A 138,644-nucleotide genomic window follows, 5' to 3' on the forward strand; every position below is an offset into this window, starting at 1 on the left:
TTAAAAATGATGTCTGTATTTCCTCTTGGCCACTCATTCAGCATCTTGAAAGACAGTCACTCTAAAACACTGCATTTCATGTTGCAGCAGGTAAGACAGACACAAGTAAACTAAAACAAGCTTCTTCTTTTTTTCATTGTGACATGTCAAAATGGTCTATTGGTTATCTTATTGATCAACCTATCAGATCAGCTCACAATGCCTTCATCAGTGCCATCTAGGGACAGGTATTGGAAATGATGTTGCCACATAAAAGGTTATTTAGCACATATGAAAAATGGATAGTGTTAGAGTAGTTTTCTTCTATTAGGATGAAATGATTCTGCAAAGCATTGGTGTACAAGTGACATTTGCAGGTGCACAAGCTGACTCTTTGTGTGTTCTTGCCTTTGCACGATTCTTAGCAAACACATGGTGCTTGATTAAGGTATATAAGCTATATGCAGTTATTTTAATAAAAATACATTTTGTTGTTATTGTAATATTTGCAGCCTATTTCTGTCTTTGTTTCCTATTTTTTTTAACTGCTATATTACACTGTGAGGTAGCCTGACTGGGAATTACAGCTCTCTGCTAATAGCGACATGTCTAATGCTAAATACAATCGCAAACAATGCAAAACAATCACAAATGAGCTCATGTTGTTGAAGATAAGAGTGAGTAAAACCATACTGAACAAGGAATCGGGATCAGACGAGAGCCCTATACGGTATATGTATACACATATAGTTGTACATATAAAAATACACCACCCCCTTTGTCGCCTCATGTTTTCTGTGAAGATGCAAATGCAAAAACAAGGACAATTGTCCAGCTGAACCGTGTAGTCAAGCTACAACCATGGCTGGACTTAACTGTGCATGAAAATGTACTGAATGACTCAGTGGCAGCTGATATCCTGTCAGATATTTGTTCATTATCTCAATACAGCAATGACACATGAGGCAAACTACACACACAGCAGGTTTTCTGATGGGAAACCCATGTCTTATATAATGTGTATTTAATGTGACATGACAAGCGCTGAATTCCCTTGAGAAGTGTCATCATTGTATTTTATAATCTAAAGTGAAGGTGCACTGAGTAGATGTTTAACTTTTCTGTACTGAAGCTTTTAAAAGGCTACGGTGCATAACGAGTGCAGGGTCCTTAAACTGCTGCTGTCCGTGGTGCTGAAGTGAATTACTGAGTCTTTACAAACTAGTAGAGTAGATTCTTGTTGGCGTCAGTTTCTACTGAGACAAGGCAAGACTCCCTCCTGACATTCTGGGAATGTATAAATGGTTATAAAAATAAACATTTGACATTAAAAAGTCAAATTACTAGAACAGATAAGTGGACATTCAACCGATGGTGTGTGTGAGCTGTTTATTTCATACATTCTGTTCATGCAACTTCATTTACAGTGTATTTGCAAAGCTGTTTCTAGCTGAGTATTAATGTCAACTGATTTATATATGTTTTTCCTTTGTTTTGATGTTTTTATATTTCTAATGGTTGCCACGTGGTTGGTGTAAGAAGACCTAGGTTTGCGACTTGGTCAGAACAAGGGCCTTTCTGCATGGAGTTTGCATGTTCTCCCCGTGTGTGCGAGGGTTTTCTCCTCCCACACTCGTGTTCGTGTTAGGCGAATTGGACACTCTAAAGGTCCTGCTCTAAGGTCATAGGTCAGAGTGTGAGAGTGAATCTCTCTATATGTGGCCCTGTGATGGACTGGCGATCTGTCCAGGGTGTACCCCTGCCTAACGCCCTATATGTCAGCTGAGATTGGCACATCACCTCCTGCAACCCTCATGTAGAAGATAAAGCGGTAGAAAATAGATGGATTTCCAATTATGAAAAGAAATACACAAATATACACAAGGATAGTGAGTGCATCTGTAATGCTGAGGAGTCATGGCAGGGTCCGATGACGTAACATCCTTGAAATTCAGCTGTCAAATGGTGCTTTCTCGACTTTGAGAATTACCTACAGTCTCTTCCTCCTCGTGTGAGTGTGTGCGTTTGAGTGGGGACAGGTGTGCTGAAGACGGAGCCGAGCCCCACCAGCTGCAGCAATCAAGGCATCTACAAATACTCAGCTCTACCAACTCAAGCCACTCTACACATGTTTTGGTGTGTGTTACAATTGACTAACCCTGTGTGCTCAGCTTTGGTCCCTGACTTTCTCTGAATCTCCTACCATATTGATTATGGTTGCTCAAAACTATGACCAGGACGGTCTTGGTGCATCCTTTGGGGACTGCGTAATGCTTAAAATATCCCCGAGTTACTGGTAAAGCCCCAAAAATAAACGAGTAGCTCACACACTGAGGCATTTGCTGGCTTTGGGACTCAACGACAATGTGCTTCTCTCAACTTGAACAGAGGCAGCAGCTGCTTCTATTCGCCTGCCAGCAAGAAGCTTCACTTCCAGGGTTTCTATTAAGAACTTATTGCACTTTGTAGCAAGAGTCTTAGTCTGACTCTAATTTAAAATGGAGATCATATATGCCCTTACACATCCATTGGTTATATTGCTGAATGTCACTTTCTAATCATGCTGACCTAGATAAAGCCTTGGAGAAAAACTGCCCTGCACCTTCAGACTGAAGCCATGTTTCAGTTTTAATTAGAGGGGAGAAGTTTATCTTTCTCTCAGCCCTTCTATCCCTCACTCCATTTCCCTCAGCTTCCTGGTCGAGGCAGCAGCAGAATGTAAAATTGCATTCTGGGATTTAATTGGCTACTATACTTGTCAGGGAGGACCTGCACACTCAGACAGACCTGCTTCTCTTTGCTCCTCCATAAAGCTCATTGAGTTTTGCATTTTAATACTCAGAGTGACGACTGAAAAGCAAGAATCAGAGAAATGCAGAGAACTTGAGAAGATGAGCCGTTGGCCTGAACCAGCTCTGCTGCTCCACCTTCAACACTCCTGCAATCTTTCAACATTAAATAGATAGCGATATGCCATACTGTGTAGGTTTTTCTATTACTATTGATGCTTTGGTCATTTACACTTGGCATTCTTATCTCAAGCAAATTTGTTTGACAAATGATGCTGAAGGGCAGTTTGCTGTGATTACGGTGGCATATCTGCGCCAAGCTGAGGTGTCAGGCCAAGACTGTGTGGCTTATGTCAAGGCCGTGGTTTATGGTGGTTGCTGAGTCTCAATCCACAAAATCCAAATTTAAATCATTATCTGGTCCAGTTGGAGAAATGCTGAGAATGGCATTTCCGTACCTCTTCTAAATTCCAACACATCTCCGCTTTGATTCTCAGGATTTTCACATCTTTTTTTTTTTTTGAAAGTACACAATCAAAGGCTCTAAGAAATAACTTTGTGACTCATGGCTCATGGTGATAGAGGATTGCTTGAATGGTTCCGAGGTAGTGAGTTATAGCCTTGAGAGGAACACATTTGCAAGCATTACGGCCAGTGCTGAAAACTCTCTTTCTGTGGCACCATTTTAGCACAAACTAAAACCTTTACGAGTCATTTTAATGTTATTGCATTAACCTTCCTTAGTTTAGCTCTTTTTATAAACTACATGTTGTTAACAATTATGTATTGTATTGTGTTATTTGTCCTCACTCTATTGCTTAGAAAGTGCAACAGTATATTATAGATATATATGGTCCAGAACGCGGCGGCATTCTTCAATCAGCCTAAAAGGGCACATGTCACCCCTCTGTTCATTGAGCTTCACTGGCTATACCCTTAGCTGCCTGCATCAAATTCAAATCATGGGTCTGCTCCCAATTGTCTCCTAAAGGCTTATGTTACCCGTTGACTACTACGTTCATCAAAGAATTGTCATCTGGCGGTGCCAACACCCCACACAAGACAATCCGGACTGCATATTCTTTTCTCCATATACTCTAGTATTCCCCCCCTCCAAAGACCTGCAGGTGAGACTTAAGAGTCTAAGCTGACTGTGGGTGTGAAAGTGAATATCTGTTTGGCCATGTGTTAGTCTGTTGACCTGTCCATGTTGTACATGCTGCCTCTTGTCCACTGTCAGCAAGAACTGGTTCCAGCTCTCCCCGTGACCCTTAAAGGATAAACAGTAGCAACAACAGTGGTGAAATAAATGTTAAACACAATATCGTTCAATCTTTTTTTTTTTTTTTCACATTGAAAGTCTATATGAATTCATGCCTGTCCTCCTTAGTAAGCAGAAATTCCTCCAGGGTTACAGAACATGTCCCCTCCTGACATGTTGTTAAAACATTACAAAAAGTAGTTTTGCTTTCATTATGATCAAAACTTATTCTTTTGACTTGAAATATAGGTCCATTGTGTATATATGTGTGCGTGCGTGTGTGTGTGTGTGTCCCTGTGCTGTTATTGTTGTTGCTCTACCTTAGTTTTTCAACACAATCACCCACTGGGAGATGCTTCAAAGCATGGCATTGCTGTCGGCTGAATTGCTTTGTGTTTCATGTGTCCTCTATTTTTCCAGTCCCCTCACTCCCTCACTCCCCCTTTCGCACCCGCTCTCTCCCCATTGTTTATTAATGGCCCAGATGTGGCGATGGCACATGGGGAGCTCATTACACAGAAGACAACACAGAGCAGTTGTTTCCATATTCAAACATTTTGGGAGGAGGTGCTTTGATGTAATATGTAACCAAACTCGTGTACAGCCTCTAAAACTAACAATCTTGCTTGTTCGACAGTTTCCACTCTGTGTTTGATTAGGTTAGAAGGAGGGAGAAGAGGAGGTTGAGGTATTTTCATGCATTATGTAACATTTATGTCGCTGTGGCTTGTGAGGAGTTTCAGAAGGTGGAAGAAAAGTGATGGTTGAAAGTAAGAGAACGGATATAAAGTAAGGGTGTGAGGTTAGGAGGGGGAAGAAAAGGTGCAAGTGCGTGAAGGGAGGAAAAAGCAAGAGGAAATATGGGGTGAGGAGGAGAGACATGCAGTAAAAATGATGGAGTGAGGATTACGGAGAAACAGGCAGTGAGAAGATTGAAAGTTGAAGAGGCTATAGGAACTGTGAAGTAGACGTGAGGAAGACAAGAAGTAGTGGAAGAAGGTGGCAAAAGAGAAGGAAGACAAATGATGCAAGGGGGAAAAGAAGGAGAAAGAGAGAAGGGGTTAAAGAGGTTGCGAAGGAAGATGAAAAACTGAACAAGTGGAGCTCAGCAGTGAAGGAGTGGAGCAGGAACAGAATTTACAACAAAAAAATGGAGGCCAGAAGGGATGGACTGAGGTGAAGATAGGGTAGAGGAAAAGACACGGAAGAGAAGACAAATGGGAAGAGCTAGAGAAAAGGAGGCACAGGCAGTGGAGGAAAGGAGAAGGACAAGGTAATAAGGTTGTTGTGGAGGACGACATCAATTAGAGGAAGGAAAAGTACGCCGAAGAAATAGTGGGGTGAAGGGGAGGATGTGAAGAAGATGGCAGACAGAAGAGGAGAGGAAAGAGAAATGAAAGAAAGACGGACAAACAAGGAGGACAACAGGTGAGAAATATGAGGATCAGCTGCAAAAGGAGAGCGTGGAAATGGAGGATAGGAACTGGGGAGGAGAAGATGAAGATGGAGGAGGACATGTGAAAAAGAGAAAAGTGAGAAGGGAAAGAGGAAAACAAAGAAGGACAAGGTGAGGAGGAAAGCGTGAAGAGTTACCCAATTGAATCTTTCTGGTTCCGAGTTGTGACACGATGAAGTGAAAAAGGCGAGGAAGACACAGTGAGGAAGAGGAGGAGGTGGGCGTAAGGAGTCAGAGTTGTTTTCATCACAGACATGTGTTGTGTTGATTGGATGTGTGAACTCAGCAAATCTGTGTGTGTGTGTGTGTGTGTTTTACACCCAAGGGTAGAGTCAACCTTTTCACATGAATCGTCTTTATCAGCCACTTGTTTGGGTTTGACCCTCCATCACATCAACTGTTGTTATTTCGATAGAACCTGCGCGGATGCCAAATAAATATTCTTTTTTTGTTATTTATTTTCATTCTTATTTGTAACACAGCGGTTGGATCTTTTTCAAGATCCAACCAAGAGTTCACTACATGTTGTACAATTGTACAATTGTTGTACAATTAAGTGTTCTATTCTATTCTATTCTATTCTATTCTATTCTATTCTATTCTATCCTCAGTTGCCATGATGCCAATTCAGTTGAAAGTGAATCCTATGGTACGTAAGGTACAGTGAATATTCTAAGTAGTTCTGAATGTTCAGTCTTGTTTAATTTAAGAAGTGTGGTGTTCCACCATCAGAACCTCTCTCTGTTTGCCCGTGTCACTTTTCTGTTCCACCCCAATCCTATAATATGATCTTCCGAGGATGTGAAGTATTTCACTTTTCTTGCTTGCACTAATTTGCTCAGTCCACCATTCAGAGTTTGGGGGGGATTTAGATAAGAGCATTATAATTTAGCTTTCTTTAATTTCATCTCCCTTCTTCTTCTGTGTCCCTCTTCTTCCGTCCACCGCCCCTGCACTCTCCTTGGCCTTGATATCAAATAAAGATGAAGGTGTCTCTCTAATCGACATTGTTGCCAATGAATCATTTAGCAAAGCTAGTCTAACATCCCAGATTCCAGGTCAGTGCATCTCACTACACATCGTGCTGCCAGCAGAGTTTAGCCTGGTACGTCCTGCCCACTGCAGGCTGGCAGCACTCTGTCTCTGCTGTTGCCAACTAGTAAATGCCAATTTTTTTTTTCCTGCCTGGTCATCGCCAGGACACGGAGCCCTGATGTGTGCTGGCATTTCCCCGCTGGAGGAGAAAAATGCTGAGAGAGAGGAATGTTTTACAGAGAAGCATTTGCCATTTACCAGCATGGTTTGGGCCAGATTAACACTTTTGTAAAAATGTGATCTCAAATATTTTTTATTTGACAAGTTCTGTTGCTTGGAGTTCTTTTACTCTTATCATGTTTTACTCCACTGGTTGGGTTGTATGTTTTTGAAGGGATGTTGTGGGATGTAATTTTGTCACTTCAAAGTACCGGTTGTCAAAAATATTTTTTACTGTTTCAATTGTTATTTTGCATTTAAAAAAGCTATTTCCTGGACAAATATTTACACATTCATATAATTTATAAATGTGGTGTTGTTAATAGAAATCTGTGTGTGTGAGGACACATTTTAATTAAAAACTACCTTTGTAGAGACATTTTTATTTTTTAGGACAATTTTAGCAGGTCCACACTAATTTGAGGGTTAAGACTTAATTGGTTTAGGGTTATGGGTTAGCGTTAGGTTAAGGGTAAGGGTGAGGGTAAGGTTAATGCATTTAGTTGTGGTGGTTGAGGTAAGGTGCAAGTGTGTGTATGTGCTATTCTGGCTGGTCCTTGTGTTCTGTCACCTCTTAAAGGGGCTTTTTGAGGGTTAAGACTTGGTTTGAGGGTAAAGGTAAGGGTTATGCGTTCAGTTTTAGTTATGTCTATGAGTGTCCTCTCTACAAATGCTGTCCAAACATGTGTGTGTTTGAAGGTGCCTGGGTTTTACCCGTGTTGCGGGGACCTACATCTGTTAACACACTCACATTATGGGGACTTTGTAATATCGGGACAAAAACAAGTCCCCACAATATAAATAATGAATTGCTGAATCTGAAATATGTTTTTGGAGGTTAGGATCACGTTAGGTTACGGTTATAGATATAGAGCCGGGTTAGTTGTTATGTTTATGGTTATCATCAGTCTTCAGTAATTTAAATGAAATAGATAGATAGAATATAATGTGTACCCCCTAGAGGGTTTTTATAGGTAACTGCTTCATATTCTCATGAGACTTATATTGTATCTTTTATATTCTCTTTTATATGGGGAGGTAGATAAATACAAATACAAAGTAATGTCCTCTGAAATAATGGAGTGTGTGGTTGTGTGTGTGTGTGTGTGTGTGTGCGCACACATTGTGAGCATGCTGCAGTGTTGCAGCCAGCCTACAGAAGTAGGTCAGGAGAGAAGAGCTCCACTAGAAGACGATGTGAACTTGTCACCTTGAATTGCGTTAGAGGCTGCTGAGGGAAGAGAGAGAGCGAGAGGCAGATGTGAGAAAGAGGACGAGGAGAAGGATGAAGAGATGGGAGGATTCAGGAAGGAGAAGATGAAGGGGGGGGCTGAAACTGGGGTGCAGAATGGGGAGAAGTAAAGGGGAAAAACATCAAAAAAGAAGGATCTTAAAAGAAGTAAAAGTTAAAGCTTCCTAAATGTCACATTTATGAGCCCTTGGTGACTTGATTTAGTTTAGATATTTTGCCAAATAAAAATGTATAAACTCTTACTTAACAACCAACTAACCACACTTATTATGAACATGTGTATATAATGTATATACAGTATATATGTATATTTATATATATATGTGTGTGTTTGTATATATAGTTCATGAAAACTGTTCATGAAAACTGAAGTCAACTTCCAGCAATTGCATATATGATAATGTTACAAATAATACATTTTCATGAGGGCACAGAAAGAAAATCAGTCTATAAACAAACATAATAATGCAGTTTATCTCTATGGTGATAAACACTATGTTTGTTTATCACAGCAGTACCGATAAATGACTTCATTCCAAGTGAAATCATAATTTGAAAGAAAAACATTCATAATTTAGGGAGCAGAATTAATAAAGGGTACCAGACAACTCCTGTTCACACACAGACACATTTTTAAAAGGAGAGATAAACCATCCATCTCATTTCATTTCACCTCTTCACTCAAAGCCATTGACTTTCTGTCACTTTCTCTTCTCTCACTACACTTCAGTCCTTTTCACTTCAGAAGAAAAAAATTGCTCAAGAAGTCAGAGCACAACAAATGAGAAAACTGAGAACAATAATACGAAAACCAATATAAATAACATCTTTGATTGACTACCGTCACCAAGGACAGAGGTATGAGGAGAAAGGGAATACTGATGGCCAAATGAAGAGAGGATGAGTGAGACAACAAGGGACAGATGCTCATTTTATCTCAAACATAAACACATGGTGGATGTTCAGACGTCTCAGTGAGGCAACGTGTCGTCACAGAAGTCACTCAGCCCTTGTGCACTACCTCGTTTTTTCATTTGTCTATGAACATGGTAAATCCATTAACATGAAGGTCACTTGGTAATGGACATGTACAGCAGGGCTCAAAAACTGGAGCTGTCCTTGGTGGACAGATGTAAAAAAAACAAAAACAAACTTTTAAGATCCTATGTTATTAGGCTGGTGACCAACAGAGCCATGGCCTCATAAGGAGAACTGTAACATGTGTTTCAGAGTCCACAAAAATTCAAATAAAAAGTAAAATAAATAACATCAACACAGTAAATGATAGGCTATTTTAGTAACACAGACAGCCCTTGGACACCTGGGCTAATTGGATGTTCTGGAAAGAGAAAATAGCCCATATGTCTGTATAGGCCAAGGTCATACTTTCTGAATATGGTCCACTAGGGTCCTCTAGGTTCTGCATGATTGTGGTGGTCCGTGCGGAACCTATGCGTACTGTAGTCCACACAGTCCTCTAACACCGACTGCTCATGCTCGCTGTTGGTATCATAGTTACCATGGGAACTTGCTTGAGGTTTTATGAGGACATTTTCCAGTACTTATACGTGTACAACTCTATACTCAAAGAATACAAGGAAACATAATGATGGAAAACTCCCACTGACACCTGGACTGTGAGGTAGAATGCACGTGAGTGGAATACTAGACTGACATGGACCCTTTAAGTATGAATGGAACTGAGGGTACTATGCGAGGACCTCAGTAAGAATGACACTGCCCTAAGATGTGATGATGACCCATGGTTCAGTTTTATTAGGTCACCTCTAATGGCAGTATGGCAGAAGCAACAAGTGACTTAAGTAAGTTGGTAACTTTTTTTCGTAACCATGATGTAAAAGATTTGCCAATATATACACAACTTAACGTGTTTTAAATGAATCTAATGCTACTGATTATTTATTTGATGCTTTTTAATTTAAACTTTAATGGTTTGGATTAAAGGACAAGTGTACTGGGACACTCAGTACGTTTACTCGAGCTAAGGCCGCAGACAACTCCGCCTCTTTAGGTGGCGCCGTATCTCTCTGTAAACTAGTGCATATTTAATCAGTTTCCTGTTTACTTTTACGTCACAGAAAAAGAAACGGATCGTGCTATGGTTCTGTATGTTTCCTACCTGCTGTATGTTAATTGTGATACAAATTAGATCGAGTATGGCTCTTGCCGTATGATTTCCGGCAAAAGTAGTGCAGTTTATATGTCGTCTCCGTCTATTTCCTGGTCAAAGAACTGTGTGGAAATGTTGGTGCATGCACAGAACCCCAAGTCCAACTCCACATGCAGGAGTAATCAGACTATGAATCACATTATCCAGGTATGTTAGTCTGATTATGACAAGCTTTATTTTAGTCGGACTAACATGTTTACGAGACATAAAAATGCATGCATGTAAACACACTGACTGCCTACATTTAACACGGTGGGTAGTTACATTTGAAATTTGCTGTCACAAGTGTTACTGTCAGTCAAAGAAATAACTGCACAGAGAGTTCGAGGATGAAAGCTTCTCTCTGCTGGATTTAGAAATGTGGAGCCTTGTTTGAGGCTTTGGACTAAGTCATGGATTAGCGAGGCCAATGAAGAAAAACAGCTAAACTCATTCAACCTGCTCAGCCACAAATTTAGTGAAGTTGGAGAGAAAGAAGAGGGAGGGGTGAAAGACAAAGAAGGGGGAATGGTTTAAATACAAGAAAGGAAACCAGAGAGGTAAATTCTTCCTGTGTTGTAAGGAAGGTTAATTTGGTGTTTGCCTCAGTCCTATCTGCCTGTGTCACAACACATCACTATTCCAAACCCAGAGGATCAAAGACTTGTATGTCTCTTCAAGATCCAACATGAGCAGATTGTTTCACTTGTTTAGCTGCTGGACTGTTAATGTTTTTTTAAAAATACATGATCAAAGTGGTGGAGCCTTTTTCAGACTATACAGTTTCAGACCAATTAAAAAGAAAATGTTCATACAGTGCATACCTCCACCTCCACTAAAATATGGAAAGAAAGAAGAAATGTATACATCCTGTACATTATTCACCACTTTAATTGGATACAAGAGATGGGAGTCAGTCACAAGCAAGTCTCAACCTTGCAATCAAGTCGTATGAATATAGAAGATGAAGATGATTTCCCAGATATTCCACATTAAATATGTTAAAAAAGACTTTTCAACTGCTAGAGTTTTATCTGTAACAGAAACACTGTGTTACTTATATAATGTAAGAATTGCCTCATGGTCCTATTTGACTGAATTGTTTCTAAAAGAAAGCTATAAGTTACATAAATAAAATGAAAATGAATATAACTTAATACCCTAAAATGTAAAGAATGCTTTTAATTATCAAAGCATCGTGTCAAGTAGTACATTATAATGTTTTGTAATGCCACCAATAGAAATACAGATAGACATGAAGTTGAAATATCAAGACTGGCTGTATGTGTCCATCTATCCATTATCTCCCGCTTTATTCACCACATGAGGATCACAGAGTTTCTGGCGCCAGCTGACATAGGGCGAAAGCCGGGGTCACACCCTGGACAGGTCACCAGCCCATTGCAGAGCCAACATAGAGACAAACAACCATTCATTCTCACATTCACACCTACGGGCAAGACAATTAACCCCACGCTGCCTCCACAATTTTCTTCCTTTCAGTTTTAAATGTATATCTACAAAGTTAATGGAAGCAAGCTAATGTTTTATCCTTACAAATAAAATGAATAAGAAAAGTCTTAGGACAGTCTGGGTAAATAACATTAATTCAAAGATAAAAATAAAATAGTCACACCAATTTAAACAGTATGTGAAGCATTGGTGACATGTGGTGCTGATCCTTTGTTCTGAGCCATGATGACATCTTGTGCCAACACACGCTGTTTTTCCTTCAATATTAGATTTCCACACAGTGTCAGTTTGTTTTAACATAGCGAACGTTAATGAGTAGAACAAGATGGTAGAGCATGTTTTGGACAGGTCAAGGTAAAGGTAGACAAATACTGTATGTTTGAATGCACAGAATGTCTTAAGCCAAGAATAAGAAATAATACAATTTTTCACATGCCTGCATTCAGTGGTTAGTCATGCCTGACTAACCACTGAATGCAGCCACCAAAGGGAAACTGAAATGAGCTTTTCTGCTACTTATGTTTTACACGTGCAATCATACTGTTGTGGCAGGCTGAAACAGAAATTACAGTAATTTTGGTAATGGCAATGAAATAAAATCGCAGCAGTCAAAACCTAAAAGTCAGAATGTTGTTTGGAAGTTCTCCAACACGATCTGAAATGAATTCTGTCTTCCGGACCTGGACCATTTCATGTCCGGCCTCTTTCAGCAGATATGAAATGTGGGGAAACTGAAGTCCGAACACTTTTATCCAATGGTATGACAAAAAGGGGGGAAAACAGAATGCACAGCTAATGTATCCTATTGTGAAGGCCTGATCTAATACATCAGGTTTCATATAGTGATGTCACGGTGACTTGACTCATCCCGTATTAAGTGAAACATCAGTATGACCACATTGACTGGTATGAGTGTTGCAGATCTCCTGAGATTTTCCCACACAGCTCTCCATAAAAGCGTCTTGTTAATTGGAAAGACCAGAGGAGAGTGATCAGACTGGTTGGAGCTGACAGAGATACAGACAGCACATGAGCTGGAACCTCTTTGTCAGTGTCATAAGCAGGAAAACATGTTATCCTTGAAGAGGATGAACTGCTAGTCCACTCGTAAGGGGGACGTTTTCTCAGCACACCTTGTTATGTTAATATGTTAATATGAATCAATCAATAGCCCGGCCCTTCTGAGCACTGTTGCTGAACATGTGCATCTCTTGATCTATAATGGCTACTTCCAGCATGATAATGCACCATGTTACAAAGCTGTGCATGGATTTTAGTAAGAGCATTGTACACATAGGACTGTTTTACGTTATGTTTTCATTGATGTCTGAGTGTCATGAAATTGTGTACTTTAGCATCAACCAAGGAAGAAACCACCATTAAAAGTTAAAGTGAAAGAAAGTTCTTTTAAGTATTGCAAGATGACATTTTAAGTTTTGGCAGAGGTGTACACTCTCACAGCACTTTGATTTCTGCAATGTTTCCTGATTACTTCATGAATAACCCTCTAGAACACCCTATCTCAGAATGTCAAATTTCCCCAACACTCCACAGGTACTTTAGGTTCTGTCGTTTTTTTTTTTTAATCATTTAAACAAACACCAAAAACCTCCTTGGGAGATGGTGATCAAGGTAAGTCCTTGAGCTGTCACATGATTTCCTCCTCTCTGAGTCATTAAGTTACAAATTTTATCAACACTCACAACAACCACTTGGATTAAAACCCAGAATGTGAGTTGCTGTGGTGGAACAAGACCTCAAAAGAAAAGCATAAAAGAAAAAAAAACACACAGCACACATTCCTCCATTCAGCGTTCATTTTTGTTCCTTCCACCAACTCAGGAAGCACTGAGAGTCATGTGAATCAATAGGACAGAACCTGTTACTTTCCATTAATGATGCTGTGTATGTGTGAGCACTAATTAGCCTCCATTAGCTTGGACAAGAGCTGCAGAGAGAGGGGAGCATCAAAATTTAATGAGCCTCTTGAAGCCACTCTGCAAATTTGCTGTGGTTTAAGTGATGCATCTAACTCTCTCTCTCTCATTCTCACACACACACACACACACACACACGCACACACAAACACTCATTGCTAGTCCTTTCAAACAAATAGGTGAGTTAGTCAATACAAGTGATATTAGGTCAAGGGAAAACATCATGTCCACTTAAGAGGGCTGCTTGTTTCTGGCTGTGAGCCACCGGTGAGATACATTTACTTACAGGAACACTGTGCATGTTGCACTAAATACTGTAAATGAGGATAGATGAAGCAGATTGGCCCTTACTTCACTACATTGAGCCGATCCAAACACCCCCCCGTTTTCTTTGTTAGTCGTTGGTTAACTTCAACACAGGTTTTAGTGAAAGTGATTCCACATTCACCATGTTTGATGAGCCTGAATAATGTGGCCCTTACAAACATCCCATCTTCATGCTTTTACATCAGTATCAAGATTATTTCCAGTCATATATGTGTATGATGTTTACAGAGTAAAGCCTCATTATTTGAAATGTGCATTGTCATCAGGAAATGTTACAGGAAGGAAACACAATGATTCAGTTATTCTTGATTCAGATTTGATGCAGCCACATGATCATCATCTAAAGGTGAGTTTTATTTATTTATCTTTACAAATGAATTACGTAAGTCAATTAATGAGCTATTTCTGTAGACAGTGGCAGACAAGCTGCTCCGCTAATTCCAGAAATCTGTCAAATGTGCAATGATATGAGACATTTTACATCTGTAACCATTTGTTTCCCCTTATTTTAAGCCATTTAAGTAGAAATATATGACAGCGTTTGCTGATAATAAAAACTTTTTTTTTTTTTTTGCCTCCATGGCATGTTAGTTTCTGTCTCTCTTTCTCCTTTCAAATATCTGATAACACAACCCTACAATAATGGCATCTTAACCAGCTTTAGCAAAGTCTTCAGGGTTTTGGGTAATTTATTTTACTCTAACCCAGTTATGACACTTTTATCGACCAAAACTCAAGTTGCTTTAAATCACCTCTCAAAAAGTCCATCATAATTGTAACATTTTCCATATGAGGCCGCCGCTGTGGGGGATTCTGCAGTGTTTGATGAGCAACTGATAAACCTTCATACACAGACCCACACACACTTCAGACAGACAGAGAGTCTGCCTCCTGGGCCACTAATGGACACAGGCAGCAGCAGAGATCAATACGAGCAGACGCACAGATGCCCGAGCGAGTGAGAGCAAGAGAGAGAGAGAGAGAGAGAGAGAGAGAGAGAGGGAGGGAGGGAGGAAGAGAGGGAGGAAGGAAGGGAAGTGGTCTGACAGAAACACATTAATGGACTTTGCTGGTTGCTTTAGTTTGAAAGTAGAAAGGGCAATTAGACATGGTTATATGTGTCTGTACATGCACATTAACATGTGTAAATGACTACCTACATACATATCCAGGGTCATCAGTGGTTTATAATGTGCCTTTTTTTTCTCTTCCAGAGCAGCTGAATGCATGTACTTGTGTAACTGATGGTGTGAAACGGTGTGAAATGGCGTGTTGTGTGTTAAATGTCTAGCAGAATGTGGATAAATGTGGACCAGCCTAATCAAAAGAAACAATACAAATAAGTTCATATGCAATAAGTAAGACTATAAAAATATATGTAAATAAGGAAGCTACAGCATATAACACAAGGGATATGAAAAGTCACACGTCTGTACAACAATGGACAGCAAACCAAATGTTGTTATATTGTCAAAAATGTAAACAATAGTTCAAACAAATCACGTATAAACACATATTACAGCCTAATGCTTGTAATTGTTACACTAAGTCAAGCACAAAACAAAACAAACCCAGGCATATCTTCATGTCTCCACAGACCGTGCAAAGAAGTGAAGTTGTGTAATTTCCCACTGCTGAACTTTTTGAACCACAAGCTTGTTTAGAACGTTAGATCCATCAGCAGAAAAAAAAGAAGAGAAACTCCTAGATTACATTTTTAATAGCTTACTAGCAGCTCCATAATTTAATTTGTGCAGCGAGGAGACGGAAGCTTGTAGAAGGACTGCGGCTCTGTCTGAGTGGTGATGACACATACAGTTCAGCGGGAGTTTTTGACCACTTTTCTGGGGAGGCATTAATTATATTCATATGCCAATGTCCTTTCCTGTTTGTCTTATCTCTTACTATCAGTGAAATGGATGAAAGTCATTACACTGAATGATGAGTTTGTGTTGCCTGGTTTATTTACACAGGAGTTCAATTACAGCTTATAGATCTACTTTCAGCTAATGTTTTCTGAAGACAAACAAACCTCCAACTTAATGAGTAGCCCGCTAGAACAAATTTGGACTAAATTGAATTAGACCTGGTGCTGATGCTGCCCATGCTGAGTATTGCGCAGACTGGGTCATTTGTCAGTGCCACGGAAGTGACGATGTTTACATGACTTAAAAAAAACAAACAAATCTCACTGTGTAACAAGCTCAGGACCCAGTTATGAAATACATGATGTAATTACAAGTCATTTTAAGCCACATAGCAATTATTGTTAGCCATTATCAGCCACACAAAGCAGCAGGCACTTTGGTGATAGACTGGGGACTGCCTCCATTTGTCACTGTCACACACACACAAAGGAAAATACAAACCAATGCACATATATGAGCAGAGTTACACACAGCTACACAAATATAAAGGCTCTTTGCACACACACAACCTGATTTATTGTTAGTGCGGAGCCTCATCTTGTGATTGGAATGGTTCTTTCTTTTTTTTTTATTATTTCTTTTTTATTTCTTTGCCCATGGCACTTAACTGTTTCCTGTCACACTTGCGGTACAACTTTTTTTTTGGATCTTAATATAACAATCCAGCATACTGATGGTCTTGCAATATATGACTTTGTACAGGTTGTTTCAGATATAGATAGTCCAGTTATGGAGAAAATGACAAAAATTAATTGTAAAAGTCTTCCTGAGTGCACTCATGTGTTCTCAGTTTAGTAACACTCTGCAAACAGTTGCAACAACGCAGTGTCACTAGAAAACTGACTTCATTTGAAAAAACTCCTCACATGTGGAAAGTATGAGGTACTTGGTACAGGTTGTTTTTGTCAATATCTCCACTGACACTGGAAAAAAGCTTTTACAGAGAGAAAAAACAGTGACATTTCCAGGGCAGTCTCACTCTCAGGTCGTCACATATGGAGACTTGGTCAATTTTTCAAATCACTGGGTACGCCGTCAGTGCGATTGTTCAATGGGCAGGGCCGTCTAATCTGCCGCGGTGGCGGCTGAAGCATGAGTGCAGCACACAGCGAGATCAAAACCACCATCTTTCCCTTATCTTTACCGAAGCATCTTTGTTGCCTAAACTACAGATTGGGTTCCAGGTGTAAACCCGAGTTGTGGACATCTGCCTTCTTTGGTCTCAGTGAAGATCTATTAAACTGAAAAAGTGTAGTGCTCTCATAAACCCGAGTTTGATCATCTGGTCTGGATCTCATCTTTTTTTCTGCCGTTACATTCATACAAAGGAACACTGAGAACCGAACATGAGTGAAAACAATTTGCTTTCAATTCTGATTTCAACATTGGTTTGTTTCATTTTGACATCACAAAGAAAAAGCCTCCCAGATGTGTTTAACTGCATCCATGGATACTGTCGGCGAGGTAACGGGGAAAATGTTTCATCACATTACTGTGTTGTAAATTACAGACGAGGCCAGCGCAAATAAAGACATTTTTTTAATTAAATTATTATTATTAAATTCAAATACATGTTTAACCAGTGTGTGTGTGTGTGTCTGAGGGGGCACACTCACCTTCACGTTTCTTTGACCTAGTTTCAATGTTGTTTAAAGCCGAAGAAAAAGAAATCCCATTTAAATCCCCCCCAACATGTCTGACCTTCTCTGCTGCCCCTCCAAAGACACACACAAACAAACACATGCACGCACACACACACACACACACACTATCTTCATGTTGTCCTCTTTCTGCTTGGCTTCACTGCCGAATTTGGGCAGAGCGGTTGAATAATTTAGTATTACCCCTCCTTCCAAAAGAGAAAAACAAAATGGAAGTAATTTCATTTCAATATCCTGCTTTCCCCCTCAGCCAAGGAGGCAGTTTTTGTTAATGTTTGTTTATTTTTCAGTAGGATTACAGAAAGCACTGGACCGATTTGTACCCGACTTGGGATGAGACATAGGCATGGGAAGCTGACAATGAATGAGGAAGCCAGTCTTTTGTTTCACAGATCCATTTACAGAAAAAGTTTCCTTATACGAGTTAAATGGGACAAATAGAGAAATGTTTGTTTAATTAGTGAATTATGATGCAACACTGGAGCTATTTATTGTCTAACTATGTCTTTCTAACATTAACTGCAGATTATATTGAACAATTCCCCTCTTAATTGTATCACTTTTGTGTTTAATGATGTAGACGGATAAGTCATCTGCATTATCATCTGCATTACTCAGATTCTTTCATATCAAAATGAATCAGTGGGGAATAGTGTGTGTTAAGGGACCAAGTCAAAGACAAGGTTTATTAATATAGCATGTTTAAAGCACACACACACGAGTTAAGCAACATGGAAAGAAAGTAAATAGGTTAAAATTGTATCCCCATAAATATAATTAATTTGGTTCTATACAATATATAATTCTAATGTAAAGCTATTTTACGTGAACAGATATGTACATATTTTAACTATATTTAAGACCCTTATACAAATTAATATTACAATGCAAAACCATCTAGCATTTTAATTCTGCTGTGTTGTTCACAAAACTCCTTTTATTTGCTTGGAAGAACAAGTATGCTTCTATATATATATATATATATATATATATATATATATATATATATACACATATATACATCTCCAAGTTGTTGTGGATTGTGGTTATATATAGAGTGAAATGTGTATAAAACTGGGTGCAGCGAGCCTGTTGGGCACAAAGAAAATCTACTTCCAGCATCCATGTGAGTGGAAAGTCAAATGTTCTTACATTTCATAAATGAGCTGTGTCCAGTAAGCACACAACTGAAAAGAAAAACCCACAAATATGTTGCCAAAACAATTAAACATCATAATGGAAAAGCTGCCGCTGTAGATGAGACTGATTGACCTCAGCTTCTCTCACTCAGTGGAAGTCTAAACTGTGATGGAGCTAGATCAACGGAAATGAGACTCAGCACTGAGCCTGTAAAATGTTGTTATGTCTAATTTTAAAGTTTTTTCACCCATAAAAAGATCAGATCCCGCGATAGGTGCGCTGTTGTCTTGTCATCTTTGTCCCTCGACATGCTTTCTCTTCCTTGACAGTGAAGCTCTTTCTGTTTCTGAGTTGTTATTTTGGTTTCCCTCTTCACCCTTAGGCAAAGCTTATCAGACAGACCCTGAAGTATTGACGCCAAATTCCCAGTCTAGTTTCACTGTGCTTCCCAGCAGGTGGCTGCTCGCTCGCGCACGCACACACACACACAGTGCGTGCACAATGGTGAAGTCCTGAGGGAAAACAGTGAGGGGAAAAAAAACGTTGAAAATAATACCGCGGCTGCCTCGGCTCATATGGAATTAAAGAGCTTTCTGTCTTCTGTTTCTGATTCTTCTTTAACCTGCAGCCATCCTCCCAACAAGACAGATTTTGTAGCCTGTGGATCACCACAGCAGGCACACACACACACACACAGTGTGAGAGACAGAGACAGACAGAGAGAGAGAGAGAGATGCTTTCCCTGTGTATAGCTCAAATATAATTATGTTAACTTAAGTCCTGAGGCCAGATGTCTTGACAACAGTCGGTGAGTTTCACCTCAGGCTCCGACTCCTTCAGCGTGCAGCCTTATATAGACTATAGAAAATCAGAGCTGGAAGATGAGGTCAGAGGCCAAAACTGATGCACATTTATATTATATAATGCAAAGCGATCGTCGAGAACTGAACATAAAATGTTAAGTATGAAACCTTCAAATGTCTAGTACCATTGAAGTAGTAACAATCAAAAATATATATATAATGTACTTAATGTATAACATGTTATTGGTAAATATAGTTGTATAGCATGTTTTAAATGTACCACCTACTGTCTGATTTAAATATATGTATATTGGCTGCTGGCCAATCTGTCAATCTGCTGATATAACGTGCTGACAGAATACATTGATATTAATGGAGTGTGGGACACAGGGCTATGAAAGATTCAACAACTATGTATGATAAATAAATACAGTGGAGAGTCATAAGCAGGTCATTCCACCTGCATAAATCATCATTTATGCAGGTGGAATGATGTCATTTCCACTGTGGCTCTCATCAATATTCCCAGCCATGTACATGTGATGTCCTGTGTGATGTACACGTGCACTCACATGCATCCAAAGACGACCCGCAGATGGTTGTCTCATGTTTCGATAATCTCGTCCTAAGAGTGTTGAGATATGAAGACCAAACCCAAAAAGACCTGTGGCAGATATTTAGGCAGCGATATAAAAATTTTAAACTAAATACCTGTGGCATTTATTCAAATGAAAGACAGATGGTGTAGAGCAGATAGTGGAGCAGCTGAGTGGAGAGATAAGAAAGCTGCTCATGGAGTCTGTTTGGTGTCCTGATCTAAACACCTCGCTGTGGTGATGGACACTTTAAAGGATGTGAACCACTGTGCGTTGTGTTCAGTTCATCTGGAATACATTACAGTGTAAACTACAAATTGGAGACAGCAGCACTTCTGTCAAGTTTAACAACTGATTCACTCTTGAATTTCTAGCCACATCCAGATTTCCACCAAAATCTAATAATTCCTTCCTTGTGCCATAACCTACATCCACAGATAATTTGTTCAAAATCCATTGTTACCTTTTTTCAGTAATAATGCTCACAAACAAACACTGGCATTAACATAACCCTCTTGGTGGAGGTAATAAATACATAGTTGTTGTGATTGTGTTGTGGATTTTCACTTTATCTTGAGGGCCTTACAGCTCCACCTTTTTAAACCTGTTACGTCACCTTTGTAGCACCACCACAGCTCAGTGCCATCAGCCATTAACCTGCAACTGACACGTGTTAATCACACTGGTTTTTTTTTGGGGGTTCTCACTTATTTGAGGAGCTGTGGAGACAGATGTGGGCGTCACTTGATCCAAACAAAGATGAACCGAAGCACAGAGCTCATTGCTCTGATATTGTGTCAAGTAGCATGTAATCAAAAATGCCATCAGGTGTTTTCAGTCAGACAGAAGCCACCAGAATTCATGCATAAAAAATCAGTTATCACAGCTTCCTCCTTTAGGTGAAATTTTCTAAATCTAACTAGGTGATTAGGCCAAATCAGGACCTCATATGTTGTTTTGGGTTTATCAGCATAAGAAACCTCCACCCAGGCCATGGTTGGTTAAACCCTGCTTTGTGTCCCAGGAGTGCTACTCTCAATTAAAGTCCTTTTGTTGCAACAGATGGTCCCTGAACACAGCACAGGCCCAGATAACAATGCCACTACATTGTAAGTTCAAGGAGACAGCATTGCTACATACAACCTGTAGTCTCCCTAATTCGTTCCTCAGACTGAGACATAATCACCTGCTTCGGGACTACATCAGGTCCACACACAGCAGCCAAATGAAATCTGGACGATGCGCTCACGCCAAACACGACACAAACTTTACATGCAACGTAAAGTAGATGCGAATTATACATTACTTAATTATAGTCATGCCAGGTGACCAGTGGTGGTTGCTGGTCTTTAAACAGGGGAAGTTCATTTCAGGCCCAGTTTTTTATACAGAACTAGAACAAGGAAACATGATTATTACGTAAAACTGAAATGATATCATAGCGTTTTTTTTATTATTTACAGTGTATAAGTACAAACTAAAAATGGGCTAACACACAACCACCAGCTATTTGTTTACAGACTTCCATCGTATTATCCACACAGGACTGAGGCAGAAAAGGCTCTGGTGCTTTATATGTTTCTGCAACGCAGTCAATCAAAAATAGGTTCCGCCTTTCAAACAGTCGCTCCAATCATCATGCAGAAGTGCCATGGAAGCTGAGCTTCCCTGGAAGTGCCGATTTTGCCGCATTTGTCCGTTGAGCTCACTGCAATAAAAAACGTTTCCATGCCCCACAGAGAACAGTTGAACCTGACATTTTTATGCGGAGGCTGCTATGGGAATACGAAAATCACGTAAAATGATCCGTCATCCGTGATAAACAGCTGATTCTGAACGAACTAGTGACACGTTCTAATCACGTTCTAGCGCAGGTTTAGTCTTGAAATGTAAATACAACACAGTACGTACGACATTTTAGTTAGCTGAGCTTCCCTTGCTGTCTGAAAGCAATCACCACTGCGGGTGACACAATTCCTCAAGACTCGTCATTCACCTTGTTTGCTTCAGTTGCACGAGCGGAAACTATTTCAATTCAAGCACGGAATGTGCCAGTCCGTGCCAAGTTTCCTCCCACATGTTGACATTTTGTCAGAAATGGAGGGCAGTTGCTGTACGTGTGCACCACATGCAAGCCAGACCAGGTGAAAAGGGTTTAGCAGAAAATGAGGAGGTTGTTCTACCTGCTGTCACCTGTTTATCACTAGATTCAGGCTGTTACACTGCAGTTAAGGTGGTTTGGGCATATAGTCAGGATTCCTTGTGGACCTGGCCTCAGTGTACCCCCAGGGAGAGCTGTTTGAAACAGCAGGGAAGAGGAGTGCATGGGCCTCCCTCTTGTAACTGCTGTGCCTCCGCAAACCCGGACCCAAGTAAGTGTCACAAATGAGTAAAATAACACAGTTGGATGTTTGTTGGTTGTTGCTTAGCGTTAGCCCTGGATTGTGTTGTGGCACATAAAGTAAATTAAAAATGATCCAGTGACATGAATTACACTACACAAAAAGTCACTTTGTGTTCATTGGGAATGCACATCAACAATACCGAAACGAAACCAACCAGCAGGAGTAAGTCATGTCAATAAAAGGGCAGGATCGTTCACTCCTCATCTGTTTTATGATAACTTGCTCACGCAGTCAAGTATTTGTAGGTGTTTGTTGTCTCCATGGTTACAATATAAGCAGAGACTGCTGTCATCTAATGCATATTTCATGTTACAGATTTACTTGAATGTAAACAGACCCAGTTTAGACACATTTGGAACCAACTACATATTCCCCCAAAAGCATTGTACGTATGAGTCTCCAAATGGGAAATAAGTAATAAAATATAGTTTTTTGTGCAACTGTGTACAAGTAGCCTTCTCTCTCCTTCTCCTCTCACTCCTTCTTCCTCTTTTCCTTCCACATTTACCAAAAGCAGACACACAGACAAGTTTTGTTGCCAAGAGAGCTTCTCATGCCAGTACCTCCTCTCGCAGACTATGAAGATAGAGGAGGACAGATGAGCGATGGGTAGATTAAAAGACGAATAGGAAGATGGAAGGCTAGACGGACATGAAGAGACAGAAGGTGAGGAGGCGGAAAGCAGTTTGGTAACTTTCAGAGTGCACAGCAGAGAGTTTCAGAGGGGCAAGTAGGCATGTGTGTTCATGTTGAGTCTATCCATGTGGGACGCTCATATCTGGTGTGAGTCTGTGTAGGTGTGTGCTCGGTGTGTGGGTGGATACAGTATGTGTGATAAGATTTCTGGTTCACAGAACTTTGGAGAAAATCACCAGAAGCACAAACTAGAAAACTGCGATTTGGAGGATTTGAAAATGAAATGTTGCCATTGTTCACCACCACTCTCTCTCTCTGTCTCTCTGCCTCTCTGCCTCAGCCTGGTTTCTGCTTCACATGACCTTCAGTGAAGAGTGAAGCGAAAGGCTTCCAGGAGCATGATGTCATCGCTGCATAAAACATGTTGGAGTAGAGCAAGACTTCTCTGTTGGAGCAATGATCTCATCGTTTTACAGGAAAAACCAAAAGATTAAAAAGCCACTGTCAGCGCAGCATATCACATCAGAGCTAAAATCAAACTCTGGCTTCATGTAAATGGAGGGGTATAGGTACACACACACACACAATGATCTGCTTTTCATGGAATGACTCATATACCATCACCACATATTAAAGTTGTAGCTCATTTACAGATTGTGTCAGATTAATTTAGTGCTTCATAGCAGCACAAAGCTCAAAAACGCAAGGTTGGGAACTGGGATAATATGAAACATACAATACACTTTTTTTGTACATTCAGAAGAGGATTCATGAACCAGATTGCCTATAAAGAAAAAAGAGAGCAGATGTCACAAAACTGTTGTATCCGTTTAATGTGATCTTTTGGCAATAAGGATGTTTTGAAGGATTAAAGTGGCAGCAAAGGAAGGTTTGGGCATTTATACTCAACTAGAGCACATACTTTTCATAAAACACAGGTCTATAAAAAAAAGTCTTGGAATAATAAGACAGTTGGTGAGGTCTGAAAAACACCTATAACAATAACAGCCAGCCTTGTGTTTGTAAGAATGCATGAGGAAGGTTAGTTAAATGTTAGGTTAACTGTTAGTTCTGGTAAACTTTAAAAGTCCACTTCACTGTTTACTGATTTACTAATATATGATACATGTTAGTACTTTGACTAAGTGCTGTAAATAATTCACTGATGTATGGTTAAAAGTGGCATACTAAAATCTGACATGTACGGGTAAATGGGAATATAAAAATGCTGTAATATTTATGCTTATATTGTATATTTCCTGCCCAAACCTAATATTCCTTTGTGGTTCCCCTGTGACTGCAGACGAGGTGAATGCCGTGCCAAAAGTCTCACCTTTTCTGTTATTTGAGTCGCGTTCAAGTCTGAAGTTGGAGCAGATGGTTATGGACTTAAAGAGCACATTAAAGGAGCTAAAACTTTAAAGTAACTTTAAATCTCTTTTCACAACCAGTAGCCCGTGAGGTGTTTGTTGAATCTGTAAAATGCACCTTCATTTCAATGCCAACCCTGAGCATATTTTTTGTCTTCACTTTTCTTTCAGGCCACATGCCTTATAATAATTTACTGTGATTTTTGTTTGTTTGTTTGTTTTTCTGTGCTTTATAGAGTTTTCACGGCATCTGTTGCTCGGCATCTGCTGTTCTGTGTATGACTTTTGGTTATGGGACAAGGTGTCACAGCGCACAAGGTGAAGATGTATTAGACAGAGGAGACATTTTTCAGAAAACTTTTAAAGAGCCAACCTGATGTTCTGGGTTGTGAGGATTTTGGGCAGATTTTTGACTTGCGCACTGTGCAGGCAGGCTGTTTCCAGTATTTTTGTTAAGCTCACTTTTCATTGTTGTGCTTCTCTAAAGTTGAATGAACTTTAGTCCATGGTTTGAAATGGTCATCAATTAAAGTAAATTAGAGTATTACTGGGGGATGTGAGGGAATGAAAGCCAAGCTTGTTAGTCCCAAGTACATCACTATATCTATGCATGTTTCCCATGCGTGTGCGTGTGTGTATGCCCGCATACCCAACAACAATTTTATACTCTCTCACAGAAATGTGCTAATGAACACCATGGAAGCTCAATACAGAGACAGCTCACTCATTTGGATTTTAGCACAACAACCTCAGCATAAAATTATCCTTGAGTGATCTGAAATCAAACAGGTGCAAAGGGATTGTGGCACTAATGGTCATCAGAGTAAACAAAACATGAACAGAAACAAGGCAAAAAAAATAACAACAAAAACTGACATCTAAATCTGTTTTTGCTTCTGATCAGTGTAGTCAAATAATCAAACCAATGAGAGCAAAGATGAAAAATTGAACATGCAGTAATTAGTGGAGAACATCACAACCTCCTGCTTACACACTCTAGGCACAAAAAGAGAAACGTGAGAGCAGACACTGTTTAATTACTATTGGCCCTCCATCACTGTCCCACCAGGCATCAGCCTCAGTTGCTCCTGGTGCTAAAATAATTAATGCTGGTGCCGTCATCTCTGGTCCCTGTAGCCATGGCGATGAGAAGATTTTCCCCTCTGAGTGCCCCCCCCGGTTGTCAAGCAGCAGTTAACCAATGAGGACAGGGTTTGTGTATGTGTGTGTGTGTATGTGTACACAGATCAGTAAAGATTGTTTTTTTAGTGACTGGAGGTATGACTACGATTCCAGGCCTATTTCCTTTGAATCAATGACATCAAATAAGAGTCAGCCTAGCAACAAAATTAAAGTTACATTAAATCAAATCCTGTGGTGAGAACACTGAAAATCACCACTGAGTTTGAGTCAGTGTGTCTCAAACAATTAAATTTTTACTTAAACCTAAACATAATAATAATAATAATAATAATAATAATAATAGTAATGATAATAATATATAATTAAAAAAATCACACATAGGGGTTTATGTATATATATATACATATATATATATATATAAAGTTAAAGTTAAACTTTAAATAAAATGTGGAGATCAATATTGTAGTGGTACACTTAATTCCAAAGGCACCCAAAGTCGTTAGCTCTATGCAGGTTCCTAAATGGGCTTGACTCGTATACTGTTTCATTTCCTCAATCACCAAGGCAAAATAGTCACGTAAGGGGTTTGTACATTTATTTCCACTTGCCGTACAACCAGGTTACATTTCCATCTACATATATCCAAGCCTCTCTCGTACCAACAACACAGAGGAATATTCCCTTGTTGTTCCAGGTTGTGGTCTTTTGATTTAACAGTAACCTAACAGTCAAAAAACCTTTTTACACCAAACATAGCACAGCTTCTTACGAACACGTCCACCAACCCAAAATGCTAGATATTTTCTAGTACAAATCAACCTTTCCTCTATCTATCATAGCAGTCAAAGATATCAAAGGGTCCATCATGGTACTCTATCTAATAAAGAAGTTTTATTAATATGTTATTTAGTGGTGTTTATCATTCTCACCACAAGGTGGCGCATCATTTCGATATCCATTGTCATGGTCGCGGATTGCGCTGCGTTCTCACTTCGATATGAGACGCTGATGAATCGATGTAATGACCTGATGAATGCAGTGAGATTAACACTCTGATGATCGAGTTTTGTATTTTCTTTTGGATAAGAAGAGCTGTTTCACCAAACCTTCTGTATGAGCTCCGGTAAGCATGGTTGCTACATGTTAGGAGGCTAAGCCTCATTATTAGCTTGTTGATAAAGTTTTGTTGTGAAACTACCTTTATTGAAATAATAATGTTCAAACTCACTGTGATATTGTGTTTATAATTGTGTAAAATAACATTAAGAAAATCGCTGGCGATGTTAGCGATAGGCTAACGCTAGCGATGTTAGCGATAGGCTAACGCTAGTGATGTTAGCGAGATGCTAACGCTAGTCATCAGTCGTGCCAGCAGTTCTGTTGCTCAAGTATTCTAGTATTCAACTTGGATGCTAAAAGGTTGGTGGTGAGGGAAATAGAAATAGCACATGATGCATGATTCTGTTGACATTTTGCCAAGTTATGGAAATAATTTCTAACTGGTGATTGTTATATTGTGATTTGTTTTACTGTGATGATTTAAAATATTTATGTTGGTCAAACAATTGAATACAGTTCATGCACAGTTAAAAAGGTTAATATACACATACGCTACAGTTAAAAAGATACACATTGATTAAAAGGAGCTGTTTAAAAATATAAATATAGCTCTACAAAGGTAAATAAGTCTAAATCAAAATGTAACTTCATGATGGAGAATTGTGTCATGGTAAAAATATTTATATGGTAAATGTAAACTTGGTCATTTACAGCAATTAGACAATTATACTGTGTATCCTGCCACTGGGTATATATATATGTGGAAGATATTCAGAGTACAAGTTGTATGAGGTCATGTGATGATCAGATATGGTAGTAACAATATGTTTTCTGCACTATGTGTGTAGATTTTATTTTTTTGTTGCAGGATTAAGGAATAGAGCATTTTGATTCTGAATCCTGGGAGGTTCAGTGGGCAGCGAGGACGATCAATTGACTGAGAAGAAGCACGGTTTGGCCAGCTGTGGGAACAGACCATCAACTCACTTCACTCTCTGACATAGGTAAGAACACAAAACACACACAATCTACCTGGGTAGTCAGATAAATTGTACTCTTCAAACTTAAAAGAAGACACTTTTATTTAAATTTAATTAATAATTTTTTTCCAAAAGAGCTCTATTTTTGTATTTTATTTTCATTATTGCAAGTTCATCATTTTGAGGCAATAAATTGTCAATTGTTCACTCCCTAACTTTGGGTCATTTGAATGATTAAGGTGTCCGGCTTCCCGAACCTAGAAAGAATATGAGTGTCGTTAATGTGCTTTCGTACAGAAAGGTAAAGGGTGCTACACAAGAATATGTACTCAAAGGCTAAAGCCCAACTTCTTCAAATGTTCACAAATTACAATGTCACAAGTAATCCTGCCTTAATCATTTCAACTAACCCTAAACTAAATTAACTCAATACTGACTCCTACAAATATTGTACAGCATCAACATTTTCAACAACGAAAGAATCTATTAAATGCAAGTTTTGATTTCACAACCACACCACGGTATTGAAGCTGTTTTTAATGTAATGGAAGACGAGGATTTGTGGCTTGTCTAGTTGAAAAGTTATGGACATGTAAATAAGTGCTTAAATAATGTTTATAACCCTGTGGTACTGAACACAAGTATCGTGCTCAGTGTACAAAGTAATAGATTTGAAAACACTGCGTTAAAAGGAAAGAGAAGCACTGCACTGGGCACAACAGCTTTGGCAAAAGATGTCTATCAAACCATTTGTGGAGTGGCAACATTTTGTTAAGATAACTTAGAAAAGTACTTGCCCATGGGATATTTCCATATGCTAAATATCATAGTCTGTAAAATGCATGATCAACACAGTCTGAGGTTTATGTGTTTGTTTACAATTGTGGTTCAGTTGAAAAATTATCATCATTTACCATTGAATGTGTTTGCCAAATACACTGTGCACCCATGTGTACTTCTAGAATAGAGGCCAGTCCAACACCACTGGCATTTACATGCTGTAGCAGCCTCCATTCTTTTGGTTTCCATCAGATTTGGAACAAGACTAAAGGATTTGTGCCCATATATCCACAAGAGCATTAGTGAGGTCCAACACTGATGGCGGGTGATAAGTCCTGGCTCATATACAGTGCCATAGTTGGATGAGGTTGAGGTTGGGGATCTGCAGGCCAGAGAAAAGAAGCCCTCAACAAACCTATAAAGCAGGGGTCTCAAAACCCAAATGACCTGGGGGGCACATGAGCTTCAAGTCTGATAAGGAGGGGCCAGTAAAGTAAAGTGAAAGTCAAACTGTGTGGGGAAAAACAACAGTAGGGGTTGGCGAAATTATCTTAAAACTATATCATGAAATTCTGTGGTAATATACTTGACAAACAATTGTGACGATATTTTACATAATTTCAAAATGAAGGTGTTTGTTTTGATGCGACACATGCCACATTAAATCGATTGACGTGAGTTTGACACCTCTTTTGTAAAGCCTTTCCTGTAGCCACACTTTTATGTCACAAGAAGGAGCCAAACTGTTATCCATCAAACCGTCACATTCAGGAAACTGGACCGTTTTTGCAAAGCTGCAATTATATCCAGATCAAATCTGAACTGACTCAGACTCATAATGCACATTGACCCCTCATTGGTATTATACAAATAAAACTGAATTGAATTGAATTGAATTGAATTAAATTGAATTGATTGGCCTATCATGTGGAAGCAACTCACTGCATTGAGGCTTGTAGACAGAACAACCTGGCATGGTTGTTGGTGCCAGACTGGCTGGTCTGGGTATTTGCAGAAACTGCTGATTTATGGTGATTTCCATGCTCAACCATCTCTGAAGTTTAAAACAAATGATCTGGAAAAAGAAAAAAAATATACAACGAGCGGCAGTTCTCAATGGATATTTTCACTCAAATAATCACTTGTTAAAACCAAGAAATACAGAAGATTGTCTCTGAACTCATGACATGTTGAACCCTGAAGCAGATACAGCAAGAGCAAAAATGTCCCTGCTCAGTAGTAGAGTTTCGTCTGGGAACAACTGGGGTATGGACATTTTCTCACTTGTCTTTCGGAGTTTTTATTGTGTGCACACTTTTTGTTCTGCAGAAGACTTAAATGTTGCCACTCACAGTTTGTCCAGTAGAAGCCTTTACTTCTCAACTGCTGACCACCCACAATGGGATATTTTTTTTACACAAATCAGCAACAGTGAATAAATGTTTCTATGTTTACCCTACTTCGCAATTTCTCCACCACGGAGACATGACTTAATGCAGTCATGTTCGCCAGAAAGAGACCATTGTGTATAACATCAGTGTATGTTGTAGCATTAGGATTTCCCTACACTGAAAGTCAAGGGACTGGATTAAAGCAAGAAAAACATCCCCAGATCGGCAGTGCATGAACACAGGTGTCGTCACTGGAGGAAGACATCACAGCAGTTTCATAAGAGAGTATCTCTTGAGTCACATTATTTGTTTTTATTTAAATTGTTGTTCTCCACAGTAATCTCTTACACTCTCCCCATGTATGTTGACCTCCTCTGTTTGCTTTCATGTCTGTCAACTGCCCCATGCTTTTATGGATTGGACTGTGTTGCGACGAATATGGGGACAAACAATTTGCAACAAAGCACTTGAAAGGGATTATGTGAGCGCGTGCCGTGTGCATCAGAAGGTGTCCCTGTGGTCCTCTGTTTTCTGTGGAACCCTCTAATCCTTTTAAATCAGCTTTGTTAATCCCACTTTCTTCTCACAGCTGCCAGGTCTCCATGAAGCCTCATGCAGCCGCTGTGCATACAGGCGGTGTTTTCTGCTCACATCAAATGAACACTGACTTCTTCTGGAATAGTCTTGCGTGCTGGGTTATAGACACACTTCCTTAAACCAGCTTCCTGTGAAAGCATCCAGTGTAGAGATAGATCCAGAAACGTTGGGTCCATTAGTGAGGGTGAACTATTGTTCACAAAGGAAAACACTAGTGGAACGAAAGACTATGGAGAACTCTGGAAAACACTTCCCCCTCACTGCTCTTCAACTCTGCACTAATCAACCTCCCATCAATCAGTCAGTCAGGGTTTGTTAGCTTTGTTGGATTTATACAAAGAAGCTGTGTTTCGATTATTGTTGGCACATCCTGGATTTATTAGTTTTTTCTAAATAGTTTAAATTGTTTCCTAATTGCGTTAACTTTGTTACATACATTTAGCCAGTTGTATAAATGACAAATATGGTATTTCAATACATTTGACTGGTTACAGAAATGTAGAGGGAAGACAAATGCATGAGATACGAGAGCGAGTCATTTTCCTGTGCTTCTGAGATTTATTTACTTATTTATTTATTTATTTGCCCTTCTCTCCTTCAAACACTCCCTGCCAGCCTCCTTCCCAAAGATCTGTTTATGAATGCAGAGTCTTTGAACCCCTCACTTTTTTAGTTCAGAGGCTGTGAGGTGGCGGAGGTTAATGTCAATGCAAATTATGCTTCCTCACCCTTGAAAAACACCTATGCAGTGCCAATTCACAAGGTTCAAGGTGCCAACATACTGAATCCTTGTTTTTGGTGAAGTCAGGTGAGGTTAAGGTTTTTCATTTTTTTTTTGAAAGGGTGGCTTTATGAATGTATTCATGGAAAACGGAGATTAATGTGAAATTGCCTAAAAGTTGCTGTTGTTGTTTCAGAAACTGCAGAGGCTGAATCATTCAGCTTGACAACAATGAATTAATATTGCAGCTGAGAGCACCATGGACTGAAACACTGGGAAGCCCTTTTTGCTAACTAAATAACATGAGGAAGTAAACAAAGCTGCAGAGTGAAAAAATCATAATGAGCACACTTCTTAGACACAGTGTCTGCAGGTGTGTCCCATTTCGGGCTGCTCCTTCTGCAAGGCATGCAGCCTTTCCTTTTGAGGCTGAAGGTCAGCAGGTTGAACCGACTTATCCTCCCAAATTAAACACTCTATTGAGGTTCAGCATTGTCATCAGTTCAACCTTTGGGCCCTCCATGGAAGCAGCCATATGAGCGGTGTTTCATAGGACGAGCAGCTCTGGGTCTGTGAGCAGCATAACACAAAACGGAAAGGAAGGATTTGCATGACAATTCTGGGGATGTGGATTATGGCCCGAGACAGAAATGGTAACATGGTAGTTGTGATCAAAATTCAGATCTGAATTAGAGATTTTTTTATTTAAAACAACTGTTAGCCGTGTAAGGTAGGGGAGTCTCCTAACACTATGGAAAACTACGCAGCCTTGGCAGAGATTTGTACACTCCGAGTGCTTTCTCTAGTTTCCTGTGTATCCAATGTTGCCACTGTCCCATTGCTGATACTCAAGGATTTGTATATAAACTGTAGCATAGATTTGTACAATTCTCTCAACCATTTTGTTTCAGGTTGTATCTCTTTGTATGTTAAAGCTCAGAGGTGAAAATGGTTAAACTCCTCCTCCTACCAGATCATAATAAGACAAGAGCCACATCTTGACTTTTGACAATCAGTGTGAAAATGACAATGAGCCCAATGTGTTCATGTGATTGTGTTATTATATGTGTTATTTTCTGCTTGCCTAGTCTTTTTCTCCCCCGCCTGCTTCACTGGTCTATTTAGGTTCTGTTTTATTTTTACTTTTCACCTGAGTAATATGTTCAGCCCTAAACTTCAGCTTTCTATTAAGGCTTTTTGTTGCATTTCCAATGGCGCTGTGCAGTGTAACTGATGTCCAGTGATCTCATGTTTCTATTGTAATTGTACTCAAGCACACCCACCACACGGATATTTATACTCATTATCTCATGTTCGTATTTATTTTCAGTCAATTTATGCCATGATTTAGCCTAGTTTTATATTCCCCTGCTAGCGCTGCTGTTCTTCACAATTAGTGACCAACACTAACTGGCTCTTAGTTAGCAATTATTGTCCTCTCCCACAATAAAACACACCAGTAATAACTGCACGTTTCTTTCCTCTTTCCCATAAACACATCAAAGCAATTCAATTAGATGCCCAAAAAACAGAGATTATACTATTAAGCCAATGAGGGTATATTAAGAAACTGAGCTAAGATGAGTTAATGGGAAGAAATCATAGATTTGAATACATATCTGTAGGGGGCACCAAATGCATCCAGTGTCCTCGCTTGAACTAGGCTCAAATTTGAGTTTCAAAAGATACAGTGCACAAAAATGAACAGTATAACCAAAAATATCTGTATATCAATAGAAAGCAAATTTAACAAGTTGATTTCTTGGATTTGGGTGTTGGTTCATCCAAAGTCGATAAGATTCGTACTTGAAACGTTAAGATTTAATTACACAATGTTCAAACTGTTTATTTTTGTGACGTGACTGATGTTTGTTTTCTACTTACAGGCAGACTGTTTTACTTTGAGGACAAGATCTGAAAACTCAAAGCAATTGAGAATAACAGTTAAATAATAATAAAAAAAAATAATGATTAAAAAGACTCGGAGATCTGGGCCACACAGACATTGACACAAGACGGGAATAAAAAATGTAAAAAAATAAATAAATAAACTTTTGATTTATAGCGGTATTTAAAGGCTGATTAAGTAAGAAGAAACAGATTTACAGCCTCGGGGCAGAAAACCCAAATCAAGGGCCACAGTCTTTTTATCTTCCAGAGCAAAACTCGAACACTGCAGCAGTTGGCAGTTGCATAGCAATTAGAGCCAGAATAAATCGATACCTCCCAGGATATGACAGTGAAAAGACTTCCTTTCACAGATGAAAGGTGTTATGGTCTATAAAAAACAAAAGTAGTGATGAGAAAGAGATGAGAGCTCAGTTATTCTCTGTGAGCATCCCAAAGCCACCAGTCAGTGTCACTGGAGTACTTTTTATTCAGCAAATGGGGAAAAAAGAACGTTCGTAGGTTCACATTTTTTAAGTTAGTGATATCTTTTCCTTAAAGTTAACCAATTCAAGTCAGACTAAATGCTTGTTTTAAAAGAACCGTGCAATGAAAATCTCCTTTTGAAATGCCTGTGTGTGTAAGAGAGTGTGTAGTTAAGAGTTTTAAAATTCTTCACATATGTTTATACTGGCATTTTTTATGAGCATTATACACATTTCTAAGCAGATGTTGCACTGGTAGGATTACATCCAATTTCACTGTACAATGTGGCCCCATCATGTTCAGGTATTGTGTTGGAAATCAACATTCAATCATCAGTTTTACACAGGTTCCCTGGTACTAACATTCATTTTGACTCTTTCACTGACAACCTTTTCATATGATTGACATGCTGTAGTATTTAAATCTGACCCGGTTTAATGATATAAGCAATGGAATATAAATGTAAATTCTATGTTTGAATGATGACATTTCCATGAAGGCCTTCACCTACAGCATAGCAGATATGTTTATATGACAACTCTTTTTAATAGCTGTTACATTTACATGAAATTGACATTTACAGAAGCTGTTCAAAATGACAAACAAGGGCCTCTCTGCATGGTTTGCATGTTCTCCCTGTGTTTGTGTGGGTTTTCTCTGGGTTCTCTCCTCCCACAGTCTATAAACATGCAATATGAGTATTAGGTAAATTTGTCACTCTAAATTGACCATAGGTGTGAATGTGAGAGTGACTGGTTGTTTGTCTCTGTGTGTGACTGGCGAACTGTCCAGGGTGTACCCACCGCCTATTGCCCTATGTCAGCTGAGATTAGCACAGCACCCTCCGGTGGAGGATAAAGCAGTAGATAATGGATGGATGTTCGAAATGAATATGAGAAAAAAACTTGACACATACCATTGCATTAGAGTCAACTCTGCAACTTCCTATTCAGTAGTCGTGTCAGCAGTTTGACTTCAACTGCTTTCGGACAACAGTGAAGAGACGTCCTCTACTCGCTGCAGAGAACTTTGCCTTCTGATGTTGCTACTTTTAGTTGAGTGAAGGAGCTAAACACTGTCTGGAAGTAGTTTTTAAACACGCGATGAGGAGAGGTGTGCAGCAAAGGTCTGGAAATGATCACCCTCTATAGGCCACATTAGCATCACATTAACCTTTGGGAAGTGTGTGTGTGTGAAGGACAAAAGGGTCAAACTATTATAGAGTGCAACACTCGAATACTTTTTCGTTTGTTTTTTGCTTTTTCTTCTATTTTTGCAAATGTAAACACATTTTCTACTCAAAGGTGCTTCAATATATTATTCATGTGTAAGTCTGTTATAGACTTTTTGATATCACAGCAGATGCTTGGTCAATCTGCCTGTGGGCCATACTGCTGTTTTATTTCTTGTGTTATAGCAAGAACTCACCCTGAACTGTAGAGTCTTTCTATACCACATCAATACACAGAGGTGAGCGTGAAATGCAGTGCTATGGAGGACAGTTGCCATCACATAAGTGAAAAGTTTTCAAGTTTGAGTTGTTTTTTATCTTTCTTTGACTGAAGTAGTTTCGGACATATCTACTCAGAATGACCCGTGGCTTGACCTGTTGCCTTCAATACAAACCTTACACTTTCTGTGGCTGCACAGTTACTGATTGCACAGAATAAAGGTGGGAAATTAAGCTGATACTGACTTTGCGTAATCCAATAAAGACTGACACCAAATACTTTGGAGCATGTAAAATAAATATTATTGCTTTGGTCCAAAATAAACTGTGCTTTACTTGATTCTCTAACTAACCCCACCAAAATACTGCAGCATTTGCAAAATAATGTTAAGCCTCATTTCAATACTGCTGTAATCTACATAAAAACATGATGGATTATATTAAGTTTGTATTATATAAACACAATATATTAACTGAACAGAAAATCATCTTTCATAATGTAATGCAAGGATGAAAACTTAATGCGTTAATTTGCAGCCTTGGTGATTTGCCAATAGGTTTGCATCAATTTGTGATTTTATTTAAAGAAAAACAATTAATCATTTAGCCCTTCACACAGCAGCTCACGGCAGTTGCATTGATTCTACTGTAACTGAAACATAACATCCATACGGAGTATTTTAATCTGCCAGTTTATGAAAAAACCTGCTGCTTTTACAGTAAGTTAAAAAAATAGTATGTGTTTTTGTGAAAATAGTTATGTAAGAAAATTCTTAATGTGTATTCTCAATGTGTATATGTAACTTACATGTAATGGTATGTACACTAAACCTCCTCTTGCATCTTCTTTCTCTATAAAGATATTACAGCTCCCATTTGTCCCTCAAACTGGTCACAGCCTGGTTTCATACGTGTGCATATATAATACACATACTTGGCAGGGGAGGGTAGGATGTCTCTAACTGTCCTTGTGTGTGTGTGTCTGACTGACAGCTTACTCACCATCGGTTAATATAGGATTTATATGCAATCTTATACAACAGTGCTGCAATAAATCCTCCTCCAGGACACTTATAATGCTCCACTTCCAGTGCTCAACTTATGGTTATTTCGAAGGATGTTAGTTGTGACACTCATGAATTGAAATATATCACACATACCAGTGTATATATTAGAGTTTAAGAAGAAGTGTGTGCTTGTGTGTGTGTGTGTGTTTGTGTGTGTCCATCTCTTCTTCTCTCTCCTCCCTGTCTAGTTTTAAGCCCAGTGCTGAGCTACTAATGGAGGACAAGCCTGTTAGAGCAACACGCCACGCTTTACTAGCAGCACACCAGGGACACACACATACGGAGAGAGAGACAGAGAGAGACAGAGGAAGAGACGCGCAGACAGAGAAAGAGTGGGATTGAAAAACGCATGCAGACTGAAAAACACACACACTCATGCAAAAACACACACAAAGGCACCAAAATACAGAGCACAGGCAGACAGACAGATGAATACTCAGAAAAACAACAAGCTTTCAGTTCCATAATAGGCAACTCACAAACACACAGCAAAACACTAAACACACCCTCACTCACCTCCCAGTAGAGTACACCACCATAGCAACAGCCTGCAAACAGCTAATCTATTCAGTGATGCAGCAGTCGTCTCTCAGTGTGAGCAGAGCCTCCAATTATACCTTCATTTGTTTGTCAGTTGTTTTGAAGTCAACATGAAAACCAGCAGAATGGAAGTTTTCCCGTTCACAGTGTGGAACGTCAGCGCTGCCACATTATACATCACACATTAAAGTATTTATTTGAGATCACAGATGTTACATTACGCCGTGTGCAATCATTGTGAATGGTTATTATGTTTATGTCTCAAAATGTGTCGTTGCAATCACTGTTTTTTTTTTGATTGTTCAGCCGATACCATGGTGATTTGTAGCACTGCAGTAAAAGTAGACAAACATTTGCAAACATCAACTGCAACAACAAAACGGTTTGGGTTAAAGCCATAGACGATATAAAGAGTGGCCGCCTGTCTTGAAGCCTCGATATTTGCAAATTGACCACCGCAATGACAGTTGTTTGTTTATGATTTGGTGCCTTTTATTCTGAGACTGTCCGTCCATTCCTGTAAACTAGGGATGTACGATATTGAACGTTTTGCTGATACATCAGGAGTGCTTGGGCCGATAACCAATACCGATATATATATACAGTACATTTATCTCTTCCCCCAACTGCAGACGTCATTTAGTCTCTTCTGTAGTGAAATGAACATAATATTTTCCTTACTCATGTCACAACAGATGTAGATGTACCTTTTCTTCACTGAGTAAAATAAATAAACGTAACAGAATAATAGTAGTAGGGGAGCTAGCAGCTGGTTTAGCCCACTGTTGTGGTCATTGGTCATATCGGCAGATCCTGACAATAATATCGTCCATCCTGTGGACACAATATCTCCGCAACGATGGAATTTCTTCAACTGTGGTACAAATGTTCAGTTCAACTCAAGGATGACCTAGAACATGGTGGCCAAAAGTCAAGGTCACCTGTGACCTCATTAAAAAAAACACACCTCTTGAGACTCTTTTCAAATTTGGCACAGGTGCTCACTGAGACTCCAGAATGGACTGTTTCCATTTGGTCGACTCAAGTTCAATGTCATAGTGGCCTCACGAAATAAAATACAGAATATGTTTGTTTTTTAAGTCACAGCGTGGCTTACTGCTTTGTGTTGCCTTTTCTGTGAGAGTCTGCACTTCTCCTCACCTGCCCTGCTCTTGTCTAACTGTCCTGGAGACCCAAGAGATTGTGAAACTGTTTAGAGAACTGAACTTTGCAATCACCTCCCGGCGTGTGGCTTATCCTCCTGCTTTTCGTATTAAAGGACGTTTCCTACTAATTATGTGGTTCAGTGTACTGCATTTGGGTTCTCCCACTACCTGTTACATTACTTTAGAAACTGTTAATGTTCCCATTTTATGGGCCTCGTGTAATTTGTGTGTATTAATTAACACCTGGAAGAATAACAAGCACCTTAGGGGAAGTAACTGGGATCCAATCTAATTCTAAACTGGGCATCAGACTAAACTGTCTCAGCTGAAAACAAAATTTATTGTCAAGAATCCAGCAATTAACAGAGTCGGTACACTCTTTACAATATTTACATGGTGGAAATTATATTGATGATTGATTTAGTCCATGTCTTTTTCTAAAATGTGTGCTTGCCAACTTTCAGCTTCCTGACCTGGACGTAATGTTGTTTAAGAAGGAAACAGAAAGACGTCCATTTGATTTCATAATCTCAAAGCATTTGGTTCAGCCTTTCCAAATAGTTCAGATGATGTTTGCGCTCTGTACAACTTGCTAACAGCTCTGAGGGGGGAAATGCGTATTCAAAGTCGTTTCTGAATGCTCATTGATCTCGGCCTGACCCTTGTGTTTCACCATACTTACATCACTCAGATGTGGTGAATAGATGGTGGAAGGGGATAGACAGAATAAGAAGAAGAGGAAGAGCAGTGGATGAGAACGAGCGAGGAGGGTTTCAGAGACACAGCAGTGTGTAAACTTGAGCCAAGCATGGAAAATTGGACTGAATTTTCCGCCTGCACGATTTCAATACACAAACACAGGCGTACGTAACCGTGGTTAATAACCGCCGAGCTAATGCATTGTATAATCTCCTCTAAATTAATATGTTTGACACAATTGCCTGGTAATTAATTCCTGTCACAGCATACCCAAATGAGAAGATTTACTCGGATCTGTCAATCATAAAACCTGAGTGCCTGGGGCAGATTATGGCCCAGTGTGATGTGGCAGTGTCAAGGATGATGTTATGGTTATACAATATGAGGTGGTATATGTCTGGTGTGTATAAACATCTTTTACTCTGGTCTTTAAAGATCCAGCGATGAGGGCTGGTGATCAAGCGAAGGTCATTGTGATGAAGGGAGAAGCAGCAGCCTTTTGTTTTACAGCTTCATAAAGAACATGGTGTCTCTGAGGGCTCTTCAACCAACCAACATCCACCCCCATTCACTTTCATTGCTTTTCCTTTCCCCACACTTGCCTTGCCATTACTTATTAGTCCCTTTTGGTGAAATTGCAGCAATAATCCAGACAAAGACTAGTGTGAAACAGATTTTATTATTTCTGGAATCACAGTCTTATATAAAGCAGCCAAGGTAAGATAGTGAATATGGCAGGAGCTGAATGGAGCTCGCACGTGTAATGTTTCGATGTGTTTGGCTTTATAAGACTATCCGATGTGCCTCTTCTAAATATGATATTTGCAAATCTACCCTTTCAAAAGAAAATACTTCAAACTGTCATTTATTTATTTAATTTATTTATAAATTATATATTTATTTATTTAAAAAAAAAGAGTTGAGGGCTCACTAGTACAGATTGCCATTTAAGGGATTTCTAACCAGAGAGTAAGAGCTTGACATTTTACCCTGAACATGAATATTTACTCAAAACTAATATAATTTATGAGCTTGTCCACCAGCATGAACTGTGAACTATAATTTGCCAAAGCAAACATTGGTAACCTAAAAGTAGTTCTCACCAAGTAGTACGTCAGGTCACAGAGCGATTGTGCAGCAGAAACAAAAGGGACGACCAAAAAAAAAAGCAGTGCTTGAAATGTGTTGAAATAAATGGTGAATTAATAAAAAATAAAAAATAAACCTCTTGATACAGATCGTCCATGCAGCTTCTGAAGTGCAAGGACTTCTTTTATTGGATTTTCAACCAATCAATTGAACCAAAACATTTGTTTTTTTTTAGGTTTTTAACCAGAATAGAGAAACAGATAACTGGTCTCCAGTAGCTAGAACATTGCCACATGTACACACAAAGATATTAAAAAAACACAGCATGGGATCATTTCTGCACTTACTGAGCCAAAAGGTATTTCGCTTTTCAACTATTTGCTCATGCCTGGTGTGAGAAGAAGAACACACACACACACACACGTACATACATACATACATACAGGCCTGCAGGCGTGTGGTTTTTCTTTATTAAAAACCAGAAAGCGCAATTAGCTGCAGAATATGCTTAACCCTGTATCACTCCCTCAGCTCGAGGATATATTGCTTCTTCCTCCCCATTATTAAAAATATCACAGACATGAGAGGAGGAGGAGGGGGAGGAGGAGCAGACAGGAAGGATCACAGCTACATGTTTAGCAAGTGGAGGTTGAGAAAGGTGTTGCATTTAGTGTTAGGAAGTTGTGTGTGTGCGTGTCTCAACGTGACAATCATGTGGCAGTTTTCCAACCAAACAAGGCGTCCTTTAAGGTTTTTTGATTAATGTATTGGATTTTGAGATACAGTGTGTTTTCAAACTGTGCAACTAAAACCTCTAAAATAAGAAGTCTTTGTAGCAATACTGTCAATGGAAGTGAAAGTTTTAAGGGTGCTGTTAAAGAAGACGTGACTTAATATTTGAAGGTGAAAACGTCTTTTTGTTCTCCATCACTTCACTGTCAGATGAAGGCACATACTGTAGATGTGGTGTCAAAACAGGCCTTATAGTATGTCCTCCTCATGTGTTGTCCATAGTGGTTCCGTTTGTGATTTCACCCCTGCATCTGTTTAAAAGACAGAAATGTCCTGCTGCATCCCAATGTCTGCCTCATTGATCCTGCTGTGATTCTCAAGGCAGAACATGGTGTCTGTGTCACCTCCCTCTGTCAGGGCCAGACTGAAAAACAGAGTTTGTTTGTCTGTCGTCCGCCATGATTCACCGTTTGTTGTGTGGTTCTCTGGAGACAGAATGACTGTGTGACCAAGAACACTCACACTCCACTCGGTTGGTTTTCGTCTTAAGAAGATTAAGATGAACTCATTTATGCTTGACTATGACTTGACCTGCAATCTGGGGACAAGAGGCATTAATTCTGGCAAACTGTTGAACGACCAGGTTGTTGCATTCATTCATTCACCCTGGACAGGTTGCCAGTCCATCACAGGGCCACATATGGTTTCTACTAGTGCGACTTGCCTCTGCACGGCACGTACCTGTATTTTGCGTTTCCACTTGCAATAGTACCTGGTACCTGGTACTTTTTTTTAGTACCTGCTCTGGCGAGGTTCTAAGTGAGCTGAGGCAATACAATACGTGACATCATCAGACTGCCGGCCACTGATTGGTCAGAGTGCCATTACAGGAAGCGACGTCCCACGCACAATGCCAAACTGTAGGTCAGTTAAAAAGACTTAACAATCCTTAATCGCCAACAATTACCTGGGAAATGTCTAAAATATCAATATATAACAGAGGAGTCTGGTGGATTTAGCAACAGCACTGCTGATTGCGACTGGCAAGTGTGACCGGCATTACAAACCCTGGCGCTGTATTTCAGTCCACAGAGTCTGTGCTCTGGTCATGGAGGAAGTACTGAACAAATATTTATAATGAACTGATTCTAATGATTCAGTTACACTGAAAACAACTGTTTTACAAGTCATTAGTCAGTTTCACCGCACGGCAGTTTCATGCAGCCGTGCGGTGATGACTCCTCCCACGTTGAGGAGGTATTATATTGTAATGGAAACAACCTAAACTGCACCGTGCCTAGGCGAGGTGACTCTAGCTAGGACCATGGGTGGAAAAGGGTCTATAGAGACACTAGAGTTCACTTCTGAAACCTTCACGGGCGCTGTTTTGTGTTTTCGCTCATACACGTTTCAACATTTTTGCAGCCATCTCGCTTTACTAGAGTAATGTTTTTGTTGCCATGAAACAAATCACTTTCTGTGTATACAGCATGGGAGCATCGTCAGGCGACAAGAGATCTAAACACTCTTGTCGCTAAACACAAGAAGAGGAGTTGTGTGACGCTGATAGGCCTGTGTAAACTCATTCGACGACGGTTTGAAAGTAACAGACACTTGTTTATATTTACACAGTACAGTTTCAATGCAGGGATGTATGAATATAACACGTGCACAAGAAAATAATCATGCTTTGTCAAAAATATATCCTGCAAAAGTCAAGTCAAACATTTCACTAACTATCTGATAAGGGCATTCATTGTCGAGCACCACTCCTGCAGTTCACCTCTTATGGCTCATTTCTCGACATTAACGTTTATATTCCTTTTTTTCTGTGTAAATGACATGATAAATTAGTGGGGCTTACTCTTTATAATGGATGTCTTTCTGTTTCTTTAGACACTATCTATTGTCGAACACTGTCCTTAATATGCTGTTCTTTGTGACTGACACAAAAATCAATGCATGTTAATGGAATGGTCGTCTTTGTGTGTGAGGTGTCGAGGTTTTAATCATAAGGTCTGAACCAGTTTCCTTTCACTCACTGACACTGGAGAAGAGCATGTAGCCTGCAGTGGCTGCATTAATATCCTGAACCTGTCACAGTCACTGACTGACAGATGATCAAACACAGGCAGGTTTTGTCCGCCTTCCATGTCTTGTACTTAATAACAACTTCATCAAAAGAAATGATTGAAATAATGATGTTTGAAACATTCACTCCAGTGGAAATTAAAATGATTGAAATCTCTACTTGTCTGTGTGATTTGAAAGTGTGATACCATGTGAGTTCAGAACTAGGAGAAGAAGGTGATTTCTGCCCAGTTAATCATCGTGCCAGTTGCTGTTTTACATTTACTGCACATGTGGCCTCGTTTTCTTTCCCCGCGTTGACTTTGTGTTTGCACAATTTCGCTTCAAGAAACTTGACAAGTAATAACTAGAAATTTCATCCTAATTTCTATTTAACATCCTGAAGTTCCAGCTCTGATTAGATTATGGAAAGGCTTTTTCTCCACTCCTCGAACCACTTCTCTTCCTCCCCCTTTTCTCCCCCCTCCCCCCAAGATCTTCTCTGTGCCAAAACACAATAATACGATTACAACGCTCTGTGTGTGACTGTGTGTGTATGAGTGTGTAGTTGGACAGAAATGGTTAGATTTTAAAAGGTTGTGTGGTTGAGAGACATGCAGCCCACACACACACACACACACGCACCCACACACATACATGGCACATTTGTATTTTCTCCTCTTATGGTGTTCGGTGGTTTTAGCCAGAAATGGAATTACACTAGAGATTCATTTTACCATGAAATTCTTTCTCTTTCCTTTTTTGTCTGTGTTTTTTTCTTCCCTCCTAATCCTCTTTGCCTTTTAAATGATTAAGTTAATTTTTTCCTCCTCCATCTTCAACAGGGACATTGCTGTAGTGGTAGTTATAGATGGACCAGATTTTGTATTGTTAGTATTTAACAGTAATTAAAGAAACTTTTAGACCGTTGGGAAAGAACAACATTAGTAGGAAGCATCATAGTAACACTCGTAATTATTGCAGTTCTAAAGTAGCAGGGGTTCCTGTTCCTGTGTGTGTGTGTGTGTGTGTGTGTGTGTGTGTGTGTGTGTGTGTGTGTATGTGTGTGAGAGAGAGAAATAGTGAGCAGAGTCTGGAGGGACAGCATAAATATATTATATAAACAGTAATGTAGTATATATAATATAATTGGCTTAATCGCACTTGCCACAAATCACAATTGACAGGTTTGCATTTGAACCATTAAATGACAAAAGTTCCCCCCAAAAACCCACTATGGACTCAACCATCTATCCATCTTGTACAGCGTTTTAGAGCCCATCCCAGCTGACACAGGGACCATCTACCCGCACACTCACACTGTCAATTTAGAGTGTCCAATTTGCCTGATCCCCAAATCTGCATGTTTTTCAACTGTGGAAGGAGAAACCTGAGAACCAGTAGGAAATGCATGCACACACGGGGAGAACATGTTCTTCCCGGGTCTTCTTGCTGCGAAGGCAAGGGTGATAACCACAACACCAATTGTGTGGCCCTGGCCTTATCAATCTATTATCAATAACTGATATTCATTCAATTCATCTTTGATGCTCACCTGTCACATATTTCACAAACTTGTTCACACTCTAAAGGGGGCTGTTCGAACCACTGTTAGAATTAATTTGTGGTTGAAATAGTTTAGTAGCAGTAGCATCTGTATTATAATGATACAACTAAGAGCAAACAAAGCTGTCACTTTAAGTACACGTCAAATGTTAGTAGTAGTTAGTAGTATTTTAGTTAGTATGGTTAGTCATGTATAGTAACTGTAGTCACCAGCCTTGTTCACAGTATATGTGGTAAGAGTGGAAAGTAATTGGATCAACTCATTATAACATGACTGTTGCTGCGCTGTGTTGAAAAAGTGAAAGAATTGTGTTAATGGCTGAAGTATTAGGACGACAGACAGAAGTAGAATAATATTACTGTTGATAATAGTGATCGTTTCAGCTTGATAACCCATCACTTATTGATACAATAAGTGATGGTAGTCATGTAAGGTATAATTACGAGTAGTCGGAGTGTATTAGTGAAAGTAACTCATCTGCCAGTGTTAACAAACATAATGATTACTTTTGATTGCACAAGTGTTCACCATTGAATCTCACCAAGCTGCTGCATGTGAATTTGTTAAGGAGCTTATAGGCAAATGGTAGTAGTATTGATCCAAACTCCTCCTCCACCTCTCTCTCTCTTTGTCTTTCTCTCTCTCTCGCTCGCTCTGTCTCTCCTCCTGACTGCTCCTTTCTCCCTCTTCCTCCCTTCCTTCCTTCTTCTGTTCCTCTGGTGGCAGACTGAGCTGTAAAAATCAATGAGGAAAATGTTGTGAAACGGCTGATCCAGAGGCCATCTGGCTCCGGTAGACCTCCAGAGACTGGCACTGTGTCCCCCGAGGGATGAGACACATGCAGGAGAAGTTGTGAGGAGGGGAGGTGCACATGCACACGACATCACAAAGCAAGTATCAACTCAATAACATGGAAATCCCAAGTATGAGTTATGATGTGGCTGTTACATAACAGACAAATATTCTGAAACAGAAGTCTCAGACAATAGACAGACTGTTTCCACACTTACATTTAAAACTAAGGTTTTTGAGCTAATCTGAAGAACAATTGATCTGGTCCTTAAATCATGTGTGTGTGTGTTATATATAATCTTTATATTCTGTATATTTTGACCTCAGATATAATGGACATGGGCAAAAACAACAATCAATCAATCAAATAGATCAAATAATATTTTTTGAAAAAAATAAATTAGCCTGTTTTACCCAATGATTCATTGTCTGTTAGCTGTCATCAAACTTGCACATGAGGTGAAGCAACTTTAACATTGTCTTCTTCTAGTTTCAGTATAAGACTGAAAAGTGCCAAAATGCATTACTCTGCAGCTTTTGTCCAAATGGGACCAGTGTTGTCCCGGACATCACATTTGAGTTTCAAATTTTGACCTTTAATTATTGCAGCCTCATTAAATCAATTAATGTAATTTGCAAGTGTAACAGGATGTGCACTGCAGTCTGTGTCAGTCACATTGAGGGTGTCGGAGAGAAAAGACTAACAGTGTGGGAGGTGGTTGTTTCTGGAAATAAGGTGCGATCGTTGAAAGAAGAACGTTACCGATGTTGAAAAACAGGTTAAGAGGGGAAGAAATTAACGATGAAAAGAAACGATGAAAGGAAGGAAAACATGTCACCTGATCACCTGGTTAAAGGGGGAGGCTAAAATGCCTGTAAAAGGAAAGAGGATGGACAGATATATGTATATGAGGATATGTAAGGGTGTGTTTTTTGACACTTTTCCACTATACAGTTCTAGCACGACTCGGCACGGCACGGCTCGACTCTTCTTCTTTTGCTTTTCCATTAGCGATAGTACCTGGTACCTGGTACATTTTTAGTAGCTGAGCTGGTACTAAAATGTGACGTCGGCCACTGATTGGTCAGAGAGTGTCGTCACTGGAAGAGTCATGAGCACAAGAATCAAAGCCAACAATGCTGAACTGTAGATCAGTTAAAATTACTTATAAATCCTGAAAACATGTGTTGATCTCTAACATTTTGCACGGAAATGTCTAAAATCTCAATATTTAACAGAGGAGTCTAGTGTATTAAGTGACAACGCTGCTGAAAGCTAGCGATTGTGAGACGATTGCGTTACCTCTGGTTTAGAATAAGCACTGACCTTGTAAAGACCAGTCGTCGATATGTGGACCAGAGCTTTGTTAACGGGTTAGGTTGAATATTAGTAGTTAGGTTTGGTTATAGCTAATGTAGGGATAAGATTGTGTTATGTTGCCCATGGGGGTCAATGTAGTTTCTTAACAAGAATATTGTGTGTGTTTGTGCGTATGTGTGTGTGTGTGTGTTAGACCCAATCTACCAATCCAGTTAGTACAACCCAGCAGCCGTCAAACATTTTGAGAGCCTGCTGCTGGAAATTATTTGAGCCATCTGATCCTTTAAAAGGGTTTATGATCTCTATAACAACCCAGAGGAGCCATGCTATCTGTCTGCCCATCAGCTTCACTCACTCATGTAAGTGGTAAATAAAAAAAAAAACTCAGCGATCCTATGGTCACATCAAATGGATCACTTAAAACCGTACACGTTTATGTTATGTGTTATGTGCTTGGGAGCGTCGCGGAAAAGAGGCTGTACAATCTGAATGAGGTCGTAAAGAGAAAAATTAATGATTAAATAAAAGATTTAATAAGTCACTGATAATACACCGTACAGTATATCAGTGACCAATAAACAGTCATAACAGCAACAATTAATCCTGTCATTTATAATTTATAGCGTTAATAAAAATAAGACACTATACATCTTCAGCACCAAATAAGATTACATTTATAATCTAGAGTACTGCAGTTTCCATTTTAAATATTCTTTCAACCTGATGAAACAACTATTGTTTCTGAAACAAAGACATTCCACTGGCAGAAAAGAAACCTGAAGCAAAGTATTACTGTGGATGTTACACTGATGTAGTCTGCCCTGGAAAGTGAACCTGTATTTCTTTGAAATTTTGAATGAAACTCCACTGGTTGTCTAACAGAAAATGGGCCTACAGGTTACTTTATGTACTATCTGAATGAGACGTTTATCATCTCATTTACAAGTTACAGGTCCTTCTCAATCCCAAATGATCCCCATTTTGAAAATGGTAGTTCCATACAGATTCAAATAGACAAAAATCCAGGTATTGGGACATGAACTGTATCCAGCATGTTCACAGGTGTAGATATGCAGTGGATCAGTCACTCCTCTGACTACTAGAAAACTACTAAAACCTTCAGCTGCAGCTCATAAAACAATTGGGTGACGTCATGGTGAGTTGCTGTAGATTCTGGTCCACATTTTAACACATTCCAAACATTGAAGTTTCATGGTATGAAGCCTTAACTTAGATACCAATAAGTTAGACACTGGACAAAGAGTGGTGTCTGCAATGGAGGTGACAGGCAACTATAGCCAGTATTTTGTATATGTACAGTATATATATGTATTTATATATGTATATATGTATACATAAAGTGACACAAGTTACAATCACCCAGAAATGACACACTGAATTGGCAGTCAATATCGCCAGTGATGAATGAACCCTCAGTGCTGCAGAGATACCTAACTGTGTAAGGTTTTGACACATGAAGTGAATGAGAAAACCTCAAACTGTGCTGCTTTCTTTGTTTTTGGCAACATACGCACTTTTGTACTTTTACCAGTGACTTTTTTGTGTGTTTGCCCATGTTGTGTTTTGTCTGGAAGCACATTGAGTTTGCACCTGTCGTACGAAATGTGCCACATAAATAAACTTCTACGACCAGCATTTGTCAACCACATGAATGTCTTATTGTGTTGTATTGCATCCTGGCAGTGAACAAAGTATCAAGTTTGTGTGTTCCAACTTTTTAACAGATTGGTTGTTAAATAAATAAATAAATAAATAAATAAATAAGCACAGAATCCTTAACAAAAAAGAAGCTATTTGCAAGTTTTAAAGTGGCCGCAGTGTTAACATCTTCTATTATTACTTGACTATTCAACAGCAAAGTTCATCATATTATCTAAATCAGTGATCAGTCATACATTTGAAACGTTTTTAAAAGGTTTATATGTTGTTTATTTAAAAAATACATAGAATACATTTATGACATTTAATTTTTTCTGAGTATTTGTTGGGTTACCTATTCAAAATGAAGAAAGTGATATAGAAATGGCAATGAAGATAATCAGAAACACTTTATTATGCACTATTGTGTCACAATTAATATTGTGACACAATAGTTGATATAAAAAGTTAGGGGAAACATGGATGTAAATAGTGCAGTGTGGTTAGCAGTGGTGTGACTTAACTTAAGTACATTTACTTACGTGTACTGCAGTAAAAGTAAAACCTTCCTCTGTTAGTATTCATTTAAGTCAGTGACATTTGGTGAGTGTGAGTACAAGTCTGGAAGATGTTTATTTAACATGTGTCAGTAAAACATTTATGTGGAAAAGAGGGATAAATGCTCCTAAAGTGAACAGGTGGGTGTATGGAGCTCTTCTCTTCTCTGTGCACTCATCACCACATGGAAACCACATGGAGGAGTCTCTGCTGTGAAGCTGTCACATGTCAGAAAAAAAAACAAAAAACAAAAAAAAACATGAACGCAGCAGCTCAACTCCTCTCCAACATCAGCTGCTTGTGATGTTTGGATGATTCTTTGTGATGATAGTTTATGTCCCTTTTTGTCGCTTCCTGGCAGCAGCCGTGGAAGCGGTGACGGCGGCAGCAGCTCGCTGAGTCCGTCCTCTCTGCCCGTGCATCTTAGACTGAGTGAAGGAGGAATGCTGCTGCTTTTATATAGGCCTCTAAAAATAACTCACCCCTCTCTGCCATCTATGGGCCGGACTGACAGCCTCCTGCAGCCAATAGCACGCCTATGTCCCTGAAGGCTCCACCCACTTTCTCTGTCACAACGCCTCCCTAATTGGATCCCAGTGACATCATCAACCCTATTTACCTTATTAGGTCACGCACGAAATTGACTGACAGGTAGCTCCTCCCCTTCTTCCCTCCCCTCTCGCGCCGGTCGCCTGGATTGCAGCGGGGTCCAGTCTGCTGCTGGAGGAGCAAACCTGGCAACCTGGCAGCTCGTACGGAGACCGATTGGCAATCTGGCAATGCGGAAATAGACCTGGCAGCCCAGAGCGCGGAGTGAGGAGAGAAGCGTGACAGTGAGGAGCAGAGAGGAGAGGGAAGAGCACTGACAAAACAAAAATAATCAACTCTTTCCTTCCTGTAAGCTCCTTTTTTCCCCCCTCTTTTAAATTAAAGTGCTCAGGTGCGCTCCTCTGCACCAGCTGGGCTTTTCCCAGCTTTTGTTTTTTTAATTAGACAAGTCTGAGAAGAAGGAAGAACAAGTGCGTGTTTGTCGTTTGGATTCTGGACTTCTTTTACTGACTTTTCCTTTTCTGCATCAAACATGGATGTGTTGGCGAATTACAGTATTTTCCAGGAACTCCAACTCGTCCATGACACTGGTTATTTCTCCGCGATGCCTTCCCTGGAGGAGAACTGGCAGCAGGTCAGCGATGATGCGTTTTCTCTTGTTTTTGCGGGGAAATAGAGGGTTGTAGAAACTGTGGCGAGAGGACATGTGTGAGCTGGGTGATGTTTGCTCATGTTGGATGCTTTTGTTTTTTGGGTGTGTTTTTGTTTTGCATGAGTGGAGGCTCCGCGCAGCAGCCCCGTGCAGTTGCGTTTTTTTTTTTTCCCCTCTCGCTCACATGGAGCACGGCGAGGTCCGCTGACAGGAGAAAAGACACACACACACACACAGAGGGAGAGAGAGAGAGAGAGAGAGAGGGAGGGAGGGAGGGAGAGAAGGAGGATACAGACACAGCATTTCGCTCTAATGGCACTAATGGACTAAACGCATTTTAAATGCGTAAAGAAGATTTTTAGATAAAGGGTTCCTAAAAAGCAATTGAAACAACTGCTTCTTAAAACGTGTTTAAAACATTTTTTTTAATTATGAATCTAAAAACAGAAGCGTGAAACTGTGAAAAAAAAAACCCAGGACCATTTCCCCAATCACCAGAGACAATCAATCAACCTCTTAACGCTCATAGTGACATTTTTAAAAACGCTGCTTTATTATAGTTCTTCTTGAAATATGACTTTCCACGTGAATCAATATGAGGCTCCACATTGCCTTTATTTCGTGCTTATTCAACCCTGGCGTTAAAACTGAAAGTTAAACACGATAAAATAGTGTTTCCCATGAAGATTTGAATGAATGAAGTTGAATTTATGTTTATCAGTTTATTTTACTGGCAGTGATTTTTGATGATGTAGGATGTGAGTATTTGGATCCTGGATCGTGATGGTGTCTGTATGTGGCTGGTCTGACACACACACACACACACACACACACACACACACACACACAGGTCTGTGCAGCTATTCTTCTGAGGACACTGCATTGACTGTCATTCATTTGAACAACCTAAACAAACATCCATATCCATATAACCATATCCATAACCAGTTAATATCTAACATTAACCTCATCACAATTCTAATCCTCAGAAATTAGGTTCTGCCTCCTTAAGACCAGGTTGTGGTCTCCATGAAGAAACACACACACACACACACACACACACACACACACACACAGCCACATGGAAGATGGACACATGCTTAATAGAACGTGGCATGTTCTTAAATAATATATCTATATCTGCCACTGTTTGTTTGCAGATAATCCTGCTGAATTATACATTATCACCAACCATAGAAGATTCAGTAACCTCTATGAGACTCTTTCATAAGCATTATATCACAATTAGAAACAAACATTTTGTTTGTATGTCAATTTGTGAGATTACAATGATTCTTTTCTGTACAGTTTTCCTGGTGTTGGATTATTATTAATGCAAAACTTTTTGGTGTTTATTTCCTAGCAGAATTTCGAACGAATTGATTAAAACAATTTGTCTCCAGTTTGTGCTTTAAACTTGACTAATGGAAGCTGTTCTTAGGGAGCAATCTTCAGACACTGTGTGACTGTGAGTGTGTGTTGCAGACCGAGTGGTTTCACTTTTACTTGCTATTAAAAGTCTTCTGTTCCCTGCATGGAATCAAATCTACTCGGACAGTATTGGGCCAGTCCATTGTGTGTTCGCAGAGAGGGGTTATATTGTGTGTATGTTTATTCTTGAGGTCTTGAATGAGACCCAGACTGCATTTCTACCTCCCTGACTGTCTCAGTGACACAAATCCACACTGTCTTGTCCCATTTTTAATCCACACAGAACAGTTTTTTTTTTCTTTTGTGATCATATTGCGTATTGATTGGGAGGTTTCATTAAGTTTTAGATTGTGGTGTGTCGTCTCCTTTTCCCCTGTGTGAGAGAGGCTGGAAAAGATGTTAAAGCTGGTGTGTGGACAGGAATGTGGAACTGGAAAACAGCTCCACTCAGTTTATCCACACTTTTACTCACAGAGAGTTGTTTTTCATTAAACATGAGGACACTGTAAGTTCTCATATGGCATTGCAACAAAAGACCCAAGTGAATAATTGCACCTGTTTTATGTGAGTTGCTATCATGACACATGGGCAGTCTGAGAGAGTTTTTGTGTATTTGCTCCCCATCAGTTGTCACCCTGGCAACAACTAGAAGCAATTAATAGTAATTGGAAATAACTGAAGACATTTTTGGCCTGGGTGCTATTACATTTTAACACATTTTAATTGGTTACTACCAGCAACCATGATGAAAATACACATTGCTGTATATCCAGTTCATAGACTAGTCCAAGACATTTTTAGCCATTTTTAGCACAGATATTTAAGGCCAGGGAAGCTGCAAGCAGAGCTACATACAGGTTTCATTTCACCTACGTAACGTATCATGTTAACAGTAACAGCCTGGTCTAACGTATGTGTTGATTAGTGTCTCTCTAATTAGATTAGATCTGAGATTAAAGTAATATATTTTCTCATTAGGCGACAATATTCTTGTAAAATACTTTGTAGATGCATCCCATCACATTTTTCCAGCTATGTTATTTCAGGTAGATACAGGCTAATATACAGTAGGTCCTCTTTCACAGCAGACATTTTGACAGGTGTAAATAATCAAATGAAGTGCACGCTGGTTCACTGTCACACTGTCCTGACTTATAACGCGTGGACTGAACTGAGCCATGGTGAAGATTATCAGCGACACCTGTGCTTTTCCTGCTAAGTGTCAAAACGTCTGCAGTGATAAAGGCCTACTGTGAATGGAAGTGGCCAGAGACGCAGGAGGATGTGTTAGTAAATGTATACGCACTTGTGGGGACAGCCACGGGGAGCAGAGAGAAAAACACTCACTCACACTGAGACCATGTGGGCACAGTCATATTTTTCTCACTCTTGTGTCTTCTGTCTCCCTCCATTCCCCTCATTCACTCATCACTCTCTCTCTCTCTCTCTCTCTCTCTCTCACACACACACACACACACAGAAACACACACACACACACACAGGCTGGCATGCACTAATGGAAAGCTATGGTCTGGCAGGACTCATCTCGCCACTTTCGACAGTAATTGGCTGTTTGCTGTCAGACTGACAGAGAAAAACACACACACACACAAACACATATATTTTCCTTTCTGTCCTGACATCATGCTCCTGGTCTTTGGTCTTTTCTGGTACAGGCTTCTTTTATCAAGTTCTTTACATCATGGCTTAACATGTGCAACCTTGCCCCCCACCCCCACCCTCTCTCATTCCTTCCTTCCTTCCTTCCTTCCTTCTCTCTCTCACCTGACTATATCATTTTAGCCTCGTTGCCTCTGACAGTATGAGCCCATGTTGTGCATATAATTGCTGCATCCTCACAGGCTTATGGTGATTTGAAAGGCTTTATATGGGTGTAAGTGTGTCTGGAGTGGAGTCCACCCAGGAAGGCTTTCCAATTACATGTTATCCCTTTATTTCAAACTGTAGTCATGGAAAAGTCAGTCTATGTAAATTGTTTTTGGTTAAAAAGGATGAAGGAGAAGGATGATTAAGGCGAACATTTAAGCAGAGATTAAACTGGCAAACTCTTTTTCTCTCCTCTTAATTTACATGCTCTGTGTGTCTGTAGTTGTTTTCCGGCTGATGGATTTATTTGCTGTGGTGTTGTTACAGCTCTGTGGTGGAGCAGCCAGCTCTGCAACCTATACAGCCCTGCATTTTTCTCAAGAGGGCATTTTGTCAGTGTTATATCTGCTGCAGCCCTTGATTGCAATAGTGGAGAATCAAGCATTCCATCTATTTCTGTCCAATCCTTCGTGTTTCCAACAAAAGACGAGCTGACAATCTGAACAATCGCTGCCATTTTTCCACAGAATAAAATCATCCAGTTAACCGCTGTTGAATGCTGAAGTCTGTATATCCATCGCAAAAAGCTCTGACATTTCAAGTCTCGCTGTTCTCCTGTATTTAAAAAGAACTGTCAATATCACATCGACAGTTCCACATGCTGAGAGCAAGTACCGCACCGTAGACTTAACAATTATATATCAGGCACATTTTTATGCACCAGAAAATGTAAATGTCTCATTCATTCATTCATCGATTGATGACTTAAAACAAATATAATAACTCAAATGATCAAAAAGCTTTTAGGGCTCTGTGATAGACTGGTGAGCAGCTCCTCTGTAATGGATGGGTGAATGGAAAAACATTTTTCTTTCTTTTCTTGATTACTTTTCTTTTTTTAAACAATACCCGCCTCCTCTTTCAATGGTGATCATAATGGATCCTTTGGTAACGTGAATAACCCCCTGAATCGAGCATTTAGAAAAGTGGGTTTTCAACTTTTTTTCTCTCTCTTTTTTCTCATTGTGTTCCTCTCTCTCTCGCTCCCCCCTCCCCACCGCGTGACACTAGCCCAGGGAAGTTTGACAAGATAATAAATTGCTATGCATGCTGCAGTTTTTTATGTTTCACGACCCAGTAACTCTGGACGGCAGTGGTGTGGCAGTGAGGGAACAAGTGAAAGAAGGAATGAGAGCGAACGAAAACAGAAAAACCAGAAGATCTAACAAATGAGCGAAGATGAACAAACACATGTGTAAGTTAGTCAGGAAAGGGGAGACCTTTCCCCCCCCATCCTTTCTTACTCCATCCTCCTTTTGTCTGTCTTTCCATTCATCCTGTGTCACTCACAGACATGCGTGCGCGCGCACACACACACACACACACACACACACACACACACACACAGTTATGTAATTGTCTGCGGAGCACAGCTGCTTCCTCATAGTCATAGCAGATGAAAAAATAGGAAGAGAAGAGAGGAAACAAAGGAATGGAGAGATAAGGAGGAAACAGAGCAACATAAAACTGAATTAATTCTATTTTTCCTCCAGTTGTATGTCAGCAATACAACATATTTGTGTTTATACTTCAGTTCATTCAATTGCATCGAGTAGAAACTAAATTCAAAACTAGTTTGTGAATCATGGTGACTCTTGGACTGTGACGGCACTTTTTCTCTAAAATGAAATCTCTTCACCGTTGTTGTCTAAATAACCTACTATGGAATGACATTTAGGAAGGGAACTGGTTTTGTACCTCACAGCTGCTTGTAATTTCTGTCAGAACTGAAGCCCTTAAGCTCCGGTCGATCAGCAGAACTGTCGTGGGTATTTAGACGTAAGTCTGCCCTGTGATTGACCGGTGACCAGTCCAGGGGGAGCCACAGTTTGTCCACTGCATGTAGTGACTGACTGCAGGCCCCTTTGACCCAGAAAACGATATCATTTAGAAAGACGGGATGAATGGAAAGTCTAAAATTTAGGTTTTATGTGGTGCCATTTTAGCATTTTTGTGTTTAGGAGGTATTTGCATTTGCATTTATTAACCATAAATGAGAAACACGGAAGAATAATAAGTTTAAAAACCTAAACTTTTTAAAGTGTGGAAACTGGTGCCAGCCCTCTCCTCAATATAAGCCATTCTAATCACTGTATTCATCCTTTTTCTATTTTTTATCATGGACTCAAACGCACAGTTATTGTCTTTGACCCATAATTTGAAATCACTCGAGTCAGACGCAGACACACGCAGACATGCCCGAGAACCCATAATTCAGTAAGTGAATAAGGCAGTCAGTCTACGGCGACGGAGATTAGATAAGAAAGTGAGCAGTCAGACTAACATGGCAGGAAAGCAGAACAAATGAACTGCACTTGTGATGGAGAGAGCTTATACTGTGAAAGCCATAGGCCTGATCTTTCAAGATGAGTGCTTTTCTATGGAGGGCAGTGCTCCAGCACTATTCACCATGAAGCACGATTACTACAGTTTACGAGGAGGATTACCCATTCATCTCTTCATGCTTCACGTACACTGGGAAAATCAACTACATTGTAGTGATCATATGGTACATTATGTGTTCCATATATTGTTTATAATGACATCGTTCTAAGCAACAAACTGACATGTAAGGTAATGAGTATTAAGGGCCTTGATTAATAATCTCTGTGTAGGAGGTGAAGTTAACAGTTGTGTAGACTGCAAGCAGGAGACAAGCGAACTCACCGCGACTCCGGAGACGCCTAATATTCTTCTCCGTTAATAACGTAGTGCATCCTAAGAGAGTCATGGATGGATTTGAAAAAATACATTTAGATAATTCTGGTGCTAATTGTTTTTCCATGTACTGCGGAAGAACACCAGTTTTTTTGTTGTTTTTTTTCCAGTAGGCTGAGGGTAGGCTTTATTTTTGTAGAATCAGCGCTGAGATGGAAAACCTGACGGTCATCTGCACTTAACATTAAGCTTAAAAAGCTTAAAAAAAACTGGAAAACACAAGTCAGAGTGCTCGTTTCAGTTCTGCCTGTATTTACATGTGTGTGGTAAAAACACAAACCTATGGGAATTGTTGTTTTTTTTATTTACAGTAGCTGATACTAGATTCTTAATGAATAATGGAAAGAGGCATTAGTCTCAGTCATAATGAACTTTGTTTTGGATGCTTAGTTCTTCTGGACACTTGTGAACAACATTGTGGAGCTTTCAGATTTCACCCAAAGCAACATTTGGGGTTACTAATGCATATCACTTGCATGACTAACATTGAAATATTCATCTGTTTGCTTTCAGAAAAGAGGAGAAGCAATATCTTTTCACCTAATCTGTCCAATGATTGGCCTTAGACCGATGGAAAGTTTTGTCTTCAAATTAATTGTCTGATGTTTAGTCAACATGCACCATAACATCGATAACTTAAGAAGGCATTAAGATCTGTAAGGACCAATATACAGAATAAACTGTTGTTTAAGACCAACACCTGCATATAGCAGATATCATAATATAATTAAGGTTTACAGGATACACATTTTGTTCTAATATCGACTTGGTAACATATCGGCGTCCTTCCTCGTGCAATACGAGAATCGTTACGCCATGGCAAATATTGATATTTTAATTAACAAATAAAGGCGCTTTTAAATAAACAGTCCCTGCCAGTTCCATTCACCAGGCTTTGCCACCTGGTGTCTCCTCGCAGCAGCGCTGCACGTTGTTCTGTCCTGCGCTTTTTACTTTTCACGCATGTTTTGTGTTCTTCAGTTAGAGAGATATCATGTTGTATCTCTGTATGATTGTCTTGCAACATATTGATTGTCACAGAAACGCTGTATCGTGATATTATTGCTATTGTGGACCATGTATTGCGTATTATATCGTATTGTGAGACAATGTGATTCCCACCTCTGCTGGCCACACACACAAACACACACACACACACACACACACACACACACACACAGGTGAGCTGTATGGTGTTTGTGTCTCTACATCCTGCTGAGCCAGTGTTTGCAGACCGATTGGCTCAGTGATAAAGCCCTGTGACCTGGCGTCCGTCCCAGCTCTCTGTCTGTATGTCTGTATTTCTGTCTGTCTCCCCCTCCCTCCAACAGTCTCCTCCTAACATCCTTCTGTTCATGCTTATTTTGAATTTGCACATTTAAAAACAGAATAAATTTTTTTTTTAAAAAAGCCCAACGACAACCAAGCAACCACTGGGTTATTTTTCACTTTTTTTGCTTATGGTCTGAGGTTAAGTTGATGTTTCAGCAAAGAGAGGGTGCAGTAAACGCTGATGGAAACATATTTTCCAAGTAAACAATGACATTGTGGGGCATCGCTTCCTCTTTCCTTTCTTTTTCTTCATCTTTATTATTGCCAGACTGGAAAAAAGGGTGGCACTGATTTGGTGTTTTCTCTCTTTTCTTTTTTGTTTGCAGGAGGAAGCATGAACAACAAAAAAATACCAACAATGAAATGCCTGCAGTTTTTTATCATTATTATTATTATTATTATTTACATATCTTTAACAGCAACTTTGGATAGGAAAATGACAGTGATTCAAACTTTATTCGTCAAAGTTGTTGTGGACATGTGGACGTCTTTCAAAAGCTGAGCCTCTTCCTGGCTCTTCAGTTTGGTTACTGCTTTGCTGAAACACTCACGCGCACCATTGTGTGTGTTTTGCTAATGACATCATTCATAGTGTGCAAGAGGATGTTGACAGTGGCAAAGGAAGTGTGTGTGTTTGTGTGTGTGTGTGTGTGTTCTTGCTAGCCAAGGCCTACAGTTGGCAGTACAACATTCAGGATCTAACAGGCTCACAATTGCAGCTGCTTTCACTCCGTAGTCTGTAGTAGACTATTGTATGCAATTATACATTATATTTTATATAAGTAATATGTAAGTGTTTCAGCGGCACAAATGTTAATTTTAACTCTAAAAGGTTATCGCAATAACTTCCAACCACCGTATCCCTTAATATGAAAACAGCTCGTTTCATGTCTTGTTTTTTTGCACTGAAATAAATGATTGTTTGAACCTGCAATAATGTAATACACAAAGCATTCATTTATTTGAAAATGTTATTTATTTTCAGTTTTTTTTTTATTTCATGCGAGGAATAGTGAAGAATAGTAGACAATTAACTGATGCAGTTAAAATGACAACTTTCATGAGCCCTGGCATATTTAGTCACATCAGTACTCATAAATGGGAAACCTTTTTTTCCGATCCAGGGCTGTTTCAAATTTTATAGCATCCTTCAAGGGCCTCACTAAATTATTGAACACACACACCGTATATCACACTAACCTCTCTAACGCTATGGCTGCTCTCTACTTCTGTAGAGTTTGTCTCAAACGGAGATAAAAATGTCAGCACGTGTCTCCTCAACATGGGAGAATCCTCAGGAACGTACTGTACAGTTTGAAGAACTCAAGCAGAGGAGGCTCCTCCCTACTGAAATAAGATGATGTTGTATTATAGTGTCTTTTTTAATGAAAGCAACTCCTGCTGCTGGGTTTCATCAGGGATGCCACAATGTTTCAGGGCATTTGAGCTTGAATACCGTGTCTGTGCGTATAGGTGCACACCATGTCTGTGCTCAGGCAGAACAAGAGACCGAGTTACGCTGATGACAGAGTGCGTCAGGCGCTCGTGTACGCATTTATGTATGCATGATTGGTGTGTATGTGTGTGTGTGTGTGTGTGTGTGTGCAGCCTAGGACACAGTAAATGGGTCAGATGCAGTGGAGGAAGATGACCTTGGGAATTTGTCCTGTTTTTCCTCACAAGTCGGTGAGACAGGAAAAAAGAGAGAGAGCGAGAACGAGGTGGAGAGACAGAGAATGGAGATTCAACAAAGTCGACCACATTCATCACCACAACATCTAAAACACCAATTAAGCGTCGACATATTTACCTCAACTGGAGCCAAGGAAAATGTGTGAAACAAAACCAGAGCTAAAGTACAGTATGTGTTTAGAGTGACGACATAGACCTCACATGTTCACAGCTCCTCTTTTTGATATCGTCACAACAATATATGTTTGAAATATTCACACACACACACACATATGTAAAGCAGCTGCGGGGTCAGCAAAGGTAAATGTCTGAGTCACTAACTGAATCCACATTATGTCATTACCACCAATGATTTTCCTACCACGGTGGCTTGAAGTGAAAAATAAAACCACGTCTTCACATATCCATAATTGATGTTAGAGTTTTGGCTTCTCCAACATTTGTCATAATTGCGTTTTACACAAGTATTTCTAAATCAGGCCATTTGTGCTGCTTTGTACGGACAAATAGTTGTGATGTCTGGCCCAGCAGTGCCATGTCTGCTAAACTGGAATATGTGGGTCGTCAGCTATTTTAATCCACAATGTCGCCTGGAATACCTTAGGGAATAGACAAGTGCTGCAGCGTGTGCGTTTGTGTTTTCGTGTCTGTATGTAGGGAGGTGTACATGTACTCGGGGAAAAAAAAAGAAAAAGAAAACCAAAGACAAAAAGACGGCGTATGTAAAGAATGAAAGAAAAAGTGTGTCACAATGCTGCAATTGCAGGTTTTTGCAGCTTGATATTTCACGTCGCCGCCTCACGAGCAGACATTCGTCTTCATATTAACATTGTAACTGGGTTGTTTTTATCACTATACGACAACACAAATAACATATATGGGAGTATTGAGGATACATTTTTGTCTCCTTGTCTGAATATAGTTTCCCTTATGTTTTATTTGCAAAAAAATATTACTTCATGAATTAAATGGTCATCAGATTAGTTAATAATTTAAACGATAACACAAGTTGCATACCTGCATGCATAGACTGTATATGGCACCATGTCATGACATAGACTTCCATTCAAACAGAGTTCTATTTGCAACCAAAGGAAGCGCCCCCTGGTGGCTAACCTGGGCCGTGTGTGTGTGTGTGTGTGTGTGTGTGTGTGTGTGTGTGTGTGTGTGTGTGTGTGTGTGTGTGTGTGTGTGTGTGTGTGTGTGTGTGTGTGTGTGTGTGTGTGTGTGTGTGTGTGTGTGTGTGTGTGTGTGTGTGTGTGTGTGTGTGTGTGTGTGTGTGTGTGTGTGTGTGTGTGTGTGTGTGTGTGTGTGTACTTGTATTTGTTGCCTCTTCGTGATCTTTCCTGGCATAAACACTGACCTTGTCAGGACCAGTAGTCTGGGACTGGTTAGGTTTAGAGCGGAAGTGTAAATTGTGCTTAGGTCATAAGGTTAGGCACTAACTGGTTATGGTTATTGTTCGGGATAACATGTTGTTAACGCTGTCCAACTGAATGGAAGTCCGTGCAGTGTCCTGAGAGGAAGAGTTTTGAGAGTGTGTGTGTGTCGGTGGAGGAGGGGCAAGATCTGAATTATTTAAGGGTGAACTGCAGGACAAAGCATAGTGGAGGAAGAGAGGGTGTTTCTCTTTTAGCCGCAAGACAACTTTTTATTGCAGGGGAGGCTTCATTGAGCCAAACACACATTATACACACACACACACACACAAGCAGAGGGAGGCATCTATGACTCATGTGTCCACCTGTTTTGCTTTCCAGCAAAACGAAAACCTCTGGAGGTGAGAGAGAGAGAGAGAGACAGAGAGGAGAGAGAGACAGGGTGTGTGTGAGAGAGAGAGAGCAAGAGAGAGAGTGTGAGAGAGAGAGAGAGAGAGAGAGAGAGAGAGAGAGAGAGAGAGAGAGAGAGAAGAGAGAGAGAGAGAGAGAGAGAAAAGGTGTGATGACAGGAGACACTTCCCTGGAGAGTCTCTCTCTCTCTCTCTCTCTCTCTCTCTCTCTCTCCCTCACACACACACACACAAACAGAGACACACTTACGTGTAATCTTGTACAACCCTCCTTTTGGAGACTGTCCTCTGCCTACAGTAAATCCCTTCAGTAATAACAGCGCATTTGCACACTTTTATCAAAAATAATTAAGTTTTCTTTTGTTTTTGTTCTTTAGAGGAAGATTTGTGACAAACCAGCAGTCGAAATTTACTTTAGGTTATTTTCCACTTTAGGAGATAAAACGTTCCCAGACACATTCACTGTTTATTTGCATTTTTGTTCATTTAACAAAACACAGTGTTAGATAAGACTTAACAAGCCTCCTCCCTCCTTGTGAAGAAGCATAACAACTTCAGGCTTTTCCACATTAAAACTGGCAGGAGGTTTGAATGGATTGGTTCAGTGAAGATGTGAATCATGTGCTTTTGCCTCCCACACTCACCAGATTTTGAAGCAACTGAAAACATGTGAGATTGTCTTGGAGACACATTTGTTGTTAAGCAAAACTAATGAGGGACATATTTTATTAATTCTATCTTAACATATTGAACTCTTGGCTTTAAACTTGCTTGTATGAAGGAAAGACACACTTGCTGCCAATCCCTGTCACTTCATTAGGGACACACTGGCAGGCAGGTGTCGTGTATAAGGAAATCTGCATTCATTTGTGTATTCTAGGTCAAGACTCGTACAAAAAGGTATAGTTCAGTGTGTCTGACCTTGCAGTCATGTGACTGACATGTATTCAATTATTCAGTGTGATAAAGATGTTGGTTTTAGGAGCCTGGTGGTGTTTTTTATTACGTGTTTCCTCTTCTGGATGTTGTTTCTGAAAAGTACAGTTAATGCTTTGATGAAGTTTGTGGAACCAATGATAACACACACACGCACACACTTAATTTCTGAAATGGTTTTACATTGTATTGATGATTACATGTTACTGTGCAAGACATAATAACTCTATTAATCATTCTGATATGAGTTGGCTCTCTTTGATAAATTCTCATTACAGATAATGAAGTGAATGCATTTAAACGAGAGGAACATAAAGGAAGGGATCAGCTGCTGTCGGGACTTAATGGATTGACCCTTTCTCTCTCTCTCTCTCTCTTTCTCTGTGAGTGAGTGAGTGTGTGTGTGTGTGTGTGTGTGATGGGGTGGAAGAGGGGTGATGTGAGGGATGAGGTCATTGTGTGGTGTGAGCATGCGTGACTGTGTGTGTGTGTGTGTGAAACAAAGGCGGATGAGACTGTGTGTGTATAAGTGATGACTTCACTTGTGCATTTACTTAGGATGAATGTTGTACCTCCAACTGTGTGTGTGTGCGTGTGCGGGTCGGTGTGTTTCTGATGTTTTTTGCGGAGATATTTCTCGACAGTAGAGTGAGAATGAGGACATAACTCTCATTCTCAGTGTGTCCTGCACATTTCGCACTCTTTGTCTGTCCAATGCAGATATTTAGGACATTGTCAAGTAAAACAGAATCACAGTTAAAGCCCTCGTTATTAACACCTAGTCACTGACACCTGACCCTGCAGCCAACAAAGACAACAACTGTATGAATCAGAGGTTAGAGAGGGAAGGTGTCAACATAGGGAACAAAGGCAATTTGGTTTTAGATTATGTTTTCATGTGCATAGTGTAATACGAACATGGTTTAAAGCTTCACGGAACGGAAAACAGACTCATTTTCTGTCGCTAGTGGTTTGGTCAGTCCTAAAAATGTGGGTTGTTTTTCTTCGCAGAGCCAGTGTTGTGTTGCGTCACAGAAAGCATTGTTGTGTGAAAAATACAATAGACACATAGCGAACACTGTTCTCTCCACGGGTTTGAATAACACGCTTTCTTTGTGCTGTAAACTGAGAAGTAATTCTTCCATGAAACCTCCTTCCCAGTGGCCACTAGGGTAACTAAGTGAAAGGGAGACTAATGGTGGATCGATATGAACTCACATGTGGTAAAAGTTAAAGCTTTAAAACTTTCCTGAAAAGCTTCATGGACATACCTGTTTCATACAGATCGTATGAATACACAAAGTCAGTATTTAAGCATCTGGCACAGCATGTGTCTGCCTGGTGAAGTTGTGTAATGATGGTCTGAGTCAGAACACATGTATGTTCACACTGAGTGACAAATAAGTGTCCTGTATTTGGCATTTTTATCCATCTGTGCAAATGTCTCGTCCTGGTTTGCCTTAAACTGAGAGAGTGTACATGAGAGCCGTCTGTGAGTGGCTCACAATGAAGATATTGCTTTGTGTTCGCTCCCTCCACTTGGTTCGAGTGTTGATTTAAAGCTCCTCTCGCCGCGTCTCTTTGGTCTGTAAACAACTCGCCGAACAACAGCATCGGCCGGTCAACAGTGTTGTTGACTTGCTGATATACATCAGCGGATCCAGTGCAAACAGCTCTACTTTTAAAAATGAGTTTCTCCGGCTGGAGAAGAGGTTCTGCACAGAACCATATCGATTTATTCTTTCCCCGGGAACACAATCTTTATATTTGTGCAAACTGCAGTGATGGAGTGAAACTCCCACAAAGATGAGAGCAGCAGTTTACACAGATCAATGAATGTGGATAGTGCAGGAGTCTGCAGGGGAAATGATGCATGTGCAGGTGCAATCAGCATGCTAAACCCTTTATACCTGCCTAACCCTCCCTTGATGTGAGTCCCTCTGAACTGTTTCACCTGCTCTTCTTTTGCATCACATTAATCATGTCATTAGTAAGTCACTCGATTAGAGTCAAAGGCCTAACATGGACGATATCCTGATCTAGTCAGGGCCATGTGGTGTGGAGAGGAAGTGCACTTTACCCCGTGAAAGATGGTTTTAAGTTATGACAGAGAAAACACACATAATACTGAGAGAGAGTTGTCGATATGAACTCACGCAGGGTAAAGGCGACAGTCCTCAGCTTCACTGTTACTGCTGCCTGAGTAGAGCATCTAACTCAGAGAGCATCTATCATTTTGTTTGTGTGAGTCGATGTGTATCTGTTTCCTTTTCTGGCATAAATGCTGACCTTGTCAGGACCAGTAGTTCTTATAGAGATGAAAGCCAGCTCCTATAAATAAGCAGAAACCCGTTTCTTTGGTTGGGTTGTCCAAACGACTAGAAGTCAATGCAGTGTCCATAAGAAGCATAGCTGTGCAAACCCGTGTGTCTTTTGTTCTGCCGTCCTTTCTCCTCTCATCTCTCGTCACGTCTTTGTTTCAGTGTTGTTCACGAGGACGACTGCCTTTCCTCAGACCTCTTGTCGCTCAGACCGTAGAAGATTAGCTTGGCACTTAGGACACACACACACACACACACACACACACACACAATATGCACACACTAGGCACAATCCAGCTTCTTAAAACAAGCTGTTAACCCCGTTTATAAGTGCGACCTTTGGATCAGCTGAGTGAAAGTGTTATCCCTGCCGGACGTTTCAATGGTAATCTCTATATCCTGATGAGATTACTCGCAAACACACGCACACACACACACGTACGTTAGAGGACAGAAGTGACAACTATTTAAATTGTCTGTGTTTCTGGGCCACTCGTGTTGCTGGATGTGATGTTTTCTGTTCAAACATCTTGTACTTGTTTCTTTTAAAGCACATTTTCTTTCATGTTTGTTCACTGACAGTAAAGAGCGACTGCAACAACACACGGTCTTTGATTCTTTGGTGCCACCAGTCATAAAAAGTCTATCCATTCCTTTATATACCAACGTTATTTTTAGAGCTATTTTTCTTTAGCTTGTCAACCAAATTGTCACACACTGAAACTCATTTTTTTTTTTTTTACCTTTAAAAGTCTCTCAGAAGTTGGACTGAATCTCTGAAATTATTCTTTGCAAGTTTACAAGGCCACAGCGGGTTTGGTAATAAACACGGGCAAGGTAAAGAAGGTAGGACTGAACCTGGCACAACTTTCTGTGCAGCATTTCATTTTGGGCCCGTCAGATATGTGCAAACACAGTCATGAGTTAGTGTGTGTGTGTGTGTGTGTGTGTGTGCAGACTGCTATAACTCAATCATTCTCCTCACGATCACAGAGATGGAGGTTAAAATAATTGATCTTGTGAAAAGTTAGACTCATAAATTTAATTTGGGTGCATATGTGTGATTAAATTAATCTTTTAGGGAAAAGTCCTTGAAACCTGTACCCGTACGAGTGCCACCTGTACCATATACATTTATATATATATACATTTATAAATGTGTATGTATATATATATATATATATATATATATATATATATATATATATATATATGGTATATATGTATGTATATATACATATATATATATATATATATATATATGTATATATATATATATATATATATATATATATATATATATATATTGATATATGGTATATATATATGTATGTATACATATATATATATACATATGTGTGTGTGTGTATACAGGTGGCACTTGTACGGGTACAGGTTTAACCATAATGCAAAGAGACTAGCCTTTCACTAAAATGTAAATGTAAGTGGCCCACATGCCTGCTGGGAGAAGATTACTCTAATATAATATACAGATTATTTCATTTATTTGTTTACTTATAGATGCTAGCTGTTGGCTTTCGCAGTATACTGACATCCAGACATCCAGACACTTCCACAACTCAAAAGCATTTATTGCTTAAATTGTCCCAATGGCAAACTCCAAACTGCTAACCGTATGGTCAACAGATGTTATTGTTTTTTTTTAATGTATTAATCTGCGGTCTTAATTGAATTTAACTGACTCCATCTGTTCTCAATAAAAATCACGAAATCTGGTGATTGTGCCTTGACCTGTTTGAATCCAATGACTCCTGTGAGCTATAAAGAGACTGATGTTTGTACACGTTCAAATAATTTACTGACACACACACACACACACACACACTATAGTTATTTAATGAACGTATTTCTCACAATGCAAGCTGTCTGCAATATGCCAAGAATTAATCAGGGGGTAAAAGTCATCATGTGTGCTGTAGTTCAGAGTCTGTCCTCACACACACACACACACACACAGTACTGACATATATCTCCACCATCATCATGCAGAACATCATTTAACAGCTTGTGGTGTGGGTTCGTGTTCAGATGGATGTGTGGGTGATAAAATCGGGCTTGTTGTTCGACAGTCATTTAAACGAAATGATCGTCACCAACAATAACCTCATTTAACAGGAATGAGAAATTGGCGATGAGTAACAGTTCACTAAATAACTGCTGGGTGAGCTAATGAGCTCGCTGCCTGTGCGGATATGAAAATAAGAATTTGGAGCTGCGACTGGAAAATAAGGGCTAATGATATGCTTCTGCTTTATTTACTTATTGGGTGATTTATATGCAAGTCACTAACTACAAATTGAAAGCCCATTATGTGACCATATGCTGCCGCATTGGGAATCTATATAGGAATATTTGTTGTCGGCTCAACCCGAAAGAACCTAAAACGGGGAGGGGGGTTGTAATTTCCGAATTATTATCCTAACCATGAACATCAACAAACAAAGGTTAAACTCGGTTCATTTAATTGTACTTTTTCTGTTCTGGTTGGTTCAATCAATCTATGTTAAAAAAATACCGTTTATGAACGGAAGAGAGTAAATCCCTATGAGAGCAAGATTATGTTGCTGTGGTATCTATCTCAATACAGCAGAGCGAGCAGTAAGTGACAGAGAATCCTGGATTTTCATTTTGTGTGAGCTATAGCGCAACTCGAGACTGGGAGAATAAAAACCAAGCTCAACATGCACGTATCCAACCCCGCCTTTTGATGGTGACTCAAATCTTTAGTGAATCATGGCTATAAATGTCAAACTACATACATTTGAACTTGTTTTCTTCACTTAATACTACTTTTTTTAAAAAAGGTACCATCGTCTACCAAATTAAAGGTGATTTTCACTGATATCAATTCATATAAGAATGGTACCCAACCATTACACAGGGTTGATTTATACATGTGCAAACTGCAGCATATGGAGATTTATTTGACACTTTACACCTCAGACTGTCACAGTCAGGAGAATGACAGCTGCTTTGCTCCCCAGTGGACAAACCATAACATGCATAATGTTTTTGTTTCAGACAGAAGTCAACGTAACTTTCCTTAGCTGTGCAAAACTGCACATTCTGCATTCCCACAGCAAGACGACGGCGTCAAAGAGAAGCAAATGAGTGTAAACTCCAAACCTGTTTAATAGGCAAAGAAATCTGTCAATCCATATAATCCATCAGTCAGTCCATATCTACCTCAGTCCTCAGCAGACAGCTTTCTACTGTTTTTTATTGAGTTTTTAAGTGTTTAGCCAAGAGTTTTCCTCTGTTAAAATTCTTCCTGTGAGGTTAATGATGACCAAGGCTACCTAAGCATAACATGAATCTGAGACCATATGATTTAGTTCATTTCTGACTCAAATTCTTCCTTTGACTAGATTCAATTTCAAGGTCACGATTCGATTCTCAATCTCTTTTGGCGCAGATGGGTCAGCCATTTTCAGACTTGTCTCGTTTAGTCTAGGATCATTGGTTTTATGTCATGAGAACTCGTTTAATTCCCATTTCGAATGTCTACATGGTGTCATGACTGATATAATGTCCGTCATTTGTTTGCGATGCACCACACTGACGCCTTATTGTCAAATTTAAATAATTTATGAACAACATGAATGTGACAATAAGCAGTAAATGCTTAAATCCAGGGTTTTCCACCACCAAATAAGGTCACATGTCTGATGCTACAAACACGTCTGTTGTGCTAGTTATTGCTACACGTGCATATCTTACACAGTGTGAACGCAAAATATTTCCACATTGTTGATTTTAGGGAAGCAGGAGGGGACCCGAGTTTGGTCGATGAGTCGCCCAAATCAGCAGTTGTCATGGTTACTATTAGTTGGCAGCAGCTTCAGGTTAGCGGGAGGAGGTAACGCATAGTCGTGCTACATTGGCTACAACCAGAACACTATGGTTTTTTCCACTCTGGGACACCTGCACGATGTCACACTGGGGGCGAGGTTAAATCCTCGATTCCACCTTTGCTTTCGAACGTCGAGATCGCGATCGTCATTTTTATCAATATTCCTTTTACAATCAAGATTGTGAATTTTTTGTAGTGCCTTTTTCTTTGTAGAAAGCCGAGGTTCTAACAGCAGAGAAAAGACTCTGGTTCCATCCCATATGTCCACTGGTTCTGTCCTCTGACAGCATCTGCAGGCCTCAGGTGGCAAAGCCTTAGGCTTTTCCGGTTTTTTTTTACATCAATACAACGTAAAAAAAAAAAATGCCAGTGTACTTGGTCACACTATGCAGGCAGCCCTCCAGGACCCTGCACGGGGAGATGGGATGGTAAAGGCCATGATCAACACAGCTTGACTGACCTAAAGCAGACTTCTACTTCTTCTCTCTCTCTCTTTCCCTCTCTCTCTCACACACGCACGCACACACAAAAAGTAATATCAGCATTTTCCAAAGCAGGACTCAAAGCAATGCTCACTGCTGACAGCAGCTGATACTTAAGTAAAACGCACCCCACTCTACAAAGCACACCAATAAAAGTAATCAAATGTAAATGTACATACTTATCATGACTGCACCAGCTGCCACATACATACTGCAGTATCTCTCTTTCATACTCCTAAATAAAGCCACATACCCCAAGTGGATTAGAATGAGACGTAATATTTCTATGTGTGTGTATAGGTGTGTGTGTGTGTTTCTCTGTCACAGGGTACCCTGAGGACACATTTCCAACTAAGACTCGGTCAGTTAGTGAAGGTTACTTGTAGGGGAGTCATGGTTTGGGTTTGGCGAAATCTCCAGGAAATTAATGACAGTCTGTAAATTTCGCTTAGGTAACTCTCTCTCTCTCTGTGTGTGCGTGTGTGTGTGTGTGTGTGTGTGAGTACGTGCTGTGTGGCTGGTGGGTAGGAATGCAGTCTCATATCTCAACATTAACATAATGTTCTACGTCAGTGGGTTCACTGGGTTCGGTGCAGTGTTCTTCGCTAAGCCTGCTGGAAACAGAACTGCATCTCTATTATTCTATTATCAACGAGATATATATATATACGTATGTATATGTATATATATATATATATATATATATGTATATATATATGTATATATATATATATATATATATATATATATATGTATATATATATATATACCTTTATTTTATGTACTTTATTTTTTGTATTTTAAGCAGACATCATGATCATCTGCGCCAGCTGTCTTCTTTCAAATCTGACTTTTTGTATGAAGAGATGTCAGGAGGCGTGTTCGTGAATCACTGAGTAATGCAACTTTTATGAATTTAAAATGTGGACGTCCTTGATAGTTGGACAAACAGTCGTTAAAACCTTGAACCTCACGTTAGATTTTTCCTCTGCACTTGTGCCAAGTTACACTCGCACACATGTATACGTTGTCTCCTTTAATATGCTGTGTATATAGTTCATAAAATATACATACAGGAAGACAGTGTACTGTATTGTGCTCGGTCAACACTTCACTGATGCTCTGCAGTCTTTCCATTGAACTGAGTGTTAAGATCCAAGGAGCCATTTTCAGACATGAACTTCCAGTAATGTCTAAAGCTTTTTGTCCTGACACTCCTGGATGTTTGCTGTTCACATATGACAAATGCAGCAGGATGTTATCTGAGGTAAGGGGGTTGGGCCGAGCTTGAGGAAGCAGGAAACACACCCATTCACTCACTGTGGATCCTCCTCCTCCTCCTCCCGAGGTTTCTCTTGTTGCGTTGTGATGTGAGCTCACTCAGACATGACCTGGAGATTATACTCGGGAGCTGACAGGAGAAACTGGGAAAGAATCTGTGGAAAGACTTCTGCTGACATTTGCGTTTGCACATACACTGTAGATCCTCTGGAGGATCTTCAGAGGGGCTGTAAATGGTTCAGTGTAGAGTTGTGTGCCGTGTAGACTTCACTGCATGTCTGCTGGCTGAAACACTCTTTTGCATGCAAATACACATGGAAATGCACTAGTGATTTACATGGAAATTACAATTTTCCCCCTTCCCTCATTCGTTTATTTGTAAAATTGGCATTTCATGCAGTTTTTGTTGGGATGCAGAATTCTTTGAGGACCATTTTTCCCCCGATCTTTCCTATCTTTATCTTATCTGTTTGTATATGCATGGTACATTACATTACATTACATGTCATTTAGCAGACACTTTTATCCAAAGCGACTTTACCATGGAATTGAGTACAATCAGCCAGGGGTGGAGTTGAACTTGCGACCATTGCGACCATGATGTCTTTCGTACACAGGGTACTGGTCTTAACCACTGAGCAACTCCACCCCTGGTACGATTGATATGTGTGCCATTTACGGTTTAGTTTAAACAATAACTTAAAGATGATCTATCTGTCATCATAAATAACAGGTTTTATATATATATATATATATATATATATATATATATATATATATATATATATTGTATATATATATATTTCATAATCTTTCTGAGAAGCAAAACCAATGGAAACTGTGCCAAGTGTCCAGGCCCCTACAAATTAAAGACGCCTGTCCTCCATTTTGCCCTGTGCCAATATCCATCTTCAAGATATGTCCCAAAACAATAATGTCACATCTGTTAGCAAGAGGTGGAACAGCACCAGCTCGACCGGACCAAAGTGGAGCCAGAGGGCAGATTTCAGACCAGGTCCCGGAGTGTCTTGGCCTCTGACAGAAGGGGGGGCAGACAAATGAGACAGTATCAATATTGAAACAGGTTAATGGGCTAATGAATGTGGAGAGTTCTGCCTAATGTTCCCAACAGAGCTCCTAGCAAAACCATTAAAGCACTTTTATATGACTAGACAGGCACAATGCAGTAACTCGATTTATGGGGTACTTTCATGGTCAATTAGGAAGGGAGAGAAAGGCCCAATAGGGGAGGTTATTGTGTTCGGACGTGCGCGTGTGCGTGCGTGTGGCATGAGCTTATTAGCTTTAGACAGGGTTACGCCCGTTTTTGTCGATATTGTCCTGACCCACAGTGCTTTGTGTCACTGTGATCAGCACGTAGTCGGACTGAACAGCTACACAGTCAATGCGCTGTCAATCAAACCTCATCAGATCTGTCTTATGAGAAGTGGCTGAAAGTGACTAATATCATCTCAAAGAGTCGCCCGGGAATCCTCCACGCCTCAGTATTTCTGACTGAATAATAAAGTTTGACATTACCTTTATGAAAGCAGAGGCTCCCTATGGAACGATCTTATTGCTCGTCTTTATTACCTTTTACACAGCTGACTGCAGGTGTGGCTAAATGTCCTTTTGTTTCTTAAATGTTAAAATGACTCAGCCCTGAGGGATCTTATATGAAATGACTAAGATCTGAGCTGAAGAGAATAATTATTGGCATACAAGTTAATATCTGGCTAATCCTGTTGACATGAATTAAACTTAAGCTATGTTTGAGGAGGCAATCACATCAATAGAGTTTAAAGAAACTGATCACAAAATCTCACGTTTGTACACCAAAAGGAATAAATCCTGATCATGGAGGGAGAACAAGAAGGTTGGTTTACGGTAAAAATAAAATATTTATAGACTTGCCTATTTTTGTTCTTGGTTAGTTAGAAACGGTTGTTCTCCACAAGTAAAAACAAATCAAAAATAACCTTAATATCTTTTAGCACGATTCAGTCCAGAGATGTAGAATGAGCTCAACAAACCATAAACCAACAACCTAAAATTCAGTGACTCTTCAATGAAGGTCTACTCAACATAGAACACATTAGCGTACATTTACACACACAGTAACACAGGAAACTCTCCCCTTCCTCTGTTGTATTACTGTAGATTCCCTCAGAGAGTTGCTGCAGTGATTCAGTGGAAGATATTTTTAGTTTGCAGAAACTTAATCAGATAGTGCAGTTTCTATCTTCTCTCATACATTCTCAGAGAAGATAGTTTAATGAAATGGTTCCTTGATGAATGCAACACTTTAGTGTGTTGTCTTAATCAACCCTATAGTGCAGTAACACAGAAAGTTGGAATCTTCAGTGTCTTCATAACATAAACAGATTAGCATCTCTTTGTAGCTTTGCATCCAACAAATGAGTTTGTGTCCTTGTTTTAAACTTAATGGACGTCAGTTTAATAAACATAATGGGACACTAAAATGTTAAACGCCGACCATGTCGTCATAACATGGTTTGATGTAGAGCTGTTGCTTTTCTTTCCCGTTGCAGCTGCCCATTACGTTCAAACGCTAACCATAACAGTGCTGTGGCTAATATAGTAAATCTGTTGAGCTTCTGTGACAAATCTAGCAAAAACTGAGCAGTCATGAATTCAGATAATTGGTGGATGTGTCTCTTTAGCTTGTTAACTCAAAGGACTTAAGCTGGAGGAGTCAGTTGAACTGTTTCCAGGTATAAACTCTGGAAAATGTCCAGAAAATTGGATTCCCACATAGGGCAAATTGATTTCCCTGCTGTACTCTGTGTCGGCTCACTCGAATTTTTCTGGAAATTTGACTTGGGACCTGGTTGAAAAAGTTCATGTGCAACGTCTGTGGACATTTGTACAGCCCCTTCAAACAATGCTAAAAGACTGCTAATGGCTAACTGTTCCTGCACTAATCGAGCTTTTCCACTTTGCAGTTGTAGTCCGGGACAACATAGCTTGACTCTACTGTTGTCTTTTTTGTTTTGTTTTTTGAATGGTAACGGTGGTACCTAAAATAATAGGTAATATTTCAAAGAGGGGTCTTGTGCATTTAGCGACAGAACTGCCAAAAGCCTGCGATCATGTGGCGAATCACTACACTGAAAATAACCACTTTGCTCGTCACTCGTTTGTGTTTGTGTCGCATATAAAACAACGTCACTGTCGACTCCATCCACAATGAAGCGGTACAATAGTATTGGAAAACAAACCGTTTCCGTGCCGCGCCGTGCTACAACTGTAGCGGAAAAGCACCATAAGACTCATGAGTTCAATTCTACTGTTAGAAACAACAATGTTTTTGGTTTTGAGGCTGTGCAGTGATGCGAGCCAGAGTGTTGTCTGTGTGAGTTGTTGAATAACAAGCAAATCAGTTCCAGAAGCTAGAAAATGTTTCATCTAATTTGCTTTTGTTGATGTCATTCTTCTGCCTCTCTACCAGCTTTTACCAAGCCACTTGTTGGGAAGTGTCTCTTCACCTTCTGCTTTAACTCTCAATTTAAGTTGTAGAGTCAATGGTTTCACTGAAGTCAAGTGTCCAATGATTCATTTCCATTGTGAGGCTCTGGCACTCTGGTGTGAATGGAGGTGAACAAAACCACTCAGGACTTCAAGTGTCTCAGATATATTTTGGCTGATAAGCGCCGTAATAACATGAGAGGGGGAAAAAAAACAGCTTTATACTCAAATTAGATAGGAGCGAGCTTTAATGATCCCTGTGGGGAAACTGAGCCATTGTTGCAGAATACTGGAATGAGATGTAGCAAAAACATTAAGTTTTAAATAAGAATGTAGTTAGTGGGGATAGTTAGTGCTTATTACTGAAGCAGCAGATATTGCACATGAACAGAGGTAACATCAGCAGAGCATTTTTTTTTTGTCACAAAGACAAAAAGTAAACACACACAAATGTCCGTTCTCTGTTCAACTGAATTATTCAAACTGGTAAATGAACAAAGGTGAACTACCTAACTCATTTTTCAACAGTGTGCGTTTTGATACACACAAGTACATTGGATGTGATGTGTGGACAGCAAGCCCATCATTTCTCCAGCCTAGACAAATGCCTCATGGTGGAGGAAAGGCCGTCTGACATGAAAAATGACCTGCAGACAGACACAGACAGAGAGAGAGGGAGTAGCTTCATTAACAGAAAGCTCAGCAGACAGAGGAACAGATGATTCTGCCACAGATTTCAATCCCTTCATCACAGCCAATTAATGAAATGGCTTGGGCGAGCACACACTTACACACGCACACACACACATTGGCTATGTGAAGGGACAGAGAGAGAGAGAGAGAATGGCCATAAGCCTGGTTAAGCAGTATTAAATTATTCCTTCAAATTAAAAGGCCGTACCTGCCTTGTCCTTTTACAGCTTTGTGTGTGTATACATGTGTGTGTGTGCCTAAGTAATTAAGCTGTTAATTAATTTAATGTCTTTGTATTTAATAACCGTGGACAGTTAAAATGGAGTGTGTGTTTGTGTGTGTGTGTGTGTGTGCGTACATGCATGTGTTAGAGAAACAGAGAGTTTGCTGTGACAGTTTTGTCAGTGAGAATGAGAAGGTGAATCAAAAAGCTCATACACTTACTGTACTTCCTGCAATGGGTTCATGATTTGGGTTTTTTTTTTTAGCTGATTTTGAAATAACTACATTTTTGTAATGACAGAGAAAAATTGTATTATTATTTTTTATTATTATTGACTTATGAATCAGTGTGTGTGTGTCGAATGTGTGATAGAGCACAGCTCATTGTGCTAAACATGAAGTTATTTCATATTATGGCTGGTGATTATTATTTCATTCATTCATTCTCCACACAAACCATTAAAGGGACCATTCAGTTTTTTTTTAAGTGGGGTTGTGTGAGGTACTAAAGACCCTGGTATACTTCCACGCACACGGACCCAACGAGCACCATGCACATGTCATCGATGCGCAGCCCAGATTTTGGAAATCGTCGAACTGATTTTGAATGTGTTGTGACTGGGGACACAGATATTGAACCTCAAGGAGGGACAGCAACAACAACAAACAGTTTTTAGCCATTTGACAAAAGGCTCACCATGAATTTTAATGTTTGTAAGCCTTCATTCAGATTTACCTTAGTGACAGAAACTTACCAGAGGAGGCAGCAGTAGAGCAGCAACTTCCCTGTCCTGTGAGCTAAAATCATGGGTATTTTTCAATACATTTTGTTGTGGGGAGATTATTTTTCTTGCTTTATGCATTTCTTTTTTTCTTTGACTGTGATTGGCTATTCTCAGCGCAGCCAGACGGTGAATATAAAACCTGTGACTGAAATGAAATTACTGTGAATCATTTTCTGTCTGGCAGTTAAAGTGATCACACTGAAAATTATGAGACGCTTTAGATATTAGAAATGGGCCGATGGGATGAGAGGAGACGAAGAGGAGGAGGAAGAGTAGAGGGAAAGTGAGACAAAGTGGAGAGGATGAAAGAGAGGAAGACAGAAGGAAGAAGAAAGAGAGACAGGGGAGCAGGTGACCTTTGCTTTATCAATGAGGAGGAAGTGTTGTGTGTGATGAGGAGAAAAGAAAGGAGGAGGAGGAGATGATTATAGAGGTGAGAGGGAAACGGAGGAGGTGGGGGTGGTGGGAGCTCAGAGGCATGGAAACAGAGAGAATACAGAGATGGAGGGAGAGAGAGAGAGAGAGAGCGAGAGAGCAGTTACACAGCAGGAGAGTCTGAGTGCTCTCCCCCATCAGAGACTGTTGATTAAAATTTCATTGGCTGAGGTTGGAGGTCGGAGGTGATGATCTCTCGCTTTCGCTCTCTCTTGCTCTGTGTGTGTGTGTTCGTGTATGTGTATCTTTGTGAGGACCAAAAAACATAGAAACCATCAGGATTGAGGACATTTTGGAAAAGTGAGGACATTTTGTCTTGTCCTCACAACTTTATATGGCTTTGGGGGCTTAAGACCTGGTGAGAATTGGGTTTAGGTTAAGGGTTGGGTTAAGGTTAGTAGGTTTAGTTGTGATGGTTAGGGTAAGGAAATGCATTATGCCTATGAGTGTCAGACAGACAGACAGACAGACAGACAGACAGACAGACAGACAGACAGACAGACAGACAGAGAGAGCTCCAACATGAGCAATAACAGCTCAGGAGTCTCATGCACTCGCTCACCCCTACTCTCTCTCTCTCTCTCTGTCTCTCTCTCTCTCTCTTAGACTTATCATCTCTTTGTCTTTCATTTTCCTGAGCTCACTGCTTTGTAATTAGCGTCAGTTGCTAAATGCCATCTTATTTTGACTTTAAATGTGATTAGTTACTGTTATTACATGTATGAGTCAGTATTGGTTAGTTAGCATTGTCATAATACCATATTATTGTATTATCATAATACCATATTATTGTACCATATATTGGGGGCAAGTGGAAAGGGAACCTGGCCGAGGGGTTGCTGGGTTCGAGTCCCCACCAGGTCAAAAAATGGCTGGGGTACACCTGAGCAAGCTACCCAACCCCCAGTGCTCCCAGGGCACTGCTCAGTGGCTGCTCCTAATTCTAGGAAGGTTTCTAGTAGAGAATGTGTTAAATGCAGAGAAAGAATTTCCCCTGCGGGACTGATGAAGGACTAATTTAATTTCATTTATATTCCGCTCTATGTCTGAAATATTACTGCTTGCCGTCAAGATGCAAGCACATTAAATGTATAAGTAGGATTTGGTATTAAATTGAGCTTACACTTTCTTTTTTTTTAACTGGAATACTGCATTGTTCAGTCAGAGAACAAACGAATAACACTGCACATCTTACATTTGTAATGACACAGCCAAACTCTAACTGCCATCATCACATTTGTCTGTGTTTTTCATTTTTAAGGTGTTGCAGATGGAGCCTCTTTCAGTTTTTTTTTTGTTTTTTTTTTACCAGATTCATTATTTTTTTTAACATCAAAGTCCCGTTTCGCAGCCTCCATTAACCACTTTTATCTGAGTCCCCTCCTGTTTTTCAAATCAGACCTCACAGGACTTTCTTTTGTCGTGCTGCTTTTTCAATTAAAGGCAGGACGAGAGGATACCTGAACAAACTGGCAGCACGCACACACAGGTGTTCACACAAACACAGTGTCAGCTCTGTCACTGCGGCAGCATCATGTTGTGTCAGCTCCTCTGTCACTGCTGCAAGAGTCATACATAACTGACTGTCACTGTGTGAAATGGTTGTCATTAGGCAGCAAATACATTCCAGTTTTAAACATTTTTGTTGGATCTTTTTTAATCATTTTAATTCAATTTGTCTTCATGTTTCTACCGCTTTATCCTTCTCATGAGCGTTGTGGGGAGCTGGAGCCAATCCCAGATGATTAAAGGCGCAGTACGACCTGGGACGGGTCACCAGTCCATCACAGGACCAACACATACACAAACACATCACTTTCACACCTACGGTCAATATAGAGTGTCCAATTAACCTCTGCATGTTTTTGGACCGTGGGAGGAAAGCCACGTGCACACAAACCCCACACAAAAAAGGCCCTCTTTCTTGCTGTGAGGCAACATGGCTTCCCACTCCTCCACCATGGTCCATAACATATTTCGCTAAATAAAAAAAAAAAAAAAAAAACATTAATAAAGGTTGCAGACTATCACATATTATGTATTCTAAGTGAAAACCTCCAAGTTTAATTTGAAATCAAATGACAAGATTTTCATTTTAAGGTTTTATCACGTACGTGTTTCTCTGCAGAGACAGAGAGGCTGAGGTGATTTTCTTTGCTCATGCGTGGATGTGAAGTCTCTGCACAATCCTACTGCAGATAAAAGAAGGAAACAAGTGTGATCCATGGAAGCCGAACGGTGGACACACTGAACTGAACTGAGCTGAGTCCATCACTTCCTTTAACTCTGCGTCAGTATGTGTGGAACTATACAAGCATCTTCCTCTGTAAAGGTGTTGTGTTACTTCACAGCCCAAACAGCAGATCATCTTTCAACCATGGTGAAGGAAGAATAATGTTCCTCAATCTTCAGTTTCAGAAAGGAGGAAACCGATCTATCACAAATCATTTATCTACTAAAGGAAACAATAGAAAATCAAACAAACTCACTTCCATTCTTTCTAATGTTATTTTTAGGATATTTAAAATTCAGATCATATACGATTCTGTCCGGCTTGTTCAGAGTTGTCCACTCGTCTTAGCTGCTGCACTATTTAATTATTGGTTGCGATATAATATTTCACATTCTTGCAACTCAGTGACTCTGTTCAGAAACCCTTATGGATGCAGTGAAATAAATATCAGTGATGCTCTGTGACAATAGTAATGGTACTGTAAGCAGAGGCGCCATCCAACCCAGGGATTTTGGCTCTTTATTCAGTTTTCTCTGAGTCCAGTGCAGCGAAGGCATGTGGAAACTGGTGTCTCCAAAATGGTAGCTGTCCACAACTGAGCTGAGCATCCGAACAGTTTGTGTGTGCTTTTGCAATTTGAGGCCAAGAGTATCACCTCTATTTATATATATTTGTGTACTTTGGGAACAAGCATGTTCTCGCTCAGGATAAATGGATCCACCTGTGGTATTTTAAGCAGTAGTGGTGTGCAGAATGACTACAGCCCCTTTTAGCATATCAGGGGTGAACTGTGATGAAATCTGAAAACCAGACCCGGTTCTTTAACATCCCTGTTGAACTTCACTTATGCTCTTGTGGCTGAATGGGAACAAATCTCTGCAGCCACGCCACAAAATGTGGCGGAAAGCCTAAAAGCAGAGCCAGGTACCATGGCAGATTAAAGCTAATGAGACGTTCAACATTCACATAGTTTGAATGATCAGGTGTCCACATATAGTTTAACCACATTGATAAGTGGTTGTTTCAGTGCTTAATGACCTGCAGAAAAGCTATTCTTCATTCACACTCAACTATACAGCTGCTACACGCCTTCACACGTCCGCCGCTTTACCTCATGAATGAAAAAGTCAGGAGAAATGTCAACACCTCTGGCATTTTAAAACTATTAATTATGAGCACTTATTCCTGATGAAATTTTCTTAAAATAGGACATTTAATATGTTACAGACGGAAACATGCCTCGCGACTTTTAATGTTTGAAGTTTAGATGAGTTTAAAGGTCCTGTGTGTAACTTTTAGGAGGATTTATAGACAGGCAATGAACATTCAACCCACACGCCTGTGTGTAAAAGTGTACGATTGCTTTTCAATAGAAATGGTTTGCTTTCATAATGTGCTTTGGGTGAAGGTCTTGTTGTAGATGCTGTCGTCGTGTGCCGCCATGTTTCTACAGCAGCCTGAATGAAAAACCAAGCAGGAGCCTGCATTTTGTGTTTTTGAAGCAGAAGGTTACCATGCTAACGAAGAAGAATGGCACCCCTTTCCGCCACGCGAGGGTCACCGTAGTTGCCTGACGCACTTGGAAAAAGGAAGGGCCGAGTGGAGGAGTCCTCCCATTTGTTACAATCTGCGGCCTCACCATTACATGTCACTAATTCTTACGCGCCGGGGCCATTAAATGTGAGCGTAAAATGGTTTGGCGACTTCAGCACAAAGCTAAGGAGTAAGAACAGCTCCAGCATCTTCATGGGCACCAACTGCACTTCAGTCTGGAACAAAGCTCACACTCACTCTGCAGCGCTGATGCTTGCTCAGACATGAAAGAAGCAGCTCGCTGCCACTGGCACCCGTTTGATATTGTACACACTCTCGAGCATGAGGCATTATACGTTCACACACATCAGTTAAAAGTCATTATGCTCTTCTCACACTTACGAGCACGCACAAACACACACACATCCGCCGTGTACACAGCCACATCAGCAAATTAGCTGAATAAAGAGCCCCTTTTTGCTTTTTCTTTTGAGTGGTTAATTAGCCATCAGAGCTCGCTGTGTGGAGAGAGCCAGATCCATCAAGAGGTAGAGCTTCAAAGAGCAGTGTATGGACGCTAAAGCACTTTAATTAGGAGCTGTTTGTACGAGAAGGCAAAGAGAAAAACATAATTTGAAGCCAAACGCTGTATAATGTGGAGTGAAAATAAACACATACTAATGCACACACAGATAAAGGCAGACAGGAACAAACTAAAAGGATTAGATTCCCAGAGAAAAGATCATTACATGCGGGATTTCTACAGCTATGAGAAGAGAAACTGATTCCTCACAGCGGAGCATCAGTTTTCTGTTGTCGTCACTGAGGAGATTTAGCTTAAAGAAGTCTGAATAGGCTACTATGTTTCCCTTGACGACTAAAATATCAAGACAAGGCAGTGGCATGACTCATCAGACTTTTTCCAACTTATTTTGGAAGAGATACTAAAAACATGTCGTGCCCTCATTGACCGTGTTCAGGTTGTACAAGCCGGGATGTGCCAGGTTTATGTTCTCGGTTCATGCCGTCGTTGCGAAGCAGTGGCTGTTATTGTCAGCGTGGATTTCTGCATCTAAAGTTGATGAGCTGAAAACAGAAAAACAAGATCCAGGGGGTGCTGAATTCATCAGGCATGAACACTAGTTTTGATTTTTTTCCAGACTGACCTGTGACTGACACAGACTCTGTCAGCCTACTGTGTGAATATATATACAATATGTACATCACAGGTACTGTGTGCACCTGACTGACTTTGTGGCAACTGCGTCATCGCGTTGACTGATGTTATACATTAAACCTATGAGCAAGAAAGAAAATCTGGTATGTAAGGAAATATTGTTGCATGACACTTTTGGCAGATATTTCTCTTTTTATGGGGTTTTGAATGACTTGAAGTGCAATAGATAATAACTTTGCAATACATTATTTCAAGTATTACCTTTTCTGAAGAGTAATTTTACTAATAATATAGTACATGTCTTTAAATGGTCTGTATTTATGGAGCACTTAACATTACGATACACTGATTATTTACAATCACACGTACATAGAGTGCATCTATCGTATATGCAGTGCTTTTTAAAAAGAAATGCTGACTCCCTGGTTAATGAATGCCCCATTCTGCTAAGTCAAACTGAGTCAAGAAGTTACAATTGCCACAAAACCTGTTTTAACCACGAATAAAGAGGTCGAGTCCATGTTCTACAGTCAGTTTTTGGTGAAATGTTTCCAGGATTGTGTAAAATCTTGTTATCGAAAAAGCTGTTGATGTGGCAGAAATTCAGTCAGTTGCTTGTGTAGCAGTTACCACACGTGAAGAACAAGATCAGAGGAAGTGTCACTGGTTTACAGAATTGTGTCACTGGTTTAATTTAGCCATTGTCCTGTGTCGGAAATCGTGCCAAAACTGTGCGGATGTAAACAGAGACGGAGCATCTCCTGCTGGATCTTCACTTCAGTCTGTTTGTGTAGCTCTGTCCTCAATGATCCTTTGTCTGTCAAAAGCTCTTAGCATTTCCATCCAGAGCCCTCTGCTCTTTGCATTCATTATTAATGGGCCTCGGCAGACTGAGAACACACACATATTCACACATCACTGGGAGCTATTTTAGACAAGATATTAAATCCACCACTCAACTATAAGGCGGAGGAAATTCTTTCATTCACTTCATTGAGGGAATAGGGAATGCAGGAGCAAAATAGGGGAATTTTTCCCTCATTTTCGCTTCAGCGCTGATATTTCTGCAAACCAATCACACACAAATCAAGTTGATTTAACAAGTAAACAAAATGGAGATTTGCTCTGCATTATGCAAAGCATATCAGCACGGTCAAACACAGCTGCCTGCATTTTCGTTTCCCTTTGTTTGACCTTGACCCCTGCTTGTTTGTGGTGGTTAATCAATCATGCAGCCACAGGTGAATTACTTACTGGAATTTACAGTGATGTATATTCTTATACATATTCTTGCACTGAATTGATGCAAATGAATGTATTATTGTACACAAAATCAACCATGTTTACAAATACGACCACTCTTTTGATTTTTCTGCAGCAAGAGCTTTTTTTTTTATCATCATCATTATTATTGGCCTACATTTCGTTTGCAGTCTTTTTACCTTTGACTTTTTTCATTGTGTTGCTGAGTCAATTTTTCTTCAGCCGTTGTTTATAGTGATCGTTCCAGTGATTCCAGTGTTGGAAGAGCTCCATGTTTATCCAAGTTGCTCAGAGTGTCAGTCATGTATTTCAGTGTGTCTCAGTTTGTATTTCTCCACTGTGTGTGTGTGCGTGTGTGTGCATGTGTGTGCATGTGTGTGCGTGTGTGTGTGTGCGTGTGTGCGTGTGCGTGTGTGTTATCCGATGTGACCTTTCTCCATATGGTCTGGGACTGAACAGGGGGACAGGAGGTGAGCCCTACACATGCTATCAGTCTGAGATGTTAGCCAGCAGTCACTAGTCACTCGCACACACACACACACACACACAAACACATGCCAAATGCTCATACACACACACACACGCTGCAGGCCCTACATGTCATTGTTACCTGATATTCATGGTTTGTAGGAGAAACACGAAGGGGAAGGTCATGTGATGTCAGAGACGATGCGTTCACTGCCGGCCGTGGGTTTGATTGCAGCTCGCTCCTTCTCCTCAGCCCCGGGCTCCCTCTACCCTCTGTCCTTCCCGCCCACCTCCCCCCACTCCTCAGCATCAGTCTCGCCCCAACAGGAGACACACAGACCTTTCTATTTTTGATTTCTAGTCCAAGTGCAAACACTGGTACAGTATTCTTACGGTGATTGTATTTTCCGTAACAAAGAGAACCAGTGTTCACGGGATTCTACACTAGGATGAGGAGGAAATAAATGATCTGATTTTGCATTTTCTGGGAAAATGTTCCTTATATTTTTTAGAAAGATTTTTCCTTCCTGTGAGCAGCAATATTCCCCGTCTCTCTGGATAAAAGCATAATCTCCGTTCATTTTTACTCTCATCAAAAAATTGTATGCTCCCTGTATGGAGTCAGTCTTTCAAAGGGAAACTCAAAATATTTCCTTTGTTCACCATTTCCATGATTTAAGATAAACATGACGTTTTCACTGAGCAATGAAACAAATGGCCCTCAAGATGAGGGAAAAGTGTCCCCCGCGCTCTTTTGAAGTGTACGTTATCAGATATGCAGCGGCTATTTCATCTCTACCCCTCATATTAATGCAGCATCAAGACAAAGTTTTGCTGTTTATCTGTGATAAAAGTGTAATCTCAGGGTTCACTTTCATCGCATCCTTTCCTGGGGTTTTTAAATGCATTCAATGACCTTCTTTCGGCAAATGAAACCCAAGTGTCATAATATGATAAGTGTTTGTATATTAGAAGCTCTTCGAAGGTCAGAAAGTGAAGCCTGAGTTTGGAATATATTTAGCACAAATCTTTGTTCACAACGCTGAGAATGAATGAATGTCTCTGCACGACTATTGTTGCTTGTGTTCCGCTCTTTTTTTACACTTTTCAGTGGTGAACACCTACAATAAGATGGATAGTTGTATTACCTACAGATATTTGTATTCAATCACATGTTGTTTCCAAATCTGATTGCACTCAACCATCCTGAACCAATGCTTCTAGGACTATAATTTCACATATATTGAATGATGAATATCATACATTCATATATCATTTATTTTGTAACAGTAATAAATAGCACAGATCTAAAAAAAAACTAATTCTGAACAAAACAAAAAAAATCACAATTTCTCCATAACCTGTTGTAAGTAATTAAGGTGTAACATAATTCAGCAGGTCTTCTTCTTATTTCCAGGAAATGGAGCCCATTGCTGTGACTAATCAATGAATGATGTCACTGCTCCTTGTTCCTCTATCCACCGCAGCTCCATTGTCCTGAAACACAGCATATGGCTTGTTAAAGTCTCATCCCAGACAACCTGAAGGCACTTTTATAATCCCCACTATTGGGCTCCAGATGCATTAGTAGCAACTGAGCAACTGATTACATTTAAAAAGAGATTTGGTGTAATAGTCCCCTTTAGCATAGCTAACGTGATATTGTATTAAACACAGCAAATTACTGAAGGATGACAAATTCCTGCAAATCTTTGCAAAAATCTGGACCAAAAGTTAACCAGAAGGTATCAGCTTTACAAAAGACACTGCTACTGGGCAGCAGCTTTGTTCCTTTACATATTTGCTTATCGTTTTCAAGTTTCCTGATGAACCATTGTAAACCCTAAAGAAATATCTTTGGTTTATATTCATATGCAAAAAAAAGCATTCTTAGTGAAAGGGTATTCTTTTAGAGGGAGAAGAAAAGGGGCGAGGGAAGTTTAGCTTATCACCACTCGACAGATATTCTGACTAAATGTGTTGGTTTGGTCCCGTCACTTGTTCTGAGCAGTGTAAAGCTCCAGTGCTGGCGTGTCTGAATGGGCCGAGTCAGCCAGCTGCAGCCGAGAAATAACTTTTGTATTGTGGCTGTAATTTGCTCGGATGACAGAGGTGGAAAGAGCCAAGGGATCAGGATGAGAAGCTTCAGCTGCCAAAAGCCTTTGGCCAAAGTGAGAGCACCCTGTTAAAGGACAGTGCCAGAGGATGGTGGCTTCATGAAAGTGCTTAATGCACGGATACAGCTCGAGAGTGGCCTGCTGTCTTTTAACGGAGGCACACGTCGCTAAAACTGAATCACAACCATTTTTATGCACAGGACATTTTTTTCCATTTTTCACTACAGGTTGTAGTGATTTTACTTTGACACAACTCCATGTGATTTGTGGTATAAACTTAATAATAACAACACAAAACCATATGGAAATCTATAGCAGTTGTTTTCTGTTTCCAACTGTCCTTGTATGACATTATTTCCTACGTTGTTTTATTTTGTCATCTGACTGGTGTTGATGTGAGGCTTTACTGTGCAACGAGAGAAACTTCTGCAACAGGAGCTGCTGGGATGGAGCTTCCATCTAATTTGTCTGATTAAGCCACATCTAAGACCTCCTGCTGAGCTAAGACCCCCAAGCAGATTTCAAAGCATTTTCAAGAAATTTAAACCTATTTTGCTGTAGCTCAGCATTTCCCTTTTAAAATACTACCTTATAAACCAAAACTTGTTATTGCTTGGATCAAGAATGAATGTTTGGCATTGGTTAAAATGCATTGTTTTGTACTGAGCCTGAATATTCTGGTTTGCTGTTTTCTATGTAAAACCATCACAGTAATTAGAAACTGTTAAGAACACTTGTTTTATGCATGTAAGTGTAATATTACATTTTAATATTACAACTATATCTTCTTAGATTAAGATGATCTTCTATACAGGCTACATGTGTTGTATTTTACCTGTGCAATGGAACAAAGAATTTCTATAAAAGATAGTGTTGCAGGTGAGTGAGATGAAAGCAGGAGCTGGATCAGCATAAAAATCCCATGTAGATCTGAAAAATAGTTTGAGTGAGAGAGGGCAGAAATTACAGAGACAAAAAATGAAGGAGGTGTAGGAAGGAGAGTGCTACCTTTGAGGTTAGAAAAAAAAAAAAAGGGACATAAAAGCTTCTCGCTCAAATCCTGTGAGAGTTTGTGTCAGGTACAAACACTGAAGACCAGCAACAACTGTCCTGATGACTTGCTGCTGCCAAAAACCTGGAAGAGTGTAGTTTAAAAAAGCACAGATGTCTCTGTTATCTGTGGATAGAGGTTGAATAAACAGTTATAGGAATACTCATTTATTTTCCCCAGGTCCTCACTCCTTATCTCCCTTCACTCTCCTTTGTTTCTTTGTTTGACTTTCCCTCATCATCTCACTCTCCTTCCTTCGTCTATCTTGCGATGTAACTTCCATGGCTGGTTGATTTGGGTGAGCAGAGGGAAACAGGAAAGGCCGCCACAGTTCAGGGCTCCAGAGAGCTTAGCCAGGCAGCAGCAATCAGTCACAGACTAAATCCCTCCTCTCTTAGGACTGCTGCGTGCCAGGTGACATGGACAACAGCTGCAGAGAAATAGCCTATAGTGGGAGTTTAAAATTGAATAGACCAGCAGACATCGTCTCTCCACAGTCTGAGGAAAATCACTGAGTATATCAGTGTCGGAAGAAATTATAAGAGGCACGGCTGTCTTCACTTCAAATCAAAAATGCATTGCTCATTTTTATAAACTAACCCACATTTTCCTGACAACCACCCTTGTACATATAATGACTCTTGTCAGCAGAAAGTCATTTCAGACTACCACCCATGCTCTCAGTGTAGATGGTTGTGTGTACAAGGTGTGCAACTTTGCTATGATGAAAACAGTCAACACTGGGTTCTTACATGTCAAAGGTCATATCCAAGCCGTAGAAACTCATGAACAAATAGTTGATACCAAATGAATTACGTGAAAAGGCCTTAAAAATGTGAATTCAAATAAGCAAAGCTGTTTTAGACCTTTCCTAAGGGGATAGAGAGAAGGATGGTGTAATTGTTGCAGCAACAGATAGTATTAATTGTTTTCTTGACATCACGTCATAAAACATGATACAACTATGTATATGGACGTGACTACACGTTATATCGTGGGGTTTATCGATGCAAAAATGAAAATATGATGGTTAACTGACTCATATATGAAGGATATCAGTTTTCTGGTAAGGTCTAGTTAAACCTTTTCCTGATCACCCTGTAAGTGTTGATATATGTGTGAACTGATAGATGTTAAGTATTTTTAAGTCTGACTCTGGATCTGTGTGTGTGTCTTTGTCTTGCAGACATGTCTAGAGTTGGAACGGTACTTACAGACGGAGCCCAAGCGGCTCTCAGAACTCTTTGACGAGGAGCTGGATTGTCTCTTAACGCCAGCATTCATGCAGGGTGGCGACAGTGATGAGGATCTGATGGACCCCCTTCTCCCCAGCCTGCCCGACCAACCCAGCCCGCCTCCATTACTTGTAACGCTCCCAAAGGTTCAGGCCAAGATCCTCCAGGTGCCCAACCTCAGCAAGAGCCAGGCGGAAGCAGGGACTGAAACCCTTACAACCAAGGAGACAGCTCATGGAGGCGTGAACGCTGCACAGCTTAGTGCTGCTGTTACATCCCTAACACCGCCATCATCACCAGAACTTGGGCGCCACCTCATCAAACCCACACAAACACTTACTGCGACAGCAGACGGTACCTTAACGCTCAAATTTGTGGCAAAGAAGGTAGGCTTAAGTGCCGCTAAGCTGGTGGCAGCGCGAGCGTTACCGTCCCCGCCGAGCAGAGGAGGGGCCCTCAGTGACAGTGAGCAGGGAGGAGGAGGTAGTCTGCCAGGAGACGTACCAGAGAACAAGAAGAGAGTCCACCGGTGCCAGTTCAATGGCTGCAGGAAGGTTTACACCAAGAGCTCCCATCTGAAGGCACATCAGAGGACCCACACAGGTCAGACCTTCACTACCTTCTCTACTGTTACCTGCAGCACACTAATACTGATACAGGACATGTACTCTTTTGTTTACCTTGTGATCATTTTAATCAAATTTGCAACATGAAAGTTTTAATCCAGAAGTTGAGAGCTTGTTATCTCACTCATGTTGATACATTTGAATTATTATGTCTTAATGACACCATTTGTGCACATACAGAAACCCTGCAACAGTCATTTGAGAAACATGAAGTGCTGTCATATGTAACCTGTGTTTAGACAGTGCTCACAAACCCATACAGATACAGCAACCAATGTTTTTTTTTTAGTTGCCAATCATGCTCTTGGTTGGTCAATCTGGACTTTGAATCACTTTCCAAGTGATGATGTTTTATTGTTGAACACCAGACTGAATGCCCTGCTCAAGAAAGACCTGACAGTATCACTGTCCGGTGTCTGATGTCTGTGGCTGAGATACAAATTAGTTTTAGTGATGGTTCTGGGCTTGAGAACCAATATGGTGAGTCCATGTTTTTATGCAATTACCAGAATTGCTGTCGTCACGAACCCTGTGAGTTTGGAAGAGCTCCTTTAGAATTCTGTAAAGACGATTTAGATTCTTATTTTTATGTTTGAGTTTTTAATAGATTAGGTTCTCTCTAGTTATTAATGTCCTCATTAATCTTGATACCATCTTGGTGCCATAACGCCCCACCTCAGTGATTGCCTGATGATTAACTAGACTGGTAGTAAATGACCTTGCGAATTCAGCCATGTCCAACTGGGTCTGACATGCAGTTTTAGCTGCTAACCACAGCTGCCCTGTCAGTGACCCTCAGGCAGAGCACACACCAGGTGTCCAGTGGCGTGTAGCACTGAGCTTTGTGCAGTGTTAGTGTGTGGAGACAGGCCTTTTTTTTTTTTTTGATGATGGAGACACTTGTCTTGAATGAGGCAGAGTCTAGTGAATGCATGATTTGCTGGGTTTTTATTCCTGAACTCAGCCTGAAACTGCACATCTGTCATAGTAAGGAATGGTCCGCTTTGTGAATGAGCTAACATTTATATGGGGGAAAAAAATATGTCTATTAATTCAACAGTTACAACTATAGACTCAGCAGACTTAGTCCATGTCTTGGGCCACAGTCCAGATTAGGTTAACTGGAAACTCCTAAACTAATTGACTGAAGGTTTGAATGTGTTGAATGATTGGGTCCAGCTCCCCCGCTGCAAGCTTCATGTGGAGGATAAAACAGTAGAGAATGGATAGATGGATATACTTGTCAATAGTCGTCTTGTTTAACATGCAATAATGGCAGTATTGTGCTTTGATGTTTGAGTGGATTTCACCAGAAAGTAGAAGAGAAGAAGCTGCAGTCGTAGGGTCGGTATTTTATGAGGCTGAGTAACCAATGAATTTTCATTTTAACAATACTTTCACTTAATCTTTAGTTGTGACAAATTTTTCGATCAGACATGACGTCTTGCTCGCTATAATACTTGGCAAAAATGTAATTAAGTCACACTTGGGGCCACAAGGTTGGTGTAGTGGTTAGCACTTTTTCTGCCAGTTCTCCGGTTTCCTTCACGGTCCAAAAACATGTAGATTTTGGGATTAGGTAAATTGGACACTGGTCGTAGATACTTCCACCCTATCTCTGCTGAGATTGGCACCGTGCAACCCTCATGTGGGGGATAAAGTGGTAGAAGATGGATAAAAGAATAGTCACACTCACTGAAACTCACTTTGTGTATATTCAGACTGTTGTCTCTTTCAACACGGGGAAGTCTTTTGTAACCAAAAACCTCAATTAGTGGGTAACACAATTGCCAAAGCACTTAAAAAAGAAGACTTAATGAATTTTGAGTTGATTTCATCAACGCTTGTCACATAGAGCTATAATGAATGCCACTGAGAGCAGTGAACCACAGGTTTGAAAAGTTGTGGGAATCCGTTTCTCTGTTTTCGAGTGGAGTTTCTGTGTTGTGTCATATTTGAGCCATGAGTACCTGAGGCAGAATCCATCACTTATCTGCTGCATGAGACCCGTGTAGACTTGTACCACCTGAAGGTAGCATTATTCATTTTTGGCTTTAACCACAGCAATATTTACAGAATCTGGAGGGTTTATGGCCTCAAGTTTCTTCTTCCACTGATAGCAGTTTCCTTGGTGTTCACCAGGATTACTATACATAGCCTGCAGACCACCACTGTATTAATACTGGCAACCTAAGCGCCATTAATCCAGCGTGTTACAGGATTATTTAAACCCACTGACCGTTTCATGACTTCAAGTATGGCATTACGTTCTGGGGCAGCACCTACCGGGGCCTAAGGGCACTATAGCTGCTGTGGCTTTGTTATAGCTAATCCACATTGGAGAGATGGAGGAGCTGGTCTATTGGTAGCAAGACTGCTATCTGCAGTATATGTTGATGATTCTCCAGTCGAGTCACGGTAACTAGCAATGAGCTTTAAAATTTGGAATCATTCACTGAGGAAAAATAAGAAGGCACCCTAATGACACTGCAGTGTGTGTGTGGTTGTGTGCGTGTATAAATGTGGGGGCGGTGTACTCCCTCCCGACATGTTCATTACAAGCACAGTACTGTGGTTTAATTAGCTTAATCCTCTTTTTTGGTTATTATGACCATAAATCATTGAACATACATGTAGGGAGGGATTAACGAAGCTCAGAGACAGGGAGGAGCTGCTGTAGAATGCCTGCGCAGCATCAATACACTTACTGTCACATAGTGCGCACCAAAGGCCATTAGGAACATCATTAAAGCCAGGTCTGCGAGGAGTAAGTACACTGTACATGCGCTGCACTTCCACATTATGTTGATAATCTCATTCCTCTGTTGATAACCGAACCGATCTCTCTGAGCTGCAGCTATGAGGTGAATGTAGGTTTATTTCCTCATTTGAAAATGTTCAATTAGGGTATGACTTGTAACACTAACAGATGTGTGAATTAATTCTGTAAATCTCTTAAGTCCCAGTAGCAGAACAGCTCTGACTCTCAGCCAGGGTATTCCAGTGTTCTGGGAGTTGTGTTTTCCACGCTCTTGGATTAAAGTTGGATCTCTAAAAAACACTAGATAACAGTATCTCCCTTGTTATTCAAGCAGCAGTCCAGAAGAATATACTTAACCACTTACTTGGCGCTGAACAGCAGAGGAGATAAGCAGCTTTGGACGGAGTGAAAAATTGTTGTCTTTTTAAAGTATTAGCAGCACTTAATGAAATTATTGGGTGGAGCACCATCTCAGTATGTGGCCAACGCTTTCTACAGCTGCAAACAACAGACACTTGATAAATAAAGTTAAATGGAAGTGCAACATCTAGAACAAATCAGAAATAATTCAAAAAAACATTTACCAATTTAGCAAATATGCAGCAGTGCTGCTGTGTGACTTAAGTTGTTGTTCCCAAGGGCAGCAAACTGTTTTATTGTCTTGTGATAAAGGTTAGGTGTAGGTTGTACACCAGTGCTGGACTGTGCCAGCAACATTTTCACCACAATATTTCAAGTTCATTTAAAGGCTTCATCCAGACTGAGTTTTCATTTTAAACAGTGTTTTCAGATAAAAGCGATCTGTGGTGTTTTTTTTCACCCTTGCGTCATCCATGCGTGAATTGCATAAAAACCCAGATGCATCATATAGTCCTTTGACCCCGGAGTAAATGCCCAGTGAACATATTCTCATTTATGGAAAACCAATTAAAACCCAGGATTTCAATGTTTTCTGACAAGTGGTTTTCAGATATTGGTTTGGAAAGTTAGAGCTGGGATGTTATGAGACAACCAATCAGCAATTAAATGTCTCATCCTTTTTTTTAAAGTCTCAGTTTTAGCATGTCCATACTAAGACCATACTAAGATCAAAAATTGGACCAGCAGCTTTTGTTTTTTTTTGTTTTTTTTTATCTCTTGGGGCTCAAAATGCCAGGGTAGTGCAGATGGCAGGCATAACCAGAGCAGACATTTTGTCTTTTAAATAATAATTGAATAGTGTGAATGTAGCCTGACTTTTTAACACAGCTCAACCTCTGTTCGGGGCCCTGCACTCAGAAGGTACCAACCTCAGCTTCATGTGAGATCAAACACACACACACACACAGACCCACACACACACGCACACACCTACCTCTCTACTATTCTACACCCACTAAATCCAACCTACAACCTTACCCCGCTTGCTCATTCAGTTTGGGTTGCCAAGCAACTGCATCACACTCTTCCATAATTGGTTGGTGGCTGGTGGATTGCCCATGCCTGTTAATCTCTCTCTCTCTTTCTTTCTCTCTCTCTCCCTCTCTTTCTGTCCTTCTCTCTCACCCCCACCCCCTCTTTCTCTTTCTCTCAGTTGCTAGGTGACTTTATCACGCATCCTTGCCTTGCCTTGCTATAATTGGCTGGCGTCATGGTTGCTCTGGCGTCAGGCCCGAGCTGGCCTTGCTTCATTCCACCAACACTATGTGTGCGTGCTGGGGGTGGGTGGGGGAGGTGGGGGTCCTATTGAATGAAGATGGGGTGCTCTGGCCAATTACAGAAGACGGGTGCGAAACGGCCGCCTGTCTGGCACCTGCGGCCCCCACTCATACCCAGCATTACACACACTCACATGCAGGTTGAGAGTGTAGCATTTCCTCAGCAGGCTTAGGGGATAAGCTGCCAAGTGGTTTGCTATTGTAAGTTATAAATATTGGTTCTGTACTCAGTCTGAAGTGTGACGGACTGTGTGGAGTGTATAGGAGGATTCACACGTGTAGATACCCTTGAAGATTTAACATGGATGAAAGACATAGACATACTCGGTTGCAGAATTGCACACTTTTTTTTTTAACATTTTTACCAGACGATTGTGAGAGGACTGTGAAACCTTTTACAAAACAATATGCAACTTCCTGCTGGGCATTTGAAGTAAGCTAAATATCCGGTTCTTCTCTTATGGAACAAACAATGGGCAGCTAGGAGTTTAAAATGCTTATATACTGTATTGGTGCATTTCCACTGGCTCTACTCGCCACACCACACCACACCACAGCGCGGTTTAAGTAGCATTTCCACTAGCATAGTACCTTGTTCCAGGTACTATTTTTAGCACCTGCTCAGGTGAGGTTCCAAAAGCGTGCTGAGTAGGTACTATGTGATGATTGGTCAGACTGCCGGCCACTGACTGGCCAGAGTGCCGTCACAGACACACACAAATCAAGCCGAACAGCATCGAACTGTAGATCACTTCAACTACTCAACTACTTAACAATTCTAAAAAACGTGGGTTCATGTCCAACAACTACCAGGGAAATCTCTATATTTAACAGAGGAGTCTGTTAAAGTGGAGTGTATTTCTGGACAGTGCCGGCGATCGCGAGCAGCATCACAGACCGCTGTAGTCTGTGGAGTAGGAGGCTGTACTCCGGAGATGTGTGGACAGAAATCAAGCCTGAACAGTGCCGAATTGTAGATAAGTTAAAACTACTTTTCTAAAAACATGGGTTAATCTCCAACAACTACAGGAGTCTGGTGTATAGTCACTAGTCACTCGTGTGTGTGTGTATAAAACGAATATAAAGTCACCGCAGTTTCACTCACTGTGAAGTGATGACTCCACCCACGTTAAGTAGGTACTTTTTTTGTAGTGGAGAAGCAACCTAATCGCGCTGTGTCGTGCCGAGGCGAGGCGAGTAGAGCCGGTGGAAATAAGCCATAAGTCTAAAAATATTTGATCTAAGAGGAACCTGTAGAATAAAGGGCAGTTCAGGATTTGTGAGGGGAGAATCAGTATGTTAGATACAGTAGACAGCATTCAGCACACAAGTTAAAAAGTATTTAGATACTGATTTGATGTGAGAAAACATGTTATAAAATGATTACCGTTTGCTATATTTTGGGTATTTTCAGAGATTTACCACGGTGTCAGAGAGCCCTTTCATTGGACATTGTATTTTCTGAACATATTTCTATCCGCATATGTGCAGCAACACAGAAAATGTGTTTGAATATGGCAGATCAGGTGTGTGGGCTGTACTCTCAATGACAATACATACAAAATTGTAGTCCTCAGCCCTGACTGACTTTAAGACTGCCAAAATCTGATTGTCTTAACAAATGCGAAATCACTCCCCAAGACTGTGCCAAATGAGATATTTAAAAAAAAAAAAAAAAAATTTGATTAATTAAAAGAAATACCAGTCCAGTCAGTGCAACAGCATTTGTTTAAACCCCTGGACACTATGTCCATGTTAGAGGCTGGCAGAAAAAGACCAGTCCCCAAAAACATTCAAAGTGATGAGAAATCCCTGCTGTGGAAACCAGCAACCAACTGCACGATTTGACTGGAGAATTTGAATATGCAAAGCCCGGAGAGCAGAGCGCATGATCTGGAATAAATTCATTTAGTCCCAGAAGAACTGCGTCACCCAGCAGACATACTGTGAAAGATGACTCCGTTCAAAGAGACACGAACTGAGAGAAATACAGGAGAAGAGCGTATAATTCACAATTGGATGTTCCTGTAGCACATCACCCTTTACTTGTCATTGCATCACTCTCTCTCTCTCTCTCTCAGAGCAGAGCTGCACCTGTGAAGGTGCACTTTCTTTTGGTTGCGTTGTTCTGGCACGATGATTAAATTAGAGCTCAGAAACTTCATCTCATGCTCAGTATTCTTGTTAGTATGTGATGGAGAAATTCTGCCCTGCGGTATGACTGAAGATGTATGGGTGAAAAGAAAGGGAAACGGGATGCTGCATCTGTAGATTGGATTTAAGTTTCTTGGCTTCAATTTGTGAGTCGAGATATTTGCAACAAAATCACATGATGAGAAAAGCAGCAGAAACGTCTGCACTTCCGTACTTCTCGACAATAAGTCCTTCCAAAATAGTGAATAACGAGAAATAATCAAAGACCTATGACAATAGAAGCGATGATTATAAATACATGTGTTGCTCTGCAGTGAGATGACAACCCCTTAATCCCTTCAACAATGTTTGAATTGGATTGTTTGCTTTTCCAAATCAGTAAATGAAACAAAAAAAAAAATACTGAAGACAAAAGTATGAAACCAGGTTGTACCAATGTGTTGTTTTTTAACTCTTTTTAACCTTGCATTACAGCGACAGGGCAAAATCGCAGATGACCTTGGCAGAGAAGAGAAATCTTATTGTGGATGTTGAAGGTGCAAATTACAAAGGCCCGTAGTAAAAGATGTACTTGTGAACGTATGCTATTCTATATTGCTTCCTAATCTGTCTCCACCATATGGGGAAATGCCTCAGTTTGCACATTAGCTCCACTTTGCTTTGGACTGGTTCGAGTTTGTGTCTGTCTCCTTACAAAGATTGGTGTGTGCTGTGATGGGAGTGGAGGTGCTGCCGGGACATCTGGCTAACTGACTGTAAGCTGCTGTATTAGTCCCCATTAAGAGTCATTAAGATCCCAATTATAGCTGCCACCCCCCCCAGTTCTCCCTCTCTCTCATACACCCACACAGACACACACAGTAAGTGGCACAATCTTGAGGTCAGCAGATTTTTTTGGCCACATTTTTTAACCACAGTTGAGAAAGCTCTGTGGGTCTTTTTCCTCGCTATTAATGTTTTTTAATTGTTAATAAGTGCCAGTTTTTTTCTAAATTGGACCAGTGAGTTGAGGCTGCAAAAATTCGGGGAAGCATTGTTTGCTTCCAACACAATGCAAGGTCACATTGACAGATCATTAGAAACAATAGAGTTGGGAATACTTTGCTATAAAGTGTATGAAGACGTAGAAGAAACCTGAGAATGACGAAACTCCAGCATTAGCAAAGAATAGTGTCATTGTCAGACTGAATGTTTTTCAGCACACAGCCTTCAAGGTTCTAGATAATTTTGTAGCAAAAGTGAGGTTAAAAGGATAAAATGATCAGTATGACGGCACCAACGTTTCAGAGTTATAAAATCAGTGCTGTTGGATAAGTTGTAAAAGTAGACTCCCTGGACGACGTTCCATCTTCTTCCTCTTCCATGCAGCAGCACGTGTGCACCAACACAGTCCCGTGTTGGGGACAAGAAACGCCACAGAAAAGAGACAGAAATATATTTGTGCATGGAAAACTAATGTTTTATTGTAGTGTGAAATATAATCCAGAAAGTGCTTGTTAGTGTGCTGTTCTCCTGTTATAAATCAAGTACCCGTGACATGCTAAATAGCTTGGGGCATTGTTGTTGCACCACTGTGCCAGCAGTTGGAGGTGCAGTCACAGAGCTGGATCAAAGTCCGTGTTAAAGGGCGACACAGATGCCAACTTTGTTGAGTTACGCATCGCATCTCTGCCCCCAGAGTGGCAGCAGACTCTTTCAAATCAAACGCTGTGCCGTCTTGTTTGTTTCAGTGTAAACAAGGCAGTGCAGCGAGGAGTCCTCTTATCAGTCACATTGTAGGATCTCTCTATGAAAGCAGCTGCAGAAAAGCACACTCTCATACAGGCATTTACACAGTCAGACATCATCGAGTCCCATCTGAAGGCAGTCTGCTCCTACACATTATACACACACACACACACACCTCTAACCAAGAGACACGCATGTACACACACACACACACACAGCTGGAAGGCTTTCTATCACAGAGAGATAACTACAGGCTGAGAACAATAGACCATCTCTTCTCCCATCTGGTGAACTGGGGGATGAAACTTCATTTACATTTCAGATCCCACCACCTCAGGGTGTGTGTGTGTGTGTGTGTGTGTGCAGGCAAGGGGGGGCAGAGGGTTAATGATGGAGGTGAACAAAACGAGATTAATTTCAGGGTGAATTTGGGATTATGAATTAACACGCCGCAGTGCTGAAAGAATTCATTTACAGTTAATTGAGTGTATTGGCTCATTGAAATGGCTGTGGTGTTAAGACGGGTCTGCCTGCCTGGCCCCTGAGTGTGTGTGTGTGTATGTGCATGTGTTTGGCTTCGGAAAAAGCCAGGGGTGGTAACCTAAATTAGTGAACAGCTGTAGTTTAGACATGTGAAATTAGATGTAGAAATGAGAATAAAACGCTTTCTCTCTCTCTCTCTCTCTCTCTCTCTCTCTCTCTCTCTCTCTCTCTCTCAGGTGAGAAGCCCTACAAGTGCTCATGGGAGGGCTGCGAATGGCGTTTTGCCCGCAGTGACGAGTTGACACGACACTACCGCAAACACACCGGAGCGAAGCCATTCAAGTGCAACCACTGCGACAGGTAAACACTCGACGCGCGGGCAGCTGATGCATGAAAAAATGACAAAGGCAATGACAAACATGCAGCACACTTTGCACACTTAATATTTGCAGGACACTGGCGTCCTTCATCTGTCAAGGCCAGTGTTCACAAGTAGAGCCACAGATGAGATTGTTACCTAGAAATGGGGCTCAGTGTTTCTTTCTGTTCATTAGGAATGCCACTAACAAGAGGTTTTTTTCCACATTTTTTACATGGGAAAAGCACAATCATAAAATCTGTGACAGCTAGATCCATATCCCTCTTTGGTATCTGTGCAACAAAAACATTATTTGGAACACCTGTGCTTTTTCTGCTATAATAAGTCACCTTATTAAATTGTTTATTTCATTTGTCTTGGCTAATATTGATGGACACATTGTCCCAAAGACGACGATGACACTGTCCAAGCAGCCTGAAAAACAGAAACAGATTCATAGAATTGAGAAAAGCAGCAAAATCCTCAGTTATGAAAAAGCTGTACAAGGTTTCTTCAATATTTTCAACAATGTAATTATTATTTATAGAAGTTTTTCTGCAGGGCCTCCCTTTGGCAGATCACACACTCAGACATGAATATCTGGAGTTCTGGGTTTATTTTTTGGTGCACTGCGATGCAGGTTGAATTACATTTAAATGAAAAGATTGCAAAGTGTTTGACGTGTGAATACAGCTCAGACATCTGATTTCAGGCAAACTTAGCCATGGGGGCAGCCCATGGCCAAGTGGAAAGGGACCTTGACTTGTAACCAGAGGGTCGCCGGTTCAAATCCCCACCCGACCAAAAAAACGCCAAGTTATGCTCCCCGGGCGCTACTCAGTGTGGCAGCCCACTGCTCCTAATTCTGGGATGCGTCAAAATGCAGAGAAATACTTTCCCTAAGGGGATTAATAAAACAAACTAAACTATATTGTTACGTATAGAGAACTATAATAAATGTATGAGAAATTCAGACACTTCTGGTCTTATAGCTGCTGGTAAATAAGTTCATTAAAAGCAGTGACTCATTTTCTGTTATGACAGTCAATGTGCCAGAAAAAGAAAAGTTACCGTCTTTATCTTATGTATTTGACTAAGCTAGTTCCCACTAAGACAACACATGAGTCCTTGCAAACAACTTTTCTTTGCATAACTCTTCCTTTTGAACGCAGTGAACTTAACAGTAGTTGGCAACAGTACCGCAGTATCACAGATATATATATTTCTTCTGTAAAAACTCCCCCTGCTACATCGCTTGGCAATTCATTCAAAACAGCAGGGAGTCGCACAGAGGCCCAACCAATGATAAATAAAACACAATTCTTTCTTTCAGCCATGCTCCGCACATATCTCACGGGGGCTTCACAGACAATGCAATTATGTTACAACAACATTTCATATGCAGACATCAAATCCCTTAAAAAACAGATTAAATAAAAATGTCACAAATGTGGATGTGAGGAGTTTTTTTATATATATATTATATTCCTCCTTCAGCATTTGTGCACAGGGATGAGCTCAGGTGGGTTCGCATCCGTCAGGATGATTAAGGTTCGAGACGGCGGCTTTGTGATGGAGAAAGTTATTATCGTTAAATGATGCAAATTCATTAGGGGATGTAAATGCCCTGGAAAAATGAGTTGCTTTCATGTCATGTTATCTTTTCATCACTGGTGAAAGATTGTTACTCATCAATCAGAGCATTTTGTCACTGATTCACCTCTGATGCAGTTTGACCTTGGTGCAGAAAAAAAAAAAGTAGAAAGAAGATGAGGCCGTGTGCAGTTGAAATAAAATCAAACTGAATCTTGTGACAAAAGCCAGAGAGTCACATCATCTCTGCCCTTTATACTGTCAACGTGTGTGTGTGTGTGTGTGTGTGTGTGTGTGTGTGTGCACCGATTCATGCCCCTGTACTGCCAGTTAAATGGATTCTGGCTATATTGGCAGACTGGTTTCAACTAATTGAGTGGCACCAGATGCCAGCTCCACTTTAACATACACTGTTTGTGTGTGGTTCAGATTGGTACACACACTCTCTCACACACACACACACACACACACACACACACACACACACAAACACTTGCCCTAGAGACAGTGTAATTGGCTGTTGTAGGTTCCCTCTAGTTTAGGTTTAAGATATTAAACCCTCCAGAAACCTGCTGGAAGCTTCTAATCCTGGCTGAGAGCTGGGACTGTATTAGCTCCTTTCTGGCACACACACACACACACACACACACTTAGTATGCACTCACTTGCGTGCACAGTATGCAGAAATCCGGAGTGAAATACTGACTCACATTTACATGCTTCAAAGTCAGCATGAAGTTGGGGCGAAGAGATTTCGTGTCCGCAGCGTCTGAGATCACAGTCCCGTTCAATAAAGACGGAGGACGGGACTCTACTTCCTGTTCTGCTGTCATGTCGGTTTATGTTTAAGCACACGTCTGTGGTTTGGATGCCAATGAAACTGATTTCTAACCTCAAAATATAAGGTAAATGCTAATGTGCTTAACACAGCCATGATACGCCTCATTCTTTACAGTAGCACACACACACACACACACACACGCATACACACATCTGTGGTGGGTGGAGCTCAGAAATTATTAACATGAGAATGGCAAAAAGTGGCAACCATGGAGAGGTTAACATTAGATAGACTGTTCAATCTGACAGTGTATCTCCTGGGGGAACACACACACACACACACACGCACACGCACACACACGCACGCATGCGCACGCACACACATGGCAGTCTGTCATTAATCCTGCCTAATCAAGCGGGGACCCCCTGATGTTTTCATGTAGCTGGAAGGAGGAGGACAGAAAATAAGTGAATGGGAGAAGGGAGAGTTTAGAGGAGGAGAAGAGGAAATCGAAAAGGAGGAGAGTGTGTGTGTGTTGGATGGGGTGGGGGGGGGACCAGCTGGTGTGGCTGGTTGGCCCCCCAACAGTGACACAGTAACTGGCATGGCCATCTGTCCAGCTACACTCACACACAGATAAGTGAAGGTGCATTGAAGGTACCACATGGTCAGCAAAGGGCTGAGGGAAAACACTCCGCTACAGACATCAGAGCAAAGTTCGACTGCACGCTCGTGCCGTGCTGAAATTGAAATCCACAAACTTACGTACGTGTTTAGATGAGGAGACGGTCAGTGTTGGGATTTAAACAACAATGAATGTTCACTAGGAGTTTTTAGTTACACACATTGTAATTGTAGCTTCTTATTCATCTATTTGTTCAAGGAGCAGATAAAAATTGGTCTGTGTATCAGTGAATGCCTTTATTTTCTGGGTTAGCCAATCGCAGTCAGTAAGGTGAATATCAGCTCGTAAAAATGTGTCCATCCATGTATAAACCAATCAGTAGCAATGGTTTATACAAGTTTATCAGACCAAAGTACTCAAAGGATAATTTCTTGCTTGTTTAATGCAAAGTTGGACCCTAATTACTGTGCCACAAATCCGCGTTCCTGCTGCTTCTGAAGAGCGACATTAAGAGAGTGATTCACAGTAAAACCACGAGATAAAGAGAGACGTCAGGTTCTCCTGCAGCGTGACAAACTTTCTATCGTACTTCTGAGTGTTTTGGGCTCCGTCTGCTCGTATCTGGATAGGCCGACAGCCTGTCTCATTGCTCACAAACACAGAGAATGGCCATAATTAATAATGAATCAAGCCTCTGGCAAAATTGAATTTTTAATTTGTTTCTCCCACATTTTGTTTTGCCGCTCCTTCATCAGTCATATCATTCATGATTCATTTTATTGTGCATGTTTAGCATTAATGTCGTCACAATGGTGTAATTAAATTAAAATACTCAATTATAAAGACATGACAGGATTCTGTGAATCTTAAATTATGCATCGTCAGCACCTGGTTTTATGTTTTATTCTGATAGCAGGTGCAGTCTTGGCTGAGTTAAATGGTCCAGGATCAGACTGCACTGCCAGCCTGTCTGCATTAGTGTCCATGTTCACAATTCATATCTAATTAGTTTCCACAGGAGTATCTTATCTGAGCTGAGGCTGCAAAGACTGCAGTGCTGTGGCGGTCTGGCTGTGATTTATGGTTTCGTTGTATTCAGGTATTGAATCGGTCCGTGTTTGTGTTTTTAAACACTTTTAAACACTTTTTAGGAGAGGAGAGGATCTTTTTAGCAAAATCTTTGAACATTAGCCGTGTCTTGTTTGCCGATCTCACGTTATGTCTGTCCCTGAGGTTTGTTGACTGATGCCTTCCCACTCTCGCTGTCCCAATCAGGCTTAAAAAAACAAGGGTGACTTTGCAGCTCTGGCCCTTAGGAATCATTTTTTCCACAGGCTTCTACCAACAATCAATAAAATAAATAAGAAGCATCAGCAGCAATAATCTTTCCACTCTCAAGTCATACACATTTGACCTAGGGATAACTTGAAGGCGCTCGTTTTCGATATTGTGAGAATATTTGCGAGACATTGTGAGACACTGAAAACAGAACACCAGCTAGTTATCTTATGTGGTTAACACCAGCCGCAAGTTCCCACCTTTAAATCATTCCAGTGGGCCCAGCAGTGTGCTGCGTTCACAGAGACAATGTTTCGGGTGGAGAAGTGTGGAGCATTTCTAGTGGGAGGTTTAAGGGACATGAGATTATGGAGAGTTCCCATTAAAAATACACAGAGCCAGCAGGGATTTAAAGAGTGTGGCACCACTAATACTGCACACAGAGCCTGTGGCACTAATCAGCAACACTTGCCAACATGACATGCTATGGCTGTTTTTTGTGCAAATTCCTGGTCACATGTGATTAATTTGTGCCTTTGCACTCGTTTGTCAGTTTTACGCCTTTCAATGTATGTAAGTTGTTACGGTTTATTCTATAATTTTTAATTTCCGCTGCACGAGGCAGCTTTACGTTTTCTATTTGCCTTCTTTTATGTCATTCTCATGCAATTTCTTGCATATGTTGGATCATGGATTTAATTCCTCTGCCATTATCTCCTTGTTTTTTTTTTCCCTCGTTTTTTTTCTGCAGGTGTTTCTCTCGTTCGGACCACCTGGCCCTGCACATGAAGAGGCACATCTGAGGGTGAAAGGAGAACGAGCTGGAGAGAGGAAGAAGCAGGGGGAGGAAGAGGAGGAGGAGGAGGAGGAGGAGAAAGAGGAAGAAGGAGGGATGGGCAGTCTAGCCACCAACAGCCCGCCTCATTCACCCAGTCCAAAAACAAGTCAGCAGCCATAATGCACGTCCATCTGAAAGGGCCATAAAGATCAGACGGAATGACGGCCCTCCCATGGAAGGCGGTGATTGGAGGAAAATGAGGAGTAGATAGATTGTTGTTTTTCTTAAAAAATACACATTCACACTCTCGCAGTAGTAAACAGTCAATGCACTTGTCTTTTAATGCATCATCCCGGTGACCCCCGGCTGCTGTCATGTGGCTCCGGGGGATTGGACACTGCCAAATCAACGTACACTTAACTCGCTTGACAAAACATAACACACCACCTTTTTTTCTTTCTCTGTTTTCAACGTGTTTAGTCACTTTGGGTGAGGAGGTAGTTTAGTGGAGTAACTTTAAATATCCGTATAGTCAGTCGTTAGTGCTTTACCAGCTTCTGAAATCAAATACTCAGCTTTTTTTCATTGTTTTTGTAATGTTTTCATACTCGGAAAATATCAGAAATCATCATCTGCTGCAGTCAGCTTCAGTAATTTACGTGAAGAAAACAACAATGGCAAATCTGCAGGAGAGAGACTGTACAGATTGACTTCTAGCATGGCTGACAATCGAACCCAGGGCTCGGTTGCTGGGTGTTTTGGTGCACCCATGGGACCTCGGTCAGCGGGTGCTACGGCAACTCTCAGGCTCTCCTCCAGTGGGTGTTTGCATCTCACCTTCACCGAGACGCCTGCGGCCTCCACTGGCTATCTGACAGAAATGCGCAGCGACACTTTCTTCCCTTTTTTATCTACTAAGAGGACAATACTTGTTTTTTTTTGTTATTACAAAGAATGATACTTTGTTTTTCTTCTCTCTTGGAGAAAATGTCTTAAAACTCATTGAATTGTTAGAGAGAGAGAAAACTGAAAAATCCACGATGACTTCAACGGAATGTGTGGGATGAGAAGGAAGAGCATTGTTGGTCTTTTAATCCCCATGTGAACTGACTTTGCTTCTGCAAGTCTGTAAGAAACCAGAGAATGAACGAAAAGCAGAATCATACCAACTCTCAGAAAACGGATTTGTGTTTTTTTGGACAAGAACGAAAGCAGAGAGCAGAGAGGTCTTCAGTTTATTGTGCTGCTCCTGCTGCCCCGCGATTCACTGGAGCTGAAAAACAGGACCCTGCTTTACCCTCCATGGACTCGCACACTATCAGAGTCAGACGGAGGACTCGCTTAAGAAACTTGGTCTGTTGTCTTGTTTTCTCTTTGCTTTTTGTTGATTCTGAAGTCATCCTGGAGCGCTTTCACAGACTAGTACTGCTCGGCAAGAAAGGAGGCTAAAGAGTGGCTTTGAGGTTTTTCTCACGGGACTGAAGATGCCAGCTAACCTCTGTGTGGTGGTACTGAACAGACGGTCATACTGGCCTGGTCAAATTTGCCTGTTTCGTATCCATTGACAGCACTGATTTTTTTAATATATATTATCTGTGCTTTTTTTTCTACGGCAGAAAATATGGAAAAAGAAGAAAAAGAAGAAAAAAAAAATCAAAAAAAGGCTTGGAAAAAATACATAACAAAAACAATTCTGTTTTGCTCTACACGTTGCATACAAAGCAAACACACACACACACACTACAGTTTCTTTGCTTGCGGCTCTTCGTGAGATAAGACTAATAAGATTTAGGGAAAGAATTAATAAACTAATGAACAAAGTCAGAAAACAAAACACTGCATGGCAGGCTTTATTGCAAATGCACACACACACACCAGCTCACAAGGACACGCACACACATGCACACTCTTCCAGGAATTATATGTTCTGCTCCCAAATCTTTTTTCACAGTAGGAAATTAGTGACTGTTGTTTAGTAGAAGAGTATCTTAGCTCTCAGCTGGAGGTAACAAACGCTTTCAAATCCTTTGAAGTGAGAAATCAGCTTGTTCTCACTTCCAACAATCACCCACATACCCCTCGCTACAGTTTGTGCCTCTCATTTAATCAGCATTTTTCACTCCCCACTCTGGTTACATTGTTGGTGACAATGAGCCATTGGTTTCAGTATAAACGGAAACAATTTCTCGTGGCGTGAGCGTACAGAAAATGTTTAGAATCGTCACCGACGCTTCTGTCCCTCCCTCTTGGCCCATACAACATGAAAACCAGCATTCTCACACCCACTTTTTACTCCTGGAAAAGTCCGACAAAAACATGAGTGACGCCTTTAGGGGAATGGTGGTAATAGCCATTTCTCTCCTTTTTATTTTTAACGTGTGTCGTTGAAATCATCACTGCACATTTGAAATTCCACTCCACTAATCAACAGTTGGCACAAATAAATAAACATGACACGGGATTCCAGATATTTCTGCCCAGCTGGCGCGCTCGCTAACGCGTGGCATTGCACGGAACAACGTTAGACTCACGTTTGATGAAAACAATGGCTTAGTTCTGTGACCTGAATGCAATTATTTGACTTGAAAATGTCAAATATAAGAAATGTTGCATGATGAGAGGCAGAAACTGGTGCGACCACATCCCCCACCGCTCCGGTTTCTTTTGCTTTGCGGTTGCACAAGAAATACACCTGCCTTGCATTTAGGGCATTAACAATACGGCCAACATCGGTAGTAAAAGTCAGTATGTTTCCATGCACAGTTTGATTGGACTTCTGTTTTTGTTACAGTATACAGGGAATCAGTTTACTGAATGAACCTCCATCATAATAGGTGACAGTATTCCCCCTTTTCTGCTTGTTAGTAGTAGACACTTCCTGGTTGACCTGTTTGGTCTCAGAAGACAACGGTTAGCGTTAGCATGTCCAGTGCCATGTAGTGTCGTTTTTACCATCCATTAACTTCAAGAAATGTAAATCTTGAAGCTGGCAGAGCATAAATTTGGTCTCTTTGTCAGTCCAAAAATGTACAACTCTGGATTTGGCTATGTTTATTTTGCTGCTTTCGTCTTCTTCTGTGCCAGGAGGTGGTAACTGCGGAGCAGGAACTCCTTATCGCATGATCTGCGATTGAGAAATTCAATTTAGTATAATTTCAGTCAGACTAACATGTATTTTAAAAGTCCAATTTTAGTCAGACTAACACAATAACTTAATGTGAACATACTGATGGACTACCATTTGCCAACCACCACTTGTACTGTTGTGCCCTGTCGCGTAAAGTCCAATGCTCGGTGCTGCTCACTGGTTTCACATCCCTCGTGTCCCGTCATCACGCCATTTGGGCATTCACTGGGAGAAACAGTGAAAACATTCCCCTTTAGGAGGGGGGTTCATAATGCAGCTTCGAACAATCACTATCAAAAACCTCCAGCTTGGAACTTCATCTTCATGGTCAGGAGAGAGAGCAGCAGCTCTCCCTGCTTACTCGTTTTCTGCAAAATACAACGTACATCAACACACATTTCAGATGAAACCAGTGTTATTTTTCATTTCACGTCACTGTTACTGGTTTGGGTGAATCCGTATCAATGGTTGTTTGGCAAAGTCATGCCAAAAAAAAAAATGTCGAGACATGCAAAAGGGAAAGAAGAAGGAGCCCTCATATAAAGATGTACAATCAGAGCGGCATAGAGATCGTAGCACTTTTCTGAGGCTTTTAATGACGTGAATGTGTATGTGTGTGTATGTGATGTGTCCCATTTCGGCAAACTGTGTGAGGGAGGCAGCGATTCAGCAAACTTGTTTTCAAACTGATGAACATGTGTGCAGCCACGTGGGAGAATTGGTGGTGGATGTATTTGCTCTTGGAAAATACTTTTAATCAAAGAAATTGGCCCACAGTGTTTTAATTAGGATTTTTGCGCTGACCCTTCATTCATTCATGTATTTGTTAAAGTCGCGGAGCTCGACCACATCAGTCAATTAGATGCAAAGTTGCACTTAATATTAAAGCACGTTAAAAGCAGACAAGTTAATTGAAATTTAAGAGACACTAATGGCTCATTATACTATATCATTTATTTTTCTCCTTCCCGTAAATATCAGGATTATTTATTGTTTGTTCTGGTCGTTAAAGAACTGGTGAAATAACAATAATGATGATTCTACGACAAATATTCTAATTTAACTCTTAATCTTAAAATGATCATTTGCAGCACTGCAGTTTAATTATTAAAGGAAGCCAGATGCAGAATCAGCAGCTCATTTGCATTTTGTAGTCATTGGTTCTCACACATTTTTTCTTTTTTTTTTTTTAAACGACTCATTTTATAAGCTGCTAATTCCCCGAGAGGACCTGATTTACAGACGAGAGGCGCTATCTTGCAGCTGGAATTCAACATTTACATACACAGTGACTGAAAACCATTTTAATTGAGCTGATCATTTAAAAATAACCATCCTATTTCAAAATATGATGAGCTTCAAAAAGTTGTTGTTTTTCGGGAATGGATTCACTGAGAAACGATGTGAAAGTACAGCACTGGTGGATATTTTATTTTATTTTGGAGCATAAATTCAATGCTGTGTTGAAATGTGCTCTTTAATGAAATTCCATCATGTCACGTGTCACTTCTGATACCAATTTACATTTGGTCTCCCCCCATGTCTCTCAGCTTGTTGGAGCAGGTTTTCTGTCACTGTGTTGCTCCAGGTCTCCCACCGTCTCTCAGACTCCTCCGGGCACAGCATGCTTCCGTCTCACTGCTCTGATTAGCATTAAGCACTGTACCAGGTCCTGCTCTCTAGTTGCAGTTCAGTTAATGAGATGGCTCTGGGTCACAGGGAAACTGAGCAGCGACCAGACTGATGCGAGCGGCCTGTACCCAGTGGACAGAGTTGATATCGAAAAAGAAATGCCAGGAGACAGCGAGAGGTTTAACTATGTGAACAAACTCATTAACAATTTGCCCATTAGTAAAACTGCATTTTAACTGTGTTACAGATAAAATAAAGTCCCTTCAGCTATTCAGCTCACCCTGTGTCCTCCAACCCTCCCTTTTCCTACCCAATTTAAGTGCCATTCATCATTTCCCCCCATCCTGACCCCATCTGTCCCTCTCTGTCCACAGCAGTTGTCCATGCACTATCAGCTGCAGGAATGCTGAATGCACACTTTACACATTTTGCCCAAAGATTTGCATATTTGCAAGTTAACTGCTGTGAATGTAGTGGAAGTAGAGGAATGAGCCAAAAGGCAGTGCTAGGAAAATTTGTGATGGATGGAAGCAGGAAGGAGAGGGACTCTTTCTTTTTTACACACGCGTCCCACTAAATTACCGGTATGCTCCTAATCTTCATGCTTGGTATCATTTTCATTCTCCTGTCCACTGTCAGCTGGAGCCAAACTCATTGTTCACAAATGTAAAATAACGTTCTCGTTGTCTTATAGGGGGCGCACTATAGTGGCGCCAGCAGCTTAAGCAGGAATGAAGTAGCTTTAGTTTAAGTTAGCTTCTTAGCACACTGCAAATAGCACTATCATGTCTCATATTTCAAAAAGAGTGAAAAAGTGGACTGGAGACTTTGGAAATGTTTAATCGCCAACATCGAATGAGTTCACCATTCCTTCAAATCAATTGGTCAAGAGAGATGTACTAAAGGAGCTTTCACACTGGCAGGTTTGTTCAAATGTGGGAAGAGGTCTTTTACAAATATTTCTGCAATCTGAAATCACTGTTAGGAAATCTGCTCCAGTTTCTTTCTCCAGCGGTTGGTGCCGCGAAAGACAAAACTTGCCATGATGACGCAAAACCCTCTCTACCAGTAGGATCACAGTGGTCCATGTTTTTGTTTTTGGATCTCACATTGGGTCACAAAAATTCCTAAAAAGAACCTTATTGAGGAAAGAGATGTGCAAACGTGACACAGTTCAAGGGCTTGTTTGTTCCAATATAACCTGTGATTTACGACCTGAAATAGTTCCTCACAAACCCAGTGTGAAAACAGCCTGTCGACATCATTTTCTAACAAAATACATTCTCCACAGTTTTCCACCATGTCACCCTGAAGAAGGATTGTTACTACTGGCAGCTTTTGTAAATAGCTCGAGATCGTACAGACTGCTCTGTGTGAATTTAACTGTATATGTGGCGACAGCACTGTCTCAGACATTTCAGCATTTCTTATAGATTTGTTTTAGCTCTTGCATTCATTGCACTACATGATCATACTTAGCTTTTGCACTCTCCTTGTCCGCTCACTGTTAGCATAGTCTGTTGGAGCACTCTGTCAAATATCCACTTAACATGCGTTGCACATCCTGGATGCACTTTGCCACCAAGAACCATTTACAATAGAGGTCCAATCGCGAAACATCAGACTGACATATCCACTCCCAATGCAATGCCTTTTCATCACTATCAGTCTGGGGGAATATGTTGTACTTTAGTCATGCTGTGACTAAAGTAGACCTTTCTTGGTATCAGTCGCATCCCGGAGTGTGTGTCTGTCCGTAACTACTGTGTTTGTCCATCCTTGATGTGTCAGTGTATAAGAGATTCACAGACCTATACCCCTCTCCTTGTGTCTGTATGTTTCACCTCACCTTCACCACACCCTCTCTACCAAAATCCACAACAGTCAGAGCCCACTGGGGGCCCAACATGCGCATAGTCCTTAGATATGTTCTCATGAGCTATGGTGCTTGGGCGCCCCAGGCAGTTCTAAGTTAAAACTGCAATAACGTCCCCACCTTGCCAGCGAAATGTCCTTGGTCAAATTGTTTAACTTAAGTTGACCCATTGTCTACGGTGCTTTTCCATCCTTTCCAGTTTATCTGCTCAGTTTGTCTCTGACGCGTGAACCTTTCTTGTTGTTTTTGCAGAGGGAAGAATTTGCCCCATTGTTTCATTTGCCAGTATGAAAAGAGGATTGGTACCACCAAAAAAAATTCTGCTTGTCTTTGGTATCAAGCTAAGTCATGCACCGCATCCAATATCATATCAATCTATGTCAGCTACTAAAATCACTGATGTTATCATGTGGTTTAATCGTATCAGTCCCTGCTACAAAAGCTACAGTAAATAATAGATACCCTGGAATGTTTAGTTTTTTTCCAACAAGCCTGAAATACATTTAATTATGTGTTGCAGTGTAATCATCTGTTCAGCTGCAATCTGTAATTTTCCTACTTCTACAATAAAAAAGAAAACCAATCTCCTCCACACAGGAAACAATTGCAATCAATTTACTGAAATTGATTGCCAAACAAAAGTTGCAACAAAACTGATACAATTCAAGTTAGGTTCTAGATTATTATTTATTTATATTTAAAAACATCTATCACTTTAAATCCTCTTTGTCCGGGTGGCACAAAAGAATGATGAACCTGTATTAAACGTAATCAGCAGGAATGAGAGTCCACAATAATAAATATGACTTGGCGTCAACAGAAAAGTGGATTTTGGTGTCAATCCTCATGTTTAGATAAAGTGACCAATCCTAGTGGAAAATTAGCACTATTACGTCGAGTGTGTGTCCACAGTCAGCTGTTAAGGAATAGCAACTGTATGTTTTCTGGGATGAATAGACGTGTAGATCACTGACTTGTTTTGACGTCGTTCATAACATGTCTTGCACACATGCTAGCGAGGCTCTGTAACCTTTAGTCCATAATCTGTCACTCTCTCACCCACCTTCCTCTCCTCTGTCACGGTCACATCTGTTACGTGCATTTTTTTTTTTGTTATTGTTTGTTTGTTTTTTTTATTATTATTATTTTGAGTTGGCTTTATTTTACTTTTTTTGCTGTACAAACTGTTTAAAATATTATTTGTATTATATGATGTTAGTATGGTAATGTTCTTTATTAAGGAAGAAGAAAAATTTATTTTTGTTACTGGTCTGTTTCATAATTCTTTTCTAAATTGGTATTGTAAGATATCTATGCAAGAACTGTTAAGTGGAGCATTTTTATTTAAGAATGTAATATGTGTAATAAATGGTAGAATCTGCTCATGGCTGTCTTCTATTCTGTTGTGTTGAATCTTATTTGGAAAAAAAAAACCCTCTGTAAACCTGTATAATTCTCAACACACTTTAAAGCTGCAAACTTATGACTTATTAAAATATATTCTTTAATATTTTTGCACATATGGAGTAAAGAAAGGCAATGCAGTCTAGGATGTTGTACAGTTAAGAAGGATTTACTGCCCCTTTCACAGCAATTGCACACACCTCTCGAATGTGTGAAAGAACCTGTGATTAACATAACAGGGCATCACTGAGATCAATAAGTGTAATGTAATTACTGCACTCAAATTTTAATCTCTTATACTACTTATTACTGTCAAAAGTAACATTACTGTAAAGTACTGGAAATAATGCATTACCACCTCTTACAGAGCATGTAGATAAGTATTGCATGATTTTTATTTAAAGCTGTATGGGTTAGGTTTCACACACTCAGCTGACTGGCATTATCATTCTCAGTTGATGGATTCTTTGGTCACATACAGTAGCAATAAAGAAAACATGCCTATCAGACATTATGTGTTGTTTTGCCCAACAAACATTGTGGTCATTGTCATCTTCCTCTTATCCAAGTCGGGGTCGTGGGGGCAGCAGCCATAGCAAGGAAGCCCAGACAGCCCTCTATACCCAGCCACTTCTGCCAGCTCCTCTGGGAGGATCCCAAGGTGTTTCCAGGCCAGCCGAGATATATAATCCCTCTAGCGTGTCCTGGGTCCAGCCCGAGGTCCCCTCCTGGAAGGACAGGCCCGAAAAACGTCCCCAGGGAGGCGTCCCGGAGACATCCTAACCAGATGCCCGAACCACCTCAGCTGGCTTCTCTCGATGTGGCGCAGCAGCGGTTCTACTATGAGCCCCTCCCGGATGCACCCTGAGGAGGAAACTCATCACTGATATTCACAAAATTGACAATGGAAATTTTGCATTTGAATTAATGGAAATTTAAGTTGATTTCTTGAACTAAAGTCTAAATGGATGAATGAATAAATGAATGGGTTGGAGGTACATTTTTTTCTACACATTCCAGATGAATGAATTTATAGTTTTCTTCTTTCATCTTAGTTGCTTCTCTTCACTTTTGCCTGAAACTCAGAATATAACCTTCTAAATGACTGAAATCACCCTTGTATGGACACCCAGGTGACTTTAATTATGAGTAACATGGTGGCACATTATTCCTACTTAATGGCCATTTAAAGCAGATGGAAACACCCTGTCCAGCCATTGGTAAGAGCAACGAAGCACAGTACAAAGAAGCACCGTCACACTATATAACTATAACAAAACGGCTCATATTCTCAACACCGGGGGTAATTTAACTCTTTATTACAAATTAGAACAATCTCATGAATATCTATGGCTCTCCCCTGCCTGTAAATGGCTTCTCCAAAGCTGCTGAGACTGTCCTGGTCTTTAATTAGAGCCAACTTGTCACCGTGTGAGATGACTTACAAACCAAGACATGCAGGCTAAATGGGGTAATCAAATAATTAATGGCTAATTGGGGATCAATTAGGTGAAGGAAAGGGAACTCATATGCATATCTGCTCTGTAAGTTTGTCCTCTCACATAGAAACTGCTAATTAACTAATTAAAAGGCACCAAATTGTGATTGTATTTCTCAGGAAGGACAGGCTTGATATTCATTTCTGTGATTTAAATCATCTTAACTGGTCTTGTGGCTTTTCTGTAAATAGAGACGTTGCATTCACATGTGTAAGCAGAGGACCATCTTTGTTCGTCAGCAGTGGGCTGTGTTGGCGAGAAACGGGAAGCCACAATGCTGATTAGTGTGGACATGTTGGTAAATGTTCACAGAAACAGCAGCCATCAGCTTTCTTTAAGAGCAGAAATAAACAAAAATGTGGTGGAGCTGCCCCAGAGCATATTCTATGGTTATCTCCCTGAAGGACCGGGTCAGCTCATTTGACTGACTCTTAGGCCACATTGTGCCCAACCACCTTTCTAATAGTCCTGAAATACTGCTTTGTCGAGACAGAGGAAAGCATCACAACTATGCACAGTATGCACACTCTAAAATGATTCATCCCTGGTGGCTATTCACTATATGTTCACCTCCTACTTGGCTGCAGGAGGAACATGGAAGATATGGTCTATGATCCCTACCCCTCCCTCAAAGAATGATGGGCAACTTTGCAATGTAAGGAATTGCTGCCAATGCTGGAGTAGCAAACTTTCCACTTAGGGGACCAGTATGAAAAGCAAGTATGGTAATGGAAGCACACTCTCTCTGAACTGCTCAGTGGTCGGTCAGTAGTTCTCATTGCGGCCGTAAACAGAAGTGCAGAAGTGTCATTCTCTCTCAGATCACTTGACTTACATTGTGCTGAAATGTCATTACGGAATTATCAATAATGCCATAAAATAGCGTACTCTACAACATACAGCATGCTGGACCTTTTGTATTGTATATTTCATACATGCACGCTTCACTTTTGTATTGTATTGTCTCCCTTTGCCCATTCTTGAACTGTTTTTTCCTACTATATTCAGCTTTAATCATTACTGATCAAATTCCATGTATGTTAATACCTACTTAGCAACAGGCTGTTATCCTGATTCAGATTTTTTAGCCTGTGGAAGAAACAAAGCCAAAGCAGATCAGATTGTTAGATTCATATCATGTATTTGATAGATAGTCTTTATAGGGTAATTTTATTGGTTTTTATGACTTAATTAAATCATGAATAATAAAGCAACACATTTATTCACCAACATATCATTTCCTTTTATTAAGTAGCCCACAGCAGAGTTTTGTTGTTGGTGCATTGTGTGTGTTTGTGATTTAAAAGGAACCATGTGTTTCTCTTGGACAGGTGTGTTTCTCTGCTGTTGGTTTCCTGGTGTGCTGGATCGTTTCAGACTGCCAAACTCAATACAGCTGCTGCCAGATTACAGGGGTGGGAAACCTGATTAGTTGTGACTCTGTCTTCCTCAATTTCAGACTCTAGCTTTTAAGATTGACTCAGTGTGGATAATGTTTGCCCGCCTGTCTCCTGGGCCCAGTTTTGTCCTAGCCTTGCTAAAACAAGACAAGGACCAGGAATAATTTCCTAAAGAAAAAAAATTCTTTCAGTTTAATGAAGCTCTAGCATCAGTTCAGTCAGGGAGATTACTCTGTTGCCTGTATGTCAATGCTACTTTGTCAGCTGGTCTCATCTGCCTCATAGTGCTGCAATACGCCTAACTTGTTAGCCACTCATCTCCTTGCTGCCTCTCACTGCCTTAGTTCTCTTGTCATGGGCACCCTCCATCTCCATCATCCATCATTCTTCACCCTTCATTAGTCTCATCAGATCACCAACCACCGTCACCACCAGTGTCTCGACATAAGGGTATTTTCCTAGTCACTGCTCAGAAACAAATGTCTTCCACTTGGATTTCTCCTCCTCCTTGTGTCTAAGTGCCAAAGACGCTTTAAAAACACTCCAAAAATGAGAGATAACAGGTTGCCATATAAAGTGCAAGAAGCACAGTCTGTATGTGCACTGCTCCTGGAAAATTGGGAAACAAACAACGTTTCATTCTTAAGTTTTTTTGCCTGTGTTTATGCATATGGCATTAATATTTGCAAGATTTTGTATTTTTATTTGATCTTGTTATATCTAGCTCAGCTCCAACAGTAAGGCTGAAATACACTGTGTACACACAAGTGTTACACTCACACCGTTAAGTGCAAAAAATGTGCCATTGAAACCCATTCAAACTTAAATTTCTGATCTGACTTTCAATTAACCATAATACATACATTTTATCTGGGTGTCAATCTAGGCGTTTTCCTTGGAATTTCTTATTTTTCTCCACCAGATTGCATCAGTTTACCCATATTTGACATCTGGAGAAAAAACATGTTAATTCCACTAGATGGCTATGTTACTAGTGTCCTTGTTAGTCATTGACATACCCCAGGATGTAATAATTCAACATAAAAAAAATGACTTTGAATGTAGCATATTGAAAATAATTTATATTTTCTTTTCAAAAACATGGTAACATCATGACAAAAACATGAGATGGTCAGAAAAGAATATCAGCTCAATGAAAGTAGAATACAATAATGTATAATATTTGTAAAGCTTCCAATCAAAGCAGCAAACATTGATTGATTTGGACTCTATACAGTAGAGTATGCAGCATTTACATTTAAAAAAAATACAGAACAGATTAATCCGACATTAATCCCTGTCAATCATCCTTATTGAGCCACTACAAATGTGTGGTAATGTTTGTGTCTGCAGAGATGCTGCCCTCTGCTGGTATTTACTGTTTTCTCTTTGTTTTGGTGTGGGCTGGGGCATTTCTGGGTGGCGACATTTGGCCAGTGTGTTTATAACCTCCAGCCAATAACAGTTTGGGGGCGGGGTATTCAGGTTACAGCCAGGCAGGTAACAGAACCTGCTGTCATGGCAGGCATGGCACTGAAAAAATGCTAGTTTAGCGATGGTGAAGGCTCAGTGGTGAATCTGGGGTTGGCCTTCATGTGTTGGCGAGCACTGACGGAGAAGATGGGGATGAAGTGCAACACAGAGCGGGACTCTTTTCTGTTCGACAGGTAAGTTCTACCATTTAGCATGAGTAGCTTGAAGCTTAAGTATCAACAAATGCATAACATTCCTGCTATAGTATGGATTACAGTATACATAGTGTAGATACAGTGAACTACTGCTAATAACTGTAGGTTTTGACAAACTAACCCTGGAGGTCTGTACTTCTAAGTTTGAGTTCCACTGCGGCTAATGAAAGCTACGATATCTGGGTTTGAGGCAGTGTTAACATGCCTGTGGTTCCACTGTGTGCACGCAGCCAATGTGGCTCAGGTGCTAGTGCTTTATTATCGCAGATTTTGTGCTACTGGTCGTGAGCAGAGGAGGAGGGGCCAATTTTTCACACAATTCTTGCATACATAGTTTAGTAATTTCATTTCCATTCACTTGTCTCTCCTGATTGAAATGCACATATACTGTGTATGTGGTGACTTTTAATAAAGGGGGAAACAACAAATGGACTTCTCTTCGACCGCAGGGACTCATTCTGCAGAGGTCAAAGGTCTTTGCTTTCAGGGCTCAGTGGAGCGCAGATAAGCGGTCAGTGTAGCTTGTGTCTTTACATGTTCAGGTAGATGAACTAATTACAACGAGTGTCTGCGAAGGTCCACAGACAATTAAGTCTTTAGCTTATCTGCTGCTTACAGCCACTCAGGAGGTCAAACACACATTAGCCTGCTATCATCGCCAATCTTGTTTCTCCCTGTCAGTCGCTGCTTCCTCCACACTTCACTACCTCTCTCTCTCTCTCTCTCTCAGCTTGTATAGGCCATAGACTGTATTTAAAAATCGATATAGTATTTAGGTTCTAAAACCGAAGCCCAGGGAAGTAGCATGGAAGTAGCACTTAGCCACCAGGGGGCGACTCCATGGATTTTAAAAGGAACTCTGTTTGAAAAGTATATGAAACAATTAGCCTATTACTCACTTGATTTATAACATCAATAAATGTTTTCCTGGGGAGTTACTGTTCTCACCTGCTAGTTTCATCTTCTTCAACAGAACATGAAGTAAATTTAATGAATTATGCCCCCATTTGGAGGAAAATTGTTGATCACAGCAGATATGCGTGGACATCAGTGTGCCTGACACCTAGATTTTTGGAGGATTATTCATGCACATGTCCGTGTCTATAGTGTCAGCATATAATAATCCAATAAAATGATATCCAAAGAATGATTTAACATCAAATGAAGTCTCAAAATGCTATACTATAATACTACCGTTCCTCAAAATTAGTTGTAGGGAGCCTCCTAAATATAATAATGTAGAATTAAGAGGAAATCCGGTAACATTATGGTTTCTTCTGAAGCAGTAATCTAGGACAACGATGAGTGCTGCTTGTTCTTCCTATCATAGGTAGTCAAATATCCAGCAGGGGTGTTTCATGTTCCTCTGTTTCAGGCAGAGCTTCTGCTGTTTGGTTCGACTTTATCATTGGCTCTACTGTAAAGCTTTAAATAATTCAGTGCAAGCACAGATTGAGAGAGTGAGGGAGAGATTTTCTGTGGCAGCAGCTTCTACTTCCTCTTTCGTGTCACTGCACCAACAGCAGTTTAGGCAGCTTTTACCAGAATAAACACATCCTCTGTTTGTCGATGGTGTTGTACGGCAGATATCGGTGTGAATGGTGTTCAGCAGCTGTGGATTAAGTCACTTTATGGCTTTATTTTGTGGTCTTTATCCACATATGCTACAATACACCATTTATACCATATATGAGTATTTGCTATATACTGTATATAAAAATGTTAGATTGCAATACATTATTTGTAAACACATGTCATGTCATTATTATACAGGCATCATCTCTGAATGAGATATTATAGACACATGTGCATTTGAAATGTTAGTTTTAAATGCACATGTTAGTTTTTAATGTTTGTTTCCAGTTAGTTTTAATATAACTTATAGTTCTTTAATCCATGCAGAGAAACGTCAGGCAAACATAATAAAAGCATACTAATTTAGGGTATTGTTTCCCCTTTGGTCCGTGAAACCTTTTAGCACACTATAGGAAAACTGTAAGACGGAAACAATAAAAGCAGTGAGGTTTTTGAACTTTGTGTGGCAGCTTTAGCCTCCAAATGACCGTACTGCAGCATGAGCTGGTTTATGACCTGTAAAGTCTCTTTTCCCCACTGATGTCCACCAGAAACACACACGTTAGAGGAGCTGCTCATGTTGGCCACAGTGATTCTTGCCTTTTTTCAGGAGACTTAATTATAGGCGCATTCATGATTTAAACTGTCCATGCAGCTAAAAGCTTCGAGTTTCTGCTTCTTTCTGTCAGTCTGTAAGTATCACATAATGTGTTTAACACTATCAAAAGGATAAATCCACAAAGCTTCTTAAGTGTCTGGATCTTATTGCATTGAGCTGTGAAAGAGAAGCCTTTAAAGCACATTTCACCTCTCTAGATTCAAGGTTGATCAATAAATATCTACAAAATGCTGTTTAGATGTTTTAGATAACATTTCACACTGAAGACGGGGTGGGTTTTTAAGAAATGAAGACGTTTTTTTGTTTAAGATGTCAGGGATCTTTATGATAACAATAAACTCGGAGGCATCAGTGGATAGACAGGTGATTCATAAAGAATCTCATCTTGTGTATATCCTTCATTTTTGTGTGTGCGTGCATGTGTGTGTGGGCGTGTGTGTGTGTGAGGAGTCCCATTTGTATGTTTTCTGCACCTGATGCATTGTGCATTGTGGAGCAGGAAAAGGAAAAGGAAGCCTGCAGTAACACACACACACACACACACACACTTACACGTCTAAGCCTATTCACACATGTAACAATCACTTCCTTCAGAGTCAAGGTCTCCGGTGCTTGTTCAAGGATCTGCTGTGATACAGCTGGAAAATGAGCGCACAACACACAGTACCACACACAGATTACTGTGTTTTCCTACAGCGTGTAGTCACAATCAGAGGAAAAACATGTGTGGTTTATGTTCATTTTCATTCGTGAAAAGCAAGCGTAGGTGGCATTAGTTGTGAAACTGTTAAATGTGTCAAATAAAATCAGTGTTTGTGAAGTGAAAAAACAAAAACAGCACAGCAACAGATCTACAACAAGATAGAAGTTTTCAAACAGCACAATTTAAGGTGGGGAGATCACAACCAGACACGTGATATCATGAGGCTTGATTGTCGTGTCTAACTCTTTCAGATTATCAGACACTGCAATTGTTCCTCCATGTCTCGACTGGCCATGATGAGATCACTCCATATTGTACATTCTTATAGCCTCTGTATATACGTTTTTAATATAGTAATGAAAGAAGCAGCCGAAATGCTGTGTGTTCTTGTAAAGTTCTCTGGTAGGTGTTTAATAGTTAAGTTTCAAATCATTTCAAATTCAGCAACATTTTCTGCACTGAGGCCGCTGGGGGCGTGTCAAACACACAGTCACACACACACACACACATATTGGTCCACTCGCTTAAGTGGGGACCAAAGTTTCTGTTGTTGTTGTTTCTGACGTCGCTGTTTGTCAGTGTTTTTTATTCAGAATATAAATGTAAACACATTGTTATTAAACTTTATGTTCAACAAACATGTAAAGAAATCATGTTCTCCTACTTTAGTTGTGTTTGTGAGTTGATGTTTGCTGAAGCAGTTCTGTGTGTCCCCATAATGCACTGCCACACACATTCTGGCCGACTCACATTTTTGGGGACCAGTTCGGTTCATGAACGTCGTTGTTTGTCAGTTTTTCTACAGAATATATTATATATTAGTACGTAAAGGCTCCATTATCACACATCCATATGTAGAGACATGACATTTTATCCTTTCTGATGGCAGTTTACAATGCAGTGTTATGTGTGTGCGTGTCTGTGTGTGTGTGTGCGTGTTTCAGACTGTCCTTGCTGTATCCAGTGGTGGCAGCAGAAGCTTTGGTCCTGTCACTGCTCATTGGTGCTTCACATCCACAGCGCCAGCGGGGCATCATTACCATCTGGCTATAAGGCTATACTAATGTCAGATATAGGCCAGCAAACACACATAAACACTTGCACGTACACACTGATCACCCACACAGTGTGCTGTTAGCACTTGGAGAGCAACAGGGGGAAGAAGATGATGCAGACGATGAGGTGAGCCACTGTGACAGTCCGTCCAAATTGACCGTCAGCACTCTGGTGGCAGTTGGCCTGGTTCCTTCTCATTGCACTGTGACATTCCCTCAATCAGCACTGTAACACACACACATACATACACACGGTCATGCATAGTGATAGCCTGCAGTCAGCCTCATTGTCTCACTAGACTATCCATGAGTCATTCTTCCCCTGACTTCAGTTTCCAGTTAACACACGCACACACACACACACACACATGCACACTTTGCCACTGCTATTCTTCTTGGGACACTACATTCCATTTCAAGCCCAGTCCTAACCTTAACTCAACCAACAATTCAAATCTTAACCATAAATTGAATCAGTTCCTCAGAAATTGATGTGTGCCCTATTAAGACTAGGTTTGGTCTCCATTAGGACCACTGGTCCTGGCAAGAAAAAGGTCCTAGAGAAGTATCAAATACAAGTACACACACACACACACAAATGAAGACTGGAAAAGTAATTTTTTACTTTTTGAAATCCCAAATTCTCTTTGCAGTTTAATTTTGTTTTGTTCACTAAAAGACCAATAAACTCATCCCTCCTACTCTCTTACTGCCAAAAATTCAAATCAAAGCAGCTCAATGCCAACTCCTGACGGAAGAAATCTTTCTTTTTAATTAAGATGTTCCGATTTACTCCCCAGCCACTAACTTAAGTTGCTTTCACACAAGCACTGATGTGCAGATATTTTCCACAAATGCCACTCTAGACATTTTCCAGAACCTTTCCTGCGAGACCCCTAGTGAAATTACCATTAAATGTCAGAGTCAGCACATGTCACATTATAGCAGAAAAGAATCCACAGCGAGGGAGTGGACATGTGTCCAGTTTTCTGCACTCGACCAAGGTGCCAACTCTCAACTCTCTGGAAGTTCTGGAGTTTCCTACTTTTGGGACTGTGTCTGACCCTGTGTCTGACCCCGTGTCTGACTCCTTTTCCTTTCTTCATATGTGTCATATTTTCCAGATTTACACAGAGCTGCACAATGCAATATGGGGATTAGGTAAATTGGACACTCTAAATAGGTGTGAGAGTGAGAGTGAATGGTTGTATGTGGCCCTGCGATGGACTGGCGAACTGTCCAGGGTGTACCCTGCCTATTGCCCTATGTCAGCTGAGATTGTAGTCCCTCCATGTAGTCATTGTGGGCCACACGGTTGGTGTAGTGGTTTGCACTCTTGCCTTTGCAGCAAGAAGACCCAGGTTTGTGACCCGGTCGGAACATGTGGCCTTTCTGCATGGAGTTTGCATGGTTTTGGGGTTTTTTCTGGGTTCTCCAGCTTCCTCCCACAGTTCAAAGACATGCAGATTTGGGGATTAGGCAAATTGGACACATTAAATTGGCTGTGAGTATGAGAGTGGATGGTTGTTTGTCTCTATATGTGGCCCTGCGATGAACTGGCCCTCCACGACCCTCATGGGGAGCGTAAAGCGGTAACACATGAATGGATGGATGTAGTCATTGTGTGCATTTCCATATTATTCCATGATATTGAACTAATGCTGTGATCCAGCTATGTAGCTCAGTGTGTGTTTGTTTTATGGATGCTCTTACGTCTGAATGATAAAAGATCACATGTTTTACTGAGCAGAAAATCAAGGGTGTTCATGGTAATAACATACAAAATGTGTTTTTGCATATCTGGTTGAAAACATAAATCTACAGCACTTATCCCTGGAGAGTGTCACCTTGCCCAGCAGTCTCATGAGAGCGGTTGGTCTCATTAATCTCTTGTTTGCTCTCCCCTGCCAGTTTTCCTCTCTCACTCTCTTTTTTCTTCCTTCATCCCCTGCTTCTCCTCTCTCCTTTCCAGACAATGATCCAATTAGCTGCTAGCTGCCATGGCACCAGTTGCCTGCAGATGTCAGATGCCTGTGTGTGTGTGTCAGTAGTGTGTGTGTGTGTGTGCCTCAGTAATTACCAGTCTGATACTCCTGCAGGTCTCTAACCTTGTTCTGAGTTCTGACTCTGAGCGTCTCACTGCTGCTGCGTGCCGCTGTTTAAAGGCTACATGAAGCTGTGAATCAGTCCTGCGGCTTTAATCAGTGACATTGCTGTTGAAGTCATGAATGAACTTGCACTTTGTTCGGGAGTGGAACCATAGTCATGTGTACAGAGTTGACAATGTAACGCGGCTGCATTTGAAAGCATCGTTTATGAATGAAACAGTTCTCATGCAGTGTAGTGACTTGAGATTTTTGCTTTCTAAAAGCTCGCAGTCACATGCAAGAAGAAAATTACTCTCTCATTCTACTGTGTATCTATAATGTTAGGGTTATAACTTGACTCGCATCCCTGTTTAGTCAGCACTGTGCAACATTATCTTCCTGTAAATGCATTACATATAAATTTACACATGTTTTTTGATGTGACAAGTGTCATTCAAAACAACAAACTAAGTGTTTTAAAAATGGTACAGTCTCAGGCTGCAACAAGATGCTCAAAATATTTTACCATTATTTAGTTGTCTATTGATGATCAAATACTTTGATATATTTGGATTTATTCATTAGTTTTTTTTCCCAACTCTTTTTAATTCAGATTTTACAAAAAAACAATGACATATAGTGATAAGTTTGAATGTGTTTTCAGTATATTAAAGCTCCAGTACGAGAGTTCTATTTCTCTTTGAGGATTGCTGAGAAATGATCAACAACAAAACAGACAACAAAGGAGGACGTCCAGCAGCTTGTGGCTGACGTCAAGCTTTGTATGAGAATAGACTGCCGGCGTTTGCCTCGACTTCCATGGGACATTTAACACCAACCACAAGGGAGCCACATTTTTCTGTCGCCCAATCAGCTGACTGTCGTGGGTGGAGCCACCCTGGTCATACCATGACATTTTACTCTGGTACCCCAAGGGAAGGCTATCAAAAAAAGGAACGGTTGTGACCTGGGGGTCATTGCCAGTGATTCCCAAAGTGTGGACTGCAGGCCCCTAGTGCACCATGACAGTTCTGCAGGTGGGACATGATAGGTCATTAAATATAAATGAATAAATATGTTTTTAATTAAATATTTGTAAAATATGCAGGACAGATTTTAAGAAATAGTTATAAGGAATAAAACAAAAATATTGTGACATGTTATGTATAATTATCATCCAGTCAGCATACAGGCAAACATTTGAGTAATTGCACTAAATGTAATTTGTTCATTTTAATTTGTATGTTGTAATGCTGATGAATAATTATGCACTTTGTTGTGAAGCTAAACCTTTCATATATTACATGGAGCCCAGCTGTAATGATAATAATAATAATAATAACAATATGCAAGTTCAGAACTGGACTGATTATTAATGTGCACTGATTATTTTTTTTAATCTCCAAAACAATAATATATATGGGAATTATTGATTATAGTCTTGTGTTGTGATTTAAGGTTTGGGGGTGGACCTCAGAGGGTTTTCATATTTCAAAGTGGCTACTCTATGCTATGATCTCTTTCCCACCTCTACCCTCCCTCTCTCTCACACACAGAGTGCGAGTGTGAAGAGAAAGAAGTGATGCAGTTGTCTGATGTTTCTGTGGTGTTGTATACTGTATCTATATTTTAATGTAACGTTACTTGTCCAGACTGCCTTTAGGAAACTTGGAGCTGCGTAGTAAAGAAAACAGCAGCAACTGTGACTGCAGGCACATAGTCAGTCAGCTGTTCAGGGAGTGCTTGATTGCTTTCAATATTAAACATTTACATTCATGAGAAATCAAAATTTTTAATGATTAAAATACAATTTCAAAGTCCTCCTGGTTCATTTTTTAGTTGCAGAATCCCCTTCTGAAATGTTTTGTTTTTTAGCCATGGTGCTGTTCTATGATGCTGTTTACTTTAGTCACTGCTTACACGGTAAAAATGCATCAGTTAAATATTTTTGGTTTGGGGACAAAACAAGAAAATGTTAGACTTTTGTCATTTTTACATTAAGAAAACACGATCACCATTTTGCCTTTCTGCTGTTTGGTGCTTTGCTCATAGTGTGCCTGCAGCAGTCTAAGAGCGATGAGAGCAAACCAACATAATAAAAGATGCATGCTGAAAAATCAAATCAAGATGCTGCGAATGTATGGCAGCTAAAATTGTTGTATAATGTATCAAATATGTACTTTTTATATTGAAACTCCTAGATCTAATTCTTTTTCTTTCTTTTTTTTGTCTATATTTGATGACTGTGCTTTCGTCCAGTATCAACATACAGCATAGCAAGGATCAGTGTGTTTTGCTGCAGAGTGAAGGCTTTCATCCATATCTTTTCTCTCACTATGGTGAATATTTTTTCTGCGTGCGCAATTGTTACGTGTTTTTCTGAAGGTTCACAGCTTTTCAACGTTGTGTTGAAAAGGCTCTGTTCTCTAGAAAGGCAAGGCCATCTCTTTTTTTTTTCATTTACTGTGAAGTGAATAGCATTTTTGAAAAGCTTGGGGGTGGAATCAGCTGGCTGAGTGTTGACTGAAGGCCAAATCTGAGAGAAAATGATTTTTTTTTTTCCAAATGAAACAGTGCCATTACATACATGGCTGTGATGTATTCAGGTGTGCCGTAATCCTGTGCACAGTCACAGTCTTTCTTCACGTTCCTTTGTTCTCCTTCTTTTCCGTTAGTCCTCTGAGACTGTTTCGACAAGGTTGACGGGTCAGAGCAGCAGCTGCTTGAGGCTGTTTAGGATCCTGAGGGTTTGACCTTTGGCCTTTCTGAGATAGCGCCGTGTCGTCCATTTATACTCAGTTTAACACAGCAATAAGTGTATAGAGGGAGCAGAGCTGAATCAATGACGGAGCATGACTGGAATTCAGCAGCAGGGTTTTATCTTAGTACAAAGAGAAGGGCTTTGGTTAATGAACTGTAAGCTTTTCATTGTCCCATAACAATTCCATGGTTGTGAATGGAAGTGCCCAGTTTCGAAGGAAATAATTCAATGTTTTATTCAATGTTAAACCACGAGTAGAAACACTCGTTAATAACATTTTATAACGTAAGATAACTTGATAAGCCAAACATTTTCCCCATGTTGATGCCAGTTTTGGAATCACAAACATTACAGTAATATATCAAGAGAGGGATAAGGATCTGGACACAAAATGTATCTATTACTCAGAAATTTGGTGGTAAAATTAACTTAGAGTGTTGAAGGGGTAAAACTCAGGTGAAACTTCAATATTAAACAAAAAGAAAGATTTGAGAGAAAGAAACAAATGATTTTTTGTGAAGGAAATGTCTTCTCCTGCTGCATTAATCATCTCACAACCCATGAGATGCATCTCATACGCCCTCAAGGTCTCTGACCACCACATAGAGAAACACTGCCTCAAGAATATCTGCCTCAGGCTGTAATTCATATTTTGGGTATATGTTCTTAACAGGGCACATTCCTTCCATCACATATTGATTTAGTTCAAATCTCTCTGCGTTGCATTGAGATGTCAATTTGAAGTTATCCATGAGAAAAGTGTCCATGAACCTGGGAAAAAAAAAATTGTAGATTCAACATACAGTATACAGAAGGCTGAAACTCTAAAGTGGTGATTTTGTCAGATTGTGAATGTGGTCAGAAATGTCAGGACATCTGTGAGGAAATGGGACAATAGCTGAGTCTGTGAGAAATTTCTGGTGGGAGAAATTGTAACTTAAATGGCACAGTCTGAAGTCAGTTTGACCTTTTTTTGTGAATGCAATTGTAGTCATGCCATTGGATATTTATTTTTCATTGGCCACCTTGTCATTGAAAACACAAAGATATCAGGTTATGTCTAAAATATAATACTATCATAATCTGTGTGTAATATCCCAGTAATATCAGCTGTGGACATGTTTTCTCAATCAATCTTTTGTTGATAAACCCAAAAAAAATGTCATTACGAATCCCCAGACGTGGCCCACTGGTGGAGCGGGAGCATTCATATGTGTGCCTGGGTTTTCTGTGGTCACTTCCTCCCACAGCCTAATTAAAAAAGATTGTAAACTCTACATTCAGGCAGATGTGACGTCTGTTAACAGCAAACTAACCCTATACCTGTCTTGAGCACTACTCGCATTGCATAATCTCTGTTATAACCATAATACACTGATGACTTGTGACTTTATGTTACATGACTAAATGTAGTGTAATGAGTGTGAACGGTTGTCTGATGGTGACCTGTCCCGGGTGTTGCTTGACTTTTGTCCAATGTCAGCTGGGACTGCAACCTTCCCAGGGTTAGTGATATAGATAATGGATGGATGGATGGACGGATCCCCACAGCCAAGGTTGATGACTTGAAATGTCAGAAAATATACACTTAAGAAGCTGTGTGTGTGTGCGTGTGTGTGCAGGTGCATCATTATACTAAGATGTGTGTAATTTGGGGGGGTTACGTACCAGGTGTGGATCATGCAGCGATACAGGAAACACACAAACATGCACAGATGGCCAAAATCTCCAGAGTCTTTCATATGCACATGTGTAAACAGACATGCTGCTGCAGGAAAACCTGCTGGCGAGAAAATATTGGGAGAAATTACAGAATACTTTGTCATAAAGGGAAAAGCTTTTGCCTAAAACCATTTATGGCATATGTTGGTAAGCAATAGCAGTTGCCTACATGAACACTGAACATACTACTGTGTATACTGTGATCCTGCCCCCCGATCACACTGAGCCTGAATGGCTCCCTCACTGATATGCTTTCAGAGGAAGCGACAGGAAATGAAATCCCCAGACCTCATTTTGTGCAAAAACATACTCAGAGGTTTGTCTGAGGCTAATGAGGCTTCAATAGTCTGAGTAAGACAAATCAAGTGGGTTTTTTTGTCCTTTGTCACTTGCACTGAATGTGCTTTATGGATCTTCTAATGGTCAATTTGAACAGGAGAAACAATAAGAACAAAGAAATGCTATTTTCTATCTTTACCTAAGTAACTTCCTTTTGTTTGTAGATAGCCTTGAAAACCTGTGAACCCATCCTTTAACTCATGCACACAGGCATAATTATGGATGAATAGCATTTTACTGTATGAAAAATCCACTCAGATGCCACTTTGTCAGGAACACAAAGCACTAATACATCCGTCTTGCTACAAATCCTTCATGAAGGTTATGATGCCACGTTTGTGTTGAAAATGTCTGAGAGAGGTGTTTTTCATCAACTTTATGGTCATTTTGGAGGCTGCAGTTTCTGGTACTGTTAAATTGCACTGTGCCATATGGACACCTGTTTCTATTTGACATTGGCATAAAGTTAAACTGTTGCTTTTTTTATATAACTTTGAGAGAGCAACTGTATCCTGCTAATATCGCCGCTTGTAAGCAATCATTAATTATTTATTTATAGATTTATAAATGGAATAATACTACTGTTCAAACAAGTGGAAGCTGTTTCCTAGCAACAGCTTCCACCTCTTCACAACACTTAATTTAAGGATGCTGTCGTTGCAGTAGATCCCAGTATTTCATGTCCCCGCATTCAATATATCATAAACTGTTTTTGTCAGTGATGAGAACACAGACGAGCTTAACCACAGAGTGCAGAGTTGGATATTGAACAGCAGGTCACCATAGTTACTATAGTGAAAAATGTGCTAATGAAGAGTCCAACACAACTCTCACTGATTTCAATGCACATTAAAGTTATGAAAATGTTAGCTTATTTAACGTTTGGCACGTTTGCATAAATGTGGTAGATAAACAAATGATCAACAATCCAAAACAAAATCCAGTATAAGTACACATTGGCATGGCGAAAAAGAGGCACCCTCTGCTTCTCCTCCCCCACCTTGTTTGCAAACATGTGCACACCCTACATGTGTAATTCAGAAAGCTGCACATATGACATGAAGTAATGGGTTTTAGTGGAAGGTTCTGTCAAACAGTGGATCAACAGTCAAGCTTGACTTCACCAGATCAACAGTTCATCATGAGCGAGCCTTATTATTGGCTCTCGGTGCTGCATTCTGTAATTAACATGTCCGTGTGACAGTGGATCATGAATGTGTGTGTGCGCGTGTGTGTGTGTGTGTGTGCCTGTGTGTATTCGTGTTTGTGTATGTATGCTGGCAGAGGAGTGTGAAATTGGTTAATTAACGTGACCTCCCTTTGATCCAGGGAGACGACACATATGACATCTGAATTGCACAGAGCTGGAGGGATGGGGGAGAGAGAGTGTGTGTGTGTGTGTGCGTGTGTGTCCTCCTCTTTGAAAAGTTGAGTTAACCCTACGTTAACCCACAGGCTGAAAACCCACAGAAGAGAACAGCAGGGCAGGATGGCTTTTGGCTGCATGAGTTCAAGGTTAACTCTCACTCTCATTATGTTTTTATGTGGACTAAAAGGTTAAGCAAAACAATCCATAGAAAGGAAAGCAAGGGTTGACATAGTCATTACTTCTATATTAAGCATGCTACCATTTCTGAGACACAGATGCTCTCACTCACTAGAAACATGGCTGTCAGCGAGGACACAAAGACAAACTGATTTTAGCCGATTAAAAAAGGCTTGTGTCTGTTTAAGATGATGTCGTCCTACAAAGCATTTGCTGAATGGAAACTGAAGTTTGTGTCTACCACTCACTCCCTGCACCAAAGTTCATAGAAAAAAGTCCTCCATCAATAAGTTCAAATAACTGAGAGACTTTAATAAGTGAAATCCTGTGTTCAGATTTACCTAGTGACACAAAAATACCATAGAAAAATATCAATAGAAAATGATGCATAATCAGTAATGACAGTCCAACAGCACATTAGACCAGCAGCTCTCATATCCCCATGAGCTAAAAAAATAAAATAAAAAGATTTTCACTTTCACTTTTATTTTTACTTTTGTGCAGGAAAGCAAGTGGTTTACAAGCTTTATTTTCCTGCCAGAAAAGGCTGTCTGATGTCAAAATAATGCTGTAAAAAATATTCTTAAGATACCATATACTTGTGCATTATTGGTATGTCAACTCAGGCTGGTTCCTGTTGCAGGTGGTGTGTCGTCGGTTCTGAATATCAAGAATGGCAAAGTCTTGTACAACTATTCTTCAAAAAAAAACTGTGCTTTACTAAATCACTTTACTGTTTGACTACAACAGTTTACTGTTGGTCTTGAATTACTGCAAAAACAAACATCGAACATGACAATAGAACCTAAAATAATCATTGACATATTATCCACACCCTCAGTTGGTCAGATTGAGTGTTCGTAAACATCGTGTTTGTGTTGCATTACTGTTAAATGGCGTACTAACATTGTTTGCAAAGACCTCTAGGGGTGAAGCAACATTCAAGAGAGAGGAAACAATGAATTTGTGTGAGTGCAGAGCGGCACCAGATGGAGGCAGTTAAACACAAAACAGATGGACAATGAACTGCTTCATCACACCAATATGCAAGAACCATATTCACTTCTGCAATGTGTTCTCTTCCACCAACATGTCATGGCACTGTCACTATTAGTACCACTATCGTCTCATTTCCATTAATTATGGCATATGTTTAATCCTATAGGGTCATAAAATAAATAAAATAAATGTTGTGGTTTTGTTCACAACTTGTATTTATGCTCTAGTTACGATTTTGGAAATGGCAAAAGATCCAAATCAGGTGTCTGGTAGAAAAATCGAAAACGAGATATTTTAGTTTTATTCTTCTTATAATATAACATATAAGTTACAGCGTAGTATCTGTATTTCCTTTGTCACATTCACTCTTGGCTAAATGTGACATTTCACAGCTTCCTGTCTTCAGCCTGTCCTCCATCCTCCGTCCTGCACCTTTACCTTTTTACTTTTCTATTTTTCGCAGACTATGTTGCCTCTTCATCTATTTTAAAACTCCTCAAATTTCTTAAACTCTTCCTTACGTTCTCCCTCCATATCTCTCCTCTTTGATTTGTCTCTTCCCTCACCAACCTCATGTCTATCTGTCCAACTTCATCCTGTCTCTCCATCACTGTCGCATCAGATCTTTGCTGCAGTGTCTCAGTGTCTCTGTCTGGTTTCTTCACCTGTGATTCTGTCACACTCTTTCTGTCTCTTTTTCCTTTTCTGTTTATCGTCCCTGTTTTCTACCCTTTGCTCCCTCCTTCCTGAGCCTCCTCCCTCATTTCTCTCTCTGTTCCCCTCCATCACCTCCTGGGTAATGACAGGGGGGACAGGTGGAGACCAGACCATCACTACCACCAGTCTGCGTGTGTTTATGTGTGCTTATGTGTGTGTCATTTACACACGCACACACACATACACACACACGCACACACACAGATGGTGGACAGGGGTCCCTGCCGGCCAGCCTGTCTGTCTGGTGATGGGGTGTTGTTGTTGAGTGCACTCAGCCACACATGAAGAGCTAGAAAACACACACACGCACACACATATCCCCCTCTACACATATGGGGCCCAGCACCAAAACAAGTCACCTGCTATTCTAGTCACACACACTGAACAGAATAAGGATCAGAGGGCTGTGGGACTGTCATTACTGATTATGCATCATTTTCTTCTCCTGTGTGTCGGCTGAATGTAACATTATAAGAATAATAACACAAAAAACGAACGCGGTGTCGCCTCACATGCAACCGAAAACTTGACAAATAATAAGCGCTGTTCCCTAATTAGCCGTCTGATTTATGCTTCCCAGTGAGACAGCCAACAACTGCAACCTCAGGTTTGATCGTAGCGAGGCCCGCTCAGGTAAATGAAGATAGCCTGTGTAAATCAATGTGTTTACATGCATTTAAGCAGCTGAGTCACCTTTTCCTGTAAGATGATTTCCTAAAGGTTATGTAAACAAGAAACAAGGTTTCTATAATCAGGGTACAGCACTACAAAAAGCTGATTTCCCCAGCAAGATTTTTTTCTGGAGAACATTGATTTCTCTGCTGTATACACTGCTCGCCAAGATTCTATCGACTCTCACAAGTACACAAAAGCAGATCAAAAACTCCAGGGTTTAAGCATCCAAAGAAAAAATATATAGCCTGATACAAATATTCCACACAGGACTTTACTATCTCTACAACATTCATATGCATATCCTTATACCCTCTAGGCAGACGAGACTAAAAAAAAAGAAAGAAAGCCTAAACCAGGAAAGAGCACCTAACCCACTTAATCCACTGAATGTGGAAATAAATCTACATTTTACACAATGGGCACTTTGCACAGCTGCCATTTTTGACAGGGCACAGTAAGAAAATCACAGGCGTAAATACTTAGTTTAATGATGGCTGAGTTCCATTAAGTTTTGTCATTTTCAGGGAGCACGCTGGCTCACCGTCACACTATCCCGGCACACTGTACATAAACTGAAGAGAGCCTTCGGTGAGGTAACACCTGTGCTTTTTCCCGCTAATTGGGGCTTGACGTTGACGATGTAGGTGATGATGACAGAGGAGGTCATCGCTTTGTCGCCGTCGTACAACAATGGGAAAACAGGGGGGAAAGTGGTTGGACAGGAGGATGAGTTGGAGAGGAGAAATGCACTTCATTCACTGACTGCAGGAGAAGAGGAGAATCTCAGACTGTTCATGTGCTGCTGGGTTCCATGAACTTAGAACACAGATCCTGCTTTGTCATGTTTTTTCTATGATTTCACTTCTGATCAGCACTTCAGGAACAATGTCACCAAACAGCCCCTCCCCCCTACCCTGTTCCTGGAAGACTACTCCCCAGTGAGTGTGTGTGTGTGTGTGTGTGGGCTCACCTGGGACTGTCAGAACAATGGAGTCTGTTCTTTTGAAGTTAATTAGCTCATTATACAGTTTGTTAGTTTTATTTCCTGGACATATTCACACTGTTTAATTAGCGGCTGATGTTGGGAAGTGACTGCCCAAGACATGAAATCTTTTTTTTTTTTCACACACATGAACTAGTTCAGCATTACTATATCAAGAGTTCTCACTAAATATGAGGAGATGACTTTTTGAAATGATGAGATTTATTTGGGAAAAAAAATATTATTTATATAAATTGAGGCAGCACAGACCTCAAGGCCAAGGCCTCTCAATTTTCTAATGTGCCAGTGCACTCAAATGGTGGCTATGGATATCCAGATCGCCACCTAAATCTAATCATTTCTTCCCTGGGGCCAAATCCTTCATCCCCAGTAAATGTTATCAAAATATGTCCTTTACTTTGTCTTATGCTGCTCACGAACAAGTGCAAGCAAAAACATAACCTTCTTGGAAGAGATGATCATAAAAAATAGTAGAGACATGACAGATCAATCATTTCACTCCATGAGTCAAAATGTTTTCCCACTGGCTACGTGAGGAATATAAAATAAAAAATATATTTTAGCCACCCAGCATGTACAATTGTTTTAGTAATGTGTCTTTTTAATATTTACAGACATAATACTGAAACACCTTCAATAAATAGCAGACATAATTGTATGTTAATATTTTTGTCAACCGCTGTAACTCCTCCTGTGGGAGTCCATTAGTGGAGGCTGGTGTATAATGCACATAAATGCTAAATAAAGGGCCTTAAAATAAAGTGTAACCCAGCAGGGATTTGTAGCAGTTTTAGAAAGCACTGACAAATGAGGTCACGCTGCCGTTAGAGGCGCCACATCATAAAACATTTCCTTTTGTCACTCTAAAGGGCAATTTAACAAACACCGTATTTTGTCATTCAGTTTGGACACTTCTTCAGCCATCACGCAGCAGCAGTTATGATTAAATTATTAATAGCATCCTGGAATCCTGTGATGTCTTTGGGTTTTGGGGGTGGGGGGGACTTCACTACAACAACACAATGTGTGTGTGTGTGTTTGTGTGTGTTCATGCATGCGTGCGTGCACGTCAATGTGCTATCGCTTCTCTCCACGCTACATCAGCAGGGGCTGTCAGATCAGCATCGGGCCTTGCCAGTCAGATTAAGGATGCTACAGCTGCAGCATCATGTCCAGCAGCCGAGCAGCTGCAGATAGATTACATACTCCCTTTGTTTACCTCTCCTCTGTCTTCTTGCCCTGGTCTCCGTCTCTGTGTCTTCCGTGTCTCTGCAGGACAATGCTGCTCCATCAGCTGAGGTGAGGCGAGTGGTCAGGTTGAGCAATGGGCCAATTTCATCATGGTCACCAATGAAGACCCGGTAATTACAATAAATCCATAGCTCTTTGCCACCTGAAACACAAGTGGAGGATTAGTGGAAAATGGTCGAAGAGGAATTTGACGACATGGAAAGGTAAAACTTAATCACCAGTAAAACAAACTGCTTTTCTCTTCCACACACAAATGTGGCAATTGTCTCACCCACAGTACACGCTCCAAACCCACCAGATATATCAGGTCATAGATGATGCACATGTTATTTGGAATACTTCTATTTGATCGAATGATGAAGCAATACAAAACACAGTCATGTGGTTTCAGTTTATCTAACACAAAATGTCATGTATGATGATGTATACGTGCGTGTGCTGTAATGGTGAGTTAAAACGTGTACCAGGCCATAAACCTGCCACGTTTGACACGGGTGAAGAAAGAGCTGTGTATATTTTAAGATTCAATCTTCTTTTAATCTTCATACTCAGTGATAACTGTTATCGTTCATCTGAATTATAGAGGTCGTATATCGTGTTCCCCAGTGTCTTCCAAAATGTTCATGCCATTGCTGACATTTTCAATTTATTTCAATACTTTATATTCAACGTCCCATGAGTTTTGTAAAGCAGTTGTTCGACATTGCTTATTCTCTTTCTCGCCACGAGCTGAGAGACTGTATCAAAGTTACAACATGTCACACCACCACTCAGCTGCAGTGATGATTAACTCACTAGTCAACACAATGTACAAACAATGTGAACAACTATTGACATTAGGGGAGGCTATATGTTACAAGGAAGTGAAAGCACTCCAGAATCATTTTCCATACTTCAGTGCCTCGTGTCTCTATGGAATATATTTAGAAGACAAACAATGAGAACGAGACGAGAACGCAGATCTGTTAATGTAATTATAGTTACATTACATAAGCAGACAGACCTATTCCTCAAACCACTGGTTAAAGCCCTCCGTCGTGCGAGTCTATAAGACTTTAGTGTGTAACATAAACCTGTTTGTTTCATGAAGCTCAGTCAAAGGAGAACATGATATTTGTCCCAGTCTGAGGGAACGAGCAGGCGACTGAAAACTGCACACAGGTTTACTGAGCGTGACACGACCCTGTGAAGGACACTCATGCATGTAAACAATATGGCATCCATGAACAAACACGCGCCGCGTAGGACAACGATACTGAGACGCACAAGGATATCAGATGCGGACATGAATAAATCCATAAAGTTGCTATAAAATATGAGATGCTAAATATGACCCAAGAGAAACATTTCATGGTCAAGAGCAATGAAATCTGGATGAAGTGCATACATACTGTAGATAGGACATACACATAAATGCAAACAGGTACTCCACAAGGATGATAAACACCGACACTTCATTTTTACTAAGGGCCACAAACTGTGTGTTTGTATTCCCTGGTGAAGTTCAATATTAGCTAGGTTTCCTTTCAAATGTATTCCAGATTTTAATATGGTTTTCAAAGATTTGGTTAAAAGAAAATGCACATTTATTTGTGTTTCCGTCATCTGCTGTGAAATGAATATTGACAGTGAGTTCACCGAGATAAGCGGTAGTGCAGTGGTGCACAAGTCAGTGTCACTACAGAAGGATAAGAAAGCAACTAATAAAGAGTAACAATAGCTGTTTATATCATGTTTCATTGCTGCTTTAGTTATTACTATTTGCCAGCATTTCTGCTATTTTCAAATACTGCAGCAACAGCCACTGAGAAAACATGGGAATACACGCCCACTTGGTGCTGATTGGGTCACAGAAGAGACTGCATCTAAAACAAGGGCCTCAAACTCCTGGGGGCCAATGGCTGTCCAGTCTGGTCATGGGGGTCATGACTATGTGGAAAATTAAAATCATATCACAATAATCCATCACGATAACACAACAGCGATATACGTGATGATATTTCACAGAACTTAAAGTTAAAGTGTTATGATGTGGAACAATGCACGATTCACACATATACCAGCGTTTCCACCTCCCTCAAACATTCAAATCTTCTGTTTCCATTCAGGTGTTTTTAAGTGCACAATGTGAAAAATGTGCATAAAAACTGTCTAAGGGAAACACACACACATATTGACATTGTCCTTTAATGTCACTGTATTATGTCAGCGAGTGTCCCCACAAGTGTCTAAGAACAACTGTGTGAGCACTGGCTGTGCGAGCAGTCCTAGCTGCCGTCCATGCTCCTCCACAGGGTCCATGAATAATGCAGACCTCACATTTTCATACCACTTCCTCTTCCCTCCCTCCATCCCTCTTTTCTCGTTCCCACCTCCACCCCTTGTGCCATAGTAAAAATAGAACCATAGACCTGCAAGCTTTCACTCCAGTGTTTATACCATGGTGACCATTGCTCTCTCGCTCTCTTTCTCCTGACAGTGGGGTTATTGTTCTCGTTCATCTCAGTCTGTTCTTTCTATCCACCATGGGAGATGGAGAGCAGAAACAAGAGAAGAGGTTGTCAGGCCAGACTCGGCGTGAAGAGGTCTTTCAGTATGTAGATACTTCATCTCCATATCGTTATTATGTACCTCATAAAAATAGCCCTGCTTAGGCCTGCGTCGCTGGCTCCCCTCACCTCCCACTCCTCCTCTGCATGCACTCAGACTCTGCTCAGGGGAAATGAGGTACAGCTCTGCCCAGACATTAAATGTAGAAACTAGGAAGCACAGACAGAAAAATGAGATGTCTGCTCCTCCACTGCCGCGCTGTAATAAAGTTCCTTGTCAGTACATGAATATAGTCATCAGGGAAGAAGGTTGTGGAAAACCACTGTGATCTCATCTGATCTAGATTTGTGTTCTGTAAATGGAGTGTCCTGTCTTTGTTACAATGTTACATATTAATTGGGTTAATTTATGTCACGGAGCAGATATATGGAAAGTCAATGCTACACTAAACTGTGATGTTAAGTGATTTTTTTTGTCTCCTTTTTTTTGTAGTTGATTATGAAGACTTTTTGAGCAGAGGCATTAAAAAAACATACTGTATTGTTGCTCTGCATAATTTACAAGACAAACATGCGCTTTGGATGTAAGTGCAAACAAGGTCATTTGCATAATTATAATGTAGATTAATGTGTATTGTTCCGGAAAAGTAAATAAAAGTAGCGCTTTCTGATAGGCGAAAACTTGCCGTGGCTGAATGTGAGGAATTGAATTACATCTGTAATTAGCCGAACATTTGCTAAACCCATCAACAGAGCAATAACTGTCCGATCATGACTCAGCAACCACATAAAGCATGACAGGTCATCAAGTACAAAGTGTAATGAATCTCAGAAACTGACAACAGCACTGACCCATGGATGAATTTACCAATTTACCAGTCTGCACTACAGCTGTGTTTTCTGTTGGCTCGTCTGCGTGGTAACTTTATGCAGTATTGATTGTACTTTACATTACAGTTGTTTTTGTCTGCGATGCTGGGCATTTTCTAACATAATCTTTAAATCTAAACGCATAAATGATGAGGCATTTACACTGTGAAACGTATGTGACAACTTCCAAACAGCAAGGAACATCTAGTTAGTGAACACCCGTGGTAAATGTAAGAGTAGAAAGACAAAGTGGAAACGTATGAGATAAGGACACAGTCCACTGATAAAGGTCTTGCTTCCACTTGTGTCTCTTTTTCCACTCTTTTAAAAGGTCACAGTGAAAATAAGGAAAAGATGGATGAGGCCGAAACGGCAAGTCTACAGAAACACCGTGTTTGTGTGTGATTTTTTTTTTTCTTCCTTTTTTCACTTTCCACCACGTTCTAAATGAAACAGATGTATCTGGTTGAAAGAGATGATTTCTCACATTTGTAAATATTAAAGATTTCTCATACGGCGCAGATTCCGATTAAGGCAAGGAATTTTAGTTGCATTTCCACCAGTGACTAAACAGAAATGTGAAGCAGCAAAACGGACACATTGTGATGAATTGACGTCTCTGGCATTATTGAAAAGCCAAGCAAACATGTAACACACTGGAGCATACTGATATAAGTGTTGAAGTACCACTTCCGCACCCTTTTTGAATATGAATCATATCACAGTTTGACTGTCACACCTTCTCTTTGACCATTTACCATGGCAGGGACATCCTGCCACCTCCAAAGCTTTTCAAAAAGCTTTTAGCTTGGCATTTGAATCCCTTCTTTCCTTTTCTTTAGTCTGTGTTTCTTTCACCTTCGTTTCCTTCTCTTCTCTTTTATGCAAAACACCTTGGCTGCTGAAAGGGACTGTTGGTGGAGTCCACATTTATTCCATGTGAAGAGACATGACATGCAGGGAGAGGAGACAACAGGAAAGCAGAAGAGAGGAAAGAGGAGGCGAAGAGAGGGATCCTGCGAAAAAAAACACATGAAAGGAGAGGAGACAAGGAGACAATATACAAGAGAGGCAGAGTGAATGAGAGGAAACAAGGTGAGTAAATGAAAGGGGATAGATGAGCAGATGAGAAGGAACAAGGAGAGAATTGGAGAGAAGGGGAGAAATGCTGTAACAGTCACATGAACAGAGAAGAGACAAGAGGAAAGTAGAGGAGAGAAAAGCAAAAGATGACAGAAGAAAGAAGAAGGAAAGAGAGGACAGACGGAGAATGAGAAGCCAGTCGTCCTTTACCCAGGGGGGGAGCCACAGCGTGGGGTGGGGGGTAGACTTCTCATCCCTCTCTCCCTCTCTCCTCCAACTGAGCCTCCTCTCTCAAGGTCAATCACACACACACACAAGCAGGCAGGTTGGCAGACATGGTATACACACACACACACACACACACACACATTTTAGTCAAGCTCAAGTAGAAAAGACGCCTTCTGCCTGTTTCTCTCTCTGACTCTCTGTACCAACCAGCCAAGTCTCAGTCAACCATCTGGAGATAAAAACACTATTCTTTTCATGCACGCACACACACACACACACACACACACACACACACACACACACACACACACACATTTATGATAATAGACCAAATGCCTCTATTGATTATTTCTCTTCCATGTGTGTGTGTGTGTGTACTTGAGGAAGGTGGAGAACACACTTCCCTCTTACTCTTTGAAATAATCCCCCGCACCCTTCATTTGGTCAAAAATGTACAACTTCTTCATCATAATAAGTCATTCTCCATTATTTAGTGACATGAATCTCATATCCTCACGAAACCCCTAATCTATATTTATTTTAAACACAGACATCCACAATGACAATGACATGCCCCGTTTCCTTTTAGTGACTCTAAACTACACTAACCTAAAATGAGTAGCAGGAGTCTAAATTCAATAAAAGATGTTTTTTGAAAATGTGCTGACTGGGATGTACACATATTTGTGCTTGTATAAGCTCCCAGCTTCAAAGCAAGATTTAAATTATGTATACATATAACTCATCGGTGACAGCCATGGAAATGTTGAATCCCAACTGTCACAGCAATAACAGATACAGGCCCAGTGATATAGTGACCTGACCAAACTATCCCCTGCCTTTTGCCTGTGTCAGCTGGGATTGGCTCCAGCTCCCCCTGTGGCCCTCAAAGGGTAATTGATGGATAAAGTGTTGCATTTCCATATAAATTGGCGACGTACCAAAAACATGTTTGAAGAAAACTGCTAAAATCGAAACAGAAGAGGCTAAGATCCTACACTTCCCATAATGCAACTGTACAGCATTTTTCATTAGATCCTGATGCTGTTTTTCAATCTGTGGAAAGGTCCATTTAGAGCTGTGGAATGCATTATTCAATTGTTTCCACAGGCTTGTGGATGAACTCCCTGTGACAAGTAAATTGAACTGCATGTGAAAAATTGGTGTGCGTGCCTTTAATGCAGAATGCACTGCCATTAGACCTGGATTGGATAAAACCACCTCATAGATTTTTTTGGTTTTTTTTTTAATGTTCCACTCTGTGCAATGATATCCTTTATTCATTTATGTGATTTTGTTCCATCTCATTATTACTTTCTTTGCATTTTCAGATGGATATTGTGTCCCTGCATCTTTCTGTCTCTGATGTATTTTCTGGTCCACCCGAGTTTTCTGACTCTTGCTCTCCAAAGAGACTCTGGATGTCTTCACTTGTCCATTAAGCTTCTGTGATTGTCTGTTTTTATGTGTTGTGGTTGATAAAGTTTCTGACATGATGCAATAGCTCATCTGCTTGACCAAATATGAATGATAGAACTGCCGTTAGTGGTCATCACTCTTGCCTTTGCAGCAAGAAGACCTGGATCCGTGAACAAGGGCCTTTCTGCATGTTCTCCCCTGTGTGTGTGTGTGTGTGGGGGGGGTTCTCCAGGTCCATAGTCCGAAAATATGAAGATTTGGGGATTAGGCAAATTTGATGTATAGGTGTGAGTAGCTAAGTGGAGGGTTGTTTGTCTATGTGGCCCTGTGACTGGCAACCTGTCCAGAGTGTACCCAGAGTGCTTTCTCTAGTTCCGTGTTGTGAAGGCCAGATTTTAAACACATTAACACAGTGAGCTCTTGTGAGTATTATGTGTTTACTTCTTTTCTCCACCCATTTCATCCATTTTATTTATTTTTCATGGGTTTTGTTTCTGTATAGTTATAAGCTTTGTACCAGTACAGTGATCTAAAACCATGGTTCTCAAACTGTGGTATCACCAGTGGTACACAAGCTTCCTCTGGTGGTAATAATTAGAGTCACCGTATCTCTCGCTCCATCTTAATCTAATTTGGCTAGACCAGTGTCTAAAGTATGTGTGATGAAGAGGAGGATGATGAGAGAGCAAATTATCTTATTGGGAATAAATCTGCCTATAGCTGACTTTGCTCGATGTAGTTACACCACTGTATTTTAACATCGGCCATAATGGTGTTACTTGAAGAGCTCGATATTTTCTCAGATGGCACTAGGTATAAAAACGTTTGACAACCACTAGTCTAACATATATAGGGTGTTATTTTAATGCTAAAATGTCAAATGCAAGGTTGACATCATCCTCCCTCCTGTAAAATGCAAAATATTCCTCTTCCCCTCTGCGGGTCAAAATTGTCTACCCCTTAAACCCCTCCACCCGTTTTTTATAACTAGCTTCAAAATCACTGCTGTTCATTACCCAGGCAGGGTCAATTCCCCAAACAATGTGTTTGGTGTCACAATAAAAAGGGTGTACTTTATGGTGTGTAGCAGTAAAATGCTATTAAACAGATAAAACACCGGCAACGAGCATCAGGAGGATTATAAAAGGAATTGCCTTGATAAACTCCACATATCTGTGTGATGACACACCAGCAGCACTGTCACTGGGGAGGAGGAGTGGAGGCAAAGACGACACATGGTCATGGAGTTCATGCAGCTTTACAGTGCCACCATCTGGGAGAATAAAAAAAAAAAACACCCTGCCTTCCCAGCCTGTGTCCGACTCAGGATCAATAAGACAATAGAAAACAAATAAATAAATATTTTTTTCATTTTCATTCATTCTTTTATTCATTCATCTTCTACCACTTTATCCTCCACATGAGGGTTGCGGGGGACGCTGGTGCCTCTTTAATATTTTTATTATAAAACATTACTATGAATAACATATTTGCATATTCATTCTGGGGTTTGAGACAAGAAAAAAGATGGGGACACTTAAAATATTTAATTTCCGAACGATATTTCCATGGTTTAATGCAGTTAAAAGATAGCTCAGTATTTGATTTTGTTCGAAATTTCACATCTGATTGAGGTTGTACTGTAAATACAAAGAAAAGTATAAGTTAATTTCAGTGTAATGTTATCATGAGTTAACATGTTGAAGGTGTATTTCTGTCCCATTTTTCCCAGTTGTCAGTTATGGTTTATCCCATTAATGTGTATTTTTTATTTTTTAGTGGAGAGAAGTGATTCAGTGCCCTAAAAGATGCCATTGCAATTGTTTTTCCTATGGGTGCCCAAATCAAAAAGGGTGCCGTTATGAAGTTCCTACTGCGCCTACATGACATGACATCACACCTACATGTTCTTAGAAGAAATTATATTCAGTGCTGTATAGAAAATGGCCATCTCGGTGATATAAAATGATGCTGTGCTGTAATGTCCCTGTATTATATACACAGGTGTGTGAGAATGTGTGAAATTATATACTAGTTGTACCTGCCTCACTGGTGCACAGTAGGTGCCGTTGTAATGTCTGCCCCTGCCCTGTCTGTGCACGCCACTGGTCTGAGGTGA

General features: G+C 40.4%; 1 protein-coding gene across 1 annotated transcript; it reads left to right on the forward strand.

The window, feature by feature from the left end:
- The first annotated feature begins 49,072 nt into the window (after positions 1-49,072).
- klf7b (Kruppel-like factor 7b) lies at positions 49,073-108,078 on the forward strand. The gene is made up of 4 exons (XM_044017364.1): positions 49,073-49,374; positions 85,788-86,439; positions 95,522-95,645; positions 100,672-108,078. Exons 1-4 carry the CDS (start codon positions 49,273-49,275, stop codon positions 100,721-100,723), a joined length of 930 nt encoding a protein of 309 aa, XP_043873299.1. The 5' UTR covers positions 49,073-49,272; the 3' UTR covers positions 100,724-108,078.
- Positions 108,079-138,644: the final 30,566 nt, after the last annotated feature.

Source organism: Solea senegalensis, linkage group LG2 (genome assembly GCF_019176455.1).
Source record: "Solea senegalensis isolate Sse05_10M linkage group LG2, IFAPA_SoseM_1, whole genome shotgun sequence".
NCBI classification, from domain to species: domain Eukaryota; kingdom Metazoa; phylum Chordata; class Actinopteri; order Pleuronectiformes; family Soleidae; genus Solea; species Solea senegalensis.

Coding starts and splice junctions, on each gene's coding strand:
- klf7b (XM_044017364.1), top strand. CDS start 49,273: ATGGATGTGTTGGCGAATTACAGTATTTTCCAGGAACTCCAACTCGTC. Junction 49,375..85,787: donor TGGAGGAGAACTGGCAGCAG/GTCAGCGATGAT, acceptor TTTGTCTTGCAG/ACATGTCTAGAGTTGGAACG. Junction 95,646..100,671: donor AAGTGCAACCACTGCGACAG/GTAAACACTCGA, acceptor TTTTTTCTGCAG/GTGTTTCTCTCGTTCGGACC.